General features: G+C 38.2%; 8 protein-coding genes across 17 annotated transcripts; 4 read left to right on the forward strand and 4 right to left on the reverse strand.

Annotated features, from left to right (window-relative positions):
• Nucleotides 1–919: 919 nt before the first annotated feature.
• On the forward strand, nucleotides 920–21,281 carry LOC113493073 (protein abrupt-like). 8 transcript variants are annotated; one of them, XM_026870880.1, is made up of 14 exons: nucleotides 920–4,743; nucleotides 5,646–5,932; nucleotides 9,971–10,149; nucleotides 10,617–10,732; nucleotides 10,840–10,981; nucleotides 11,092–11,258; nucleotides 11,429–11,561; nucleotides 11,676–11,835; nucleotides 11,949–11,993; nucleotides 15,866–16,007; nucleotides 16,321–16,458; nucleotides 16,545–16,741; nucleotides 16,854–17,039; nucleotides 17,125–21,281. In XM_026870880.1, exons 2-14 carry the CDS (start codon nucleotides 5,917–5,919, stop codon nucleotides 17,526–17,528), a joined length of 2,025 nt encoding a protein of 674 aa, XP_026726681.1. In that variant the 5' UTR covers nucleotides 920–4,743; nucleotides 5,646–5,916; the 3' UTR covers nucleotides 17,529–21,281. The 8 variants fall into 8 exon arrangements, with proteins under 8 accessions (XP_026726681.1, XP_026726682.1, XP_026726680.1 ...); XM_026870881.1 differs by lacking the exon at nucleotides 920–4,743 and adding an exon at nucleotides 4,750–5,157; XM_026870879.1 differs by lacking the exon at nucleotides 920–4,743 and having other exon boundaries at nucleotides 4,750–5,932.
• Nucleotides 21,282–21,507: 226 nt separating this feature from the next.
• On the reverse strand, nucleotides 21,508–26,038 carry LOC113493080 (mitochondrial fission 1 protein). Its single transcript, XM_026870894.1, has 5 exons — nucleotides 25,848–26,038; nucleotides 25,654–25,767; nucleotides 24,326–24,496; nucleotides 23,752–23,885; nucleotides 21,508–21,906 (listed from the first exon to the last, which is right to left on the reverse strand). Exons 1-4 carry the CDS (start codon nucleotides 25,890–25,892, stop codon nucleotides 23,766–23,768), a joined length of 450 nt encoding a protein of 149 aa, XP_026726695.1. The 5' UTR covers nucleotides 25,893–26,038; the 3' UTR covers nucleotides 21,508–21,906; nucleotides 23,752–23,765.
• A 424-nt stretch (nucleotides 26,039–26,462) lies between these two features.
• LOC113493077 (ubiquitin-like-conjugating enzyme ATG3) lies at nucleotides 26,463–32,775 on the forward strand. Its single transcript, XM_026870890.1, has 7 exons — nucleotides 26,463–26,679; nucleotides 27,053–27,241; nucleotides 27,665–27,778; nucleotides 28,146–28,307; nucleotides 29,179–29,340; nucleotides 29,900–30,027; nucleotides 30,392–32,775. The coding sequence occupies exons 1-7, from the start codon at nucleotides 26,608–26,610 to the stop codon at nucleotides 30,543–30,545; spliced, it is 981 nt and encodes a 326-aa protein (XP_026726691.1). The 5' UTR covers nucleotides 26,463–26,607; the 3' UTR covers nucleotides 30,546–32,775.
• A 262-nt stretch (nucleotides 32,776–33,037) lies between these two features.
• LOC113493081 (transmembrane protein KIAA1109 homolog) lies at nucleotides 33,038–69,168 on the reverse strand. Its single transcript, XM_026870895.1, has 55 exons — nucleotides 69,015–69,168; nucleotides 68,666–68,895; nucleotides 67,359–67,502; nucleotides 61,998–67,115; nucleotides 61,771–61,916; nucleotides 61,186–61,694; nucleotides 60,908–61,088; nucleotides 60,297–60,458; nucleotides 59,876–60,001; nucleotides 59,658–59,757; nucleotides 58,431–58,487; nucleotides 56,538–56,630; nucleotides 56,102–56,250; nucleotides 55,666–55,846; nucleotides 55,229–55,408; nucleotides 54,698–54,903; nucleotides 54,226–54,355; nucleotides 53,870–54,100; nucleotides 53,384–53,627; nucleotides 52,981–53,118; nucleotides 52,598–52,765; nucleotides 52,249–52,426; nucleotides 51,728–51,931; nucleotides 51,435–51,581; nucleotides 50,412–50,630; nucleotides 49,960–50,082; nucleotides 49,481–49,624; nucleotides 49,247–49,346; nucleotides 48,201–48,418; nucleotides 48,010–48,114; nucleotides 47,456–47,759; nucleotides 47,149–47,265; nucleotides 46,978–47,057; nucleotides 46,428–46,651; nucleotides 45,524–45,658; nucleotides 45,170–45,312; nucleotides 44,666–44,828; nucleotides 44,143–44,304; nucleotides 43,740–43,914; nucleotides 43,123–43,357; nucleotides 42,606–42,813; nucleotides 41,978–42,234; nucleotides 41,655–41,802; nucleotides 41,357–41,436; nucleotides 41,033–41,150; nucleotides 40,769–40,926; nucleotides 39,979–40,174; nucleotides 39,514–39,710; nucleotides 39,019–39,156; nucleotides 38,474–38,632; nucleotides 37,778–37,972; nucleotides 37,137–37,355; nucleotides 36,635–36,765; nucleotides 36,207–36,364; nucleotides 33,038–35,993 (listed from the first exon to the last, which is right to left on the reverse strand). Coding segments are annotated over exons 1-55 (14,217 nt in total). The 5' UTR covers nucleotides 69,017–69,168; the 3' UTR covers nucleotides 33,038–35,809.
• A 291-nt stretch (nucleotides 69,169–69,459) lies between these two features.
• LOC113493072 (cilia- and flagella-associated protein 43) lies at nucleotides 69,460–81,506 on the forward strand. Its single transcript, XM_026870878.1, has 31 exons — nucleotides 69,460–69,595; nucleotides 70,813–70,976; nucleotides 71,123–71,221; nucleotides 71,489–71,651; nucleotides 71,798–72,008; nucleotides 72,132–72,263; nucleotides 72,345–72,532; nucleotides 72,663–72,765; nucleotides 72,850–73,104; nucleotides 73,363–73,498; nucleotides 73,733–73,896; nucleotides 74,097–74,250; nucleotides 74,375–74,593; nucleotides 74,670–74,881; nucleotides 75,024–75,170; nucleotides 76,293–76,444; nucleotides 76,664–76,865; nucleotides 76,950–77,070; nucleotides 77,161–77,279; nucleotides 77,434–77,601; nucleotides 77,830–78,003; nucleotides 78,286–78,413; nucleotides 78,564–78,758; nucleotides 78,963–79,088; nucleotides 79,193–79,298; nucleotides 79,524–79,682; nucleotides 79,817–79,930; nucleotides 80,044–80,187; nucleotides 80,320–80,472; nucleotides 80,867–81,003; nucleotides 81,349–81,506. The coding sequence occupies exons 1-31, from the start codon at nucleotides 69,525–69,527 to the stop codon at nucleotides 81,485–81,487; spliced, it is 4,755 nt and encodes a 1,584-aa protein (XP_026726679.1). The 5' UTR covers nucleotides 69,460–69,524; the 3' UTR covers nucleotides 81,488–81,506.
• A 588-nt stretch (nucleotides 81,507–82,094) lies between these two features.
• On the reverse strand, nucleotides 82,095–88,614 carry LOC113493078. 3 transcript variants are annotated; one of them, XM_026870893.1, is made up of 6 exons: nucleotides 88,325–88,614; nucleotides 87,893–88,007; nucleotides 87,711–87,805; nucleotides 86,831–86,975; nucleotides 86,401–86,525; nucleotides 82,095–84,519 (listed from the first exon to the last, which is right to left on the reverse strand). In XM_026870893.1, the coding sequence occupies exons 2-6, from the start codon at nucleotides 87,915–87,917 to the stop codon at nucleotides 84,388–84,390; spliced, it is 522 nt and encodes a 173-aa protein (XP_026726694.1). In that variant the 5' UTR covers nucleotides 87,918–88,007; nucleotides 88,325–88,614; the 3' UTR covers nucleotides 82,095–84,387. The 3 variants fall into 3 exon arrangements, with proteins under 3 accessions (XP_026726694.1, XP_026726693.1, XP_026726692.1); XM_026870892.1 differs by having other exon boundaries at nucleotides 88,092–88,614; XM_026870891.1 differs by having other exon boundaries at nucleotides 87,893–88,614.
• Nucleotides 88,615–88,765: 151 nt separating this feature from the next.
• On the forward strand, nucleotides 88,766–98,007 carry LOC113493076 (group XV phospholipase A2-like). The gene is made up of 6 exons (XM_026870889.1): nucleotides 88,766–89,194; nucleotides 89,653–90,027; nucleotides 91,099–91,326; nucleotides 93,792–93,963; nucleotides 94,746–94,868; nucleotides 95,182–98,007. Exons 1-6 carry the CDS (start codon nucleotides 89,107–89,109, stop codon nucleotides 95,408–95,410), a joined length of 1,215 nt encoding a protein of 404 aa, XP_026726690.1. The 5' UTR covers nucleotides 88,766–89,106; the 3' UTR covers nucleotides 95,411–98,007.
• Nucleotides 97,996–109,566, reverse strand: LOC113493075 (TBC1 domain family member 20). Its single transcript, XM_026870888.1, has 9 exons — nucleotides 109,326–109,566; nucleotides 109,027–109,155; nucleotides 108,178–108,284; nucleotides 107,030–107,167; nucleotides 104,562–104,764; nucleotides 103,873–104,089; nucleotides 103,095–103,204; nucleotides 102,383–102,583; nucleotides 97,996–98,087 (listed from the first exon to the last, which is right to left on the reverse strand). The coding sequence occupies exons 1-9, from the start codon at nucleotides 109,474–109,476 to the stop codon at nucleotides 98,060–98,062; spliced, it is 1,284 nt and encodes a 427-aa protein (XP_026726689.1). The 5' UTR covers nucleotides 109,477–109,566; the 3' UTR covers nucleotides 97,996–98,059.
• Between the last annotated feature and the right edge of the window lie 4,327 nt (nucleotides 109,567–113,893).

Consider the following 113,893-nt stretch of genomic DNA (forward strand, 5'->3'; position numbering starts at 1 on the left):
CCCCTAGTCATTGTTTTGAAGGACTTGCAATTTCATAAATAATCGAGGAAATCATGTATTCTTTTTTAGTATAACAGCGTCAAAATGCACAATAAATGCATTACATAAATATTAAATATTATCCGGCCACTACAGTAACCCTACCAAAACCGCGGCGGGTCGCCCAGTCCAGGAGAATCGCGCACCGCTCAGCGCATTTACGATTACACTACAACTATCATTACAAGCGCACTATTGATTCCTAATCCGCACTTCCGGATGTTACGTAACCCCCGCCCGCGGGCCGCGCCCCGGCCCCCGCGACCCGCGCCTGCAAAGATTTACAACCGGCCGGGTAGCGTTTGACGAATGATTGGCCGGCCGTTCGCTTGTTACAGGAAGGCTTTACGGATTGTTTTGTTTTTCGGCCACGGATATGTATAAATATCATGAGGCTGGGGGACCAAGTTCCGTACGTTTGTTGTGGCGACGGTATTGTGAACGCTTTTCGTAAACAAGTTGCGGTTTATTTTGATATTTGCCAACAAATCCGAATGGCTCTTAAGAGGGCTATAATACGCAGCATTACAAAAGGTATGACCCAGTTTGCGTGGATAGCTGCAATTTTAGATTCAGTTCATTTCTTACTTTTTAAAACTGCCCGCAAAAAATTAGCAAAATACTCGTAGTATTTTCAATCAGACGGCAATATAACGATTACAATATTACGACGGAATATATAATGATTGTATAGGCACTAATTTAAACCGTACAAAGCCAATACCGCTGATCAAGTGGGCAACCCATTTCCTAGGTATAGTATACATCATAGTATCGATGGGTCTGCCCTCCCCGCGGCGAGCGGCGAGCGGCCGTGAGGATAAGTCCGCTTATAGCCGGCGTGCGTAGGGTTGACTCCATATCTCATTTAGAATGTATTAACGGATGAACGCGCCGGCTGCTATACATTTATCGCACGATGTAGTTTATCAGGCTAACGGTGTAGACTTATAGGTTTATCTAAAATATCTCATGACTAACAATGTTTTTTGAGCAAGTAGTAGTTTTTTACAAGCTGTACCAGTCGATCATCAGAGCATGTTACACCTCTTTAATAAACTTTAAATAAAACCGATGTTCACGCTACAAGGGTGGATACGTTACGCGTACTTCACAGATCGCAGACAGAATTAAACACTCCTTGATTTACTCAGACCCAGACTAAGCATCTCCGACGCTCCCAGGGGTCTCTTAACAATCGACTAAGTGATTTTAGAGAAACATCCTATTCAAGAAAGTTTGTTTATCCCTCATGTTTTATTACATTTGATTTTTCAGACACTCAAAAAGTTTTCAAAAAATACGTGTCGTGCCATGCACGAAAACACCGTGTAAAAATTGGGTATAGCACCAAAAAAGGAGAAAAAAAGTGTTATTTTTCTCTGATAACTGAAATTATATCTGGCTTCACTTTCTTCAATAATGGTTATATACTGTCCGGTGAAGTAGTGATGACCCATTACCCACTTATAGAAGACACTTAGAAGTACTCCAATCGGTCGTAACTTCTTATCCGGATACCGTATATAGTAAACTGGGCAAAAATTTCAATCTGGAAATTATTCCATTTCATCAAGCTTAGAGGACAAAACAGATACAAATACTGAATCTCCTCTTCATTGCCCTTTTCACAAAACACACTCCACACATTTGTACCTACACAATATTGAAAGTTCCCGTAAAATGTTCTTGTTTCATATCGCTAGTTGCGGGTACCGGGTTATGTTCGGTGACGAGTGAGTGCTGCCGATTGATCAGCTGATGCGTTACCGCTGTGTAATTGATCTATCTCGTGTAAATATTTTCTACACTGTCTGTACTAAGTGTTTTTACTGTGAAATCGATTTGCCATGTGCGAGGGATAAGAATAGCGGTTTGTTGTTTCTGAGGCCTCTGTTTGTAGAGTACGTGTACATTATATAAATTCTTTAATAGCTTTAATTAGATGCTGAATTCGCTAAACCGCAGCGAGCTAGCGTGTTGATGCCATGCTAAAACCTGCCCTATATGACAGAAGGCCTGTGTCCAGTAGGGGGAAGTTGAATCGTAGCTACGTATCTAGTATCTCTTTTCATTTAAAGAATAATTTCAGAAAAATAGACCTGGTCCATGCATGCAGAGGTTTTCTTGCGAACTTTAGTGTTAAATGAGATGGAGCATCTACTAGGGGACATCCAATCCTGTTCTATAGAAGAACAGACGTAGACGTAGAAGGTAGCTACAAAACTAGGAGGAGACACTTGATTTTGGATATTAGTATAATGATGATAATGGAAGCGTTTTCTTAGATTTACAGAGAGGGCACTCATTACACAAGTTTAATATAAACTTGGGTGTCAGTGGTACAAAAAGCTCTTTATGCAATTCAAAAAATCTTGATATCACAAGCTGATTCATATACCTCAAAACGAGTCGATGTGTTGTCAACTTTTTTTTTAAATAACTTTTAAAGGACAATGTGATTTAAGTAGGTTGATATAAAAGTTCACAATTTCAGACAAACACTCACCGGTGTATGATTCAGCCTGCGATGCTACGGCTTCTTAATATCATTTAGTTTTTGAGTTCAGCTAAGCATCAAGGTAAATAGTTTTCTAATAAAATGATTAATATCAATCGTTCCCTATTTCTATAGTCCTCATGGTGGTATGACTACGTAACTATTAATCTTCATATACTCTAAAATTAAGCCCAGACTTCCCAGTATAATGAATAATTTAAAATGAACCGTAATAATGATTCCCACCTCATAAAGACACGAGTAATTCGGCGATACACCGTCTAGCCTGGTCCCCGAGGGGATCGGCAGACGCGTCCGCTGCACCTACCTACTCACTATAGGTACTACATATATGACAGATAGTCAGGGCCCCCGATAGGGGTGAGACCAGCCATATTAATTATTTTCTGGACTCATTTTCGAACGGTATTTGAATGTGTTCTTAACTTTAAACTGTGAAATCAAATGCAAATTATCAGTTTTAAATACTTTTGGTGTAAAAAAGGGGCTTTTATTGAACGTTTTCATTTCTTGGAATAACTCACAGAGAAAAAACAATTAGTTTTCAATCCTCCCATACATAAACAAGTAACTACCGGCTACTTAGAGATCGATTCTTTCGCACACTTGCCAAAATTTTCGCAAGTTTACGTAATATAATATGGTATCAAGAATCTCATTCAGTTTTCTCAAAAGCTAAAATTGCTCAAGAAGAACTAGAAATTCTGGTATTTGAATTCGAGGACTGAATCAAGGAAAGTCTTAGCGCGTAGCACCACAAAATAATGTTGTACCTGCCTTTATCTGCTTTGTATATACCCTCATAGCTTGCCTCATAAACCGAAAATTAACTTCTTAAAATGACATGTAGTTTAAGGAAATATCTTTATGTTCCAATTTCTCTCGTCTACAGCTTGTTTTGCCCCCAACTTGACCGTAAACGATTGTCTAAGAATCATTAACACAATGTCATTATAATAAATAAGGCTAGATCATTTGAATAATACTAATGTATTGATTTGGCGGCATCTATGAAGAAGAAAAAATGCAAACGTAAATTTATTCATTGAAAATTTTCATCAATATTCATTTGGATCCATCTATAGTTTATATCATATCAATTCACAGCTATTGTTAATTGTTAGAGTCGAAGAGGTTATTATAGACCCCAAATCGTAAATCATAATGAGCATTTCTTAATGAAGAGGTGTGGAAATCTATGCTAGTCTCACTTCTATACGTAATTTTTGAGACCTGTAGTGGGACAGATACAGGCCGGTATTTTTGAGAAAAGAAATTGCTTAGTTTTTGGCGATTTCCTCATCTCGCATTTCAGAAATTGTAATAAATTTGTTAAACTAATTCATGTTAAAATCTTACTTGTGCATCTCCAAATAAAGGAGAGATAATGTTTTATTCCATTCAGATTGTCTAGCAAATTCTGTAGTCGCGCCATAAAAAGCTCATAAAAATCGCGTAAAACAGAAATAAAACGAACAGGTCACACCTAAAACACCCCTGTGCACTGCTAGGTGTAAACGAAACAGATGGAAACTATCCGCTACGCCGAGAACGATATCAATATTGTACAGCCACAGAGACAGCACATACAGGAAACGGTCACATTATACCTCGCGTATGCTCTCCTACACAAATTTAGAATAAAACCGGATTCCATTAATACGATTACAGAATGATCACTTGTCGACCAAATTAATTACCAAGATGTTCTCAGTGAATATGAGATTTTATTAAGCCTGCCCAATTTATTCACTAATCTTTTAATGTCATTTATTTTAATACTACTAAAGACATAATAAATGATTGAACTAATTTCCTGTTGAAGACTCAAAACTCGTTCGGGATTTCATAAATTGTGATGAAGGTGCGAAGTTTGCGGTGCAAGCGAAAGTCCTTGCACGAGTCAGTAGCGCAATAAATTGGTGGCTCACGCGTGATTTGGCGTCGAGATGACACGCGTCGCAGTGCGATGACGTCCTGAAACGTCCATGTTAGATCGGCGGCCGTGTCCGGCGCGGGCCCGCGTCCGGCGCGCGTCCGGCAGCCGTGGGCGGCCGTAGTGGGCGTGCAGGCGCTGCACCGCCCCGCCCCCCGCGCGCCCCACGCTGTTTATTCTCGGCCCGACTGGCGGGGCGCGCGACAGTCGCCCGCGTGACGCGCACCCGAACGCACGCGTGCGTCAGGTATACACCGGACACGGACGGACCGAGCGGTGCATCCAACACCGGACATCACTAAAAAATACAGTTGACAACATTTTCGGATAAATTCGAGTTACTACGGTGGCGGAAACGCGAGAAGGGTGTAGGACGGCAGAGTCGCGGAAAATGCATTTCCCGTGTGCATGGCGCAGGCGGTGCGGGCCGGGGGGTGGGTGCATGCGATGATGGACATCGTATTGATTTCTATCTGCCCGCTCCTCCCTTATTGTGGCGGTGCAGGGCGCGCCATCGATCGTTGCACCGGCCCTTTAAATTAACACCCCGCGATCTCGCCGGACACACGATTTTTGGACTTTATCGTAAAGCGTTGCAGTGTCGTGTGCGTGTCATTTGTGCGAATTGAGTTTTACATTACATTGCGTCACGTGGATGCCTGTACGTGAGTTACTTTCAGACAATTGCAATTAACGATAATTATTATTAAATGAGAATAGATATTAACTGTAGAATATATTAACAGTTCAGTAGAGTTTACGTGTTAGTAGTGCTTTAAAAATTCGGTTTGGACGGTTCGTTTAATTTATTAAGTTGCAATTACGGCTTACGTTTCGTGAATACTTATTTATGTGCGAAATAATTATTTTAAATTACTAAATAACGGTAAAATAAATTACTGACTGAAGTTCTACTTAAACTTAGTTAAATAAATTATATTTAAGCCACACAGCGCACAAACTTCCGCTTGAAGTAAATTATAAATATTTATCAACGCTCTTGCCACCCTTCTCGGCGCATACGACCATAAATTAAACACGAATTTAATTAATTAATAATACGGAGATGTCACCGCTCGATCCTGCCGAAACAACTGTGAAATGTTTCATTATGATTTACAAAAACTAACGTGTGTAAACAATTTTCAGAACAAAAAACATCCAACAATACGCAATACTCAAAACCAATCAAGCTTTAAATAAAACTTCCATTTTTATACTGAGGATAATAGTGTGTGGAGATTAGCGAGGTGTCGTGCAGGGCACGGCAGACGAGCTGGGCTGCAGATAGTTGTGTCGCGAGCTCGCGGAAGGCATTACGGTGGCGGCGGCACTGGGCGCCCGGCTGGAATGCGCCGGATTGGATACGTTTAGCGCGCGCGCACGCCCCGACACGGTGCCGCCTTCCGAGCACCCGGCCATGGCGACCGACACCGGTGAGTACACTATTTACCTATTACACCATACACTATTAAATCTTAGAAAAAAACAGATGTCCCGAATATGCTAAGCAAAATTAGAAAAAAATATAGGTGATATTCGAAATAGTACAATCAAGAAATAAATGGATCAAATTGTTGAATTTTAGCCGTATCTTGAACGGAGTATTTTATTCTCTTAAAAAAGCTATGATTTAAATTACATGAGACGCTGAAAACTTTAGTTAAATTTCAAATGAAGTCAACGACTTAACAGCGGATGTTATTTACATACGATTTAAATTCCAATAATATTTATTTAAAAACAAATTTAAACAATTTCGAATCTGTAAAAAACATTAACTCTAATTTAACAGTAACAGTGTAATGTATGACTATTGACTCTATAGGCTCTAATTTAACAACGTAGTCTTAAATAATAAAAATATTGCAAACATACATCCCTGCTATCTCCATAATCCATACAGTCAAACTCAATCAAAGGCCTTATTCAAATCCAAAAAAACAAAATTTTTAATTAATGAGTTGGCGATATGCAATGAGACGCAATTGTTTACCAACAGAATGTATACTATGGTACGTACGCGTGCCTACGTCACACGTACGTATGAGTTCGTTGATATTCGCCCCCTCGCCCCCCCCCCCTCCTGCCCGTCCTGGCAGGACAACCCCGAAGGATCGGGGGATGGGGCGCCCGTTCTTGTTTAATGACGACGCTTCACTCGAGACCCGAGTTTTCTTTTATTTACGCCAAATGCATTTACAAATAATTGTTTGTGGTAAAATGTTTTCGGTGTTTTCTTTTTATTTTTGATGGTTGTTTTTAAATGGCCTTTTAGGAGACAAATTGGGTACTTGGTATCTATCTTTTTCGTTAGGGCTTATAAAATACACCAAAATACCATTTAAACTCCAACAAGACAGTATCTAATCTAGCTAGAATAACATTCAAATTCAGATCCTATAAGAACATCCATAAGGTCGACTCGCACTGTAATATTATATGTGACTGCGCTTTAGACATTTTCCGTCGCGATTTCCGAACAGTTTATGTAGTCGATATTGCGCTGAGACCAGATATACGCGTCATAAATGCGCTCACTCCGTCGCCTCCGTCTCACCCTCGCGAGGGGGCACGGACAGGGGATCAAAAGCCGTGCATTCACACTCAAAATGTATCATGACCTTTTTGATGTGAACCTTTTATTAGCCACTGAATAGGTATTTAGGGACTTTGGACAAGTGTATCGATTATTTCACGGGCTATTAATTGTCTTGTCTCATTCAGGTTAAAAATATTGCGTGTCTATATTAAATTCAACGATTAATCAGAAAACAGTTATTTAAAACAAATAGTTAAAACAGCGAACATACTATTCGTTAATTTGCATAAATGTTAAGAAAACAGCTTTGTTCACAGCAATAAATTTGAGATGAGACTTTTACAATAACTCGAGACATCTTTATCAAAACACAATCGCCTGCAGGCATTCTCAAATTTAACTCATAAATAGCAATTGCAATATGTTGAGCATCATTAAGCAGCGGCGTTTTAAATGCTGTCGTTTTATTTCCGACTATAAATCGCGTACGCCATCTTCGTAATAAATTCAATCCTTCAGTGTGACTCCCGACCGGATATTCCGAGATTAATTAGATCCCTAAATCTTTGTAACACGACCACGACAATCCGAACATCGCTGAATAACAAAGTTCCATTAAAATTGTAAACTTTGAAGATAGAACTTAAGAAATTTATATTAAATTGTTTGATAAAAATTCATAAGATATTTGGGATTCATAGTTGGGAACAAATGGCTGCTAAAGTTAACTGGACACACCGAGTCTAGAAGCTGTTAAAACTCATTGAAAGGGTACTAAAATAAATGTTAGAGAATAAATAAATGAAGAACTATCAGCTAAACAAAACATTTGCAGACCCGAGGCTAGAGCTTTAAATATATTTAAAGTCCTTTTTAAGTGCAAAATAAATAGCATTGATCTAGATCTTGAAAACTACAACAACGGCAAAGAAATTAAACTTGCAAAAGCGATGTTATTGACTCATGCAAAGCATTTACCATTAATAGTAAGATCGATACATTATTTATATCGATCGGGTCCGCCGTGAAATACGCGATTTCAATTTTAAAAATCTCTCCCGTTGTTTCCGAGATGTGATTGCGTTCGACCGTGCGCAAATTTCTAATGTATGAATTACAACTAAAGGGAGTTCGAACATCTGTCTTTCAAATATTTAAGGTGACAGGACTACGAAATGTTTTGTTTAAATTTTGTGAATTTGCTTTGTTTTTTATCAGTTTATGTAATTGTATTAAGCACCTACTTTATAGGGAAGCTAAACGTCTGTTTGATGGGAAATACTCCTGACAAGTAAATTCGCAAATATCTAGATTTTTACAGTAATCAGAAACGATTTTTCGTCGTAAATTTTAGCTGCCATAAACATCATCAACGGCAATTGTTAAATATAATAAATATGAATGGATAAAATAATTACAATTGCAAATACATGTAATTTAAAGAATAATCCTAAAATTGAGGAAAAAAATTGAACACGATCATTTCCTAATTTAACACGTAAGTGCTTAGCGTTAGTCACAACCCGTACTGATCCTTGACATTTCTTGTTATTAACTACCTGCGAGTGCTCATCTATTAGAGATATCATCAAACCTTGTTTTTTAGATACTTCTTTGTTATTAATTTAAGTGGCACTATCGCAATGATTTCATTTATACGAGTCATACTGCGTTTGATTAATATTTTCTTGGTATTTCGAATACTTTAGCTTACAGTTTGAATAGTGTTTGTATTTAATGGGTTTTGAAGACAATTTCACGGATGATACTTTTCGATCTTTCGGATGGCACAATTCTGTATTAGTAAAACGTATAATAATATAACACAAACAGGTTTTTTTCTGCACATACTTTTAGTTTATTTTTACTGCAAACATTTATTTTAATTGATATATCTTGTTTTTTTTTTGCAATATGTTCGTGGTACCAACCATTAAAGATGATAATTTGAAAATTCCTTATTACTCTTTTATTATTCCAAAACTCTGTATGCGGACTCTTTGCTTGCGGTCTTAATAGATAATAACCATTTCAAGCTATCCGCGTTTACGGTGACATTTAAATACAATTTGCACGAGGTCAAAGTGCGTCATAAATTTAATCTTTTAGAAAACAAAACAATAAATTAGAAATACTTATGTAATTATAAAATAGTTTTGGTTACTAAAACATGGATGAGAGATTATAAATTGCTAACTCGTATGGCAGTTTTTATTGCCTTTCGGTATTACACAACCACTTACAAGATATTTATCAAATACATTAAATTAAATCGAGCTTCTTCTACGAATATGATCCGTTGGGAAATGTGTTTTATGGAATTTTGGACAAGACTTAGCGACTTCTCTGTCAAATAAATCAAGATCGTAATGCTGTGTTTAATAAAACATTATGTAACTCTATCTTGAAGCGTTCTCGCGGGGGGTCTGTGCGCAGCAGTAGAACAGGCAGAGTCAGTAGTATTGAGAGGGTAGCCGTAGGAATAGATGTTGACTGATGATAGCTTAATCGGATTTGCATTAACGTAGTAAGCGACTCTGTTTCGAATTTTCGGCTCAAAAGGTACATGACAGTTCTGAAGTTCAGATATATAACATAACCAAATATATTAACTTATAAAGTAGACTTGGTTGCTATAAATATGGAATTTGCGAAAGGATTAATTCACCAGATTAAAAAAAAATGATATTAAAGTAAACTATTACTATTAGCCAAATAACTCGTATTATAAATTCATGAATATTTAAACTTATTACGAATATTTGTAAAATATCTACTCATTGAATTCAGATTGAATTAAAACAGACAATTTTTTTTTTATGGTACTATTTTTCTTTTTACTATCTATAATTGTATGTGCATGCCAAATCGAATCCAATATTACTTAAGGCGCTTCTATACACCTATTATACGACTAAAATAAATTTGTAAGGTACACTGACCGCTCTGTATGGCGCAGGCGGCGCCGCGGCCGGCGGCGAGCAGCAATACTCGCTGCGCTGGAACGACTTCCACTCGTCCATGGTGTCGTCCTTCCGGCGCTTGCGAGACGAGGAGGACTTTGTCGATGTCACGCTCGCATGCGCCGGCGCCACCTTCACCGCACATAAGGTAAGATTTCGCATCATTATTAATGTCAACAACACTACTAATTAATGTCTCTCGACGAACAAAAGTAGGTTGTTTAAAAACGATAAGGTCAATGGATCTTTATGGACCACTTTCATTTTAATCAGATGTTGAAAGCGCTGTATCTACTTAATTGCATACCGTAAAGCAACACAAAATACGCAACGTTCTGGGAAAGTTCAATAAACAATTGTTTTACAACATTGCACTATTTCCAATAAACTATTTGCATATTTAAATCACGGAGGTGAGAGCCAACAAAATCGTTGCCAATACCGTATGAGAATTGGGATCGATACTTTCTTACATTTCTGTGAAATATATCAAGAATGTGCATCACGAACAAGGGCCCCACGATGTTGCCTTGTGGTAACCCGAGTTATTTTGGTCAGCTTTACTTTCACACGTGCATTTTTTGGCATCGACTTACCAGTTTTTTTTATCATCAGGTGGTGTTGTCAGCATGCAGTCCTTACTTCCGGAAGCTATTGAAGGCAAATCCTTGTCAACATCCTATTGTGATACTACGGGACGTCCACGACAAAGATATGGAAAGTCTGCTGAGGTAACAAATGTTCATATATTTGAAATGACTTAAAAGGAAATAGAGTTACATTTGCATTAAGAAAAGAAAATCTCATTAGGTATTACAGTTGAATTAATGTTTCGTAGGTTTATGTACCAAGGAGAGGTACACATCGGGCAGGAGCAGCTGAAAGAGTTCCTGAGAGCAGCTCAACTGCTGCAAGTACGAGGGCTTACAGACGTGCCGGCACCAGCACCGATGACTACTTTAGATCAGAAGGCTTCACCAGTAAGTATTCAAGAAACTCTTCAGACACTACTCGACTCGCTTCTACCAACCCTATTAATGGAAAGAGTAGCGTAATACATAGATGCAATATACTCGTCTTTTTGCTACAGTCAGCATCATCGTGGACTGAGACCGGTAGCGGAGGCTCACGCGAGGGCAGGGAGGGGCAACAGCGTGAAGGCAGGAGGCCCAGGAAGCCGGACGGCGACGCAGCCAACACACCGCCGCCGAAGAGAGCCAGGTCCTCAGACCTGTACCAGGCGCAAATGAAGTCCAGGTATTAAGGAGCATTCCATGATATAGAAACACTACATTTTATTCTGATATAATAGTCTGAATAATGACAAAAAAAAGAAACATTCGTTTTCTTCCAAAATTAACTAACTAGGTATATTCTTTGTTGATTTCCCTGGAGATAATGATATTTATGAGTGGTTCACATTATTGGTGTAGGACGGAGCAGCTACTAGCGCAGGGGGCCAGCCCTGAGAGGCTGGGCACCAACGGACACGAGTTGTTATTTAGCCAGGCCATGGACACATCTCAGAACCCTCATCTATCGGGAGTATCGAATAACTTGGTAAGTTATGGCCACTATTCAAAATTTACATCAAAAACTCATAACTGGCTCTACATTAATCAGAACCAAAAAGTCTGGTGGTTTTAGAGTTTTAAACTGTTCTTTTTTATGCAGTCTGGAGATGGTGAAGAGTCGTCATCAGATGCAGGTGCCAGCGACACGGAGGGCGAGACACGAGCCAAGCAGGAGCCCCTGGACTACGACGACCCCGCCACCATGGCTAACACTAACGGAACGCTGCCACACAACTTCCCCGGACTACTCAATCTACCAGGTATTTGAGTACAACCAGGTTTTGGAAACAAGCACAATAATTTAATGTAAATTTAATGTAACTATTACAATTTAGAAGATTTATGAAACTAAATTTATGAATAAACTTTTCAGGCTTCCCCGGACTGCCAGGGCCATCAGGAATCCCTGATAATTACGGTAAGTGCATTCCTAACTTACACTAATACCTAACACTAACGATATATGACTCAATACCACATCACAATCATTGTGGAATTGTTCCGAGTAATTAAAATCGCTTAAAATTATTTCCAATCTTCAATATTAATGACGTCTAAAAGAACAAAGGAAACAGATAATATCATTAATTGTACATTATTGAGTCATGTACCTATTGCATGTAATAACACTAACAATCAAATAACGAGAACGACACCAAAGCGCTTAATTACCCATTAAAATCGTTTTGATAAATACGTATTTCGCCCTCTCAATTAAGACGTAAACGCAGTTAGGAAAATTTTGGCAACCGTGGAAGTTACGTAGAAACCGATCGTCATATAACCGTGCCGTCGAAGCACAGACGAGTACCGTGTAGGAGCGCGCACTGACGGAGACCTCGTCTGCCCCAGGAGCGACCTGGCCGGGCGGCGGGGACCGGGCCGCGCCCGACGAGCGGCCCGAGCGGCCCGCCTACCTGCCCAACGGTGAGCCCAGCAGGCCCGCGTGCCCCGAGTGCGGCAAGCTGTACAGCAACAATAGCAACCTCAAGCAGCACATCCTGAACGTGCACGCCGCGCACGAGCTCGCGCACTCGTGCCCCGTCTGCGGCAAGGCGTTCAAGACCCGCCAGTACATGCAGATACACATGAACTCGATACACGGCGTCAAACAGAGGAGGCGCGACCCCGCCCCGTCCGCGGACCGCTGCGACCGATACACTCACCATAGCGCTTAAACGATGTTGTACGGATCTGTGTCTAACCGCCGCCTCTGTGTTACAGGGGCGGCTCTCGCGGGCGGGGCGGCGATGGGCTACCGACCGCAGTGCCCCCTGTGCGGCCGCGTGTACTCCTCCACGTCCAACCTGCGCCAGCATATGCTCAATGTGCACTCGCAGACCGACCGCGACCAGTGGTTCCCTTGCCAGCACTGCGGCAAGAAGTGCAAAACCAAGCACTACCTCATCAACCACCAGCTTCAAGCCCATGGCATCCGCCAGCGTCAGAACTCTTAGAGACGGCGCGAGGCCGAGCGACCCCCGCCCTCCGCACCGCCGCCGCTCGGCTCGCTCGGCTCGTTTGCCGCTTGGTGGTGATCGACCACAACTCGCCCGCAGGCGACCCTACCGCGCGATGCTATACAATAATAGGAATAGATGTGCCAATGGACCCAAGTGAAGCGATATCGAAACGGGACTGTTTATCATATATTGTATTTAAATATGACGTAATATTTTTAGAGAGTTTATTGCGTTCGGAACGTTCGGGGTATCAAGACTAGGGTCGGGTTTGCCAACCGCTTTGCCCGTAGATAGTTGTGAGTAACATGGTGCTGTCGGCATTGCAGATGCCGCGGCGCGGGGCGCGTTGGCAAACCCGGCAGTAAGCGATACCGGTCCGCGTGAGGGGGAGGAGCGAGGGAACGAGTTGCTAAGGTACCTAGAGGAGAGCGAGTACGTGAAGAAGGCGGTGTTCCGCGGCGAGCGGCTGCAGTGCCCGCTGTGCCTGGCGGGGCTGGCGTCGCTGGCGCAGGCGCGGCGCCACCTGGAGGCGCACTACCCGCGCGACAGCCCCGTGTGCCCGGTGGCCAGCTGCGCGCGCTACTTCGCGCACCCCAACTCCGTGCGCAACCACATGCGCATCAAGCACCGCCGCCAGTGGGAGAAAATGAAAACCCTCAAGTGGAGTTGCGGCTGGGCCAACTGAAGCCGAGGCGACCGATACTGGAAGCGACTCGTTCGATATTCGGCTATATAAAGATAAAATTTCAACGGCTGTGAAAAGGAACTAAGTCGAGTGGGGCTCGTAATTAAAACCAGAGAATAATTATAATGATCTCCTGGATGCATTTTTCATATAATACAACGCTATCATGTTCATAAAACATTGTATAAAGCAGTAGGTATAAATCGACTGAAAATTATTTTTGTAGTAGAATAGACTGATATTGTTTAAGTAAGGTTTATATTATAAGCGCATTATGACATGTGATGATTGGTGCCATTGATAGAATACGAAGTGCAACTAATGAATGTCGATCCTTCTGATGACTTCCTTACTGTCTGTAACTTCCATCGTTGCTTCTACTGTTAGCCGCTCTATTACAAGCGTTGTCTCGCGTTCGCACACTATCTATATTGTTAGCTTTACTTTAAGTGCCTACAGAGGCTTTACTAGCCAATAATACAAACCTTGTACGAAATCTGAACGTTTTGGACTTTGTATGTGTATCAATCTAGTCAAAAGTATGGAACATACGCTTTACAAAACGCTAGTGTACATGTCCACGTGACTTGTCCAGGTCACGTTACGTAACATAATAAACTCCGAACTCACTAGTGCCATTATTAGCTTGTGCCGGCGACGCTTGTAACCGAATGGCGTTACTCTTCGATTAGCTGTTTGTCTTAGGCTCTGGTGTCCTGGTGGTTAAGTGTAGCGTTAGTAGGTTCGAGTCACGGTGAGTACACGTGGCTCGTGTAGACGGGACATCATTCTGCCGAACTACTTTTTTCCTAAATCGTGACTGGTACAATAGCGTATTTTAGAAGTTTTATTTTTTAGGCTAGTTGTAACACATATATTTTTTATTTATTTTTATTAAACATTTTTACTTTTAAAGTAATGTACACAAACGAATAAGTAGCTATTTAGGTGTGAAAAGACTTGTATACAAGATATCCATTAATATTTTTAAGTCAAACTATTGTACCAGTTTGTACTACTCCTTACATGAATACTTTTGACCATAGATAAGACAATACGAAATAGGTTTAAACGAGAATGAATCTAATGCCTTTGAATCGCAATAGTTAAGAATAAGTTCACTTCCAAATCATAGAGAATTTATTTTCTAAAAGATGTTTGTTCGTGATGCTCGGTACGTAAGTGCACAATCTAAAACATATCTAGTCAATGTAGACAACAGGAGGGATTTAATAGTAATGTGTACATACAAATAGTCGATTCCATTCGCATATATTTTTGTAATGAAAATAGGAAATACACCAAAAATAAAACTTATTCTGTTAATAAATGTTGTTGAAATATTTTATAGCGCATTATTAGCGCACAGCCGATGAACGAAACATAAAATGCCTTTGTTCTAATGTTAGTGACACTGCCTACTGCGTGACAGACGCTACTGCCTGCCAAAGACAGACGGGTCCCGGCCCGGGACGTTAGCCTTAAGAAAGCAATAATACAATGATACTCCGACTAGTGACTTATGCCTACAGATAGACTTGCACACTTTATACTTTACCCATGTGAACATACGTTGCCTTAGCATTAAACTATTAAGTACTTAGGAGAGTCCATTTAGTAAGCTCGTGTAAATATGACGATGATGCCTTCAAAATATATGCGATGGAAACGGATACAATACATAGATCTCCAGAACGAAAAAAATATTGGTTAAATTAGCGAGTAGATGAAATTGTTCCTGACGCCTGAGAGGCAATGTCGTATATCTTAATATTGATAAAAAATAAAAATAATAAAAAAACATATTTTTAAGCGTAATATTAGTCAACTCAATAACCAAATGTTCAATGTGAGTAAACGATTCTAGTTGCGAATGTATTAGTGATACGATATATACGTAATAACTTAATTTTTACCAGAAGAAAGTGTCTGCTTATATAAATACATAAACAATAAAACTACCAAGTAGAATGGGCTCTTTTATTTGAATTAACCTTTGTACAACACTTGGTCTGCACATAGATAGATATTGCTAATTTCTACTAACAAACTACTACTAAAAAGATAAAAGGTAAGATTAATGAACAAGACACGACTTTGAACCTTAATGCCATAAACTGAAATGTTATATTTGTTCTGCAGGAGGCTGTCGACGGACCCAAGACTTGCTGCGTGTGAGAGCTACTGACCCGCGGCCGTGTCCCAAGTGCGGCAAGATCTACCGGTCTGCGCACACGCTGAGGACGCATCTCGAGGACAAGCACACCGTCTGTCCTGGCTACCGGTAAGGAACTTTGTTCAAGGAAATAGAGATAAAGCAATATCTCTACGTACATAACATATAGATGACAGACTAATTTTATTCTAGAAAAAAGAAGTAATGTGGAATAAACGATAAAAACAACTTTTAAAACTAATTATCTTTTTGATACTGCGAACAATTTAATTTTATTAAAAATTTATAATACACTCGCAAAATTTCACGCGGACGAAGTCAGGTACAGCTAGCCATTACAAAAACTGAACGACGAACGGCATCACCATTCCTCCTTTTACAACATAAAGCATAACTAACAGTTCCATTACTTCCGCTACAGTTGCGTGCTCTGCGGCACGGTGGCCAAGTCGCGCAACTCTCTACACTCGCACATGTCGCGACAACACCGCGGCATCTCGACCAAGGACCTGCCCGTTCTTCAGATGCCCACCAAATTCGACCCCGAGCTCGCCAGCCAGTAAGCACATAACCTATTTATCGAGTCACAATCAAATTGCAAACTTCCTTAAGCGGAAACTTAACTTTAAGTATTGCACTTTTCAGTTTACTCGCCAAGGCAGGTGTGAAGGTGTCTCCGGAACAGCTGCGAGCGCGCGCTTCCCCCACGGGTCCGCGTCGCTCTGACATCAAGCTGGACGCCAAGTCTGCCGCCTCGGAGAGCAGCTCCATCTGCGGGGACAACGATAACGACGACCTCAGCCAGTCCAGATACCAAGACAGCTTACCTGTTTCTCCACCACGTAAGTTCTTCCCAAACGTAATAATACGTATCTGTTCCCGAATATTCTCCAAAACATGTCAAGAAGATTGATAGAAAATATAGTACCTATATAATTTTATTTTATTCTCCAGACATAAACAACTTGGCTAACACGACGATCACGAAAGTGCCTGCAGTGCGAGCCGTGACTGCTAAGACTATGGAGAACCTGCCGCATGGACTCAGCGCCGGATTGAAACACGATGACTACCCGCCTGGATACGGAGGCTCAGCCTTGCTGGACACCTACCTGCAATACATTGGAGAAAACATGTTTGGTACGTAAACAATACCTCGATATTAGAGGGATGAATAAACATTTGCTCTATTGAATTTTTGTAACGTGAATTTCAACTTCTTCAGGTATGAACGCAAAACTGGCACAAATGAACGCACTTCACATTGACAGAAAAGCTTATGAGGAACCTTCTCCACAAATGGGATCGCTCCCACCGCCACCGACAAACCTTGCGCACCAGCGGACCTTTCTCAAACAAATGCAGCGGCAGTACACTGAGAACATGAGCAAACCTGACATCATGCGCGACTCCGATGAGCCTCTGGATCTCGGCAAAGAGAGACAAAGAAATGACAGCATCAGCGAGATGGACACCGACAAGCACGAGAGCACAGACAAGGACAACGGAAAAGATTACTACAAAGATTATAACGACGACGACAGGAGAGTGACCTCCGAGCAGGACGCGGACAACAACGGGCAGGAGGACGGCGACTACTCGGAGGACGAACACAACAAGAACTCATGAAATGAAGGCGTGTTACTGATAAGTGTGTTGAATTAGTCACGTAGACTACGTGCAACACGGATAGGACAATGTTTTGTTGAAATTATCAAAAGGTGCTTGAGTGTTATGTTTTGTGGTCATTAGCTTGATTCGTTTTTGTAATAACGGTTTTAATTGTTGACCCGTGGAATGTCTTTGGTGCCATTTCCGATATTAATGTAAATTTAAAGTTTTAGGGTTAAATCGGTTGCAGCTAGGTTGAGTCTGGTTATTTTGCTGAGATAGAACAAGTCTGGGTCGCTGGTATCCTGTAATGCGCGGATACGTGGTACGATAGTCATAGCATGAGTCCCCCCAGCATGGCGTGCATGAGCGTGTAGCTGTGCGGGTGAATGAGACCTGTTCGTGAGACATTATTTTTATACCTGATGTGATAACACAGCCATATTTCACTGTAGCATTTACCTGACACATTAGTTCAGATCGTCGACTCGCCACAAGTTTGTGAGATTGTTTTAGTAGATAATAAAACTAGCGAGTAGTGTTTTTTGTATTGTGTATGTAAAGGTCCCGGTCACGTAGTAGGACCTCTTACATAGTAATTCCATCCATCTACCTCAGCATTTGGGCCAATAAGGCAAACGTTATAAAGTAAAATATCCACACAAATTGTGAAATTCCATCCATCTACCTCACTTCAATAGATTTTATTTAATATTTTATACAATTTATAGATATAAATGACTGTTGTTTTATGCATTTTGCAGATTGCATTTATATATATACTATATAGAGTATATCGTAGGTAAATATATGCAAGTCATTAGGTCATTGTTAGTGCTGCCCGTAGATACTCGTACGTATACCGTTATTTTATAGAATATGCACTCACTAGAGGAACATTAGACTGTGTCACGATCGTAGCGAGTAATGAACATATACCTCTGATATCAAGGAGCACACTAACTTTATACGATCAAAATACTAAATACTGTATACGAACAAATACAACAGAGCTTAAAATCATACTATTTTAAAGTAAATATACACTTACGTGCGTATACTGAATTGCGAACGGCGAGATTATAACGCGATAATGACAATGTATAACGATTTAAACATTTAAGGGTGAATATGATGTCGACAAACGTTTGTATTGCAAGTCGAAGGCTCGGGTTCTGAAGTGTTGTGTTGCTCGCGAGTTCCGCCCCCACGATACCTTGCATCTTATGATCATCATCCTCCTTGAGACTGACTATCATCCAAGGGATGAACGGTTATCGCGTTATCATAACTGCGTGCGATTCGTCAAAAGTTCAAATTTGACATTTAACAATATATTATATTAAGAGGATATTATGCATGTATATAAATTGAGGTGATATGTAAAGTACATTAATAAATAAATAGAAACAAAAAGCAATAATAAAGTATACCTTAACGTTGCCTTCGAATTTGTGTAAATACGTGGGTAGTGAACGGTTTGCGTTGGTATTGTGAACAAATATGAACCTTATAGTGTACAAGTGAAGGTTTATTTTGTAGTAATGATGTGGGCTCGTTACTTAAATAACAATTACTGTGATTACAATCTCATGTTAGCCTTCAATACTTATACATATTTTTTAGAGTACAATGTTATAGTTATTTAGTATATTGTAAGAGTATTCGTAAGCGAGTCACAAAATTATATTTACTTCCCGCCCCTGACGATAGGATTCACGTTATTTAAGAGTTAGAGCAATAGGTGAAAGCATTTAACCTTTTTTATGAGAGATATAAACATTTGTGAATTTATTGAGATATCTCACTTTGCCACCGGGGCTTGTAAAGCTGTCATTTTGACACTTGCGAAAGTGCGGACATCGCAAACAAATTCATAAGTTATTACTAGGATTAAGTTCTACGGGTTGATTGAAAATATTTTGTTTAGTGTGTTAGTGAGAATTGATGATTTAAGTCAGTTTGGTTTGCGCAAATATAACCTTGTTGACATTTAACAGTGTTGCCATAGTGAGTAATAATTTTCGACTGTATATAAAATAAGTTTTGTTTGTTTAGGAAAATGAGTGCTTAATAATTAATTGATTATTATGGTATAGATACAAGTATCTTTTATTTAGATTACTCTGATTACATTCTACTCATTATAGTTCTTTTAGATAAATAGAGTTGATGCACGCTGTATTTAACATTATACAATAGTCAGTTACCAGATTGTGATTAAGGAAAGTATATATATTTTTTCAACACAAGCCACTTAAAATACAGATAATAAATATTAAGGGGGATTTACATCGTCATATCTGGAGGTCTCTACACGCTCTGAGGCTGGCCCAAACGCTGACCCGCATTGCTTCGCACAAACGCCTCCGGTGGCGTGTAGAGAACTTGAGAAGACTCGGCAAGTCCGCTAATAGTGTGCGATGTAGGTCCCCCGCCGCACTGTACAGTTGTTGATTATGCAGATTATATACCAGTGAAGAAATAAGTACTTAGGACTATAAGTCAATGATATGCTCTCGATATAATACTTACGTTTAGTTACCTTGTGAACTGGAAGTTCGACATTAGTTTTTTTCTTTATGTTTGGTTATACTAATATACCTCATTAGCATGACCTATCATGTAAAACATTTTTATTAGTTTAACGCACAGTTTAATGTTGATTTTTATCTGTTCGAGTACTGACGCAATTTACGAAAACCGTAGAAATTATAAGTAAAGCCACGCTACAAAAGTACAAATAAGAATTGATGTAGTACAGAAGTATAATATTCTTGCAAAATGTTGTTTCAATGTTAATAGATGTGTATATTTTCGTGAATTGCCGCGATTTAGTGGTCTCGAACGGATCGTAGCATACGTATATAGAGCACAACACATTCTGGTTGATCACCATGTGACAGTACCAAGTAGTTACGTTCCAAATGTTTACACTCCGGATTTGACAGAGCTATATTTACAGGAGTTTTATATCCACACTTTTGAAAGTTTGTAACTAAATTGGTATGACTTTGCTCATGCATAATTTTTTGTGACAGGTGACATTTTAAAACAGTCAAAATGCTAATGTCTAGTATCACATGACTTGCTAATCTTTGCCAAGTTAAGGCAATATTTTGTATGTGGTCATCGTCTTTGCTCGTTGATGCTTTAAGAGCTGTTGAAAGACTAGCAGAGAAATATTTTGTCTGGTTTAGAATTTCGGTGAAAACGATGAAAGTTGGTCGATGGGAAAGCTACAATTGCTTTGGATATGAAGCATTGTTCGTATTGATTTAGTTATGAACAAACACCTTTACAACTGTTCGGTCCAAATTATTTTTATGATCTCGCAAAGCCCCATATTATTTAACTTTCTGTTTCTGGTGGCGCTACTGTATACGACTGCTGACAAAAGCGTTGCCACCATTCCTTCAAGTTAATTTCATCTCTATCTCTGTACTAATTAGGTGTATATTTCAAAATCATTGGACTTACGTAAATGAATAAGTATTTATGCAATAATTAATTAAGGTATGTTTGGAATGACGAGTACAAGCCGCCATATTGTATGATGACGTCACTCTTGTGTAAACGCGATGTGTATTGGACATTTCAGTATTGTTATGATTTTGATAGAACGATATACCTAATTATGACAGATTGAAGTATTTTATGTGTATTTTAATATGGAACAACCACACCTGAGCCATTGTACGTTAGAGTACTAGTTGTACGCTGCTTCATTACATTACTATATACAAGAATAATAAAAATAATTGTTTTGAATTTGTCGTTTTATTAAACTATTAAATATATTACTTTAGTAGATATCAAAGTTTATTACTCCACATAGAACATTGTTTGGAAAACGAATGTGAAATCTTAAGGTAACATCCAATTCTTTGTCTTAAAAAGTCTAGAAATCGAGAGAGCTAAACATCTAAAACCCAAACATCTCCATATACTAAATATACATACACAAATATTCGGAAGGGTTTTACAACAAGAATAGTTAACCAAAACAAAAGTGTTTATTTAATGGAATCACAATAACAAACATTAACTCTTCTCAATATTCATTTCTTACATACACAATAATTCCTAAATCTAAATAAATAAATAAAGTACATATTTGTTGTATCATTACATTACACTAACTACTTGCTAGTATTACACTTAAAAAACTCTAAGCTACTTATTCAAAAACCACACAATGTTTTAAAATCTAGAAGCGTATTCAAACATATTTGTTTTTAATTTGGAACCATGTATCAAAGAATTTGTACATACATAAATAAATATATGTAAGCTGTGTGAGTTGTTTTAGGTATCGTTTAGTTTCGCCTGCTAATCCTCTTTAATCTGCTTCTTCTTTGTAAAGAGGTAATGAACGCCCAACAAAGCGTTCATTCTGGAACAATAATATTATCTCCATCAATGACTTATGACAAACATGCTATTGTTTTTTGTAGTTCACAACTATTTCTATGGGTTTTAACGTATTTCTTCTGTCATATTTCCCTTAAAGCAGTTGTAGCTGGGTTTATTCCGAAACTTAAGCCCATCTCTAACTAATGTATATAATATGTAACATTATATTTTACATAATTATAGACGAGACATCGGAAGCAATTTTATTACAATTCTAAAATCATAAGAAGTAATAGTCTTAATGGTCGTTAACTGATAACTCGACGACAGACAGAAAATACCGATATAAGCTTACTAAAAGATACGAATTAATACTATTATAAATTGATAATTCGGACTTAATGACAAAGTGTTATCGTTAAACTATCGCTACCCATGTCGAGACTATAACGGCTTCCCTAATTATAATTTTTTTAGCGTCTTGCGCTTGTGTCGCGAGAGATTACTTAAGTCATCGTGGATCACACAAATGCTTGCACGGGGGTTCGAACCCGCGAGACGTCGCGTACTTTGGTGGCGTAGTGACCTCTACCACTCGGCTCTACGATTGACTGACCGTTATTCAGGGCGCTCTGTGGAAGTACTAGAGGACGTTACATGTCATGTAAGAGTGCTATCAAGCTTACGCGTCTGTCATAATATTGCACAACCACAATAATATTGCTACAAGTTCACAGTAAATCTAGCAGAAGTTTATTAAAATATCGTTGGCCTTGGTAACACTTAGAGCCACGTAGACCCTTACCATAAATATAAAACTATTTTCACTGTAAAGCCACCGCACCGGTGCGTGCAGTATGATCGCGTGTAACAACTATGGCGGTTAATAGTCAAAACAAGAAAGAGCGTTTCACTATTAAAAAGAAAACGGTTTATGTACAAAGAGTTTATTATTTAGCAGTTTTCACTTTGATGAATATCGTTTCTTTAGTCATATTAAATGAATATGAGTAACTACTTTTTACTAACGAAAAATACTATTTTCTGCAGATTCATTACGATTTTTTAATACAAGTCCTCAGTAAGTATAATTAACTTAAAACATATAAATTTCTAGACAGAAATTAAATGCGTAACGCAACTTTGCCCTTTAAATAGGTTTAATAATAATAAATAAATGCGCACAACATCACATACATTTTTCTGAACCCAAAGTAAATTGCTAAAGGACTTGTGTTATGGAATTCAGATACAACGAAGGTACCACAAACACCCAGACCCGAGACAATGTAGAAATGTGAATTTTTACATTGACCCGACCGGGGATCGAACCCGGGACCTCAGAGCGCTCATTAGCGACACCTTGAAACCGGTGCGTACGCCACTCGACCACTGAGGTCGTCAAATATGAAGGTCGTCCGAAACTACCAGAGGGACTCGTTATGACAAAGATGGTCACCCATCTGCGGACCTACCGCGTCAAGCATAGCTTAGCCTGTGATCGATTCACTTATGCGGTTATAGCTTAGCCACGAGATCCTTTTATTTAGCACCCTCAAACTTCATAAACTACTTTTGTCAGGAAATCGCATCTGTCGGAACAATCGCGTGCCGGCCCGACGGGTCGCTGTACCAAGAATGAATTTCAAGTACTCTCAACAAAGTCAAGTACTTTTCAGTTTAATTGAAGCATACTCGAACCTTAAGAAGTTGTATTAAAACCGATTGAAAATATTTAAAAATTAAAGAGAAAGTATTTCCGTGATACTACGACACTGATACTCAATCGGGAAAAAAAATGTTTTAAATGGATATGTTAAACTCAGCTTTTTTCGGCAGTGCATATGTGGGTCATAGGGTATAATATCCTATGTGTGGTACTCACAGCAAGGCCAAATGCTATTTCCTGTTGGCGAGCGCGAGCCCGAGCCCCACGATGCCGCCGATGGCCAGCACGGCGCCGCTCGCCACCGCGATGCCGATCAGGCCCTCCTTCTCCATGCGCTTGTTTATTTGACGCTGGAAAAATTTAACAACTTTAGATAAAAACAATTATTATTAACAATGGCTTTGAATGAGATTGCTGAAAGAGGCCACCCTTTGCTCTTTTGTTTGAATTTCAATTGTTTTTTCAGTTACAAGAATAAATGCCACAAATTTATAAAAACCTAGCTTGAACATCATAAATGAAGAACAGAGATAACATTTAAAAGTACTTCATACAATAATGGTCAGTGTTCAACTGTTTCATATGGGTTTTGTTACACAAAGTGGACTTCAATAGGCTGAATTGATATAATAATAAACTAAATAAGTAAAAGTAATCCACCAAGCTGTTTTAAAAAACATGGCAAGAGACACAATGGTCATTACTTCTTTTATAGTTAAAGTAATTAAGAGACAGTACATTGTTCAATTCAGCTTTGTAGTAATTAACCTGCTGATACATGATATCATACCTCTAAGGCCAAAACTTGTTGGTTGGCCGGTTCTATTTCTAGGAAGGACTTGACATAGTGGAGGGCCTTGTTGTACTCCTTGATTCTGGCATTGCCTATAGCAAGGTAGAACAGGTAGTCTCTTTTGCCGTCGGGATGAGAGTTAAACAACTCTTTTAAAAGGAGAATACCCTGAAATATTAAAATTATACCCTATTATTTGCAGAAAGATTTGGAGAGTTTATTATTACGCAGTTATGATTACAAAAATATGTTTTTGGGTTACTTTGCTTATTTTAAATTTATAAACTGTGTTTTTCATTAAGCAGCCTAAAAAAACAAAACTATTCACCACTGTAATAACAAAAACCTTTTTCATAGTTAAAACATTTTACATCAGAAAAAGTGGTACAGTAACAGTGTATTTAAGAATCAATAATTTAAATCTTTTTTTAAGCAAAGGTAACATGCATTCATCCGTCATAAATGCTCAATTCAACAACACCAGTGGTTATTTAACCTGCTTGGTACATTTTATTGAATCTATTAGCTACCCAAACTGTGATAAGATAAGCCTCCATGTTTAATGATTGATTACAGCATTTATTGCTTGCCCAGTTCATTTGTAACTAGTACTTGCGGCAATATATGCCTACATATTAATGACAGATAAAGTACAAGGGTCAATAGTTATTGGATAGTTTTTTTTCTTTAACAACAATGATTCAGAAATGTGAATGGCACCTCTTTGGAATGGTGCAAGTAATATTTTGTTTAATTAATTGTAAAAACATACAATAGTTGATTTGGTTAAATATACACAAAGCATTATGTCAGGGTTGATCATTATTTCATAATTGTTATTTTAGCAATTTTTTATATAAATGTTTGAAAAGTGTAATTTTGCTATTGCTGTGATGAAGCATAAAAGCAACACCGATTTAAAAATATATTTTTTTGAAATAAAGAAAATGTACCTAACAATACTGATATAATCAATTTCATACAAATTTATGAAATCATGCATTATTGATTTACACTGGCAGAGTACTTGGTTAAATTTTATATTTAGGCATTTTTGTTGATCAGTTTTACTCATGATCATTGAGATATTTCTGGATATAAGGAAGATGTTTCTGGAAAGTCCTAAAAGACCTTGCCTGAATGAAACAACCACATTTAAACATTGAATGACATTCATTACTGATAAACATGAAAGCTATTAAAATAACTGGCTCAGAAGAGTCAGCAGTCTTATGCAAAGAAAGTGATGAATAAAATCGACAAATCACAAAAATGACGTCAAGATCCTCACGACCGGATAATAATGCGACGTTAATAAACATTACCTTTCGTATGTCTGTAGGGTATTTGCTTCGCACCAAACACCATGCGTACTCAAACTGCGCCTTGTGCGTCACGTTGCCTTGATGAAGCTGCTCGTGGAAAACTTTCTCGAACTTCTAAACAATGAAATATTGAAACAAATCAGTATAACATGTAATGACTCACAAATAAAGCGTTGCACAAGTTTTTGCATTACTTGCAAGTCTTCCGATGATACTATTTCATCCAGAACATCCTCCATGGTGATTTGAGAATATAATGCTTTTTAAAAAACGACCGTATTACAAATTAGAATGCGAAAAGGAAAATTTCATTATTTCGCGTTATCAATGAAAATTGAAAAATCAAAGTTTTGATTTTGACTGACTGCTCGTTGTCATTCGCTTCGTTGACACTATTGATTGAGACGTGACGTTTAATTAGTCTGATCAAATCGAATTGTTAATGGTAGTCGATTCCCACTTACCTCTTTTAATACGATTAAATAATATTATGTTTTGCTATTTCCTACACCTCTTGAAGTATTTTTTGAGTACATAAATATGCACAATTTATGATTTACTCCATAATTTCATTCTCAAAATCTTTTAGGTGCTTATAATACTGAAGTCTAGTATAGTTCAATAATCTCTGCTTCTATTTCCTTGTTTCCTTTTTGTCTATCATTCTCAAGATTTAAAAAAGAAGTTATGAAGATGACTAATCAACTCATAACTCCTTTGTTACATGCCCTTTACGGGTTATAGTAACTAAAACGTAGTGCTTATATTATGCTCTCTGATAGTAACGAAACGCAATTTCTAATCTGTCAATGTCATTGTGTCAAATTAATATTCAAGATCGCGATTCTTGTCGCGTTGTTGTGGTGCAGTGAAAATCGTATAATTTTAAATAGGCTATTGTAGTTTTGTGCTGCAGCCCTTTGTTCGAAGCCTGCTCTTACCAACCACCTAAAGATGCAGAGTATGATCAACACTGTGAAGGGGACAGCGCTGGGTGTCGCCGGGTATTTGACGCCGGTTTTGAAGGTAACATTATCTTTGTTACTGGTTCTACCAGTTATCACTGTTTACTGTTTATGTTAATGTCGAATGATATTTGAAATTGTTGATACGCAATAATCATTACACGTATGGGTACTTCTTATGAACGTAATATGTTCGCTTTTATCATATGTTTAAGGCATGTACATTACGAGTACTTTTACGTGTATATAGGAATAAATCCGAGTATAAATGTTATAATAATAGATGCATCTTTTCTTATCTGAATCATAAACTAACAATTTATCACTGTCAGGTGATTTAACTTCATGGGCTTTATAATGCATATATCATCAGCCACACTTTGTCCTTACAAATTGTGATGCTTTTCACTACTTAAATATTTTATTTTTATTAGGAATCGAAGTTCCAAGAGACAGGAGTACTAACTCCTGAAGAGTTTGTGGCTGCGGGAGACCACCTTGTCCATCACTGTCCCACATGGCAGTGGGCCAAAGGAGAGGAGGCCAAGATAAGGCCATACCTGCCAGCTGACAGGCAGTTCCTAATCACTAGAAATGTACCTTGTTACAGGAGGTGCAAACAGGTAGATAATGAATGGTCTTTACTTCATTTCGGAAGATGTTGACACTTGTATTAATTTGTACTTAAGTGTGATTCATATTGTGCATATATGAATATTTGAAATGATATCTGGTATCTCTTTCAGTTGTTCTGAAAGTATAGGATCACAATTTTTAATTATTTATTGATTTAATAGTATTTACATACAATAGTAAAAAAAATAAAAGATATAGGTACAATAGCCATTTTAATATATGTGTTATTTCATAACAGAATTTTAAGTGCTGCTACATATGCAACCAAATATTAATGAATGGCACACTGAATGATATTATTTCTATTTTATCAATAACCTCAACTCATTACCATGACTGTCAAAATATTACTAATCAACTCATAAGTGATGAAATAGTATAAAACAAATTAACATCGCATTGTATTTCAGATAGAGTACTGTGAGGACAAAGAGAAAGTGATAGAGGATGAGCATGACGAAGACGGTGGCTGGGTTGACACACACCACTATGATAATGCAGGATCACCTACTGTGGAAGATAAGGTACCATTTATATTACAACAAAATGGCTAGTTAGAATTTTAGGATAAGAATCTTGTTAGAAAAATATACAGTTAAATATAACAATGGAATGTAAAGTGTAAAGTCCGTGTTAAAGATGGCATCTTTACTTAATCTAACATAGACTTTTTGTTTGTGCCTAAAAATACATCCTAGAAAGCAGACTCAAACTAATTGATACCTTAAAGTGTATTGATTTACCCCACACCCAGTTCTCGAGAATTTTGTATGGGGTTAAATAAATCAGTGTATTAAACATTGATTTGAAAAAAGGTCATTGTTGTTGCTGTTACAGCTATTGTTGTATATGTCTTTATTATCAGCAATAAAGAAAATCAAATGCCACCAGGTTTGTGAAATGACGCTGGAGGCAGCTGACACTGGGGACAGTGACGGTGAAGGCGCGGCTGGCGACCACGACGACGATGATGATGATGATGAGGATGAAGACGGCGAGGCCGAGGACATGGAGCAGTTCCAGGAGTCCGGCTTGCTGGATGAGGTGGATCCGGTAAGATTGAACTGTTTATTCTTAACTTGATTCTTAAATTCTTAATGGATGTGTGAGTCTATTCTCATTTTGTCAAATGTTCTAGTCTCATGGTAGTAAATCAAAATGTGCTTTCTTAAGGCAGATTAGTCATTCTTTATTGCTCTTGGTTTACTTATTTATTGCCTACTGTATTTCTTACGATTGGCTGACTAGTGTCGTACTAAAGAGGTGTCCAAATTTATACAGTCACAGTGGTTTTGTCTTACTGTTAAATAATTTAAATTATGCAATATTGTATCAAAAGTCTGTAAAAAACCACCTTGTAGGAAACATAATTTCAAATTAATCTTCTCTGCATCCATATTAAGCAAATGACGTCATCCATGAAATACACTTAAAACAGATAGTCATTTGCATAAATTATAGTTCAGGTGGTGGTATGTAAACACTTTGAATATAGAAAAATATTGTCTGGTGTCACTCAGAGGTGTCGCTAGCTTGATACCAATGCTATCTATCTATTAATTGCTCTGTCAATATTGTATTACAAAGTAACATCACTTAAATTTTTATATTTATAGCTTATCAGACATTTAGAATGTACACAAATGTGTCTATAAACAAACGGTTTAATAAATAACTAATAGTAGAAGAATTTACATCCAGTATCAATATATTTTAAAACAGTTTTCCAAATTTGAAAATCGTAGTGATAAAAATTATGATTACCATTTCTCAGTATTTTGAAAGTCATGACCTTGAATATTAGAAATCTGTCCCTGTAATTCAATTTAATATAGCAAAGACATATCACACTCCACGGTTTGATAGTGTTCAGTGTTTCTTTGCGAAGTTATACCGTCAATAACTTTTGCACTATGTTGTCCAGTCAACAGACCTAGCGCAACGCAAGGAGCCGAAGCCAGCCAAAGAGAAGAAGTCGAAGTCTTCGGAGGGTGACGAGATCATCCGCACGCGCACCTACGACCTGCACATCACATACGACAAGTACTACCAGACGCCGCGACTCTGGCTCATCGGATACGATGAGGTTAGCATATATACTACTTTAAAGGATTTTCTGAGAAGAGTCTGTAAATGTATGGATAACGAAAAAGAAAACAAAAGCAAAATCCTCCAATCATTTTAATTTATGTATAAAATATGATAAGATTCTCAATTCTTTATTGCATACCATAATGTGATGTATAAATATAATTTAACCACCTATGTCAGCAATAGAAATTAATCAATTATAACAACTAGGTAACTACCTGCACTTTTTCCAAAATTCAGGGTGATATTTGGTGTCAGCACTGCTAAAGAAATATCGTTTGATGCTGTGTAAAGACCTTGATTATTTTTACGATGTTTCTAGCACATCTGGCAAGTCACTTGTTTCCATCATGGATCGGACAAGTTTTTTCATACATGCTGTATAGTTCTTCAACACTATGTAAGGAGTCCCAATGTGTACATCGTAATCTAATATTGATATCACTTCTGAATTTATAAGTAATACTTTTTTTGCATAACTTCTGCACTTAATTCTATTTACATTAGACAGACTTCCTTCCATTCGTGTACTACATAATGTAATGTCCCCGCAGGATCGAACACTGCTGAGCGTGGAGCAGATGTATGAGGACGTGTCGCAGGACCACGCCAAGAAGACCGTCACCATGGAGTCGCACCCGCACCTGTCCGGGCCCAGCATGGCCTCCGTGCATCCCTGCAGGTTAGCACCCTCACACTCACTTGGACTGGACTTGGGAACATTTTGAACGTTTCCATGAAGAATTTTCACTTTAACAGAACATACCAAATCCACATACGACGATGTATTTGTGGCATCTGTGACTTAAGTAAAAATGTCCGAAAATATAAGGCATTGTTACAAAAGTTCGTGAATATTATTCTAAAACTTTTCCTTAAGTGGATCCATTATTATTTCATCACGGTTTACTCATAGGTGTACCTACAAAGGTTAGACCTCAAAATAGTATCTACTAGTTATCTCGTTAAACCGTTTTTAAAGACTATTTAGAACTCGGCATGTCTTTGTTTAGATTTTTTGTCTAGTCCTGTCTCTATCCTTTCAGACACGCGGAAGTAATGAAAAAGATAATAGAGACAGTGACAGAGAGCGGCGGCGAGATGGGCGTGCACTCGTACCTCATCGTGTTCCTGAAGTTCGTGCAGACCGTCATACCCACCATCGAGTACGACTTCACGCAGAACTTCGCCATGAACTAAACAAGCTTCTATATCTGTAGTATATATAATTCTGTCTTTCTATTAAATCGAAATGAGGATATGGAAACGGAGAAATATTTACCAAAAGGTTGCATTAATTTAGAAAAGCCGGATTCTTACTAGAACGCGACAAGAGTATGGTATTGCTTTATACAATCCTATTGGTCAATATTCCTTAGTCTTTCTCGCTCTGCAATCTTGTTCCGCTTCAATATGAAGACAGCATAAACATAGCTTTTTATAAGGCAACGCGGGGGGCATAACATGGAGACTGGATTTTAAATAAAGGGTTCAAAAATGATTTGAATGATTGAAACAATACAGTTCCTTATTATCTGTGGATGCTTCTTACGTATTTAATGGCAACTTAACCCTATAGATTTTGTAGGACATCTGAAGTGTTTGAAGGAACATTAAGCGACACTGATAAGAGTGTCGATCAATATGATACTGGATTCCATTTTGGATCATATATTTGTAAGTTCTGTTGTAATTTGATTCCCCGCCGCGTCTATTTATTATATTGTATATTATCGTAGTATAGGCCAGTCAATGTTTATTCGATGTTTTGCGATTTAGATAATTATATAAAATTTATAAATAAAACGTTTTAAATAAAATTAATTATAAATACATGAAAATCTGAGCCAGTGCAATATCAATAGATATTTTATCGATAGCTTTAACTCAGCATTTCTTTAACGATTATTTTAAGTTAATTTTGTTTATAATATACATTTTGCCATGAGTCTAACAATCAAACATGTAGATTTATTCGAGTAAATTTTAATTAGTTAAAACAAATTGTTCTGAAAGATTTTAATAAAAATATTGCCATATAAACTGCAGCAATCTATGTCCAGGTCTCCAAGTATTTTAAGTTAGTACTACTAACTGTGTTAAGTACTAAATACTAGTACACTTTACACACAGTTAAGTTGAATAGCTTTATGAGCCGCATGATGCAGTTGATATTCTTATTACAATAGTATCTAAGAATTAGAGTTGTCTACAATTTCAATAACTTTAATACCGTTAACAATAAATAATTTTATTTAATAAATGGGAAGCTTTTTAACTGTTTGGGATAATGGAGTGACTTTATAAAATAATAATTTTATAGTTCCTTTTGTTTACATAACTGGCACAAATTAAACAGTTAGTACAAACACCCAATACAATGACTTGTGTTGGGAACATTCCTATTATGCCATGTTTATGTAACGATATTTAATATGGAGTTTTATTTGTTTTGCCAACCACACTCATTTGTTAATATTCATTTCGTGATTCATCTTGCCGTATCTTTACAGTCGGGTACAAATGGGTACGCCAAGGACGTAAAATTAACGCCCGTTAAAGATTTCCTGAGTTTTTACTTGTTTTAAAACTTTTATAAAACCTCATTTTATTTAGTCTTTTATTTGGGGAGCGCTAGTATCATTAACAAAAGATTTACTTCGGTATTATCAGAAATCAATGAAATAACTCAATACATAACAATTATTACAAATCATCTAGGCATATTCTTTTGTAACCGACTGCAACTATAGTTAATAATTTTCCACCGCAAAGGCTTAACACTAATTACGAAGGTACGGTTGTCTCGCCAATATTGCCCCAATGTAGGTATAGAAAGAGAACAGTTAAAACACGCGCGTGTTAGCATAGTGAGCAATGTACACTCTGTCGCCATCGCACTCGGCTGAATGGAATCATACTGTCCTTTTCTACCAGTTTTAAAAAGGTTGAGAATTGTTCATTAGTGAATTCGTTAATAAACTTGTTGTTTTGTGGCTGACAGTTAAAGTTTAGGTGAAATTTGTTAACATGACATAATTATAGAATTTATCTTGATTTAAATAAAATAATAAGTTAAGTTTATTAAATAAAAAACAGTTTTTTCTTACCTGATTTGTCAAGGAGCGGTATGCTACATTTCTTGTGGCTAAGATATATATTAATACGGTAAAATCATTTGTTCAATCACTTAAAGAAGTCCTGAATAATGATAGGATACCGTTTTTTGTCAAATTATTACATCTTAACAACGATTTTACAAAATAAATGAAGCCACATAACTTACGACAAACTTTGTTCAATATAATCAAGTTAACTAAGACTTATATAATTGGTGTTGTTTGTGTACTGATAGTGTTGAATACTCTTATGTTATACATCTATGTGCACAGTTTGGTTTATTTTTAATATAAATGTTATTTTGCATACACATTTTGTTTTATTCCATTATTGATTTCTGTGGCAGTCCAACGGTAGTGACTAAGGTTAATATTAAATTGGACTCACGACGCCGTCGCCCGTCTACCCGTGATTAGGATCTCCGTTTGAGTCCGAAACTAATACTCGTGAGGAAACCGTTTGTATAATTTACGTGAGGTCAATATTCTGGAAATTATAGTAGGAATGGAAACTGATACCGACTGATGACTTAGGAATAGGTAAAGCATGAGAATAAATGAACACCTCAAGAATAAATTCTATTAATAATTTATTGATATCTATAACATACATTATGTACAAATCACCATGCTTTAATAAAATATAATCAGTACTATGCGACGAAGCCCTTTACAAACCTAACCACCTACCTCTATTATACAAAATAATACAACTTTATCCGCAAATAAACGATACTCCGTGTTGCGTTCCTATAACCCAAATAATTGTAATAATAACATTGTTCTTAATTGCACCACCAATAATTATTATAGAACTTCATTTTCGTTACATATTGAGGAGAATGAACAATTCTATCATTTTATTCCATTATATACTTATATTTCTTAACAGAACACAATAACTGAAAGGCTTGTTTATGTAAGCTCTGTCCTAAAGTAAAAAGTTGGCCAAAATACTATCAACCAATCACAGCATTTGACATAAGATTCCACAGATTAACTAAGTATAGGTAATTTGTCGTATTTTTTATATTTAATGGGAAATAGGTAACTTATATTTACGGTGTGACATCGATAGATACACTTCATGACTGGATCAACTGTGTTATTACTTAATCACTAGGTTTTATTTGTAGTGACTTAATTCAAACTTAAAGCTGATATAAAAATATCTTTACCTGGACAAATAGTGACATTACTTAAGTAACGAATCAGATTTAATGGTATCCTAGAGTCCTATTTCATGTAGTAATACTTACCAAGACTAAATAAATGGTTCTTTATATTTCTTCGTTAATACTTACAATGATTTCAATGATCTTTGGACTGTCGACGTCTAAAAGAGCTTGTATTGATCTGTACAGCATATATGTATGTAGTTATATACAGTATGGTTAACGTCACTATTCATGAAATAGGCTCCAGGTATGCAAATGATTGTAAACCTTAAAATAACGTAACATAAAGACAATAATATAATAAATCAACCACGCAACTTAACACCTAACTGCATTCACAATGATCACAGAATAATCCCACCTTAAATAACAAATTAACTAAGTATGTGATGGAACATGGATTTGGTCGCAAATTAAAATTAATTAAAGGTACATTGGAGGGACAGTTTCCACAGATTTTTCCTGTTTCCATCGGTTACGAAATCCTCATCTATATAAAAGATTAATGTGTCAAGTTCACAACGTCAGTTATGACGATTTGTTTAAATAATTACTGGTATAATCTTAGCACTTTTTATAGGAGTCATAACAAGTCTTGTGTCAGTGGAAAGTGTCCCTTAGTACTACTTACCTGCAGCTAACTCGCCAACGCGACCATAACAATATATTTTTTATTAAAATGACAGTAGTGTTTTCTCATCACATATAACAGATTTTGATTCGGTTATTTTGTAAAAAGTGATCTATATTTTGGTTTGCTATAGGTATTTAATATCTAATCTACTATAGACTATGGTCGTGTTGGCCCACCTTTCAAAACTAATCTGCCTGATATAATTCTAAATTTCATCGAAATAAAATCTCCCATCCAGGAAAGTTAAATAGTTAAAAAGAATGGTATAAACCTACTACAGTGATAAAACACTTCCTTGACAAATACTGGCGAAAACCAAAAAAGAAACGGATCGCCCCCAGCATTCATTTCAGATTGAAATAATGATTTGTATTTACATTTTAATGAACCAATCGTCACGAACGTCATAGGTTAATATTCTCCACATATAATTGTACTTTTACTAAAAAAACTGGATTATATTTTAGTTTGTATAACACCAACGTGATTAGATAAGGGAATGCTAACGAGTTACTAATCTGATTAATATCATATTTTGTATAAATTCATGAAATTTAATTTCCTAGCTAATGTAAAGTGTTGGTCTAAGCGATGTAGGATTAACTAGGCAGCAAGGAAATATTCAAATACAATAATATCATTTGCATTTCATATTTAAATAACATCTAACTTCTAGTGATGCGCACACGCATCCTCAAGTACTAAAAATAATCTCGTTATCATTTTCGAGTTTTTAAACTCTACATAAATATTTACTATACAATATTGAAGAATAATATATTCTTTGATTCAATTTGGACTAATTTTACATTTTATATGTATACATTTAGTAAAAACGGTAATTTTCTACATAATATTACTACAAACACACCAAAGGCCATCTTCGTTTTATCAATATCTTCTATCCTCTTCACTTTAAATTTCTCCCGCATCAATTTGATACTAATTTCGACTTTAACGTGTTGTTATATAGTTGAATATAAGTTTGGTACAGGAATGTTCAAAGTCGAATTATAAAAATGTATTTATAGGATTAAACTATAGTCTAAACACTCTAAACATTTATAAATGTCGGTTAATTCGTGTGCGATAGTTCAAAATCGCGTTACAATCGTTCGATATGTCGATCGCTAGTTTTTACTTAAAAGCCACTGGCTTTATAATTATTTACTCCAGTAATAGAATAAAACAGTCATAAACTCTGTTGTAAGACTAGCAAGTTATTTTAAACTTAACGAAAGATGTCATAAAGGTGTTTATCACTTGTGCCGCACAATGGTGTCGGATCTCGACAGCTTACGTAGTACTTGGCAATTAAATTTCAGTTTAATTCTCGTGTAAATAAGTTTGGTTATCACTCGCAACATTACGATGAGTTCGTTCCACTTACATTGTACAATTAAATTTAGTCTTAATTCGTGTGAAAATAAGGTTGGCTATCACTCGTGCGGCACGATGGTAACAAGTTTGGGTAGCTTACCTTGTATAATACAAGGGAATGTCGTTTTTATTGTGTGTTGCTAAGGTAGTGTATCACTTGTGCGGCACGATGGCGACCAGACGCAGCAGCACGAGCGACAGCAGCTTGTCGAGCGGGTCCAGGGTCCCGCGCTGCAGCCACTTGGGGATGGTGGTCCGCGCGTGGCTGAAGCCCAGCTTCTGCAGGATGTAGTCCACGCCGTAGGGCTCGATCGACTTGCCGGCCCACGATAGTAATCTGTTAGTGAAGTTTTTATTAGTTGTTATCATAGCCCAAATATAAATCTCGATGGCGTGAAATTCGGGACACCTATGTCCAGAAGTGAACGAGTAAGGGCTGATGATGATGGTAAGCCCAAATACCAAGCACTTGAAGTTTCGCCCGCCTAGGATAGCACCGGGCCTGGCGAGACCGCATGTATAGTATGTGTGTGGCACAAGGCTAGTGTACCTGACGGTGGGCTCGAGATGCCAGGTGACACAGCGGTAGTCCCGGTAGTCGCTGGCGGCGGCGCGCGGGGCCCCGGCCGCGCCGCTGGGACCGGGCCCCGCGGGGCCCGCGCCCGCAGGGCCCGATTCACCCCACGCCGTGCGACCCGCGCCTGTCATCTGGGGGACACGTAGGAAGGACATGTCAAAACAAACTTGATGCAATTATCTTATCCTTATGTCATCAACGGAAACATGACCATTAAGTATTTTTCTAATATTCAGTTATTTTTTTTTGTGTATCCGTTCCCTTTTTTATTTTTGTTGTTGTTATTAGTACGGCAAAAATCACTTGTACTTATAAAAAACATACAAATAAACTACATAGTAAAAACATATAAGACGTCATTCAATCAATATTTTGCTAAATATCTCATCTAGTTTGTTTACCACTCTATCCTTTTCTTTGATGTACGAAGAGATGAGGTCATGAAGGAACAGGAACGCTTCCGCGTCCACCGACACGAATATGTGGTCCTCGAATTCCGTGATGAAACTGCACTCCACTACTGGCTTCTCATCTGTTGAGTTAATTAATTGAATTTAATAAAAATGTAGAAACAGAGTAAGCAATCGATGAATTGTAGTACCTAAGTAGTAAAATTGCGAATGTTATGGTTATTTGTTTAGTTTAGCGTGTCAATTAGATATAAATGTATTACACATACACAACACAAGCGTGAAGCTTCTAATGTGTTGTATAATGTACATGTTGCTGTTCATTTAGTGGTCAGGATTTCCGCTGAGACGAGTTGTGTTCGTCCCAGTACAATATAAGCTAACATAACTACTTCTGTATTTTTCTTGTCAATCATTTCGTATCTTGTCTCTCTTAGCAGCAGGTACTGTTTCCGTGTAGTATGTGTGCAGTAGTGAGGTCCCTGTTGCGTACCGTTCTCGGTGGGCGGCGCGTGTCCCTGCAGATGGTGCGTGCGCACGTGCAGCTGCAGCGAGGGCAGCGCGAAGATGACCTCGCGCACGTGCTTGTCGGCCGCGCCCTTGCCGCGCTCCGCCGCGCGCTCGCGCTCCCCGCCCGCGCCCGCGCCCCCCGCGCCCCCCGCCGCGCCCGGCCCGCCCGCCTCGCGCTCCAGCGACGGGAACAACTCGATCGCTGATAGTTTAAAAGGATACATATTATGCTAACTGACCCAGAAAATTTTGCTAGGTCGTCATATGAAAGTATAAAAGTTTTCGTCCGATTCACAGACCTACCCAATATGTTTCGGAGTTTCGGAGTGTTCAATTGCATACACTGACACGAGAATTTTACAGACTAGATTAATTTACTCTTGTTCATACTATTAATTTTGAATATTCCTGCATTCACTGATCAATCTTTGTGATATTTATATCGCATGCACAAAGACTCCTAAATTTGTAACAAGCACTTTGATACACAACGTGGAATAAACTTGCGATAAGTATTTGCCGTCAATGGTGTTCTCTAAAAAACACAACATAATTTTGAGTAAAACTTACTATTTTCTATATGATTTTACTTTGTGTAAGGGTTGTGACTATCAATCAACCTACCGTCAATCTCGCTGTTGGCAAATGCATAATGGAACCATTCCTTAAGCGTCTTGAACTGCGGCGGGAAGAGCAGCGCGCGCGTCATGCGGCACACCGTGGCCATGGACTGGTGCGCGCGAGTGGTACCCGCGCCCGCCGTGGCGCTGCCGCCCAGGCTGGCCGTCAGGCTCTGGACCACGTGCACTTCCAGCGCTCCTGGAGGCAACGGGCAGGGATAACGAACGGCGTATGTACGGTATACAGTTCACATGGCTAAATAATGTTACCAATAACATGACAGAAGGTTTCAAAGATCAGTCGTATTGCACTCTACGTACAACTTACATGGGTCATACGTAAACGATGCTCCGCCATGCGTTAAGGTACTCTGAGTTTCATAGTATAAATGTGCAATATATATGTAAATGAAATAAAAAAAGAATGCTAAAACTAAATTCATTTCTAACTATCCTTTCGTTGTAATTTTGAGGATCACACATATTTTAATTAAGAGTGGCAACACTCATAACATTTCCATTGGACTTTTCCATAATACTCTTTTTTTAAATGACTCCCGCGCTAACGAATTTAGTCCTTGTACCGCAAGAGTTTTTCACAACCATTTCAGTCACGTACACAAGACCCCTATACTCATAAAATAATTCGTAGATTACACAATTTATTGTCCTACACTACTTGTATGTTCTTAGTTCTTACCGTCATCATTAGCCACTTGCTGTGCTTCCGTGGCGAAGCTGATGCAGGGGTCCTTGAGGCTGAAGAGCGCCCAGGATTTGGACTTGAAACTGTTGCCATGGAAACAGGCTAGCGATATGTTTGTGCCGTGCAGTTCCATCGTACCGCCGAGGACTGTGCCTGAGGGAATAACATAGAGGTTATATAAAGGCTTTTTATAACTGAAAATGTAGATATATATCATTATTTGCGTTGTAATGTGATAAAGTCGCACAGTCAAAATTGAATCAGCAGGATTTGCAGTTTATGATACAACAACGCAATCTAGTCTGATCTCTACAACTGATAGATATACTTAAATATTCTAAATACATACGTATTATAGATACATTACACCCAGACACAGAACAAACTCATCACAAAAATATTCGTCCTGGGTCGTGATGGTGGGTCCTGACCCACCCACGACCTCCGGTATATCATTCAGTGCTACTGACCACTAGACCAACAGGCCAGTCGATTTACACACATTAAAGTGTATAACTTCATATGAGTGAGTAGGTTACCGTTGGCGGGCAGCGGCGTGGGCAGCGTGGACAGCTGCATGCCGGACACGAGCTGCAGCACCTTCTGCCAGTGGCGGTGGTGGCGCAGCTCCTGCTGCTGCGGCGGGGCAGCCTCCGCCGCCGCCGCGGGGGGCGCCGCTATGGCACGGAAACAGTTAGTTATATCACGTCATGCCTTCGATACATGTTGAGGTGGTTTGGAATGCGATCTTTGTACCCGGTTCATGAGGTTACAAGGGGAGGGAGAAGCAATCGGGTAGTTTAAGTCAGTAAAAGCCCGGTTACTAAACACTTCTCCGGTTTCCTCAGAGAAGAGAACGTTCGGATCTTCGATAACGCTACAAATTCACATTCCGCAAGAATATGAGTCCCTCCCATAATGCTGAGTGACAGACAGCGGCACTATGTAATTTTAATTAATTATTGAACACACGTTTTTTTTCTCGAACAAATAAATTTTACCTAATGAATTAAGAGAAAATTTAAATAACATACGTTCACGTCGATCCCTCCTGGCTGTGGAGTAGTTAGGTCTGAGCGAGCTGAACACGCGCTTGCTGGACTTGAACTGCTGCGTGAAGAACTCTTCAAGCTTCAGCTGCATCTTCAGCAGGTCGGGCGTCGTGCTGCGCGACATCAGGATCTGCAGCTGGTGCCAGCTCAGCGTGCCATGCGTCAAGATTATTGCCGGCCTGTTGAATGAAAGTTTGATTTAAATTGAACATAATATGAATTTCGTCTGCGTAGTTCTGGTATACTTATTTGGATTGTTGAGAAGACGGATAAAATAACTGATGAGTGCCAAAGGGGCAACCAAACACGGATAGTTCCGATCTCTGACGTTACCGCTACGCCATGAACAGCATGGCACTAAGGTAGAAGCACCAAGTGGCCCTAGGTGTTGCGGCCCATGTTTGGCGGCCAGGCGGGACACGCGGCCAGCCCCTGTCCCCTGAGTACCTGGAGGTGGGGGTGTGCGGGTGGTGCGGCGGGCGGCGCGCGCGGGCCAGCCACTCGTCCCGCAGCGCGGCGGCCAGGCGGGACACGCGGGCCAGCAGGACGGGAGTCCCCATGTACTCTAGCCGCAGCTCAAGCGCCGCCAGCCTGACTCCACACACGTGTCCAGGGTTGCAGCCCGCTTCCTCCTCAATGTGTACTGGAGAAAACAGATCATTCAATAACGAATATTTGCATGCTAAACGGCATCCACTTTTGTGGAATATGTGACATAAGAGTCTCAAGTGTGGCAAGTGGCAGCCGCGTGTCATGAGAGTATCATGTGTAACATGCGTGAGAAGTAGGTGCTGTATGGCAGGCGGGTGAGGCAGCGAAAAGCGCGACTTGCCACCCTAACCAGGGTCAGGGCGATAGGCTTGGGGGTGCACATCGCCCGCTCAACAGACGTAAGACGGCGGGTCAAACTTTGGTTGTGACGGTTGTGACCCTAGTGTGAGGCGAGGAGGCCGACGCTTTTTACACGTCGGCCTCAACGCATAAACGCGAAAGCGATACCCGCGGGCGGCAGGTGTAGCAATGCTAAGAGTTACCCCTTGTCGGGAACAAAACGCGGCTGTCGTCACCCAGCGGTTTAGTCAGAGTCTGACGCTACCCTTTCCCTCCCTCTAGGGGGCGGGTGTCCGCGAAGATTTCACCGCCGAACAAACAAACAAAGGTATTTTGTAGCATGTCTACGTCGTGTTTAACATGTTCCTCCTTCTGTTGAATGACAACATACGTCTATAATACTCACCGTAAGTATCTATAGATGACAGTGATATAGCTCCTCCGACGATGCCCCCTCTTGCGTCGAGTTCGGACCCAGCTAGAGCCACGCCCACTAACATGTTGCGATGTCCCGTGCTGCCGATACTAAGCCGGCCCGTGCAGTTGAAATCACGGCTCTGCCAGCTACGGTTACAAAAGAAATGGTACATAGTGTAAATCATGATCAAAGCTACGTTTTCTGGTTCTAGTCTAAGCTCAAAATATTTATATAATGGCAACTGATTTATACCTGACATTGCCCATAACGTTGCCCATGTTCATGTGCACGTTGAGCTTGGTGAAGTTGACGGCGAATAGCACAAGCGTCTCCCACGCTGCGCCTATCGACGGAGCAGGGGTTTTAGTATCTGTAAAGCGATAAATTTATCAAAACCGAGCGAAAAGAAATATACATATTTTCTCCAAAATTCTTTATACGCGTTAATTTTAGCATCCCCAAAATGCTGAAGAAACATAAATTGCAAAAGCCAAAAGATTATCATAAAAGGGAAATATGGGTATTTTTTTACGTGTAAACTGATGTTGTAGTATAGTTCAACGTTTTATATCTTACCTTTGGGTTTTTGAGGATCAACAGTCTTAATTTTCTCTCTCTGAGGCAGTACGGGTGATACAGGTGCGTTGCAAGGAACACTGGTCAGACAAAAAGCAAATTGAAATTTGGACACGATGTTACATACTCTTAAAATCAACAAAAACACTTCGCCTAGATATTGTAGTTATAAAAACACATTCATTATTGAATCATTAAAAAAAACATACATTCCAAGCCTAAATGGATAAGGCCTAAACTGGCAAACAATATTTAATTTTTTGTTGTAAAAGCATCTGATCTAGTATCCTCGTCTTACCCATGGTCCCTGGTGTCATGCAGACTCAGATCCCCGAGGAACATGCGCCGCACGATGGTGCGTCTGTACCAGGCCTTGGGGAACGCCAGGATCTCACCCAGGCGGCGCATGTCGTACTTGAACCATGCTGAACCCACATCCACAATCGCTGTTCAACGAAAAATGGACATTAAAATAGGAATCTTTAATAGGAAAGAACGATTAGTGGTAAAAATATACATTATGACGGTTATCATTTTCTCTCCAAAATATTTCTTGTGAAGTTATTTTGCCAGTCGAAAACTTAATGAGATCTTCATAAAGTCAGACGTAACATAACTTACTTGAAAACCTTACAGTAGCTTTCGATTGATCCTGATCAGTCTGGAAGTCCAACTTCCTAGATCTGGACAGATGGAACTTGACGAATTCCACGTTGATACTGAGCGAGTCTTTCCGCTCCGTGTCCGAGAGGGGGGACCACTGTGCCTCCTTGAGACTGGACTTCTTGCCTCCGTACGGGTGGAACATGTTGACGGAGAAGTCGGCGAGGCAGCCCGTCACGCTCAGCCCGCCCATCGCTACTGCTGGCTCCATTTCCCTATACAAATTATTGAAGTGTTGTAGTCGTTAATTTTTCGTTCCAAATTGGATCAGACAATTTTTAACGTCATGGTCATATTGAAGATGCTGCTTCTACGTTTGGAAATAAATAACTGTCTGGGAGGAATAATATACATATTACGAAAAATTTATGTCACGGCCTCCCATGCAAATTTTTATTGGATTACAGTTTTGTCTTGTAAATGTATGCGAAAATCTTTTTTCCAAAAAAAAGGTATTTTTACTCTTTATCGAGGCTTTTAGCTAACAGCCTTTCTTTTCTTTAGTACAACCTGGTGTCAGATTTTAAACCACTCGTGAGCCTCAGACGTGGCTTGATTAAATTTTATGTAATAGAGAGTAACTAACTCGTCGCTGGCCCGCTTGGAGCTGAAGACTATCTGCAGGCTGGGCAGCTGCAGCAGGCACTCGACGCGCGAGGCGGGCAGGCAGCTGAAGCGGAACGTGCTGGGCTGCATGTGGAAGTGCACGATCACGTCCACCGGGAACGACGCGTACACGTACTGCCCGTACGACGCGCCCTCGGCTGAGCGCGAGCGGGAACCACTCTCCGCTTCTGTACATACCGTGCATACTCGAAATGTGTGACTTTAAACACCGGATAAACATATACATTGACAAGGATGGTTTAGGTCTAACACTGACATGAACACATAAGCGGTCAATTATTTGTTGCGGAATACAAATTTAAATCGCGAAGTATGAAGGCAGAGTTAAGTAAATCTTGTCGGTTTTTAATTAAAAGAACGTAACAAGAGTTTTTTTTTATTAACTAGCCTGCATTTTATAATGTGAAAACAACAATTGATTAAACAGAATAACTAAAACATACAAATTCAAATTACTACAATATATTCAAACTTACCGGGTGTCGGCGTAGAGAACGAAGCTTTCGTTGGAATTGGTTCTAAAGTCTGTTCTAAGAACTCGAGTATATGTGGGCTGATGATGGTTTCTTCCGGAATGCTCTGAAGCGTGATCCAGGCGAACAGCGCCGCCTTCTTGGTGCCCACTTTCCTCGCGCCCACGTTTAGAGGCAGCGGCGGTACCGTCTGAGGGGAGACCGCCTCTTCCGGCAGAGTCTTGGATTCGTAGTGTACCTGTTGTATAGGTTTTGGTTTAAGCAATCATAAGCATCGTCAATAGAAGAATTAAAAAAGGTGTTCTTTTACAGTTTATTGGGAACCGTTTTTAATTAGGGAAGATTTTTAAACTTTAAGTACGAAAGCTTATAGTGCGGTTTCAAGCCTTATGAATTTTGGAACAGGATTGGGTTTTATAGCGTTTTTTGTTGTATAAAGGTACTACGACTTAGTTAAGATTTAATTAGATAGGCTAGTTGGGTTAGGTCCCTACTATAGCGGAAGAAGAAGTATTTTCCTAAGCCGGACTCTTATAGAAATACTTGTTCTTTGTCCTTCCCCAGACTGAGAGCAGTCCACAGTGATTACAACCGAACAGCTAAAGGTAAGTGTGGCTCACCTTGAGGTCGAGCCCGGGCACGCGGAACACGGTGAGGTCGAGCACGGGCTGGTGGCGCGCGTGCGGGGCCTTGCGCCGGGCCGCGGTGGGCGACGCGCCGCCCGCCCCGCTCGCGCTCGCGCCCGCCTCGCCCAGCCCGCCCGACGCGGAGCGGCCCACGCGCATGCGGCTGCCACTGTACAACACAACAACTCAATAATTCTGTACCCGTAGTACTAGCTACGATAATTAGTCATTTTAAACTTACTATTTTACCATTAGAGAATAACTCTATAACAATAATAAAATTTCGTAAGCATAGACTAAAATACCTAAAATATTTTTTCTATATTCTTGAAATAAAGATGCTAAAAGCAAAATGTTATGTAATAAAATAAGAAATCTCAAATATTTTATCACTCACATTTTAAGTTCATCTTCCTTGCTGGGCTCTTTAGTATGTAACACGCACTTCCCACTGTTGATGTAAACCTTCACGTCCAACTCAAAATCGATGTTGGGCTCGGCTGTCTTGGACTTGCTAGTTTTGTTCTCAGCGCTCGGCATTTCCGATTGCGGTAAACTGCTATTGGAAACACAAAGACATCGTTCAATATACCATTTTAATGATAAAAGGTGTTTTTGGAGTGAAGAAATGACCAAATTATTCAATTTTTTAAATAGATTAATCGATTACGCCGTCGTCTGCATTCTTTCAATAAACTATTGCAAATAAGAACGGTTTTTTTTTTCCTGTTATATTTGGCATTGGGTTTGACAGCATGGATTCGTTTTTTACTACATTGGAACTCATCTCTTACTACGGCTATCACAAGGGTAGAGGCAGCCAAAGGCTCCCTACAAAAAACAAGAGAATAAAATAATAGCGTTATAGCAATGCCGTGCCACAGTTCTTCCGTTTCTCTTGAACGTTTTGATTGCAATACCTGTGGTCATGTTTCCTCCTGAGCTCGACAGCGTCCAGGTCGTCGGGCCAGTGGTCCGGGTGCGCGGGCAGCGAGCTCTGCCGCTGCACGGCGGGCGTCTGCGGCGGCCGCGCGCCGCCCGCGCCCGCCCGCGGCCCGCGCAGCGACGCCGAGCGGGACGGGCCTGGGGGCATGGGGAAGCGGGGTTATAAACGAGGGAGGAAATTATTAAAGTCGATGTAGTAGCGAAATGATTTGGGTCAAATTTTGGTTCACATTTATCGCGATTTATAGAATTATATGGAACAAAAACCGATTCTATATTCAAAGTCACGCTTTTTATATCCCTTTACATTGTCACATTTGAGAACCAGTGGGGCTGGCCTGGTCGCCATAGGTGTACTGAAGCCTCCAATATGACATAAAAAGTATCATAAAAGAACAATTTCAAGAACACTTTCAACAGCATCTACGTTAAAAATCTTTGTGATTCCTATTGTATTAGTCACTTTCCACTATACTGACCAGTAAGAGGCTCACTCTCCATGGAGCTCCAGCTGCCTCCCTCGATGATGTCGGCCAGTCTGTTGTCTTCATCACCGAGCAGTAAGGTCTCTCCCGAGTCACCCACTGTGCCCGCTGACATCGCCAGGTTTGGTTCAGCCACGCTGATAAACCATTTAAAGGGTAAGTCAAATGCCCTATCATTACTTTGTTGATAATAATAACTTTCCTATATTTGTCTGCAAATTTTAATGTAAATTTGTAAATTAATGCAGCTAAAAAATAGATTCCGAGGTTTGAAACAATCGTTTTTGATGGTTCGAAGACATATCTATCATTTTATAACAGTAACATGAAGCTTAAAGCAATACTTACCCTTCGAAGTCTTTCCTCTCTTGCGGCGGGGTGGGCACGACGAAGGACTTGCTCCTGTTGGAGCCGAGCCCCAGCTTGCCCTTCGTTATAGAGCTGGCGCGTACGCTCTGACGACGTAGCTTCTGGATCATGTCCCTAGAACACAATGAAGGTTAATAGGGTGCCAAAGATTCAACAAGAAGAATAAGAATTAATAACATAATATATTGTGAGAACTGATAAAAGCTTTTCAAAATAGAATTTGAATAGTTCATGAAAATTCTCACAGTCGCCAATCAATATTGTTGCTATTAAAGTTTCGTGATCACTGTATTCTCTTAGGCAAGTCAAGTCAAGTCTTAGGCAAGAGAAAATAATATAAAACGAACTAGTTTTGAGCAATACTGTCTGACATGGAGATTAAGGCTCCTGCTTCTACATTGAACTATCTTCAGAAGCATTTCGCGGTAATCTGCGCAAGCGGTCCTGTTTGGCCTTTAGCCGGTAATAAGCCGGCACACCCCATCGCCTCTCTCAGGGTCGATTTTCACCGGGTCACAACAAAGGTCCTACTATAGCGAGTTCCATATACATTGAACAATTTACCAGGCGATATCAGAGAAGAAAAAGATAAAAATAAGTTCAGTAAAAAATTAAAAAAATATTTAACTAACACATTACCTTAATATTATATACTATACTTAATTTACATACCTAGATATCTATGTATAAGAAATGTTTAACGAGATCCAACAGACAAACTATGTCGATAGTTTTGTTGGACATTGCATCAGATTTAATGTTTTTTATCATGTACCTGTTTAATAAATAAATAAAAATAAAAAATAAATGTGTACTCAGTATGGGCAGAGCTTTATAGCCATGATTGGAATAGCCACAAACTTTTACAATATACACCACGTACCTTCTAAAGTCCTTAAACACAAGAGCTTCCAGATCATGCAGGCGCTTCATCTCGTACTCAATGGTCGTGTGACTGGCGCCCAGAGTGCGGAGGTCGTTGATGATCTTGGCTTGTTCGTTCATCTCCTTTTCTATCAGCTTGGACCTCTTCTTAGCGTCGATGCTGGTGTCGAACACGAAGGCCGGCAGGTGGTCCGTGTATTTGCGACGGAGGATTATGCTCTCCTGGTACAAAATATGGAGGGATTTGTAGAGTGATTATACAGTTATTATGTTTAGCAGTGGATGAATATAATTTTATGCTGCTTAAAGGTACAGCGATGGATAATAAATACAAAATGATATAAGTAGTTTGGGAGATAATTATTATGCATTTATTAATATGGAAGATTTTTGTTTATAGTTTTTGATCGCTCGTTCTTGTCAAGATATTGGACATATCAATTTGAAATATCAATTTGCTAAGAATATATTTCGCACTGTTTAGGAAATGCTCATAGAAATACTCAGTAGGAAGTAAATATGATGACATTTGATAAGATTAAGAGTACCTGAGAATCTTTGCTGTTATCAGCCTCATCATCTATATCGCTCTCATAGTCCATCTTGAGCGGGTCTTCTTCTTCATACCCTGATGAAATAATAATAAAACGAATTAACAATGCATGTTTAATATTAAACGCTTTACATCTTATATAGTGTTGTTTATCTTTTCCTCTTACCTGTTAGCATAGTGAGAGTGTGTCCTAGCGCGGAGAGTTGTTTGCCCACATTCACATCTAAGTGGATATCCACACCTTCCATCTGCCATGACACGTTCAGGAACCATTTGGCGTTTTCTAAAATATAATTAAAAAGTTAATTTTACAATTGATTAGTAAGAGTAAATGCAATTGCTAATTCGATATTTAACAAAAAACAATTAAGCAATTTACATTAATTCAAGCCTTTGAACAAACCAGGTGACTTGTGTAGTCGGTTTCAATGATACTTCATATAGATTCGTAAAGTATGAAGATCATTCCTCACCGTTGTGCTTGGCAGCCGTAGTCCTGGAGCAGACCTCGTACGTGCCCTCGGACACGCAGCAGACGTTGAGGCTGGGCTCGTCGGCGCGCGGCTTCCAGTCGTCCAGCGAGGCCTCGAAGTCGTCGGCGAAGCGCAGACAGAGCCCCACGAAGCGGCCCTTGGACACCAGCGCGCCCGACGAGCAGGCGCCGATGCTGGTGCTGTCCAGCGTCACCACCACGGCGCCGCGCGCCTCGCCCTCGCCGCCCCACGCGCCCCACGCGCCCCACGCGCCCCACGCGCCGCGCCCCAGCCCCCAGCGGGCCTGCATAATACAACAATACTACTGTATCTAGCCACGACGATGAATCGTAAAAATAATTAAGTGCTAGAAGTCTAATTAGGCTCGAGACGTAACCACCACATTTTCAACGGCTAGCACGCTGACTGCTGCAGATTTGATTTGCAGTTCTATTGCAGTCTTGTCAACTGCATTCAAACTACACTTGAACTACAATTTGTGGTTGGATTGCAGTTGAAATGCGATCACTTTAGTCTAATCTGTTATCACTTACCATAGGAGGAGGACTGAGCGGCAAGCAAATACCAATATCGTCGACATTCAGTTGCAGGAATAAAGTGCTGAGGTGTGGCGTCGTTATCTGTGACGTCAATTGTACCTGAAGAACAAGATAAAATCATGGTTAATAGCAAGTACTAAAAATAAACCTCACAAAAGTCGAGACCATCCAATCGATCCACTTACCTTCTCAAACACCTGTTGCGTGGCAGTCAGCACCTCGGTATTGAGGTTAAGCCTCTTCTCGTTCCAGTACTCGTAGGCGTTCTTATAGTTGAGCCACACGAGTATGGCCTTGTCCACTGCGACCGGCTGGATGTATATGAGAGGTCGCTTCAGTGTGATCAGAACGACTTCCTTATCATCACCGCATACCATCTCGTCTTGGAAGGCGTTGCGCATTGCTGGGGATAAGAGTTATTGTTAAGATACTTTTTTTAAAAATAAATATGTCGGAGATGAGCATGAGAATAAATAACTAAATCATAATTAAAACCTCATTGGTGAAAAATAGTTCGCAACCTCATTCATAAAACCTATATAGTTACTGTTCGCGCCAATACTGGCTGGTTGTAAAATAGAAGCGCGGGTATATTTGAATTTAGAATAGTGGATTATAAGTTTTGAAAATGGTCGTGTTACTAAGTGATTATTGCGTAATATTAAAGTTAGTAATTGTTGAGGCGTAATTGATGATTGTGTTGTTAATATTGTGAATATAGATTGTGTAAAGTAACTAAATAATGTGTAATGATTGGACAGCGCAAGGCTGGGGAGTTTGTTGCGCCGTTTGTTCTCTCTAGCGCGCTTAGCAAGCGGTGACGGGCGGGCGTTGTTGGGAATATGTCCAGATAGGGTTAGGATTAAACGATAATGAGATAATGAGGCGTGAATGTGTGTTTTATTGAATACCCTATCCCGATGTCGGCTATCCTGACACCCAAAAGAGAGCTACGCCGACAAATATTTCTTAACACAATTTGGATGTTGTCTGTAATAAGTGTTTTTGAGGTTTTTATTTACAAGAAAAGGATATAGTAGAGCGTTCAAAATAATGCAGCATGGTAACTCCATCGGTTACAGTTGGTTTTTTTCAATTACAGAGAAATAAATTCAATGAGATAATAATTTACACATTTATATAGATAGCTATTTCATTTTTTCCAGTTATAAAGTAAGCAAGTATCAATAATTCTACTAAAAAATCGCTTAAATGTTATATGAATACTTACATATCCTTGTATTAAAGAATGCATACTGCTGGAACTCCGGTTCGGCTTCCTCAAACATCGCATTTCTGATCAACTGACCGAGACTCAAGTTGACATCGACCTAGAATCACCAAAAAGGTTATCTAAATTAGTGAATTCATGATTGCACATCTGCATTTTATGAGGCAATACTAAAATTTATTCTGGTAATACCACCCATACTATAATTAGAATAGGATTTTCTTAGCTACGTACCTGTGCTCTCGCAAATAATCTAACTTCATGTGGTTCGGTGGGTTGTTGTACGTTCTGAACGCGGTTCGATATCTCGAACTCGACCGCACCTGTCTCCAGGCGCACTGCGGAGTTGCTTGGAGTCGTTGCTGTCAGTTGGATACGCTGGTGAACGACAAATATTAGGTTATATGAGGCTAAAATAAGGTCGCTGCTTTAAGTAAGTGTAAAGAATAGAGGAAGGGGAAGGAACTGTAGAGGTTTCTGGTAAGATTTATGCAATTAATGAAATCTAAATCCTCTTTAAATCCACTCTGCAAGACTACGATTGGTTGACAAGTATCCATTTTACTTAAAGCAATAATTAGTTTTTGTTACTCAAAGTTCGCAAAAGTCAGGGCTAGTAGAACTAAGCAGGTTTATTGATTTCTCGTATCAACTTTTCTACTCCGCTTTACTTAAGCGATAAGAAATTGACTATGCATACCAATAATACATACCTTGATTCGAATAGTGAGTGAAAACAATATCCTGCTGAGTGCTGACGTGGAGGCTTCTTCTTCATTCCACAGAGGCACAGGCTTTTCACCGCCGTATACCTTCTGTACCACTTCATTAACTTCCTAAAATGACAGAAAAAGTTTTAATGTAGGTATTTTTAGATAAATATAGAAAATATAGCTACACACTTATGGATGAAGTTTATGTTACGCAACGTGCAATTTAATTTATCTTTATAAGCAAGTTTAGACTCTAGACAGACTGTTAACTGCGATCCAACTGCAAATTGCAGTTCTCGTGCAGTTTATAAGACTGCAGTGGAACTGCACTTGAATTGTAATTTTCGATTGGATTACAGTTTATATGCGGTCCGTTTGTCTAAAGCCTAAGACTTCAGATAGAATTTGAAAGCAAGCGATCCTAAAATAATGTCCCGACTTACATAAATTACCTTCATAAAAACCTTCTGCACGAAGACGAGGTGGTTGAGCAGGTCGGTGGAGAGCGTGTGCTCGAACAGGCCGATGTCGGCGGCGGCGGCCACGTAGCGGCCCGCGCGCAGCAGCGCGCCGTCGCGCCGCGCCGCCGCGCGCTGCTCCAGCACGCGCCCCGCCACGTGCACGCCGGGCAGCCACACCGCCGCCTCCGCCGGGATGTTGGCCTCCGACACCTGCGCACACGCCTGTAGTTACCGACACGGGCCTTCAGCACGACGCGGAGGAGTGGGGATCACTTTGCGCATCATAAAATAAAACGCCAATCAATTGTGCGTACTCCTCTTCTTGAGGTGCATGCAACTGCACCAAAAACGAATTTCAACCAATCACTCATGCCGGCTATGACGCGATGCGCTGCGAGCCAATCACTACACTTTAGTCCGCCCCGCACTGACTCCATACCGCAAGAGGGACCCAAAAATCACTTCTGCGCAGGTGAAGGTCTACGCTCAAGATCCGTGCTAGTAACTATACAATGCGCTACACTAAACCGACCTCCCGTCGCCATCCAATACATGCACTTCTAGTAGATACCCGTCTGAGCTAACTTTACAATTTTGTTTGTTTTTTTTTCTCTAGCCCACTGTGTCCCTACTACTGGGCAAAAACCTGCCCCAAATCCTTCCACGAATCTCTATTTTGGGCCACATGGAACCAGTGGACGCAGTAAGCGTTAAGGTCGTCTCGCCAAGACACCGTCCATCAACTGGCTTCCATTTATTTCAATAATTAGTAGAAAAACATAGGGAGATTCTAGGTTGCTTATATAAATGTGAAATTCTGCGGCTATACTTTAAAGCTACAAATTTACTGTCGATTTTAAAATATTGTAGTAATTTAATAAAATTTTAGTGACTTCTAGAAAACACTAAAATATATAAAACAACTAAAAAATGTTTGTTCTAAAATATGAACACCATAATATGAGAAACTTCAAAAATAATATTAAAGTTCAAATAAACTTTAATATATCTTACTTGTAGCTTAGTGACGAAGCTGAGTGAGTGCTGCTGTAGGTCCACAGTGAACTGCGCCTTGTTGCCGGTCACGCCCGAGCTCTGAACCTGCTCCATCTTGTACTGCGCTTGTAGGGACGGCAGTAACGCCGCCGTTATACTTAGACTCTGTAATATAATTACTTGTTACTACTGTTAGGTGTGTCGGTTTTTTCATATACAAATTGATGTTCAGTAATTTTTGCGCTAGTTAATCAGACCAAAATTATGTTTTTTTTTTGTATATTTGGAAACAAAAGACGAAAATTGCAAACCTGAAGTACAACGGAGAAGTGTAAATGCAGTGGGTTAAGTAGCGGGTGTGGAGCGGGCGGGCGCGGGGGGCGCGGGGGGCGCGGCGCGGGCGCGGGGGAGCCCTCGGACGAGGAGCCCGAGCCCGGGGCCGCGGGGCCCGCGGGGCCCGCCGCGCCCGGGCCCGCGCGGGACAGCCGGGACGACGTGCGGGTCACGCCCAGTTCCTGCACATAGGTTTACGTCTAGTAAGTCTGAACACGAATCTTGAATGAGTCTGATTAGAAATTTAATCTGTGTGTCGCATTAACATCACCGATGTTCAGATAACATATTCGAGAACACACAGAATGAACAGATATTTCTAAATCACACACGTTGACACTGTATGAACATCACACCGAAAACACGTCGTACACAACTATCATTAGCTAGGTGAAAAAAATAACTCGACTGACTCATATACATTGTAGTCAAGATGTTTAAACCAAATTGTCTCTCATACTTTAATCTCGTATAGCATCGGAATCTATGTTAGCGTTACCTGCAGCGTGGAGGACAGCTGCCTGCTGGAGCGCGTCATGACCCCGTGCAGGGCCACGGGATGCTGCGGCAGGTCCACGCGCACGCCGCCCACGTTGAGCAGGGCGGTGGCGCCCTGCCGCCCCGCCTCCCACCCGTACAGGGCTTGCGACTTGCCCACGCTCACGCGGACCACGGTCCTGCCACATAACACATCATTGTAGCAGATTCATGGCAGCAGTTAAGTGGAAATGTTTTTTTTATGCAACATCTTTAAAAATCATACATACAAATAATTGTAAGTAAGGTACGCTATTCTATGCGAACAAGTAACAAGTAATTCTGTGAAAAATATTTATCCTTATACTTACTGCTGGTTAGGCGCTGCACCTTCTAGCAGTACTATCATAGTCCTCCCGAGGTTACCGGTGAGGGACCACTGGCGTGACCTTGACGCTGACAGAGACGCCTGGAGGGACGTGATTTCTGCCTCCAGTTTCAGTCCTGACAGGGAAGCCAGCAGGCGGGTGCGGTGGATCCTAGAATAAAAATATGCTGTCTAATCTTAAAAATATAAAAGGATTATTAAGTTTGGGGATGATATTTCGATAAAAAAATTAATGCTAATTGATAAACAAAATATCGTTTATTTCTTTGTAGCCGTTTGCATCATAAACATAATTAGTATTGTACAATTTTGGAAATTGCAAGAAAACTTCACCAACTTTGCAAAAGATCTGTTTGCATTTTTTACCTGGCAACACCAACAACGACCATGCCCATGTTGGCAGCACTGGAGGAGGAGTTGCTGGTGTTCTGCTCGCGTGAGCTCGGCCGCTGGGCGGTGCGGCTGTGGCGGTAGTGTTCCGGGATGTCCGTCGTCACTGAGAATCTGAGAATCAAAGTTTATGGGGATTAGCTTATAGTCCCTGACTAGGTAATTAGTTTTAATGGGAAGCTACAATAGCAAGTAACTTCAAATGAATAAAGAGTTTGTGAACGAAAAGTTTTCAAAACAAGTTTTCGACTACATAAATATTACTTGTTCTAGGTCATAGGGTTGAATTTAACCAAAACTGAGAAAAACAACCTTTTCTTTCAAAATAGAACTTTTATAAAAGAATTAAACTCAAGATGTTCCACTGTTATATTCTCACCGGTGCGTGATGGTCTCCGCATCGGGCATATTCGCGTACAGGTCTAGCAGTAGATACACAGTCCTCCAGCAGCGCGGCGCCAGCTTCCCATCAGCGGCGTCAGCGGAGGCCGAGCGCGGGGACACGCCGCCTGCCGCCAGCGGGCTGGCCGGGCCTGTCACTGTGGGCCCGTCTGTACCAGCCGCCCCGCTCGACCCGCCCACGTACATAGGCGTGTGGGCGCCCTCGTTGAGGGAGCTGTAGCCTGGATAAATAAGCAAGTATTTTAAAGACCCATTGTTGGTTCTATTACTGAAATTATTATGAGGATGGTGTGAAGACCTAGAGTACACAATGGTTTGGCCAACACAGAGTGGGTAAAGAGTACTGGTTTCACAAAAAAGGAATCAAACAACAGTCGCAAATCGCATCTATGTGTGTGTATGCTCTTACTCTTTGCTGAAAGCAAAACTGAACTTTAAATTTTGAAATATTTTGTTCACTTACCAAGTTTTCCCTTCACGCTCTTCCCAGTAGACCGTAACTTCTGCGCAAAGGATTGTGGCCTAGGTCTGGTGGGCTGACTCAACTTCTGCTGGCTTAGCGACTGAGGCACCACTGCGGCCAGCTCGGGGTTCAGGGCAGGAGCAATCAGGTCCCATTTAGGTTCAAGTGTAGCGTACTGTACCTCTTTCTCCAGAGATGTAACACTTACTAAGTTTTCTCTGAAGTCTGAGACTAAAAAGAAATAAAACATTAGCAAGAAGTTCTTAAATTAAAAATATCCGTTCATTATCACTTTGGAAAATAACCCAGTCGTGGACGAAAATAATTTTAATTTGATGTAGTTCGTTTTTTCATACCTGATGACGAAGTATGTTTATTCTGGCGATGCGATATCTTGGTCTGACTCCGCAGTTCAATCTGAGTGTCTTTCACGTTCTGGTACATGTTGCTGATCTGGTGCAGAAGCCGCAGTAGAGGCATGTTCACCTATAAAGCATTGAAATAAATAAATGACAATATTATATCCATTGCTAGGAAATCTAATGAATGTATTTTGAACTCTTAAAATCAAGAACTATTGCGTCTCGCTGCCACTATAACACCGATTAAGTACCAAGTAAGTGTGCATTTCGTTTTCAATGCACGAATAACCGAGTGGTTAAAGATCAGTTGTCTGTTCGATCCCCTTAGTAAAAGCAGTTCTGTGATTAACGAATGCCTGTTCTAATTCTGGGTGTCTTTGTGCAAGTGACTTAAATGTTTGTAAAAACCCCACGACATAAAGATTAAATTAGAGTAGGTTTTTTTTAGATTTTTTTTTTCACTCACTTGTTGCGAGATAAACCGTATGCTGATATTAAAGTTGAGCATAGTACTGATGTGCTTCTTCAACTGCCCCCTAGATATATAGAGGACGTTCTGTCTTTGTATGAGGTCGTCCACAGCCATGTCCGCGACTTTCTTCAGGTCTACGTCGATTGAGACCTTCTCGCAGAGGAAGGCGGGAGTTTCTGATTGGATGGTGTGCGTTTGGGCTGTTGAAGAGCATTTTTAAATTAACGATGATTTTATCTTTTAATACCTCTTAAATGTAAGTTCACTGTAATAATATCCTACTAATATTATGAAAGCGAAAGTTTGTAAGTGTGAATATTTGTTACTCTTTCTCAAAAAAAATACAAACGGATTTAGACGAAACTTTGTGCATGGATAGTTTATAATTGGAATTAATTGATTTTTCCGGGCCCGCGGATAACAGCTAGTGTTGGATAAGATGAAAAATGTTTTTAGCTTAGCCTTCAGATTATTGAAAAGTCTGAATTCAAGGTAAAAAATAATCGACAAGTGAGTTCCACTCACCCTTCCCTTTACCAGTATGTCGGCGGTCCCTGGCGGCGAGGTCGCTGACGACGATGTCGATGCGGAACATGTCCATCCACGCGATCAGCGACAGCTTGGAGCCGAGTGAGTCTAACGCTGGAGGGCCACCGCTGCCGCTGTTCACACCGTCACCGGAACCGCTCTTGTTTTTGGATTCGCCTGTAGAAGGTGAAAAGTTTATTAATACAATGTAGAGTCTTCAAAAGCAATTCAAGTATATTAGTATCCAACTGCTTGGTACAAATCACTTCCCATAAAGAGAACGATTGAGTGTTTTCGGTTCATCAATTCAAAATTCTTATTTTTTAAACTGTTACTTTTTAATGGCCCGAAGTTATTGACATTATAGAACGAAAGTATTAAATAAATCTATAAACATGAAGAGGTTAAGAATAATGTTCCCACCAACAACTTACCCTGTGTAACCTGATGCGGTGAGACTCCCAAGGCCGCCAGGAAGGGCTGGAACACCAGGTGCGCGTCCAGCAGCATGAGCGAGCCCTGCAGGGGGTAGAGGCTGCAGGCCGGCATCGCGGCCGCCACCGCGCGGGGGTTCATCTTCGAAGGAGGGATTATTGGCTTCTTGTTCTTTGACTCCTGGGTTAGTAGAATTACGCGACGTGTGATTTACACATTACTTGTACAGAGTGAATGATTGATTATATGAGTTCGGTTAGTGTTAAAACCAGTTGACGTTAATTACAGTTGCGTGCTTTGGGGTGGTTTCATGCTGTGGTTGATACATTCACATGGAAAGCTCTTTTACCTTCTTAACTTTTATCTAAGGAATGACATGCACAATTTGTTCTTTTTTTTAAACATATATATTGTTTCAAACACATGCGTGCTTACCACTTTGATAGGTTCCTGTTTGGCCATCCATTGGTAGAGGTCTTCCCTGGCTCGATCGTTCTTAATGTTCTCATCGCTGCCGTGAGGTGAGTATAACGAAGGGTTGGACCCAACCGTGGGCAGGTCCTCCTTCAGGGTACCGTAGTCTACTAATACAGATGAAAACAGCAATTTAACTTAAGAATTTGATGATATGCATTTTTGTAAAAACTTTATTTTTTCTGTGAGATTTAGAAAAGTGTGATTATAGTTTAAATTTTTACGGAACTTCCATTATTTCATCGATAAATGATTAAGTCTTACCAGAAGTTATCTATTACAAAAGAATGTATAGACTAGCGATAATATAGAATACATTGATTTACCTTTCCATTGCTGGCTTAACCTGACACATTCACAGACATCAACGAACAAAACTAGCAATGTAACTACTCACTAGCGATGGCGTCGTCATTGAAGGCTGGTTTCCTCGTCGAGAATGGCAGTGAGGGGAACACGAGGCTCGCGCGGCTGCTGTGCGCGCCCCGCACTGCACACCGAGGGGGATTAGCACACGACTCATGGAGGACGGAACGATACTAAGAGCTATGTGAAGTGACGTCACACTATGGACTGACAGTGATACACACGTATGTGGTACTAGGCATAGAACAGTCTGCTGAGATAAGGACCCATCAGTCAGGTGCTCAGAACCAGGTGACTTTTATGTGTTAGCTAACAGATGGAAAGTGGCTCCATATGAAAGGTAGTGCTGCTTGTAAATGATATTTGAGACTTTGCTTATTGCGATTTCATGATTTTTAGTAACACGTAAAATACTCTAAATTTTGTCGCTTTCTAAGGGTAAATTGTATTTTATGTACTCTTATTACACTTTCGTTTGAATGTAAAAGTAAATAATGCAACCTGAAGATAGATTTATGATTTGTCTTGTATGTTTTGCGTGCCTCTGTGGTAATGTGTACGTAGTTCGCACATTTTTAAATCATCATTTAATATTCTATTAACAAAAAGATTAGTTTTATATCAGAATTTTATTTATATGGTAGGTTATAGCCACCATCGTTTTTAATACAATTTTTAAAAAATATATTAATAAGAATAAAGTAAGCGAAAGTAGGCGAGTGTGAGTGGTTTTCGCAATAAAAACAAATAGAGATATAGACAGATAATTAAAAAAGATAGCTATACACTTTTCAGCTTAAGCAAATACATATCTGAAATACCGAAAGTTAAGCCCTTCTAGCCAAAGGACATGACATTTGACTTCGACCTTTTTATCTCCATACATTCGAGTATTTTCTATTTACGTTCAAAAATTCAGGAATATGACTTGGCAAGGGGGCTGGCCTTTTAGAATTTCAGCCTGGAAACATAATTTAATCTTGAATAAAAATATAGATTAAATTTTAGAAGAATAAAGAAGATTATTTAGTATCAAGCATTGTTTTGGCTGTAGATTCGTCGTAAGGAAATCTCCATGTTATATACAACAAAGCTTATCCGCTGGTTGATTCATGAGATTACTCATTAGAACCAAAATAATAGCAAAGCGACATCAAATATATTACACATTTTGCACATGTCAGTAATGTAATAACATATGATAAACATAGTGACACATGCAAATGCATGATAAGCCGACAGGTATTAATGAAGCGAGTCATATGAGTGACTGGAAACGACAGTTTGTTGTATTTGTCACCTATGATTAAGGACTGAGATCTGTGAAATATTTGGCATGTAATGAAGATTAGAGGAGTATAGACATATGAAATGAAAGGAGATGGAAACACCATGCTGTCAGAAAACAACAGACAAGACAAACAACAACAACGCAAGACACACGTCCTGAAGTCGTTTGAAAGGAAGTTTTGAGGTAACTTATTGAAATAGCTGCATACGAATACTCGTGTCAACTTGCTCGTCGAAAATAAACTCAATAAGTCGACTTATAAAGTTCAATTTATATAGAATACACGATAATGTATTTATGCATACCGAAATACATGGAAGGTCAGAAGAGTATAAAATACAAAGATCAAACGACTTCAAACTTTGAATTGGGATTTATGAACCCTCTCCAAACACATGTTTTTGGACCTCAGCTAGACTAAAACAAATTAAGTACATGATAACATGCCAATATTGTCATAGTCAACTCAAAACATTTGGGTAAATTTCGACTCTCAAAGAATATAAGTAAAATAGCACCGGTAAATCAGACATAACCGAACTAATTGTTCAATCAAATTTGGACTTAATAGCGTAAGCATTAAAGTTCACAAATCCCAATGTGTAGACAACACAAAGTGTTTGGTGTACGAACCAGAGGGCGGCGTGGATGGGAACGAGTGCGGACGCGGACTAGCCGCCACGCCGGACGCTTCACCCACAAATGACAACGGGTTAATATTGGATTATATTCAATATATCGTACTTTTAAATACTGTTATACCAAATCTTGACGCTTTTTGCAACATATCTATGTATTATGCCTAAGACTATGATTGTTTCACCTTAAATCTAAAGGCTTTTTATCATCTATTATTGACCCCCGTTCTCGGATAGGAAATAATCAAATGACTCCTTCTGCTTTGGATTGAAAGGAAAGAAGTGTCAGACTACTTCTCTCTTTCTACTGACTAAATCCCACGCATGATCCTTCCTTTCGTGTACCAGGGCCACGGTAACCCTTTTCGACAATCTCGCTGCCCCGGTAGGCGTAATGGGGTTGACAGATCTATTATTGACAGTGCTGTGGATATATGAACTAAATTATATATCTGCTTCTGCTGCTTGCACAGTGGAAAAGCGTCGAAATTTTGTATGACAGCGATATGTTTTTCTTTTGTATATATTTAAATGAATGTACCTTTAGGAATTGAATTTGTGAATAAAAAATAATAGTTTTACATTGATTTAAAGGTAGTAGAGTTGAATTTAATAACTTTCGAAAGACGCTTTTCTCGCAAGATAAGGGGCATAGTCCAACTACTACGGCGGCGCAATAGCGAGTTGAAATATGGGATAACCCGATAAATACGCGTGGTTAAAGCGTGGTTAAATACATATGAAATCCATTGTTCGAATGAAAAAAAAACTCTGCACTCCTTTAATCATTTAGACACCCTTAAAAAGTACATTCATTAATATTTATAATGCTAATCACTGGTCTATGAACACAGCGTTTTTAATGCCTTAGCAATATAAAACGCTTCGATAATACTATGCTAAAGTAATAATAAAATACTTAGAATTAATTAAGAAGCCAACTGTGAGATACTGTGGCCGAAATACTTGAATCTATTGTGGGAAAAAAATGTGATTTAATAATTATAATAAATTACATAAAGCATTTCCGCTAGAAGATAATAGAATACTATTCGGTTATTGCAGTATTAGCAATAATATGAAGCAGTAAACTATTCTAAATTTTAGTACTTTGTTTAACTTTTTTCGTACGCATTTAATGTCCCTATCCCTCTTTTACCAAGACACTCATGAGTCTATAGAATTCTAAATATTTCTCATACAATAAATTTAGTAAACCTACCAGGTAAGTTGACTTTATCGACGTCCATGTTCAGCAGTAAACAGTTTTCATCCAATGCTTCAGTTTCCAGTGGATACTCTTGCCACCCTTCCACTGAATCCTAAAAAGCAGTAAAGAAACGTATTCTGATTCAATATAAATTTTCATACTAATATGGCTAGGGGTGCGCTGGAAGATGTACCTCATAAAAGGTTAAAAGTAGCTGTACATCGACATACCTCAAGTAAATCGGGCAAAGCAAAGGTAACGTTGAGTGGCTTCATGACTTTGCTCTTGTAGTTGTGTTCTAACAGCAGCGGCGTATACAGGATGTTCTTCCACTGACGGCTGAGAACTATAACCCCCTGAAACGAAAAAGAAATAGTTTTGACGGAATTGAAAGTAGCTATTTTTTCTGCAGCCTATTTAATATCCCACGTCTGGGCTAAAGCCTAGCCTAGCTATACTAGCAAAGTATAGTAATGAATAATTAAGCTAAAATCTCTTCAAAGAATTTTAGTTGACCACCACATCTATTTCTAAACATTTAATTCAATTACATTTGGTCCAAACTCCTAAAAAAGTTGTAACCGAAGTAATTAATATCTCAATATATTTCTATATACATTAAAATTGTTGTTTAGAGTAAACTTCTCTTACCTGTCTCAAAGTAGACAAAGACGGCAGATGTCTCTCAGCGAGGTCGGCCTGGACGGCCGCGGCGTCGGCCTGCAGAGCGTACCGCAGTAGCACCGCGCACAGCTGGAGCGAGGGCTCCTCGCGTAACTGCTTAGCCATGGGCGTGTGTCGGCCATAACGACTCTGTGTAATGATGATAATAACGTTTATTACGAAAACATAAACTATCTGTGCACTAAGTTTCGTCTAAATCCGTTCAGTGGTTTTTGAGTGAAAAAGAGGAACAAGCATTCAAACATACAAACTTTTGCTTTAAAATGTTATTAGGAAAGCAGGAATAATGGATGTAAAAACAAGTTATATTTGGCATTATAGGCAATATAGGCATTATATTAGTATATAAAGTATTTATTTGTGCATAAGTGTAGATTTTTGGAGTTTTTGGATCTTTCTGGAGTTTCACTCGTATTTATAATAATCATTCAGACATTACATGTGCGAAAAATATTTTTTCAATATTTTTTAAAAGCGTAGTTTACATTACAGAATTATGAACGTTTAAGAGTAGATCATCAACATCAGAATGATGCCATCCTTTTCTGATACAAATTATTAAGAAAGAAATTCCTAACCTTTGGCAATGTATGATGTGGTGCTAGATCAAGAGCAGCTGCCATAAGGCTGGCCGCGGTGGCCGTCAGTCTCCTGGCGTACGCGCGGTACAACGCCACTACTCGAATACCGAGACGGTTGCACGGGTTCATCCACGCGTTAATAGCAGGGGACGCTGTACTTAGCAGGTTCCAATCAAGTCTAAAACAAGAACATTATATTAAGAACATGTGGCAATTCTTCATACTATTTTTGACAAACGTAATAAATTATTTCTATGATTTTGTTCCATACGCACCTGGTGTAATCAATCTTCTTCGTGATGGGTGTACGGGGAGGCGCGGCAAAGTTAAACCACACAACTTTCAAGTCGATGGCGCATGATGACGTATTCCCATTATCCTTGAGCGGCACGACGGTGGCAGTACTGTCGTTATTCGAGGGCTCATCAGGACCTGGTGTGGATGGCTCAGGAGGAGGGGGTACCGGAGGAGGCTGGGCAGTCCCTAAGTTCGGAGTGCTCGGCTTCGAGCTGGAATCCCTCTTCCTGAACAAATCTTCGATACCAGAAGTCCTGCTCTTAGTACTCCTTTCTTTTTCTGGTTTAGTTTCTTCAGCTGATTTCACGGACTCCCGACAGCTCTCGTTATCAGCTCTCACAGGTTTCTTGTCGTCATTCTGCGACGGCTTGTGTGATTGTGAGTGTTTGGATACTTTGATAGAAATGCTTTCGAGACCACATTCGAACATGATGTAGCCGATGGGACAGTCTTTTTGGGCTTCAGCTGGTGCTCCACTTTGACAGCACTATAAAAAGACAACAAATTAATATATTTCCAATCATATTCTAAAGGGGCAGTGATATGTTTCAAGTGTTTCTTACCATAGACTCGCATCCTTTAGCGCAGCTATCAACACGAATAAACTTGAATGCAACTTTGGAGTGTTGGCTTGGTATCCCTGTTATCGTCACGTCTTTTAACTGACACGACTCGTTGCGAATGCGACGCAATTGACCATGAACTTTGCCTAAAACACAGAGGAAGTTTAAGAACAAAAAAACATGAATCGTGTAGAAAGTAATATTTCGTTCTCAGTTTTAATACTCACCGACATTCAGTGTAATCGTCGTATCCTCACACTGTTGCTGTGAAGCTTCTATATAAACCGGTTCTCCCCTCTCTGGCCCTCGTCTTTTGCCAGACGACTGTGCTGATATTAAAGCTCGGGGACCTTTCATTATCCCGAAGGACTTTTTGCTTCCCAACGCCCGCAGCGTAGGTCGGTAGTACAACTGTACCGATTCTAGATTCTTTTTCGCACTCACGTATTTCGCTATTATATTTTCGACTGATACTCCAAACAAGGATACACAAGTCAAATCCTGAATATTGTCCAGAGCTGAGAATGATATCATGTCCTCAACCACAGACGACTGGATGAAGATCATGTTGACTTTGGGAATGGTCACAGTAGCTTGTAGTTGCTCACAAATACTTTCCTCATATACATTAGAATGAGGAATAGTTGCAAGTTTACACTTGTCATCTTTATCCGTAACTAAATTGGACTGGCTGCGGTCCTGCATCTGTGGCAGCCAGTTTTGTACGTACTGCTTTTGTTTCAGAACATTAGCACTCGACACGGATGAAATACAAAGCAGACGCAAGTGGTTTATCACAGTAATTGGGTGTATGTTCGCTAAAACGGGAGTTAGTGACTCGACGAATTTCTGTGTACTTTCCAAAACAAGGGGAGTCAACATTATGTCGATTTCACCTCGCAGTTTGACGAATAATCCACTTTTAGAATCACTTGTTGTCGTAACAGTGGATGTGGTACTTTTTTCTGTAGCATTTTCTTGGCTGTCTTGTACGGTTTGCTGCACATCCCACCAACCTTGTGGGTAAGGATGAGCTTTAACTTGAGAGTTGAAATGTGGAGGTAAATTTGAGTATGGTCCATGCTGATTCTGATTATTAGCATCTTTCTTTGATATCAATCTGAGTATATTCACTTTGCCGAGGGGCTCAAAACTTGGTAAATACTTTTGTCCAACATAAACTAAAGTTCCATCATCAGCCCTTTTGAAGAGTGGTACAGTAAATGCGTCACTGCCACTTGGCAAAGAACACGTCGACCAGTTTGCGCATTTGTATTGAGGCAAGTTGTGCATGTAGCTAGCCATAAGAAGAGGAGAGTCTACTATCGGTTTATTGGTTTGCATATGCAAATTGACAAGCGTCATATCTTCCTGTGAAGATATCGCTGAAATAAAAGACGTAGATGACACGGACCCAGTTTCCGAGTCCGGTTGAACCCCTGTGCTCAAGTTGCTTATAGTATCTGGTAGGTCTACTGCTTCTGATTTTGATATAGGACTAGTCCATTTTTCATTGGTAATATCGTTTATGCCGAAGGAACTCTTATCTCTGGGATTGCTATGGCGACTGCCAAAGGAATGTTTCAGGCTTGAGGATCGGCTCGGGAACATGTCTTCGTCGGCCGAAAAGAAAGCTTCTGAATGGTTTTCGCTTGTTATAGACATTGTTCTCTGCACTTCTTGTGGTAAAGTATCTTCTGGTGGGACTTGAGAGTTCAAAGAATAGTGCGACTCTGATATAGCTACACTTCTCGCTGGCACTTTTGGTACCACAAAAGTTTCTGCTTCAGAAGGAACAGGCTTTTTTCCGGTGACACTGGAATTGTCTTTAGCTCCACAGCTTAATGCTAACTTGGAATCAGATACACTGCTTTCCATTTGCGGAACGTTGAGAATACTTTTGTTAAGTTTAGAGTCACTGTCAATTTTTGTGCTACCCAGCGGTATAGACGCATCAACTAACCGGGCATAGGGTACATCGCTTTTTGTACTCGAAACTAATAAGTTATTACTTCCTTTACTCATGCTCGTGTATGAGAATCTTCTAGTGAGGCTGCGACGGTCAGCACTCTGTGGAGACTTGTTCAAGCTTTGAGGCAGTGGAGACGGTATTAGAGTAGCCACATTTGTAGGCTGGAGACAGACGTTCAAACTATTATAAGGCGGCGTGTGGAACACTAACTGCCCAGTGTGTAGCAAACTCTGTCCATATCCATATTCTCCAGGAGCAGTCTCTATTATATTAAACATAGCGATGTTGATTCCTTCATTAAGATCGTTGGGGTTAGGTTTCAAGAAATTAGGTCCGTTTCTATTCGATCCGAAGAAAGCGCAACCACCGGTGCAACCACATTGAGAGCTCTTTCCTTCAACTGGCCATAAGAACCAAAGTCTTTTTGTCTTGTCATCGTGAAGTTTCAAAAACTTCTGTTGGACTAAATGCAAGTTTTTAGGAGTTTGAGGCAGGGAAGACGCCGCTTCGATCAATAGTGGTCCTAAGGCAAGTGACCCAACGCCCACCCAGTTGTCGTTTTCTGGCGGTTTATTATGGCTGTTGTTGCTTCCATTGGAATGATGGTGAGTATTGGTCTGCATGTTAGTTTGTGTGTAGAGAGCTAATTTTATATTTGGTAATAGTCCAGTCACTCCTGTACCAAAGCCAGAACCATGTAAGTTGCAGTAGCTAAGTCTGACTGGTGATATCCAGGATTGTAAGGTTGTGTTTGAGTCAGCAATATAAATATCAATGAGATCGATCGCAACTCGTATCATTTTGTATTTGATTTCGTTGGGTGTTGGACACCGGTACTTTAAAGTTAGGTCGGTTTCTGGACACATCACATTATTCATGCCGTGATGGCATTGTTTCGCAGGGTTTGGCGGCACGAGTTCGTTTTCGCTATCACATATAAGCAGTAGGAACGTTTCCAGTGATGATATAATTTGATATAACTGGGGTAAAGTCAGTCTGCCAGTTAGCTGACCCAACTGTAGCTCCATCATCCAAGCATACTCTACAGTATCTTCTTCAACGGTTCGGTTTGTGTCACTAAAGAAACCATTTCCACGTAATTGAAATGACGAAAGCATCAAATGACCTTGATACAAAGCCCCTGAATTAGTAGGATTGGTTCGCGATAAGTTATTAGCAGATACTAATATTGACGGACTTAATAATAGTTGTAACTTTGTCTCTTTGAAACTTTTGTCCATTTCGAATCCAAATCTTTCAATGAGGACGACTGGACAAGGCGGCTCGTTTTCACTGCAGTTCTTGACTAAATGTGCTTGGATGTCGTGAATTATTATTGATACAGTAACATCTAAGGGTCGATAACGTCGTGGATCAAACGGACCTTTGCTAGAATCCGTCGAGTCATCCATTGATATTTCTGTATGTTGATTAACACTGGTCTTATCATTTACTTTTGCAGTCTCACTAGTCCAGTGAAAAGTTTCCATGTTAGGAGATTTCTGCATGTCAGTAAACGTTTGGTCTTCGCCAAATATATTTTCTAGTAAATTCATAAAGCTTGTTATAATAGTTCCATAGGCCAGTAGGATCGAAGGTCCCACTTCAAGTTCCACACTTACTTTGTCTGGTGGTAGCGTTGTTCTGTCAAATTTGTTTCCATCTAGAGGCCAATTTATTTGGGGCTGTTTTCTCATTCTTGGTATTCTCATTGGTGATAAGAGAATTTCTTCTTTCTCTGGAGTGGTAATGTCGGCTTGGGGTTCTGGCCCTAAGGGAGGGATTGGATGATAGTTGTATCTTACGCTCAAAGCCACTATAGGTACTGACCAACAATCGACCCAACCTTGAGCTTTCACGCATTTTCTCCTCCACTTTGAAGCTTTAAGTCTGCAGGGGACCAACTTCATATTTTTATCAATAGATAGCAAAAGAAGTTTAGAAGTATTTACTTCGGGCATGTATAGACTCATGTCAACAGCTTCGCCTTGAACCCAGATCTTTAGCGGTATAACGTCTGGCAAGAAATCGATAAACGGCAAGTCGAAGGACACGTCTAGTAGGTCACCACAGAATGCGACATGATTGTTCTCTTGGTTAGTAGAACTGCAATCTATCCAGTTGTATTGATTGCTTACTGTTACCACTTCACATTCTTTTAGTAAAAGTGAAATTTTCCATGTGTAAGGTACAAAGTGTAAAATATCCGGCCGAGCCTTTGTTGACCAGTCATTGATTAAATCTTGGAAAAAATCGATATGAGTGTAAACCAGATGTGTAGTCGCTTTACATCCAGTTAAACTTAGCTGCCAACATTGATGGTGGTTCCATACAAGAGGGTAGTGACATTTCACAGTGTACTCGAGTGTTTCACTTTCGGCCAAGCTTCTGTATTGTAAGCTAGTTGTTGCTTCCAAATGTAATAACTGTCCTGTAATTTTTGTTGTATACCCGTCAAGCAACACGATCCATGGGAGCGTTACTTCAAGATACGAACCAGCACCAATATTGATATGAACAGCATTTGTTTCCTTATTCTTAGTAAACAGAATATCTATGGTAGCTTCATTTAAAGTTGAAAGTCTAATATCAAAAGACTGTGTTTGTCGCCTATCGCCAGGCTTTGGTTGTGGCGTTACCTCCAAGTTTTTATAATTTGGTGGGAAGAAAAATTTAAACAGATGATCTCTTTGCCTATCCGCCCAAGGTCCATAACTGAAGTCTGTGCCTTTCCCACATTTAATGTCTACACCCCAAATAGGTGGCGCTGATTCAACAATGTCTCCATTCGCTAACTGTAGCAGGACTGGCTGTTCTGGCACTAAGCCTGGCTCGTCCATGTAGAAGTAGACTTCGATGTAGTTTGAACTCATGACCACGAAGCCCTCACCCATATATCTCGGCGGCTCATCGACCATCGACGTGTAATTCGGACTAGGAGCGAGCATGACCTTACAGTTCTCTGCCTTGGCCTTAACAAAGTGCATGAGGTGATCTAGACTAGAGGCGGGCGGTTTTGTGCTGTAAACTAAATGTGACTCCTCGACGCTTATTGACAACGTTGTTGGGACTAATCTGTTACCAAAAACTACTCGACCGGAACAGATGTCGATTTTTATGACAGGGATGAGGTCTCGCCACGTCCGCGCCATGGCGGCCTCTGACCTGACGGTGTCCTGCGCACGGCGACGCTTCTCGTTGGCGTCGTTCATGGCCTTGTCTCGGTCTGTGCAGTCATCGTCATTCTGCTGTTTAATGACGGGCTCGAGACCAAATATTTTTTCAAGTTCGTTGTATAAGTCGCATCGATTGTAGAAATGCAGTTCGAATCCGTTTAGCATTATAGAGAGGCGAGTGTCCGAGTGTGATAAATCTGCAAAAAACATATATTTGATGTATAATGAGCGGTATTATTTTTCTGTGGAACAAGGATAGGTAATAAAGATAATGACATTGAAATAAATATATGATTCATGTCTTCATTTAAGTATTCTATTTAATCCTATTAGGTCACAATGCCTTTGTACCTGAAACCTTGTAATCTACTTTTAATAATTACTGAAATAAGGTTTTAATTTGAATCATCTTAAGACTTGAAAAAAATGATTATTTTTACCTTCAGAGACATCTTTGGGAACATAAGACCGCCACCACCGAAATATGAGGTAGCCATCTTGTATCCTCAGTGTATAGTCATAGTTGATGTACACTATATCACGGAACATTATCTTACCGGACAGGGCATTAAGAGTAAAAGAACCTGAAAATAATTATATTATGGCTATACAAGATATACCTAAGGAAAACCAGCTGTATAAAGAGACATATATAGTTAAAAGTTGATCATTAGAAATATAAGAAGGAAAAACTATTTACACCCAACATCTCACTTCTCTATTTTTAAATAAAACAATATACTACCATAATATTATTGCGCACAGTCTTATGCTTCAGTTATTACAGCACAATACAATAATCACTGTTTTACCAACAATCTGTATTCTTCATGGTCTCTAGAAATACCTAATGATATAATCCCACATTATTGATGACTATCTTAGCCCTGCAGTTTCACTCGCATTTATTTTTCTATAATGTAATTTCATCTGACCCTTCTTTTATTAGTTTTTTGAGCAAAACTATAAATATTTTTGACTACTGTAAATAAACTCAATATGACAATATTAACATATTGTCATATTGAGTTTGTCAAATTTTTATTATGTTATAGCAATAAGTATACAGATGGAAATACAGTATGATAAATAACTGGTTATTAGGCCGTCTTGTGATGCAAGTACTCGGACGATTAAACATTTTGGCAATCACGTTTCATACTTCATTCATAATATTACCAGCCGGTAACAACTATTTAAAAAAAAAACAAGATTTAAAAGCAAATAAAATGAAAATTAATACTTTTACTTTACATGAAATATAATTATTGCAAGCACATTTTATGTGCTTACCAACTTAAAGGACTGCTTACTACTATTACACACTGTATCACATAAAAAATAAACAAGTGACAAGAAATCAGTATCTCATTGTTCATGATAAATTTTTGGTGACTCTACATGTGTTATCTGTGTGATAATCTCTTAGCAGATTACCTAAGTTTCTGTAAAATCATCATCATCAACTACCTACTCTAATACTTTGCAACTTATAGTGGAAATCATAACACTGAACATGAATTTCAAACACTAGTTAATGTGGCTACAAACATGAACATACAATTTTCTAGCTATATTTAAAAGTAAATTGATAACCTTTGAATAAATAACAGGTAAATGTTTGACACAATAACAAATTCTTGTAACAGATTCATACATAATTTGAAGGACGACTGACCTAGAAATGAAACAGTTTGTTCATGATCATGAACTATCAAATATAAATATAAATAAATGGGTCACTCACCTATTTTGAAATTGTCATCTTGAAAGTAGAACTTGTTTATCAGCCTAGTTAGGATGTAGCCTAGTACTCGGCTGTTGTAGTAGTTTATATACACGATCCATAATATCGCCGATATGAGGGACACAAGCAGGAGGGCAAAGGTTCGGTCCATTGTTATTTCCGCGAAGTCTATCGACGATGAGTTCCATCCTTGCGCCACCGGATCGTCCAGGGACCCGGTGAAGTTATCCCTGTACACCATCATAACATAGTATAACACTCAAACAACAAGGAAACCTTCATTATGATCCACTACATACGAAAATAAACATCACTTAATTACAACGATACGCAAATCACTAAAACTTACATGATTATGATTTAATTATTTCTCTGACACTTTTTACATTTTATACAATTACTCTGCCCTAAAAAATCACACACTAAACACATTTCTAACACTATTTTCTGTCTTTCTCAAGTATATCATAAAAATCACCGAGTGCCCATCCGAGGTTCAGAGTTTTGACGGATCCGATTACGTTCCGTTTCGCGACTACACTTTAACTTGTCATACATACATTAATGATAAAAAAATATTTGTTATAATTATTGTTTCAAGGAAAACAAATCCAGAAATCATTTAGAACAACAATTTGATCGACAAGTTTAGATAATTTCGATAAATTTGTGTTCGTTTAATTTTGGAAGGACGGTATTGTATTGTTTTCCTCCACCGGGGGTTTTCTAAGATTAAAAAGCACAGTTGCTAGGCAACAAAATAACGTTTTTTTATGTCTATTGAGCTATACGCTTTGGACATAAAATTTTATTAATTGAATATCGTATTAGCAATTAACCATAACTTTAAAAATAAACAATGGCTGACCCGAACAAAGACGCCAATGATGAATCTGAAGAAACAGAAGACCCATATGATCCCACAGTCAGGTATTTAAATGGAACAACATTGTTTAAAATAGTTTAACGTATTATAGTAAATTCATTTCGTGCTCTGGATTCTCATCGACACTGGTACATAAAATCTACAACAATTTCAAAAATAAAAACCAAAATCACATCACAATCTTTCTTCCTTTCTATTCAACATTCCAACAACGGAGTTCGTTACCTCACAAGCCTGTTGATATTCAAATTCAAGTAGATTTCCTCTCTTACCACAATAAAGTAAAAAAATAAGTAAGGCTTTAATAAACCACCAATTAAATAATATTATTTTATTGTTGAGGAGATGACCATTACCCGCCTATTGAACAAATAAGAATTGGATATTTAATTGTAATTTAAAAATATAAACAAATACGGTAAATTCCTATTCTGAATTGGTATACAGAACTTCAATGAAAGATTGTTGTCCAGCTAATCTTAGTAGGCAACAATATCAAAAATCGGTTTAAAAAGTTAAAAAGCGTCCATTGCCCAACTTTCTTTGGAATCTTGAACAAAGCGGAAGAAATGGAACGTCATAATTTAAAATGACTAAGTCCCGAATGAGTCATGTTTAGGGAGGAATAGGGCAAAATTGACTAATTATAACTGCTACACCGACTGTCTCATTTAAGGCACGGTCTTGTACGTAAACAATTATAATGAGAGCTGCAGTTTGCGTATACAGACACAATTACCTACACTTATAGTTTTGGAAACATCTTATTGGAAAAGAACGTTTGACTATCATGAAATTAAATAATTTGTCGATTGAATCATTATTAACTTTTTGAGTCATTAATAAATAACATACATTACTTATTGTCATTAAATTGCCTAGTAAGTGCATGGATAAGATGGATCCGTACACCTAGCCACAATTTTCGCTGAACTGCTTTAGTTTTATCTGTCAACTAGCTGTTGCCCGCGACTTCGTCCCCGTGGGTAGAAGATATAAGTTATGATTTATACCTGCCCTATTTTTTTCACATTTTCCATTGCATCTTCGCACCTATTAGTCGCAGGGTGATGGTTTATAGCCTAAAGCCTTCCTCGATGAATGGTCTATTCAACACAAAAAGATTTTTTCACTTTGGACCAGTAGTTCCTGAGATTAGCGCGTTCAAACAAACAAACAAACTCTTCAGCTTTATATATTAGTATGAAGTATAGATAACTCGATAGAAAGCGTTTAATAATAAGACTTCTTGTACTTACAGGTGGGCCAACCCCCACTGCTTGGATCTAATGACCTTTGTCGGTAGAGATACCTTTGCAGTGGCTGAAGACATCTACATTATATTCTTCAACCTTAAAACCAACACTGAAATTGTTTATGTGGCCAACAATTCTACGATGGGTGACGGAGTCGATGCTTTAGCAGGTTAAGTAACTCGCTCGTTGAGAAGATTATTTTTGTTTTGAGCTAACGACTGAAGGTTCTGTACAAATAGAATAAACGTACGAAGGGTTTCGTACGTTTCGTAAATACCCTATAAATAAATAATTACCTGGTATTTTATTTTGCAGGGCATAGATCTTCTTTGTTCGCTTTCTCCGAAAAGACGAAGAATGGTAGAATATTCATTGCAACTTATCCAAAGTTTGTTAAATTGGCGGAGCTCAAAGGTGAGTTTACCTGTTTCCATGTTGTTTCTACACCGGAACACCACGCCAAACCCACCGTGCACGACGTGTTGCGGGTTCGATCCCCGCATGGGACAAGCGTGTCTGTGATCCACGAATGGTAGCGACACAAGGATTTAATTCCTTAAAGCTGAAATTCGCGGATTTATTTCTTAGAAGTTTAGGGTGTAAGAAAAACAAAATAAAGTTATAATATTGAAGACAGTCGGACTAACCCGTCACCTAATCATAACATAACCTACCTTTTAGATGTTACCGTGAACCGCTACAAGGCCTTGTGTATGATGGAGAGCGACCTGATCGCCGGCTTCACTGGTTTCCCAAACTACTGTGTGAATGTCTGGTGTTGGCGCACCAACCAGCGACTTATCAGCATTGAGACTAACATCAATAAACGCAAACAAATTTACATGTAAGTATTGATTGTTCACTATCGAAAAGTTAGGTCAGGTTATTTTATTAATTTTCACAGTTCAAAAAACTCCTGTTAAATAGTAAATAGGTAGAAGATGTTACCAACTTTTTTCTAAATTACACATTATGCATTTTATACTTTAGGGCAAGTCGAACGCATATGTTGTTATGCGAGTGTTGGGGGACTGGCCTTATAGTCTGGGAGGTAGCGCGCTGTTACAAGAAGTGCTTCCTGTTGCGGAGGGCAAAAGAGGAGGTGGTCCAATGGGAGGTGACGGAACCCCCTCTAGTCGGTGTCTGCTGGAACTACGAAGGGCAGCTGTTCGCTATCGATCCTAAAGCTAACTTATACAGTGTGAGTATTTAATCTAACTTAAAAATTAGTGAGTCCTTTCTCTTTTAAAATAAATTTTATCCTCTTCTAGATTGTACACAGCTCTGAATTATCCCGATCTCATTTCGATTGTAACTTTTGCAGGTAACTTCGGACGGTATCGCCATGGTTACCCAATTGGAATGGTCAGAAAATAATATATCGGGAAACAATTATACCTACATATGTTCTTTTCTAACTGGTATATTAATCTATGGTCCCGATGAGTACATTAGAGTAAGTGGCAATTTTCTAAACATGTATAATAAAAAAAAACTACTGTATATTTTTACTGTAGTACACATGTAATGCTTTCAGTTTTTGAAAAAAGACGAGAAAACTTGGACAGCTGTCTGGAGCTACGTTCCCCATGACCCCGTGGTTCGTCTGATCAGTAATTCGTTCTGTGACGTTGCCACAATGTGGACGAACCATGGCTTTGTTTACAAGATCACGGCTGATGCGGAAGAGAAAATTGAAGTTAATCTCTTTACCTTCAAACAAAGGTAAGATAATGCATAACAATTAGTAGTTGTTGATACTTGCTGTAGTGATGAAAATATATTTAAACATGTATTTAATACTAGAATCACATTTTAGTCTATGAATATACTACCTAATGTAGTTTGTTTGTAGGAATGTAAAAAAGATTCAACTGATTGCTCCTGACTATGAGTGTGTTGCGACGATGAACGACACTGGAATTTTAGCCATTTACGAGGCAGCTACGGCAAAACTTGTAAGTATAACACTTACAACTAATACTGAGACCAAAAAAGGTCCCCTCAAATACAAAAATATAGCAGGAACATTTATTTTAAAGGTCATGGCGAAATACGTAAAAGGCTTTGAAATTTCGTTCCAAGCCAGTCCAGTCGATCCCCTACTGGCGGTTTTCGGAGAAGAACGTGGAAATTACGGCATTGCTTTAAAGTCGTTCAATTATCAAGAAAAGAAAACCAAGAGTGAAGCCAGTATGTGCCTGACACACCAGATCGTGTCGTTGGTCGCTTTCTCACCGACTGGCAGGCACTTAGTTGCTGCAGCAATGGCTGCTGGCCATATTTTTATTTTTAAGGTTTGTTTTTCTAAAACATACTGTTTACACAGATGGTTAATGATAAAGCCTTCTTTTTTAAGTTATTACTTACCAGTCGCTGTTTTCTGTTGATCTGCTACTGGAGCTGGAAGGTGGCCACATTAACTTCGCAACAAAACGAAATAACCTCATGCCGTTTAGGCTTGTTTGATTTCTCTTTGTTTACAAAGAAAGAAAGCGAGCAGTGATTTAGTGGTTGGCAAAATATGTATTGCAGTTTGAATTGTGTGTGTCTAGATCACCGAAGACTATAAGCTAAACCTGATGCGGTACACGGAGCTGGGACGAGGTCTCGCAGACTGTTTCCTCATGAAGGCTGGCCAAGACATGCGATGCTTTAGTCTCGTCATCTTCTCTGAGAAGTATAGCATAGGTATACCTTTAAAATAATAATTTTACATCTGTTTTTTTTTTGCTTTTCGTTGACGGATTGACGTTAGTACTTTCTTATAAAAAAATAGGAATAATTGAATTGCTGTTTTCTGCATTTGTATAATATCTTCCCACATAAGATTTCGGATGAAACTATAATTATATCTTTTCAATAACGATTTATCTAATGTTGGTTTTCCTCATTCAGATTTGAGCGTTTTCATCTCATTTACAGGAGAGCGTATAATTTGTGTAAACGCCGACACAGGCAAGGACAACAAGTTCGCCGGCAAGATGCAGGGACCATACGCGAGACTACTGCCTCTCAGCACCAAAGATACCATGTTTGCCATACCGCATCTGAGCAGACAGTTCCATATCTTAAAGCTTTGTGGAGATGTAAGGAGCTTTACGTAGAATTTACAAAATTATGAGAAAGGAATAAATTAACAAAAAATATTCTATCATCAATTCATCAAAGTATTAATTTAATATAATTCTTCTATGTCAACATATCAGTCGACCTTGCAGTAATCAGCCAACCTGTTACTACATCAACTCGAAATATATTTTTTTAAACTTAACTCTCTTTCGTTTAGAAAGGTATGACAGTATCCGTGAAGATGGGTCCCATCATAGAATCAGGACACGAGATAAAGCTATTTGACGGGTTCAGAAATATGCAAGCCCTTCTTACATTTGCGTTTGACGGCACTGTTATACTGAGACCACCGGATGCGCCTGAGGAATACGGTGAGACTCTTGAGAATGATTATAGTACCAGTTATAGTTTAACAAGCTTATATAATTAAATGGGTAGGGCGAGCCATTTTCTAGTTAGCATTTGGGAAGACCTGCACAATGCGTTTTATTTCAGATTTAAAGCTGATACTTACGCATCGCTACGAAGATGGTATCAAGAGTGCAGTTATTGATGACAAAAATAGGTATATTCTGGCACTTAGCGCAAGCGGTACGGTGTCATGCACTTACTTGCGTAAAAACCTAATGCAGGAACTGGTACATGAGGCCCCAGAAATGGAGAAGTACAGTGCAGACGAAGGCGCCCAATTTATCATTATACACGGAAGTGAGAGTGAGTTCAGTCACAACTGTTACTTACCTACAGAACGGCGATTACTATAAAAAATATGCTTTTTAAATGTTTGCAGAGAATTACCTGGACGTACAAGAAGACAAGAAAGTTCGTGAAGAATCATTAGACTACAAACGTCAACGCGACGAAGTTGTCAAAACATTTGAGTCAGTTCAGGCGAAGCTGGTAGATTTGTTAGAGGAAAACTTAGCGGAGCGTCCGCTTCATCAACTATCGCTATCCGAATTTAATTTGCATCATGAAGCCAAGAAGGAACGACTGAAAATGGTAAGACATGACAACTATTCGAGCTGATGTCAGATGACATCATGGGCCTCCATGGCCGTATAGTTCATTATATTGTTGAATTTTGTTTATTATTTTTTCCAATCACTCAACTCGGTTTACCTAATACAACTTTTAATTGAAGGCAGAGAAAGAGCGCGAGGAAATCCGCCTGCTGACAGAAGCTCGCATCCGCGCCCAGGACAAGGTGACGGCGTGGATCAAGCAGACGTGCTGGGACACTGTAGTATCGCAGAGAGTCAAACTCTTCGCGATACACAGCCACTATCACGTAATACTTGATATACTAATTTATTGTCGTTACATGATACGACGGATTACTGACTTATCTGTCGGGATCGCCTGAATGTTTCGGGCCCAACTAGAGATTAGACGCTATTGGTAAACCGTTGTAATATAAGTATAAATTCGGTTCATGTAAAATAACTATTAAAATCATCATTGGCCTAGCCTTTTCCCAACTATTATGGGGTCGGCTACCAGTCCAACCGGTTTCAGCTAAGTACCAGTGTTTTACAAGGAGCGACTGCCTATCTGACCTCTTCAACCCAGTTACCTGGGCAACACGATACCCCTTGGTTAGACTAGCTGTCAGACTTTTTCAAGCTTCTGACTACCTGTAACGACTGTCAAAGATGTAGGAATAACAGCCGGGACCCACAATTTAACGTGACTTCCGAAACACGGAGGAACTCGTTATGACAAAGATGGTCACCCATCTATGGACCAACCGCGTCAAGCATAGCTTAACCTGTGATCGAATCACTTACGCGGTTATAGCTTAGCCACGAGCTCCTCTACCTCTTACCTCTAACTATTAAAATATAGTAAATTATTCATTGACTTGAATGAGTTTGAGTTCAAACAATTTGGAAATAGCTTAAATTGAATGCAGTTAGAAAAATGCAAAACTAGTGCCATTCTAATATACTTAAATACAACCTTGTCCCTGTTTTCTTCATTATGCATTATTGGCCGCCCTCCACTCTTTCCATTTATCCTGGTCTTCCTCTAAGAGTGGCCTCTAAGAGTTTTTGGCGAGCTGATCCCGCCATCTCCTTCTGGGCATGTCATGGTTTTTTATTTATCGACCACCGAATGCGTGTTGGTCTTAGCCCAGATATATCATTCAGTATCCGGCAAATGTAACCAGCTCAATTTCTTTACACTGCCCTATTTCCAGGATGAAACAAAGATACATACGACTTCACCGACTAAAGACACTCCGGGCCCCTTCTACTTAAGATAGAGGGATATCGCTCGCAAATACTCTATATCTATATATTTTATTTATTAAGTGACTGTTAAAGTAAACGAGGAAAACAAAATCTAAAAAAAACCCTCAGAATTTACGTCAACTTCTGAAAAAATCTATAGCTTTGCTCTAATTTAGGTAGAAAACTTTGCAATTCTACCATCACAACGTGAAAAATGGCCAGAGCTTGAGCAGATTGAAGCACTACGCACCATTGAGATGGAAAACAACGATGATCTGTTCCAACCTTGGGTAGAACCAGAACTCGAATTGAAGGTCCACCCCTCCAAGTAAGTAGTCATCTATTAAGATCCTCATAAAGTGCACTGTGATACGTAGGTACTTAAGACATCTCAGCCAAAACAAAATCGGTTCATCCAGTCTATAGTTCTACGGTATGCCGGCGAAATGGAAACCTTCAACTTTTTTTTTAAGTCGATTAAAAACAATTTATTACACTTTGCAATGAAATCAGCGACATTCGGTAGCCGGTAATGTTGATGTTTTAGGGGGGGCGGGTCAGCGCAGTCATGCCGCTCGCCGCGGCGCAGCGTGGACAGCGGCGCCGACGTGGCCGTGGACGTGGTGGTGGAGCCCTACGTCCTGTCTGGTACGAATGCGCACAAGTATGTGTCCATCCCCCCCTTCATGATCCCGCAGATGCTTGCCTTCAGTTTTCTGCAAATGAACTGGCTTTATCACCTCGTTCGGGTAAGATTTACATTTGATTACCTTTTGTCAGCTATGCTTCTGGAGTAATGTTCAAGTATGTACTTTATTTGTCTAATATTACAGCTTAACACCCAAAATATACGATTGTGGTTCAATAAACAATTTGATGAGCTGGTTGTACTGAAGAAGAGAGAAGTGGGCCTTGTAGCCGAAAGAAACAGCAGACTGAGGTTCATAATTGAAGGTTAGAATTTAGAATTATAAAGTCTGAGACATGTGATTGTTTTTGTCTGATGCATTAGTAATGAAAACTTCTGTTATATTCCGTTCACAGAGTTGAACAAATTATCTGATTTACGAGGCAGTTTTCACCACCTTAAAATAGTAATCAAGGACCCGGAATGGTTTCAGGAAGAACAACCTCATAAACTAATCAAAGTTGAACCGGAAGAGGTATGAAAATGAAATGAATTAATCGTTAATTGAAAAAGATATTATATATTAGAAAGGAAGCTTAGAAGTTTCGCTATTAAGTACCTGCAGACTTTATTCGCAAGCTTTGACATGGCTAGAACCCTTCCCTATAATGCCTTAATTTATTTTGCAGTGTTCGATCGAGCCGTACATCAGTCCGAGCCAGATCGTGCTAGTGCCGCCGGACCCGGGCCCCAAGGATGACTTCCGTGAGCGCGCGCTCATGGAAATGATGGACGGCGTGCTGGAGAAGCTGTGGCACGAGGAGATCAAGAAGCCCATACCAATGCCGCAGTGCATGGTCAGTTTCTACATACCCCCTGATATAAACTACTCATTAAGAATATTTTGATTCCTGTTTGCCAAATCACAAAGTTGACTAAATTTGTCAAAGTTTAAATAAAAAGTGAAACTTTGTATAGAGACAGTATTTTGAAAAATGGTTTCTATAATAATGTCATATCAGACTTGTCAAATAGTTCTATGATATCAATACCCGAACCATTACTCGAGCTTTTAAACATTACAGCTGGACAAAGACCCAGAGCACTTCAACGAAGAAGATCTCCGGCAAGTGTTTGACTACGAGGCGAAGGTCGCCTTCCGCAACGAGGAGCGAGACAAGTACCGCAAGATGCTGCACGTCGAGTATGGCAAGCTGTCGCAAGTGCTTAATGAGGGCATCGTCAAGTTTAACCAGAAGGTAGTCAACGCTCTACCTAATTTATTTTCATAAATTGGGTAGAGCTGTATGTGTACGCTGTATCAAAATGGTGGAAACGGATCCTTGTTATTTATTAAAGCTGCTAAATCTGCCCGTTTGTCCTTCAGTCAGCACCATAAGGAACAACAGCAAGGCCAAAATCTAGTTTTGTTTGAATTTAAATGCATAAATATTAATCTACCTAAGAGACATAGCCACATAGGCAACAAGGTGAATTCAGTTTATTTTAATTAGTGCAATCATACATAAATCAATTTATAGGTTCGAGAAACCTGGTTACTAAAAATAAGAATGGACTCAATTATTGGACAAGAGCATCTTAATTTGATGCGGCTTCGAAGAACAAACCTGGACCGAATAGAAATGGCCGAGAAACTGGAAAAGATGAGGTAACAATTTTAATAAAAAAAAAAATGTGTAGCCACTTAATTCCTAAAACTAAACTTTTTGAAATACTTAAGAATTAATTTTAAACTTTCGTATTATGATTCACGCTTTATAATAAAAAAATAATATTTCAAGTTCTTGTATCATGTTAGGGACGAGATTGCCCTTTACGAGAGAGAAGTGGAAGAGCTGACTGCCGAGTTGCAAGAGATACAGGAGCAGAGCACCGAGTGCCAGGCCGCGTACGAAGCTCTGATCGCCAAGGACAGGAGCATGGACAGAACATTCAAAAACCACTTCCTTGATCTCTCTCCAATTATCGTCGAACAAGCCTATAAATTCTTCAAGTAAGTCCTGATACATGCAGCTGTTTTTTTTTAATTGAAATGATGAGTACAACAAATTCAGTTAAGTATGCACATAATAATAATATACTCAAAAATATCCTTGTTTTCAATAATTTCTTCCTTCTGTCCAAGAAATAATTACTTTTCTATTTACAGATACAAATGTTCATCAATAATCTACTGATTTAAGTATTCTTTTCGCAGGAGGCGTCCGAAGTGGCACCAGAGAGCGACGTTCATCCCTGTAGTGCTGTACGACCTGGCGCTCGCCGTCTCCACCGGCGTCCGACCACCACTCCTGCACTTTGATTGTGTTGACTACTACAAGTAGTAAGTCCAATTCAGTCTAGAGTTCAGTCAGTCTACCAAGTCCAAACACTTTCCCCACTATGATGACAAACGCAAACTTAGAAACTTATATATTTTGTGTACAGCATGGATCAACTGGACCAGATCAGTAATATGCCGACAGTAATGGACGAAAATATGTGGACTACGATGTGCAAGCTGAGGAGAGCCAAAACTGAGAATGAGATAAGAGTAAGTAAGCATTAAATGTAGTAGTAGTTATTTTTAAAAGTGACCATTGTAGCGGAACTGCAGAATAGAGTAACGGAGAAAATATTTGCCAAGGGGCTTGCACGACTAAAGAGGAGCGAAGGTTTTCAGCAATCCTATTTGTTAATATTTCTCGGTTGTTATTATCAGAACGCAGCCATGCTGCTCCTCAACGAACAAACAGCCTAATAGTTATTTATTTTATAGATGAGAGCTCTAGTGCAAGAGTTGGCTTACGTCGACAACGCTTTGAACGTGTGGACCAAAGCTATTCAAGCGCGGCGCACGCACCTGCAGGTCTGTCAAGCCAAGATAGTGGAGCATCGGGAGATAGTGGAGCAAACTGCCCGGAACAAGACCATACAGGTATTCTGCTTGCAAGGTTCTGTATTCTCCTTTTTCTCTTAATCACCGTGATACCTATATCCTCACGGTACTTTCAATAAGACTTACTTACTTAAATTGAAAAGAATTATATTATGTTTTTCCCTTTTGCTTAGTTGGTGTTGCCTGCTGGCCAGGTGGAAATTACAACTACTGGGCATATGTCTGACTTTGACGATGCTGCGCTCATCCCTCGAGAAGATATTGAAAAGATTAATAACCTCATTCTGGTGACTATATTTCATGACACCTACTTTATTAAGACGGTTTTCAATAGTGTCATACTTTTTTATCTTCATTATTTATTTTAGCTTTGCTTAGATGTTTATAAATTGCTTTGCAGAAAGTGGGTGCTATGAAACTACGCATGATGCGCAAACAGATGGCTTTCCGAAAGGTCATCCTGGCTAAAGAGTGGGAGCATGCGCAGATGAAGATGAAACTCCGGCACATGAAGCAAGAACTCTATTCATACCAGAGACTCAGGGTAATATAGATTAAAGACGAAAAATATAACCCAAAAGCTGCTTAAGCGCTGATGCATTTTATGTAATTTATTAAGTTTAATATAACAACAGTGAATAGACTTCCTTCAAGGAGGCTTAATTTCTGTTACCAGATCCCGAAAGAGCTCCAGTTGTACTTGAAGAACAAGGAATTAGGTTACACGGATGAGCAGGACTACCTGCGAATGGAAAAGGAAATGGAAGCCTCTAAAGTGGCAGTCAATAAGATACTCACTGAACAGATGCATCGGTGCACGGAGCTTGAGGTACACAGCACGCTTGAAACTGTAGGCCTTTAAAAATAGAGATTTTATACGGAATGTAATTTTACGAGACACCGGTTCTATAAAATAGGTTTTCGTTTAAATATAATTAACGCATTTTAATATTACATTTTATAGTTTTGAATATAGGTACTACTTGTAATCTAACACATGGAATTCTCGTGTCGCCATGTTTAACTCTTCCGAAACAGCTTGACCGATTCTCAGGAAATGTTGTGCTCTATAAATACTAAAGGTATACTATAGAAGTGTTAATCAGACATCTGTTTTTCCTTAAACCATTTTTCTACGCCTGAATTTTCCAAGATCTCATTTATATGGCAAGACAATACCTGGTCAGCTCTAATGATTATACTAACTTTATTGTGATTCTCAGTTGAAACTAGCATCGATAGAGGTGCAACAAAGCAAAATAGAGAAGTTAATTGTTAAGCTCAACGTGGAAGTGTCCGAAAAAAGGCTGAATGAGGATGCACTCGAACCGATCAGGATCCGGCGTATCTTCAAGAAGAGGTAAACTGTCTGAACTTTACGTGTGTTCTAAACTTTAAGGCTCCTTAACTGAAGGGTAAAACGGAGCCTTACTCCTGCGGCTACTCTGTCTGTCCATCCATCATTATCTCATGACCAGCGTTAGCTAGGTGATTTCTGTTGGGTGGCAAATGAATTTGAGGGCGCCCTACAAAATTTATAGTCAAGTTTGATTCGCAATTGGCCAGTTTTATTGTTAATATAGCTTTGATAAAAACCTGTTAAAAATACGAATATTTTGCCTTTAGCTAATTAAGCTTCAAAGCTAATTAAGCGAACAATAATCCACTGTTTGTTAGTCTTAATCTCGCACTACGACCTGTCCAGGATGGAGACACTAGTGATGCGCAGCAGGTTGATCCGCGACGTGCAGGCGAACCACTCCACCATAGTGCTGCTGCAGACCGAGCTCGAGCTGCTGCGACTGAAGACCTACCCCACGCTCGCCAGCTTCCGCACTTATTAACTGCACTAGTTTTTTTTTTCATTCCTAGATACTTGCACAAAGTTTTTTCTTCGCGGCTATCCATTTGTTATAGGGATGATGACTACTAATGACTTGGTATGAACGTAGAACTCTTTTTGATCCTCCATCGTAGATCATTCATAATGACAATTGACAAAGATGGGTTTAAAAAAATTAGGACTTGTGACGTAACTGTGCAGTCGCAAAAAATTTACATATCCGTTGCGTCACCGTTAGTTCCGTTGACTGTTATTTGATCTATTTATGATTGTGGGATGAATGAAACACGGATAGATATAAAATTCATCATTCATCATTCTTATAATATCCGTGAATTGTGTGATGAATATCTTCCTTATTTATTCCTTTATTTATTGATTTACGACTGTCATTAGATTATGTGTTCTTTATTTAATAAATAGATTACAAAACAAAGCTTATATTATTTATTTATCTCTTTTTGCTCTTCACGTCTATCCTCTTCCTGCTACCTTTTTTTATATCGTTCCTCGGTCTACTGGAATTTCGCTGTCCAAGTCTTGGCCACCGTTCAATAATAAAATCATTAAGAGAATTGATAGGTGCATCAAAAATAAAAATTCAAAAGTAAACGCTGATTACAAAACTTTATTTTCCATAAACAAATCTACAATTGCTAATAAAATACATTCAATTAATATAATATTGTTCATAACGCATGGTTATAAAATATAGCCTTATTGTTATTTGGTATAAATTGCTATTACTCTGAAATTTCGATGACATAATTATGTGAAATAGGCTGGCTACATTTTACATTCATGCGTAAAAATATACAGCTCAACATTTTATACTATAAACGTAAGAAATTTGCCTAGTTGTTGTGATTTGATCCGTTTTATCCATTCCAAAGCTCCAACGCATTTGAAGAATCAGTACTGTACCATGAAAATTTGATAAACTGGTTATGTTGTTGGGTAAGCGAGCGTCGTACTACACAGTATTTTATCAAGCATCTCGCTTACGTGACGGATTAAGTTCTCAAAGTACACTGAATTCCGAAACGTTCACTAGAATCAAATCACAGTCGTCAGCCGGGAAGCCCGGCTTACAAGCCCCGCACGCGTGTCTAGCACACAAAGAAATAGGTACAGTCGTGAACAAACGTGCATTAACGGAGCCACATTCATCATCTGTGTCGTACAGTAAAAATCTACAGGATGCAAAAGCTATGTTACCACTATTTTACAGAATTGGAATTCATTTTATTCTAAGCGTTTGTAAACAACTGTACTTTATGAAGTTATAAAAAGTTAGGCCACAATTTCGTTAAAAAATTATCACACGACTAACCATCACAATTTCGCCAATATTCCAAAATAAAAAATATATTTTTAATCTTTTTTTGATTTGAGTATCGAATTACTTATATGTGAATGGTTTCGATGTTGATAAAGTTACCAGGAAAGTCATGCATCTTTGTTGCATGGTCATGCTGCGTATCCGTTTAGATTTTGTGCGTGAAAATAAACAGATTGAAAAATTTTCGCGATTGGAATACTTTACTTTCTTTGTAACGTTTCCAGCAGTAACTTTAACATCTTACGTGCGTCTGGACTAAGTAAACATGGAGTTCGAAGAAGAGCTATAAGAACCTTTATTAATAATATATCTGGATCCAGTATTTTCTCTACATTAAACGCATTGTGGTAGATACCATCCTACAAAAAGCTTTTTCGCCCTCCATTTACTTAGTCCATACGCTTGTGCGCGTTATCTATGAAATACATCTATCAAATGGTTACAAAACTGCTATTATTACGAAGATATGTATGTAATTATGGGGACCGGGAGTTTATTTATAAGTGGGATACTTTTACACTAGATTGTCTGTCACTATTTTATTTTAAAAGCTCTTTGCTTCAAAATACACCCTGGCTAACTCGAGGGTAACTGTAGCCCACGAAACAGCGGCTTCTAAAATAAAATAATACCAAGGATATGTCTGATCCGGTATTATTATTATGTCACATTTGATTTGGCTTTATTTTGTGCCTGAAACTAAAATTATTGGCACTGAGTCATGACAAGCCATTTGCAAGATTAGTTGTGACTGTCCAAGTCGAAAACAGAGCAAAGACTTTCGTTCATCACATTCTAGAAGAAATTCAGCCTAAATATTAACTGAAAACTTCAATTCGTGCCTATACCCTTGAAGCGAACCATTTCGCTTTTCCTATTCAGCCGAGTAAAATAAATTTGAGCAAGGTCATCCTTTCTAAAGCTCATGTACTACAAAGGTAAGTTCAGTCGTCTACTCAGCTCAGCTCAGCTCCTTCTTTTGGCGACTTTACATGAGACAGGCGTGAGTCAATTTGGGCAAATGTTACCAAAAAGCCTTGCGAGAAACGACGATCTGGTATGAGCATAGTCTTAATGGTTATTTCATGTTTTCAATTAATTTACAGAATAATATTCCCATTTACCTGTATACCCTACACGTAAGTTTCATTCATTATTGTACAAATTATTTCAAGTCTTTTAATTTGATGGCGTAACTGGCTAAAGAAGGCCACCAAAAAAAACATAAAATACCTATGTCCTAAACATAAAGAAGTCTTTGTTATTATATTTTTCAGTTTAGAAGTATAAAACTTAACTTTTGGTTGTAAATATAATTGTTCTAATCGTGTTGTTGAGTTAAATAACAATTTTCGACACAATTTTGAGCAAAAGTTGAATTAGCCTGGATTTTTGTTCATTGGAACTTTTTTAAGGAATTCAATTTTCACATCTACCCTCCTTTTCATTATCCTATTTTGAAGTTTCGTATTATCAGTTTGCCTTTTTTATGAGGTCCATTAAGTTTTTTTTTGCGTTGTAGCCTAGTGTTAGTTTGTGTATATCTGGTTATACCTGAGCTAAAGCGCTGTTCTCTGGTCGTACACTATAACGGCGTCTGCATCGAAGAACTGGCTGTGAGACTTGCTGAGCGCGATGATGGCTGCGTGTTCGCTGCGCATGCGGTTCTTGTATTTCTTGCTTAGATTCACCTGGAATAAAAGCATATTATAGGTACTAGTGGTACTGTGCCTACTGACAAGGAGAAAAAAAATCATGTCTTCCGTTATGTAATATGTAAAGTCCAAAAATTATACTTCCAAGAATTTTTATTAGTGCCTCTTATGTTTTTGTTTTTCGGGGCAAAACAGGCTTCGAAGACTTCAACCTATGTCGAAGACAGGGCGTGCGGATATGTCGGACGTTCACTAACGGCCGCTTTCTATATTCGATCTCAATCCCTAATTTACAGATCGAGATTGACATTTGTATCCATTTCCAACTTTTAGTGTTTCTATAACCGATCCATGGATCGTTTTCTCGATCTTTTTCTTTAACCTATCTTTGGGAGGGCGGATCGAGATTTTAGATTGGTATTTGTATGAAAGTGGCAGTTATGCGTTTTCTATAACCGATCTCTGGTTTTGACAAATCGATTTTTGACGTTTTTGATCTATAATTGCGATCCCCAATTTTTTACGGATTGTACTGAGAAATCTGTGAAAATGGAAATATTTTCAAGTGATAGTGATAGCGATCTTGAAGTATTAGCTCAGCTAGCGGACTGGGATAGTAGTGACAGCGAAGACGAACAAACTCTGTCTTCAAAATTTGTAATTGGGATTGTGATGTATTGCGTGGTTGTTTTTTTTTTCTGTACTTTACTTGTAAACGGGGGTCAAGGATTTAAGCTGAAGACCAGCACTCAGTAATTATTTTGGATTGCTAAGCATAAGCTGACGCTTAAACTTTTTTGCTTTCGGTATTATAAGTAGTTTTTGTGTACTAAGTACACTTTTACCAATATCTGTAATACTGGAATCAATAGATAACGATTATAATATTCTCGTTTTGATTTATTTATTTAAAACCGTGAAGTATCATTACAGGGTTTACCCTAATGCGACAGCTAAGAACTTAAACTAAACAAAATTTGCAACACATTACGTTATTAAAAATACATAAACACGTCAGTCTGATTTTGAAGAAGTTGTGGTGTGGAGAGCTCTTGTAAGAGGTGCTTTGGCGAGAAAATATATTCTCGCTGTAGGAACTATCAGTAGGTGCGGGTTTCGCAGCCGCCACACGTAGCGGTCCGGTAGACACACCCAAGCGCTGCAATACTTCTGGGTGATTCTCCACTCCACGAAGCACCTTCACCAAGTAGACGACCAGTGCTAACTTCCGTCTCATATACAGTTGATTATTGCCAACCATGCCCAGAACAAACAGAGAGGGATCCATGAGTAGGTAGAACGGATACACCCCATACAGTTTCTTGTACAGATGGCGCGTGAAATTATTCAGAACGCGCTCGAATATTACCGCTGTATTCTATTCTATAACTGAGACATCGGAAAAACAAACAACAAATAAACTTGCGATTTTAAAATATATTATGTTACTGTCAAACTGACTGACAACTTTTCGATTGACTGACGTTCCGTTGCTCATTAATAAACGTTTATTGTCGTTTATGCTTTTTCTAATCTTGAGGTAGAATTATAGTATTTTACCGCTACGACTTCCCAATCTTTTATTTTTGTATTTTGTGCAATTTCTAGTGATTATACATAAAATAGATAAGCTTTAAGAAAAAAGCCACCATTTTACTCATTAATAATCGCTGAAGTACTTTTTCTGCTCATGCGTAAAACAAAACGTTTAGCAGGGCGATCTATCCGTTTTTTTTCGATGGATTTCGAGACGAGATCGATTAATGAAATGCAGATTCAAGCTCAATCGAGGGATTGAGTAAAATCTGGATTGATCGGAATCTTAGATTCGGGATCGAATATAGAAAGCGGCCGTTAGTCAAAAGTCATGAGATAGCTTCTAAAATTCTATTAACTAGATTAATCATCGTTACTCACCTTGGCATACAGTTGTTGTAAGTCTCCCTCGGTGGAGAGAGGTCGTGGTTTGGGTCGGAGGAATGCTGGCAGCGACCTCGTCTTCAGCGCGTCGATGTTTGCTGCACTGTCTATTTCATCCAACACTGGAAGAAAGTTATGGTTAATTTTATTATTAGATATTATGACTATTGGGTCCTAAATTGCGAAACCTAATTTTTTGGAAAAGTAGGCGTAGCTCGTTTATATAATTTAATTAAGGGAACTTAGTTTCAATATTGATAGCTTTACATGTAGGCTAGAACTTACAAGTGCCTAAACCCGTTATCATGAATGGAATACACTCGTCAAAGTTACGTGACTAATCTACAAGTCACTTCAATAATTTAAGCTCGACGTTAACGATTATAACAATGTAAATAGTGTGTGCGTGCTGGTGTTGTGTACTGACTGCTGCTGGAGGCGTACTGCAGCGCGTGGTCGCGGGCGTCGTGCGCGGCGGCGGGCGGCGCGCGCGCCTGCTCCCGCGCCCGCGCCGCGCGCCACTCCGCGTCGCCCGCGTAGCTGGCCGGCCGCGCGTGGCGCTGCACCTGCACCTGCAGCAACACTCAACCTTACCTACTGCTGGCTATTATTACCATCCCATAACAAGCTGTACAACCTATATAAGCATCCCTAAAATACAACAGGGTAATTAAAAATTGGCAAAATGCCATCTACGGTCGAGGAGAACCCACCGACAATCCACCCCCGGGACTCCTCAACCCTAGATCTTATATCTCTGTGGAAAACACTCTTCGAATAAACGTCTTACTCTCGTAACGTTTAATCAAAAGGTGAGTCTCTGATGACCTGTAACACAGGATTCTATTTGTGACCTAAATCATGCACCAGTCACTCACATAGGTACTTAACTTAGATGACTTCCATTAGTAAAAAAATACTTGTTGTAGAATAGAAAAAACATATGCAACTTTGCGTTCTTTAGTTTTGAGGGCCGAGTAGGCTGCAGGTACGTACATACATCCAAAAAGTTTACTGGATTTAATTAATGTCGCTTCTCATGTTGAAAATGTCACTTGCACTAATGATGATGCCAATGGGCAATGAATAATCAGAAAGGAAAGTGCAGTAAGTGCAATACCCAGACTGGGTTACACACGAAGGGTAACTTCGTGCCAAGAGGTCATTGAACTGCTAGACTAACAAGAAAATCGTTTAGTTAAATACGACAAAGAAAATAATTTATGTAGTAATATTATAAGGAAAAGACTCAACATGTTAAAAAACGTATTACCTAGATTCTATAAGAAATGAACTGAATTACATACCTCCCTGACCTCAGCATGTTTCATTCTATAATTTTCCTGACTAGAATACGCATGATTCTCCTTGATGGCATAGTTTTCTTTTAGATATTGTTCATCTGAAAAATAAGAAAAACTTGTCTTTATCTGATCTTTATACATATATATTTTAATAATGTCTTAAAAACAAATAAAAACATTCTTACCAAACGATTTCTGATGGCGCGGCATTAGGCGGCAGTAACAAATTATAACTAACAAAATAACAACTCCGCAAATACCTCCTACAAGCCAAGATAACCAAACAATTATAACGCGACCCTGTAAATAAACATTTTGCTTTAACCCCATAGTCATTTCATAAATACTGTTATTGATTTTAATGGTAAGGGTCATTCCTCTTACCTGCAGAAACATTTCAGTTATTAACACGAAAGCGATATACGCTTGTTTTTGTTCCCCTACTATAACGTTTTCGTAACATTTTTAAATACTTAACTAATAAAATCCCTACTTAAATCTAATAAAACTATCATTAAATACTATGATAAAATACTAAGTGCGAATGTCCATTTTTGAATAGCTCGCGCCTGCGCGGTATGTCTTAGCTACTTTCGTTCAAAAACTTATATGATTACCTTTTGTTTTATTTATTCTCAACTACAACCAGTCATCTTATCTTAATTAAGCCTAGCCTAGCCTAGTCGTTTCAAATAGGTATTGTTTAGTCTACCCTACTTTTTTATTTATTATAATTGTGTTGTTCTAATGTTAAAAAGGTAAATACCAAACATCGTATACCAGTAAAGTAACGTCAATTTTGATGTTTACGTTTCGTTCGTCCAAAGCTAGGCTGAAATCAAGAAAAGCTATTTAAATTGTAATCTAAATTATCAATACTAATGTTTATTATTCATACAGAGCATTAAATAGCCGACACAATTCTGTCAACGTAAGATCCATAAAGAGGAACTTATGTAATTAAAAAGCAAGTTTTTATTTTAAAGTGTCAAATTACACTGTGTAACTAGTAACGGAATGTTATGTGCATGCAAGGCCTGCCGGAATATTGTGAATTTGTGAGGTCGTTCTGTATTTGCGGCCGTGTTTTGATTTCGAAACAAAGATCAAAACAATGTTGTTGACACAAGCGGCCACCAGCTGACTGTTTACGCGGCTTTAAACTCGCGTTATCAGTTGTGCGGTTACCCCCGCCAATTTCAAGTTATCATCGTGTGATCCGCTGCGATCGTGCGATCCCGCTACGTCACTGCACACCTCTTGAACTCCACTGCGGCAATCTTCGGCCAATAGTTATAAACATCGGCCGCGGTCAGACGTATCGTTAATTGCGTAAAGGCATTCATAAAAGTGTTGTTTACGCTACGCAATTATTGTTATAGTTTCCGTTTTTAAGGAAATGACGAGTATTAAAATAAGTTTTCTTGTATTATTTATTTACGGTCTACTTGCGCAGAATTCGCTGGGTCTATCGCCTGTAATCCTCAGTAAGTATTGTTGTTTATTTGATTGCTATTTTCTAGAAATTTCACTCTGTAATAACTTTATAATAGATAGATTTATATAAATCTTTGCAGTAAACAAACATTTTGATGGCTCCCTTAATCCAGATAGTGTTGTTAACAACCTTCATAACTTGACTAGATTTCTGAAACCATATAACAAAAATATTATAAAACATATTAAAAATGATCTTGTTTTATCATTCAATGTAAACATCACTATTATACTTATTACAGGTGTTATGTTTTGTTATGGAACTAGCTTTACTCTAATGACTGTATAATTTCTTAGGATTGAAATGACTTGCATGATTTCCAACTGTAAACATCTGTAATTGAAGATATAATATGGAAATGAAGTTAGTACTTTCAATAAATTGAAACACATCTTGAATTTAAACACCTTTTTATGTAGTATTAAAATTATTTTTGTTCTCTCACAGTCCCAGGAGATGGAGGAAGTCAACTCGAGGCGAGACTAAACAAGACCAGTGTTGTGCACTACATCTGTGCGAAAACATCTCCGGACTACTTCAACATATGGCTGAACCTTGAGTTGTTAGTGCCCTTTGTCATTGACTGTTGGGTGGACAACCTCAAGTTAGAATATGACAATGTCACAAGAACAACTAAAAACCCCGCTGGAGTGGACCTCAGGGTCCCGGGGTGGGGGAACCCAGAGCCTGTGGAGTGGCTGGACCCCTCGCACCAGAGCAGCGGAGCATACTTCAACAGTATAGCTGACTCTCTTGTGAAGATTGGCTATCAGAGAAATGTGTCAATAATCGGTGCTCCATATGACTTTAGAAAAGCTCCAAGTAAGAAACAATGTTTTTTACATTAACAATATTATTGTTACTAAATGATAAGATTATGTGTTTCAATTTTAGTGATTGTTATTTGAATAATAAGGAAAATTTACGTATTTACAAAGCTACATAGTTAAGTGATTTTGGTTTTTAGTGTTTTAATTGGCTACCTAATTGGCATATTTGTGCCCCACTTCTTAGATCAAGATACTTACCAGCTACCAATTTCTTTTCATAGAAAGTATTACATAACAATCTCTATTACTTTGATCAGATCATTAATTCTTAGCTATTAAGTTATGAATAATATAATGAACAAATAAGATAAAGAGTGGTAATCAAACTATGTTAACTTGAGAAAATGTATAAATTCTGTTGTGATACATTGTACACATATAAATAGATACATGTTTTGTTTTCAAACAGTTTATTAATACAATACTTCAACAGTGTATGAGTAATGATCATTAGCACTGGAATTAATAACAATTTTAAACAGGAGCTTCTCAAATGATCGAAAGATTTATTTTATCATAATTATTTGTTATAATTGTTCATCATCATCATCGGCCTAGCCTTTTCCGAACTATGTTGGTACCACTGTTTTACAAGGAGCGACTGCCTATCTGACCTCCTAGTCAACTCAGGTACCTGGGCAACACGATACCCCTTGGTTAGACTGTTTGGCAGACTTTCAAGCTTCTGACTACCTGTACGGACTGTCAAAGATGTATGAATAACAGCCGGGACCCACAATTTAATGTGCCTTCCGAAACACGGGGGAACTCGTTATGACAAAGATGGTCACCCATTTACGGACCTACCGCGTAAAGCGTAGCTGAACCTGTGAGCGATTCACTTATCCAGTTATAGCTTAGAAACCAGCACCTACTGTCTTGCTATTATGGTTCATTCTCGCGAAGTTGTTCATATGGCTCGACTGGTTTTGGATCTAACTGGACTCCTAAATATGGGGCTAATGCTGGATCGGATCCGGAATTGACATTTTCATCTTATGATATGTATGTCCAAAAAAATATAATCATTTTGTCATCATATTAACCTCCAACAAATTTCCAGATGAGAATGCAAATTTCTTCACGGATATGAAGACGTTAGTCGAGGATACCTACAACAAGAACAACAAGACGTCGGTGACGCTGCTGGTGCACAGCATGGGCGGGCTCATGGCCATGCACTTCCTGCGGCTGCAGCCACAGAAGTGGAAGGACCAGTACATCCGCAGGCTCATCTCGCTATCCACACCCTGGGGGGGTTCCATGAAGGCTGTCAAAGTGTTTGCTATTGGTGAGTAAACTATTAGGTATATTAAATCAAAAATAATTATACCAGCAAGTAAAAGGTCCATGTATTAAAATCTAAAGTCGATGTCTGAGAGTGTATTGTTCTTTGCCACTTCATACTAGATTATAATTTACAACCTGTTGTTCGCTGCTTAATAGCTAAGTTTTGATGGTATTTGTATTTTAATTCATTGACATAATTAAAGTGCATACCGAAACCAAAAAGACTAATTTGACCATTCGTCACATTTCGTATTGTGTTTGAACGGTATGCTAGAAATACCTGTATATTTTGAATATTTTTGAACTCCGGGTTTTAGCTTAGGAAAGTATCTTGGTGTATAAGTATAAAGAAGTATAGGTAACGTAAGAGTCAAATTGACATATGTACCTTATGCTATAACAAATAAGCATAATTAAATAACATATACGTCTGGTAACTTGAGGTATTTAACACGTTCCTACGAGACGTTCAAAAGACTTTGTTTTTATATAAGTTTCGTGACTTTGAGGGATTCATAAATATTCATAAAGTTAATCTTTTTATTTACAAAATTTCTTACAGATTTAAACTGTATTAGAATTGCAAATGATTCACAACATACATGAGTTGATTTCGCACTTTTACTTCGTTTATTTTTGGTATCGTCTGTACTAAAATAAAAATAAACCGATAACAGTCGGAAGTATCTTTAATATGATTATAATAAGAACATAAAAACACAGATAAACACGCGCTGACCTACTTGTGTGACGTCACAAATCGCTATACACCACTACATGCGGAAATGTTCTTGAAGTTGTATTATATCAATAGGATTCTTCAAGGAGGCTTGCGCCGAGATAGTTTAATAAACTTGTATTAGCCTAACCTAGTTCTGTTCTTATACGTAAGTTGTGTATAAAGGCAGAGTTCTGTATAATCCAATTGCCATTAATTCATCGGCCATTGTAAAATAGCAGAATCGGGCGGCGGGGCCCTGTACCTACTGTTGTCATGGTTACTATTGAGTCAGACAGCGTATTAAACTACTCGTAGCTATATCCCTCTCCCACAACAGCACCTATCCTAATTAAAGAGTTACTAGTATACATAATTCCTCGTCAACGAGATAAAAAAATCCGCCAAGTGGAATATCTTTCACCTCCCACAACTTTTAAATGAATCGACCGATTTTTTTCAGTTTCAAACATGCCTGCATAATTCATCTCTAATACTTAATTGAAATCGCTCAATTTGGCAGCTACTATGCCACACATAGACAGGCTATCAGACAGGCACTCCAAACTTTAACACCCCTCTTTTTGAGTCGAAGGTTAACAAAATAAACATATTCGCCCACATTTGACTTTCCTACTACCTCCCGTAGTAAACAGTGTCCATAAACGATCCTAAACAATGTTGTTTCCAAAACAGTATGTATCACTCTGTGACGCATGATGTAACGGAAGACGCAGTCTGCTACATCGCCGTTGTCAGACACTTTCCTGCTGTTCGCGCATTTTATTTACGACGATCACGACCCCACACTATGAATCATTGATCATGAATGTATTATTTGATATTTGATGAGGTTGTTATATTGAGTGATTTTGTTGACATAAACGGACAAACCAATGAAATAATTAATCAAATGTTATTCTTTAACCGTCGTTTCGTGTCCTTGTTATTGAAACTATATATATCACGTTTCCGCAATTAAAATTAATTCGACATAATCATATTATGATGATTAATCTATTTAAGTGTAAAAAGCCATGACCGTACAACAATAGAATGTCCAGTTTGATTAGGCTCCCATTGTAAAGACGTTAAATTTACTATGTAATGGAATTTGCAAACAATTTCCCTTGATTGAAGGCTGACATTCTATTGACTTTACGGTATTGATTCTAATAATTATGTAAGTTGATATAAAGTCTACAAGTAAACAGAATAATTAACTCACATCTTTGCATATCAATCCTAATGATAATCTACCTTCATATCTGCTGTATGTATCCCTAATCATAGATACTCCTCTATTAGCTATAAATTTTGACACGAAAGTTACGTTGTTATATGTATTTACAATTAATACAACTACAACTCACTTTCCTATAGTGACTCAACATTACCAACAAGACTCTAGGTATTACCAACAATTTACTGTGACTAGATTCATCGAAGCATTAGCTGGGCAAACGATATACTTAAGACAAGGAAAATTATAACCATTAATTTAGTAACTCATCGTATTTAATTTACGGCCAGTTTGAAATAGTAGACGTCAGCGAGACATGACTACAAGCCTTAAAACAGCGTTTATTTAGTAACTAGCCATGAAAAGCATCAATATGAAAACAAGAAAAATATCGACTTTGTAGAAGTGTGGGTAGGCAGCTGATTTTTTGCACCTAAACCCTACCGCGTAAATTTATTATCTACGATACTACCTAAACCTACTACTACCACTTGTATGTTTCCAGGTGACGACCTGGGCAGCCTGATGCTCCGCGAGAGCATCATGCGCACGCAGCAGATCACGTGCCCGTCGCTGGCGTGGCTGCTGCCCTCGCCGCTGTTCTGGAAGCCCGCCGAGGTGCTCGTGCAGACCGACAAGTACAACTACACCGTCAACGACTTCCAGAAACTGTTTACGTGAGTACTATACAGCAATTAATTATATAAGAACGTCAACATCTAATGGAAAACTACCTATAAGTACTGGATCGCTCTTCCGTGCAGCGGGGATCAGATTGTGAATAGTCCAAATGATTGCCAACCTTAAGAAATCCGGAACCGGAAGAATATTATTATTGGCATGGTATTAGCCCATGTCTATAGAGTCCAAAATAACATAGGCGTCCTGTAGGAATTTCCTACAGCAGTTTTCCTGAACCATAAATCTTCCTTGCGCCTTTTCAGCACCTTTGATCACAAAGCTTCACCCAATTCAAGGACTAAGCTTATAGAAAATGGCAGTAGTAAACACTAAAAATGATCTCCGTAAGCAACATATTATGTCTCAATAGTTGCCGAGTTAAATTACTGATAAAACATCATAAAGAACAAGTAAGATACTTACCGCGCAGGTCAGCGACCCGGACGGGGCGCGGTGGGCAACAGACCACGCGCATGATAATATTTAGGTGTGAAGTCATTAAACATAATGACTGAATTATTATTATGTATGAGTATAAGAAAAAGACACCTTATTTAACATATCTTGAACTTCAATTCGCAGTCAAAATATTGAAATGAGAATTCTTAGCGTATCGGGAGTTTCAAAATATTCACATCACTCGTACAAAGTCCAATCCGGTAGATATAAGTTTTTTGAGAATCACAGCTCAGCTCATCTTGTAAGATGATCATTGGCGAGGTGGTAACATTATGAATGTTCGCACTTTGCAGTAACAGTAAGTGTAATATTGTTCCAGGGACATGGAGCTGCCGGACGCGTGGGAGATGCGCAAGGACACGGAGAAGTACACGAAGGACTTCAGCGCGCCCGGCGTCGAGCTGCACTGCATCTACGGATATAATATCTCTACTGTTGAAAGGTATAGTGCTCATACTTAGCTGTCGTTAGACTAACGAGGTAGATAATAAAAAAATGTTTAAGCGAACTGCCACTCATTTAATATTGTAAAATATTGTGATATGATATTATATTGTATTATGAATGAAATAATATTGAGAAATTGTACAAGAGGGTGTAAAGCCTCTGGCCAGGGGCTTGCCGTAATTAAAATATTTATAATAATTATGTATAGCTACTAGAGACTAGACTACTTTAAAAAAGTTATTTTTTGGTATTGGTAATGATGATCATTTAGCTTAATATTCTATCAATTTTTTTAATGTTTTTTATAGATTGGTATACAAGCCAGGCACGTGGCTGGACGGCTACCCGACGCTGGCGACGGGCGACGGCGACGGGACAGTGAACCTGCGCTCTCTGAACGCGTGCGAGCACTGGCGCAAGCGCAGCCTCCGCAACGGGAACCCCGTCAAGTCCCTGCCGCTGCCCAACGCTGAGCATCTCAAGATACTACACGACCAACGGGTCATCGACTATATACAGCTCGTCATGAAGAACTGAAGAGCATGCAGGTTGATGAACTGGTAACCAAATTCTGTTACTTAGAGTTAAAAGTAAAGCATATTGGTTGACTATCTTGACTACCACTGCGAAAATCAGAGTATGAAGCTCGAAACGGCAGAATTTCTAACTTCTATTTCATGATCACTCTCGGTTACTGTAAGGATGTCTGAATTTGGAAATTGATTAATGTAATCTTCTGATATCAGATGGTTTCATACTTATTTTGTGATGTAATGTCTCGTAAACCGGGGGTTGCTCTTTAAACCTACATTTTAATAAAGTTACATCGAACTCTTTCATTACATATACAAACCTACAAAAGGTTTGTACGATTGTACCATTAGTCATTGAAATCTCTTGCTCAAAATTACTCATTGAAAAGAATTTATGTATGAAGTTACATAAACATTTGACCTTCATTGAAAAAATCTAATATGCTTTGTTCTGGGTACCGTAAGTTTAATTAGTTATTAAGGATAAAAAAGGGAAAAGTATCTTTGAAATAACGCTTATCTCTCTAAATAATGAAACATTTTATTTCATTTAAAGATATTCTAGAGAAATGTAAGACTTTTATTTGGGAATAGTGAATGTTTTCTCTGTATAAGAATAAAAATATCGTAGGAATACATCTTCAGCTCAGATAATAAATAAAACCATTATCTTACTTGCCAGTTACCTTAGATGCTTTAACACAAGTTTAGTCGTATTTTCTACAATACACTGTTTACAAAGTCAATCTGCGTATTTAGCTACTTAACCTAATTAGTAAATTTACATCGCTCTTTCTGCAGATAGTCGACGCAAAACAGCTCTGCTAAAAATATATAAAAGTTAAAGTTAGTATTTCAATAGAAAATTGAACCTTAGTAGTAAGTGATAAGGTTTAAAGTATATTTACAATGCTCCTGTAACTTCCTCAGCGTCCTCATATGTTTAAGTGACAAAGCCAAGCTTTAACGGCTGTGATATACTTTACTTAACATATTTATTTTCATACACACACCATGACAATTTACACGCAATTGCATTTGTTTATGTCTACATCTAACTAAGGTTTCTTGTCAGAAGTATTTTAAATATTTGAACATATTTTTTTAGCAACAGCTAAATGCAGGTTCTAACCATAAAACCCGTAAAAAAATACTGAAAACAGTATTTTTATAGAAACTATCGTAAGAATTATTCATTATTAAAAGATGCATCGGTTCGGCAATCCCGATAAATACAAGTAAGGAACCGTTGCGTCATTTAATAAATAATTAAGTATGGCTATTTTTTCTTCGCGCAATACTATACTTTTCTCAATATTGTTGTTATATGGTCACTTTGCCAGCAACAACTTAGTGTGTTTTAAAATAAATAAAAAACAATCTATATGCATGTGTTCAGTTAAATTACATTTTGAAGTATATATTTATTGGTCATTAATTGGGCTTCCGTAGACGACTTACCAAGTCTGTGTCACTGCTTCCTTTCACGACGTGTTAATTTGGAAACTATTAATACGTAACACATTTATTTATGCATTTACTGAATTGTGTAAAAATCTAACATAACGTGTTGTAAAATATTTTAACAAATTCTGTTAATCTCACGTTTTTTATTCATGAGCTACGCACCAAATGCGAATGTGGATTGTTTATTGAAATAATGCTCTCTTCATCCTAGCCAAAATAATTTATTTTGTTACCAAAAAAACCTGTTTCTGTGTCATTTTGCGGTAATTGGACACAGTTTACGTGTAAGCAGGGAGTGGATGATTTCATATTATTTGATTATAAAAAATCTAAATCTAATATTCATTGCTAAGTTGTACCTGACACGAGATGCAAACGTGTCAAGTGCTTTGCGCCCTGCCAAAGTGTTGAATCCTCACGAAAATATATATGAACTCATAATTGTTATTGTTGAAATACTACAGATAAGGCAAACAGTCGTCTAGACTACCTTTATTCAATTTAAGCTTATTGTTTTATAAATATATGTTTATTTATTATGATGTAATATTTTTATATTGGTGTATGGATTTCTTTACGTCAAACTAACCTGGCGAAAAGATATGTTGATTAATTTCATAATAAATTTCTGTATTTCTTTTTGGTGTCTAATAGACTTGTCAAAACTATGATAATAATATTATTATTTTTTACTTTTAAGTTAACTACATGACTGTGTGGAAATAGTGTGCATGCGCAAAAAGGTGTCTAGTTAGATATAAGTAGAATTATATTTTTATGTACTATACTAGGTACTACTAAACTATTTCTGTAGTCAGCCAGTCACGATCTAATTCAAATCGCCCGAAACTTCTAGGTTTTGTGTCATTTTTTAAAGTTCCATATAGAAAATATATAACAGAAGTTTATTTTATATAAAACAAGTATTTTAATACCCGAATTGTATCATAATTGATATTGTATCACTTCATAAGAAACTACAACAATTGAAAATTTCTTGAACCATGACACAATTCCTGAATTTATCATCAAACATTATATTTATTTGCTCCAAAATAGAAATATAGTAGGTTGTCATAAACTATAGATGAATGCGTAAGTGAGAGTTGAATGAAATAAAAATTACCCAAGAAATATTATTTATTTTATTTGCACCTAATTCCCTTCTCACACTAATTGTGAATATCTATAGTTCCAGTGCATTTTCTCGCCTTCTGAAATATTGAAAATAAGTTTTTATAAGCCACTTTAGAATAAACATTTTATTTTCCAGTTTTAAATATTAAGATATCATAATATTAGCCATCTCTTAAGTTGAGATAAATGAGGTATACCTTCACCTGTACTGGATCCACCACACCATAGAATGTTTGTATGGGCTCATGAAAAAGCATACAACTCTTATGCCTTCCCTAATTCGTTGATAGAATATCCAATAAAAAAAATTAACAAGCTCACATTATTCAGCTCTAAAAAAAGGAAGTGTTAGTAAAAGCAGGTTTTCAACACGTATCTGTGTGCAAAATAGCTATGCGTATACTGCTAAAATTAGCATCATATCACAATTTTCCAAAATTCTTCTCAGTTGCTCAAACTCTAAAGATGTATCGTACACAATTCAATAGATAAATCGCACTGATCAGACGTCGACGCCAGAATAGATGGGTAGTAGAAATGTCAATTTTTTTTCTTTATGTAAGTTTTTTCAAATTTCGATTTCGAAGATTTATATGATCAATTCGGTTGATCTCGAAGTATCTGTTTGAAAGTAGTTTTATTTCTAGTATTGATCAAATTCCAAAATAAAACTTTATGAAGCACGGGTATTATTATCTAGTCTACGAATAAAACACAGTATTCAGTAATAAAATGTATTTAACTTTGCATTCCATTATCAGCCGTATGGCCTACCGGGGTATTATTCGTTCGCCTATCCTACAGCGGAACAGTCGTCGACCAAAACATGTATACACACAGAAAATTGTACGAACAAATTTCAGATATTTAAATTTCTAAAGAAAACTGAAAATTCGAAATCACTGAAAAACAGATGAAAACGATTTTATTTCTGGGTATATAAATGTTTTCTCGCAAACATAATCTTACGAAATAAATACACTTTACATAGCCCCTAATAAAGCTTAATACATAATACTATTATAGAGCGGCTGATTTTATACAAATTTAGTTTACGTTCTACCAACATTCTTGTTTTTCTTCACAGAAATACATATATAAGTGACTAATTTATTAAGGGTTAGTGATTCCAAATAATCTGTATTTTAGAGCCATATTAATGACTAAAGTAATTTTTAGATACATAATTTTTACAAAAATAGGGCATAAAAATTCAATAGATAGATTTCAATTTAAAATAGGGGAACAAATCAGCCGCCATTTTAGGAAAAAACTTTTGGTTACTTTTCACCCAGTAACTTATTATTAACAATTTTGACTTTTCATGAGAGTAGCCTACACCTTAACCAGATTCACACGATCACATATTCTTCATATTATTACGAACAAAACATCAACGAACACTGCAAACAATATAAATAACGAAATCACATATATTAGGATGTTATATACATACAATATTTACACGCGGAGACGTTTAGGTTATATCTTTTAGCGTATGTACTAAGAGCGAGTGATCAAAACTGACTACAAGTAGCATAACACGACCCTAAAAGATTTAACCGAAAAAATAAAAAAGAATCTTTATAGTACAGTTTGCCACGAAATATTAATCACATTGTCAAATTATTTAACCATGAATGAACAACGTAATTAACATTACATTCAACGTGATAACGATTAGAGTATTAGGGGTAATCTTTTTTTTTTATTTTTAACGTTTATATTTACCATTCCTATTTAAATAACCTTAACAAACATTAGTTTTTCAGTTCTAGAGTGCATACAATAACAGTAAATAATAAATGCTTATATTCCTCTCAAGGTCACGACGTCGTGAGGATATACCAACTAGCGAGGAATGAACAATATTAACCTAATATTAAAAAAAAAAGGAAATATCACATTTTTTCAACCAAAATCCAAGTTCCACGCAAAATTATTTTTTATCATTCATTTTCAATCCGATGAACTAATTTAATTTGGGTTTCATTCATAAATGCCTCAGCCAAAACAATGCAACAAAAATATACAATTCATTATAGATTCAATAACCGCGATATATACAAATATACATTCATGAATCCTGAATAAACATTAATTTGAATGGACACAGATCTTCAAATTATGTAGCGTTAATTAGCAGACATGTGGAGAGGCATTTACAACTCCCATACTTATCAAAAACTCATAATAAATAACATATTTCGAATCATACATTCACATCTACACTCTATATCTTTATTAGTAACATGTTATATTGTATTTGTTCTCTTCCTACTATTTAACATTTCATACAAATTCCATGCAGATTGTGTACAGAGAGACTCCATTGGAAACACTCATTAACAGTGCACTTTCCTAACTACTTGAATTTTTAAAGCGCTTAATTTTTTAGTAGCGTCTTTTTATTGGTCATACAAAATGTATGTATGAAAAGCTTCTAGTTAAAACTTCATAAAAACCTTATCTTTATTATTTCGATTATAAACAAAACTCATTTTTGAGACGAAAACAGTTCTTGATCCATTATTCAGTTGTTTTGTGTGATGGTTCCAAATAATTAACATATTTTTTCTGTAATTTTCATTACCTTTTTAATTCAACTGCAATATTATTAAAAGTTAGTGTATAACAATTCGACAGTTGGTTACATAGTACACTTACATATGTAAGGCATCGTTAAGTCTTATTCTAGCCTACCATCGTAGATTAACATGTTTGACTAACGCGTAAATCATGTTTTTTGGCAAAAACACAAAAAACATCGAAATAAATAAAATGATCTGTCATTGAAGAGTGAATTTGGTTTACAACAACTGCATCAGGCGGTAATTCATAACACGATGCGAGTGTAATCTTCTAGCAATTTTGCACACATTTACGAACACTTAGCCAAACAGGCTAATCTTATTTATTGATATAAAATGTTTAGGAACGAAGGCGAACCATGAGCTGTACATACAAGTTGCTTTTAGTTTAAACTAAAGTAATATAAAAAATGTTCTTAACAAAAGTACCATTAAATTAACATTTACATAATTATTTTTACAAAAAACTAATGTTCATGAAACAATAGAGAAACACTGACAAACACAAATAGTCTTTGTTCCAAAACACTCCATACCACAACGCACAATAAACATTAGCAAGCCGCGTCCCAACGGTTACCCGAATACATCCCTTATGCCTAACGCGTTAGAGCCTACATCGGCCTAACATCAGTTTGTCCGCCGTCCAAGCAAAGCGATGACTCCCACACTGCAAGCCAGTCTCATAAAGCTACAACTAACGTCACTCATGCCAGCTCTTTGTGAAATGTTCGAATAGGTCCCAAATATAAGCGGGCGTGTTTGTTCTGCAGTAGAGAAAATAAGAATTTAGGCATGTTTGTGTATTTTGTTGTTTATGATACAAATATTCAACACTCTAGCTATTTTGATAGCAGGCAATAGTGAGTGATTTCATTTAATTTTAAAAAAGCTATGTATGTTTATTGATGGGCGGTGATGATAAGCAAATTATGATAGAAGTCATCACAACAAACATTTATAGAGGGCGCCATTAGTGGCGGTGAAGTTGAACTTAAAATCATTCACTTCATGACTTCAACGTTTAACTAAAAGAGAACAAATTATACAACACATTTTTTAACTAACTCTACAAAATTCATACATTTATGATTTTGAGACACACAATAATTACTGACTCATTTTAACACAAAAATGACTGCAGTCAATACGCGAGGACGTATCCCTCAGTAATAAAGAACAATTAATTATTAATTATAATCTTAAAATTGACTTCATTTCATTTTGTATGTGACGTTATTGTAGTTAGTACTGTTGCTGCATGATTGTTTTAAATGTGATCTATATGATGCAGTGTATAGGTACATAAAACAAAGCAGGTTAGTTAGTTAGTCGCCACATGGCACTGGACAGTGTGAGATGCCAGCTAACAGGCCGCTAGGGGAAATTGTCGATATTTCGTGAATTATATAAAAAGAAGAAATAAACGAGGAAATTATTGAGTGGTTTAAGATTTTTTTTATCTGAATTTGTACTATAAGTGTCAAAGCAGGTTTGTTGTCATCGTGAAAGTGAAATGCGTGAATTTTATAGCATGTAGTAGCATCTCATTCAGACAAGCAAAGCCCTGCTTTAAAACTTATAGTATGCGTGTTGTATACCGAATATCGAAAATAGGCAACACTATTTACTTCTTGATGATTAATAAAGTAATAATAGTTAAGTTTTAATTCACAAAAAGAACTTATGTGATAAGATGATGCGTGTCCACGTATATACCGACAGTTCCCGTTGGCGCCGCCTAGAGCCGGAAGAAGACAAACTGATAAGCGTGGCGCTACCTGTTGTAGAGCAGGTCGGGGCGGTAGTACACGAACACCGCCAGCAGCACCGTGGCGGCCGCCAGCGCGCCGCGCCGCGACACCAGGCGCCCGGCCGCGGGCAGCGCGCGGCGCAGGCGGGCCGGGAGCGACGTGTGGCGGCTGCGGGCCGCCGCCTGGCGCCGCTTCATGCGCTCCTCGTCCAGGCGCCGCTGCTCCTCTCTGGGGACAGATATACATCGTTAACAGACATTCCGAATATTTGAAAACAATTTTTGGAGTTCGGTGTCCACAGATTAATATTTGTACAACAGTTTTTAGTAGTCGATGTCCACAGACTTATAATGAACTCCAGTACTAAAGCTCGAAGCATGAACTGTGATAGTTAGACAGAAGATTTTTTTTCGAACTATGTGCTTCTGTTCTGTTACAGCTATAGCAAGAAATAATAATAATGAACATTGAAGTTAAACTACCGATAATACAGTCACCAACTGAATGAATAAACCTTTCCAGAGAATTGTTATTTTTTTGAACTTGATCAATTTTCAAATTTAATTAGAAATCGAACCTAATAGGAATAAATCAATTTATCAATAATGTCTAAAACCACACAAACTTCACATTATAAATTCATTATCACCTAATCACGTGCGAAATGTTTCAGCAAAGAATTTTAAATATGATTTTACACAAATAAACGAAAAAAAGAATACAAATAAAGTTAACTCACTCTCTCCTCTCCAGCGCAGCCACTTCCGGCTCGAGGTCAGTTGGATCGTTATTCTCGTACAGCGTCTTCGCGGTCACCAATATGTCTTCGAAAGGTAAGTCGTCTGGTAACTGGAATTAATATAACATTATATTAAACTAGCTGTTGCCTGCGACTTCGTCCCCGTGGGTAGAAGATATAAGTTATGATTTAGGTATACCTGCCCGGTTTTTTTTTCACATTTTCCATTGTATCTTAGCTCCTATTAGTCACAGCGTGATGGTTTATAGCCTAAAGCCTTCATTGATTAAGGCTCTATTCAACTCAAAAAGAATTTTTCAATTTGGACCAATAGTTCCTGAGATTAGCGCGTTCAAACAAACAAACTCTTCAGCTTTATATACTAGTATAGAAGTATAGATATAGACAAGCAATTATTTTTGACACCGTTCGGACGGCGAAATTATTACTGTTTCATAGCAGTAAAGTATTTTATTTTAGACAAAACCTTTTTCGTCTCAAAAGATACCAGTACGTTTAATTGAATCTTAAAGTCTACTACGATCCTACTAATATTGTAAATGTCAAAGCATCTCTGTCTGTCTGCCGGGGGGTAATGCTTTTTTTAAGGACTACGGGTATATTTCGATTAAATATTGTTTATTGGAAATAATGTTATATGTGTACAGAAGTTTTTGAGTATTTTGAGAGAGGGTAATGGGGCGAGGCGTCAAGTGAAGGCGCACTGTAAACTACTTCTAGTATTATAACACCGACAACGAAATACAATGCAACTTACCCTGGACAACAAACAATGCAGCATCGCCATATCACATTCACACGTGTAGACCTCATCAGCCCTGTAGAGCACGATGGCGGCCGTCACGTAGACGGGGAACAGCGGCGGGGCGCACAGGAAGTAGTCGTACAGCCGGACCACGTCCGTGTACTTGTTGAGGCTGTGCCCGAACCAGGTCAGGTACCAGGGCAGGGCGAACATCGTGCCCACTTGTGCTCTGGAACAATACACATGTTTAATAGTTAGATGTGTACTAAAGTGCTCCACGGGTAGAACAGTCGGTAGACATTTTTGGAAGAATATAAAACTGATTTGGTCTTACTTCGGTCTAAATAAAATCAGAATAAAGTGTCAGCTATATTAAATTATCGACCGGTAAAATAGCGTGTAGCATGCTAGAGATTAAGGCTAATTTTAAGATCTGAGAATGGTCAATTAAAAGAATTAAAAAGACGATTTCATGTATTTGATCTGGAAGGTTTGTTTAAGCGTGCTATGGTGTGGAATTGAGACGTTTCTTCTACACAGTTAGACCACTTAGGAAGCGATCATGCCCTCAGTATTGGAAGTCCGACTCATACTTTTTTTCTCTAGCCCACTGTGTCACACTGCTGGGCAAAGGCCTCCCCCAAATTCTTCCACTCATACTAACAAGTTTATAAAAACAATACTGATTCTTATAAACATACTTGTCTAAGCACTCGGCGAGCTTCCTGTCGGCCCTGCTGACGACGGGCAGCATGTAGTTGAGCAGGTGTTGCGTGGGCTGCATGGTGGTCTGCATGAAGGGGGCGAGCGGCGCGCCCGGCCCGTACGACAGCCGGCACAGCAGCGGGAACGACGCGCGGTCGCCGCACACCAGCAGCAGCGTGATGGCCACGTCGTGGTAACCCTGGAGGCATATATGAAGTATTGCAGCTGATAGCAAAGACTTTTCCACCTAGCTACGAATTAAAAAAAAAACAAATCCACTGAACCCCTAGTGTGGGAGTCGATTTTAAAAGAGCCCATAAGATTTCTATTAGAACGCAAATTTAAAAATTAATGAAAAATATGACTTTTATGAAAAACCCCAACGAATCATTTCGATACTCAATAACATAGGTAATAAATATTACCCGGGCATTGTTTGCCACCATTCCGAGCCTACCGCCAGGAAACTGACTTCCCGAACATTTAGAGTTGGGCAGGTCGATTTAGAATTAGTTTCCTAAACCATTATACCTTAGTACCATTCAAGTTGCGTGCGGGTCATTGACCGAGAAAACTATAAAAGCATGACACCTATACTTACTATTCTACTATTACGATTATAAATGTGTGTGAATTTCCTCATCTATTATAAGAATATAACAACAACTGCCCTTTGATATTTCCATTTCTTCGCCTTTTTCAGAATAAACAATGGCTTTATTATATGCAAATATAAAATCTGCATATCTTAGTCCAGTAAATTAGAATCTCTATAATAGAAAACATCACGAGAGTATCGGTCGACGAGGATTGACATACATAGTACAATCGGTAACAAAACTCAATTAATTAATTATATCTTCTACGTCAGTATCAGTATTTTTAACTGCTATGCAGGAGTGTTTAGTGCGTTTAAATAATATTTTCGTTTTTTTTTTTAAATTTAGGCTTACAAGCAATTTTACAAAGTCAAAATACAATGGATCTAAGAACAACCTAAGAATGAACTTCAATGAACCATAATGATCTTGCTGCGAAACAAAAAATCGGAACAAGCTTGTTGATGGTGCAGTTAAAGATGTTGTTGATGAAGTTGATAATATTAAAAGACTTTTGTCGCTGACCGTACAAGTAGTCTATACCCTTGTGTAGGTAACTGATAACGTTAGAAGTTCAGTACAAGGTCAGTGTTATGTCATCGCTTTCCTTCTTTGTTTGTTTAATGGCGTTAACTATGACTAACTTAGGTTTAGTCGTGTTAGTAAGGCTTTGAATACTGCGCTGTAAATTGTATCCCATTTGACCATAGATTATAAGAGAGGTGATGCACCTACGCATAATTAGCCGGTATGAGTCATACTACTTTGCTTACCCCAAGCAAGAGGGTTGTTAAGACTTCCTGGTTCCACGCAACTTCTCCCCGTTTTTGTTACATATTTCAAAATTGCTCTGATCTTATTAATCATACCGTAGTGGCGAACGTATGGTCTAATGGTCTATATTACATGTTAAATAAAATTAACGACAGAACATAATTTAAGTTGTATGAAATACAATTCAATCAACCTAATTGAATTAATACATTCAATATTCAGGTCACGAGGTATAGTTTTACTAATTCGATCGATCCTTTATTTTTATGGGAAGCCCCAAAACAGTTAAGCTATTGTTCAGGTGTGAATAAATAACTACTTTTTGATGTCCTATATTTACTATAACATTCATATTTTAGATAGTGCAATCTAAAATGTTGAAAATTAAACAGACTTGTTATTTGATACGTGCCGTTGTATACGGAGTTTTGAACTGCGGTTTGCGGTTGCTTATTTATCTCCTAGACTACCTAACGTGAAACTACAACAGAAACAGCGTCCTATATAGTATAATAACAAATTGAGCTAAGGAATTTTCAACTATAATACGAATAGAATCATAATAAAGATATAATGTATTACGCATATATTCATAACAATACGTTATTTATAATTATATAAATAGCTACGTAAACTTGACCGAGTGCTTTGGTAATTATTTTCGTTAAAGTTTACGTCAATTATATAAATAACTTCTAATTCGGACTCAATCTGAATCATACGAGACGAGAGTCGATTGCGCCGAAAACGCAAAACCTACTACTTACAAGTTTATATTAATAACTGGTTTTATTGAAAGTTCCTGCGTCCTGTCAATGTTAGAAAAGGCGAATTGTCTGGTCACCAAATTGTACTGCCTGAGTGACACGCATTTCTATTGATCGCAAATGGCTTGTACTTTGCTTATTTTTTAAATATAGTTCATTATTTCCGATCCATTCCGGAATGTGCATGGCCTTCTTTGAGGTGGCCAAGGACTAGTCAATTTACTAAAATTACGTTTATCAAGTCGCAACAGTCATATGTGGGGTTCTTCGCGTCTAACTATAATGCGGGAGTCACACTTTCACTTATTTCTTTTTGGGACTGACCTGATAGTACTTCAAATGTGGATACTTCATGATGACTCGGAGTATAAGCACGGTGAGCTGGTCCTGCAGCGCCACTCTCTGCTCGTACGGGATGCCTGGAGGAAACCGCTTCAACGACCGATTTACATCTAACACCACCTGCCAAAGACGACCTACTATTAGTATTAAAGTAAGGTCTAAGGAATCCCTGTAGCATGGACTTTGTCACATTCAAATAACATGCAAAAAGACAACCTTAGAACTTAGAACAAGGTTTGGTGATCCCAGATACGCTTGTCTCATGCGGGGATCGAACCCGCTTTACGTCGCGTACAGTCGTCATTTGTATGGTATGAACTTTTTTTTATAAAATGTTATCTTTTACTCGTCAAAGGCAATGAAAATTGCTGTATGAAAATTAAACCAAATGTGATTCATAACAAAAATACAGAGACATATTATAGACAAACAGCATGCTTTTTTAAGATTTAAATTAGTTTTGCCTACTGAAAAAAGTTCTATCTGCATGCTACAATCTTATCAAAAACAGTAATAAAATTCTATCTGCAATTCACACGTTTATTATTGGCTGAAAATTAAACTGTTAATATTACATGCATCTAAAACCAGCTTATTATAAAATACAAGGACCATTATAATTCAATATACTGACTATTATTGTTGTTATTACTACAATAGAATATCTCACAATGATAATAAGTGCATTGAATTGTTGTGACTGATAATACAGCAACTTGAATAAATACTACATGTCACTTATAAACATACTCTTTTCTCTTAAACTCTTTAGCTGATGACTCATTTTATTTCTGATATTTTCTTTATGATGTTACTAGTATTTAACAAAGTATATTTACAATGAACATGAGGTAAACATTATACTATTTTATCTATTGTTAACAAAATGTTTTAACTGGACAGAACTGTCCAGTGCAAAGATATGGGGAAGGCATTTGGCCAGCAGTGGGTAAGCATAGACTGATAGAAAATACTATTCCCTTACAACCATAAAACATTTACACTTTTATGCATGATGCACATAGCACAATCTCAAAAGACAGATACTTTATATCTTTAATAAAAAAAAAACACTATTTTCTTTAGAGGTAACTTATAAAGATATGGAAATAAGTATGGTGTGTTCTTACCTGATTGTACTCTATGTGTGTAGACAGTTCATCAAGGGACGGAGGTTCAGTCAGTTCTTCCTGCGTCACTCCAACTAATAATGGCCATATTTTTCTTCTGTAGTCATCTGTATCAAACAAATTGTCATTAAATATTTAATAAATATTTTTTTATGTTGTAAGAAAAAATATTTATAATGGTAAGACATAATAACCTGAACAAAAAACAATGAACCATTGGGATTATCAGTCATTTTATGTAAAAAAGATATTTTTATTCATTAATTCTCATACTATCAAAATTCTCATTTAGGTTTTATAATTTCTGATCACATACTTTAATACAAATACTTTTACCAAAATGTCATATGTTTAGGTATATAAAAATAAAGGTAAACAATCTTGTTGAATATTATTATACAAACACATAAAAATAACAACCACTTTTTATAGGTATAGTGATATAGGTTGTGAGTGTAGGTCAGGTGTTAAAATTGTATTTTCTAAAGTTGAATAGTAACCATATAACAGTTTTAAATTTTGAAAATGCCTATTGCCTAACTACTGAGCTAAGCAAAGATTTCTGGCCATCTTTCAACATGTTTAGTTAAAATATCACATAAATGTATTTTTTTAATAGCAATCAATCCAACCTATTAAGTTCAATCTACAAAGTGACACTGACAGGTCAATGAAAATGGGTAAGTGGGTTTAAAAAAATAATAATACATATCTTATTAATAATTACACGGCATCACAATGTAATGAGATATCAAGAAATGTAATATTATTTATGTATATGTAAACGGAAATACGTGAAAGATGTATTGCTTAGTAAGTTGAGACATAAACAAATTGAACCTAACTCACCACTAATCAATCCCGCTTTGCTTTTTGCAAAATTCTGCCATTGTTCCAAGTTTACGCAGTCCGGGTTCTCTAGGCATTTCTCCAAATCTTTCTTTTTTTCCTTAACATCTGGGTCTTCATAATCAGGTTCTAAAAAGTTTATATGACATCAGAAATATGCAAGTCTGACTTTCACTTACATTTTCAATAATAACGTAATGGAAACGGATACCAAAATGTAACTGATCTCATTGACCAATATATCTAGTTTATAAACAGATAGGAAGTAATCAAATTGTCACATTTTTTGTTTACAATACCTTCATCAAATTTTAACTCGGAAGGCGTAGAGATGTCATCAATATTTTTAGCGTTATTCAAGTCGAAGGATTGTTTGTTCGGTGTCGGTGAACAGTCGCCGTTTAAATTACACTTATCACCAATATCGGCGTCGGTATTATTCGATTCCATATTAGAAAGTTAAAAATTAATCGAGCGAAAACATTACACCATCCTTCCCCATAGGGCGATGTGATGACATTTGAGAAAAATGTCATGTTCACTAACTGACTAACACAGATTAAAAAGACATGGCTAATCTTTAACACGGATTATTATTAAAATCTTGAGTTGATTGTTTTTTTTTTTAGGAAAACAACAAATTTAATTTGGTATTGTGTTTACATACAATAGCAGCAGTTTAAAAAAAGGGAATTATTAATAAGAACCCATATAATAATATAATGCACAGGTTTTCGGAACGCATCAGATGCGACAGATTCTGTCAGCCAACGTTACGTTCCGATTTACAATTGATACTGTAGACACTTCAACGGTATTTCTGTATGTAATGATGAAAGTATCGTTTATTGAAGAGGTACTTTAATAGTCGTAGTGATACCTAGATCTGTACATAATGTTGACTCATTCCAGTAACATGAATGGTTTTTAGTCCTTGCTTTATGTTTGACTAAAGCGTTTCACGGACTTGCAATTTCAACGAGAACTTTATTCTATTGCATGTATGTTTTATTTTTAAAAGTCAAAAATTAATAAGTTACTGTCATAGTAAACCATCCTGATTGGATCAATAACATTGTTAAAAATTTGTAAAATAATAAATGGCCAAAAATATTTTTTTATAATGGATCTCAACGTTCATTCTCCCAATGAAAGTATTAGAAAAATTGAGGATATCATAGATATACAAAAAGCAAACGGAAATTTTAACGTCCGGCAAGTGGCTTTCAATCTTCCATCAGAATCAGAAAGCACAGTTTCAGCAAATTTAGCAAAAAGCTTGGAATCTGGTTTGTTTAAGAATAAGTCTGACGTTGACAATAAGAAAAAGATAAAAAAATTGCGTTCCAAACGGCAGAAGAGCCCTTTACCAGATGTTATATCATGGCCAAGCGACTCCGATATCACAGTGCTTAGAATGAAACTATGCCTGACCAGCAGTGATTTGAAAGAGAAGGTAGGAAATCTCATACCCGGGGATGGACTCCACCAGCCGGACAGTTCCTCTATGGTAAATTTAGCGACATTGATTCGTCAATCCCAACCTCCCTCTAAACATAGTTTCAATATAGAAGAATATCTCCTACCACTGACGTCTTGGGAGCGGGAGCAGGACCAGGACCAAGATCAGGACCAGGAACCTGAGAAAGAAGAACCAAAAGTCGAAGAAAAGGAATCTAAAGACTTTCCAGGAAAATTCAAACACGACTTTAACGCTTATGAGGCTATGTGCAGTCAGGAAAATAATGAGAACATAAGTTCGAAAGACAGCCAATCAGTGTACTCAAAAATAACGAAAAAGTCTAAACTAGCCAGGTTCCTGCGCCTGTATTTCTGCCCCTGCTGTACCTGCCTTTATAGGCTAGAAAAAATGCGGGACGACCCTTCAGTGTACTTTACAAAACGCAAAGACCCGTGAATGAAAGCGTTTTAAACATTTGTTTTATTAGTTTTGCATGGCATAAATATGTTTTGGCAACGTGTATCTGTGTCTAATTTACAGCAACTTAGATAAGGAAAATAATGCAAAAAAGCGCGATTGTTGATTGCTAATATAAATCATGCAGGAGCAGCGTTACAGTTCGTTCCACGATTGTGATCCTTGACAAACTCGATTAAATATAAATAGAGAAACTTATTTTGTTTAGTCGATTAATGACATTAGAAAACAGACCATTACCAATTACATAAACGGTATTTATTAACAAAATCAAGCACTATTCGATCACGTAAATTCATTTCATAATATTTGCGGCGTTTCTTTCAAAATCAACACATAGTTTAAGTGCTGTAATACAGCAGCTATTAGCGCCCATTTGAGATTACAATCTATTGCTATGAGCCTTACATAAGTGGTGAACTTACAACAAATCGTCACCTACTTAGTAACTTGAAGTAATTATTTAGTGACAAAAATCGTGGTCGGTTGTTGACGTGGGATTCTGTGCAATTCTCACTTTGCAAAAGGTTTGGCGAGCCAGTTGTACTTTTGTCCTGTTTATTTTATTAGTTTCTCATTATTTGTGTGGTACTTTACGAACGGAGAAAATATCAAATAAACAATTTTGGAAGATGATGACCCAGGAATCGCCGGCGCCAGACATTCCTGCCTGAGGTTCAAAATTGTACCTACCATTATTTGTATTTATAGACGAAATTCAGATCCCCCTGGACCGGTTTTCGCTAATAAAAACCAATAATATTATTAAAATTCTTAATAGACTTTTCATATTTTTTTATTCTTAACTTTTGATCAGCACACGCCCCTCAATTGTTGTGGAATGTTAACGGATAATTGGTTAAGTAACCGCGCAAAATTTTATTAATCGCGATTAATATTAAGATCGTGTGTTAACTCACGGAAAATACATCGCGTGCGGCTGACTAAGTGTTGTTAACTATTTATGTAAAAAAAACTATTTGTTCATTTATTTATTTAACTTCCTGAACATGAAACCATATATTGCCATTGCGATTTTTTCTTGTTTAATATTTACTGCTTTTATTTTTGTCCTGAGCTCTGGTGTTTATTCAGCCTTAGGTTTTGACCTATTATTTTTTGTTTAAAGAAAACTGCTAGATCCGCCTTGACCTTATTTCCATCGATGTTGAAATCGAAACATATTAGAACCATAGCTAGTAGGTACCATATTGTATGACCAGCCGACGCGACGCTCAAATGCCTTCAATTTATCTTACCATAGAAATCTGGACACGAGGACATTATAAAGGTCAGGGTCGAGGTACCACGAATTCATCTTCAAACAAGCCAAAAACAAAGCTCTCATTATCATATTAGTATTGAATGCTGAATAAATATAATTAATGATAGTCTACGTAATTTAAGCATGACCGCAACTTGTTTTGGGCCATCCCACGCTAACTAGAACAATGAGAATACTTTTAATTATGTAATCTACCTACCTATTATTCTGGGCAAGGTCCTATTGCATTGGCTGTGTCATTAGCACTCTCCAAATAAGCTTGCGGTTAGAGATTTGGGTTTCTTTCTCCAGGTCTTACGGCCTCTGTTTAATGTTGATTAGGTTGACTTACGAGTTACGAATCAGATCTTAGAATTTTGGAGCGTAGGTTTTTAGATAGGTAGTCATTTCTCGGTGTAAAATAATTGTGATATTATATCTAAGTCTCTTGGAAAGTTTGATACTATTATTTTGATAATATCAGATACAAGAGATACATATAATATGCAACGGTTTGCTCGAGCGTAGTTATCGCGATTTCCCGACTAGTTTCGGACCCAACCGGAGTCCTTAATAATGAGCTGTCGCAACCCTGCCGCAGGGTCACGAGTCGAAATCGAGCAATATTGATCCTACAATTTTACTGCCTTTTTTCTATAAGGTAGGCAATATTTAAGAACTTAATCTACAATAGTCAAGTTATGCGAAAATACAATAAATAAAAGCATGACGCAAGGGAGGGTGTGGGCTTTGTTAGCGCAACACTACGAAGGAACTCATTTATCTCAAGGTAAAAATAGAAATCTAGACTAAGAACTGCTTCACCTCTTTATTGTGATGAGCGTGAAATTCAGTACCTATGTACTTGAATAAAGATATATTTGTCTGCGAAATTTTTAATCTATAACCTTTAAATATGTGGATCATTGCCGCAGGATATTTAATTATCCGTTTGGCGTTTTAGCCAACGGCGCGGCCGTTCATTTTTGTAAGTACATGATTATACGGTAAATTTCCTTAGGTACTGACTAAAATTGACAGACAGACTGACCTAAAATGGAATTAGACCGGGTGAAGTATGTTATTCCACAAGGGAACATCAAGTTTATAATAGTTCCTAATGGTCTCCAATTTTTAATTGAATATGGCTAGTGGCTACTACATATAGAATTATCATAACTACCTCGTTTACAATTAATATTTCACAATCTATATCTACAACCCAAATCCATCGACAGAATATTAAAGACGTGAAGGTAATTTACAAAAGCATCTACATTCTTCAATACCAGTCCCTTGACAGCTGTTGACAGTCTCTTTCCGTCTCTAGATGAGGTCATTGGTCAGGTTTGGTCTAGTATGAAGTAATAACTAGTTATTATAATGTCGATAACTCTTAGCAGACTCGTCATGGCAAAATCAAGCGTGCACAAATCAATAAAGACATTAAAATGTTGTAATAGTAACAGTTTATGCAAACTTAATTCTAGATCAACATTGCATTCACGTGCAAACGCCCAAAATTTATAGCCAATAATTGAGTGTTGTATGTTCTTTGACGCTTATTTAGAAATCTTTCTTTAAGTACTTCTAAGTGAGCCTCTTTCGGTTGCTCTATGCATTCACAGTCTTCAAACGGGAGGACATTAGTTTGATGTAGGAAT

The sequence above is a fragment of the Trichoplusia ni genome, chromosome 4, assembly GCF_003590095.1.
Source record: "Trichoplusia ni isolate ovarian cell line Hi5 chromosome 4, tn1, whole genome shotgun sequence".
Classification (NCBI taxonomy): Eukaryota; Metazoa; Arthropoda; class Insecta; order Lepidoptera; family Noctuidae; genus Trichoplusia; species Trichoplusia ni.

Excerpts from the sequence above, each read along its gene's own strand:
- LOC113493073 (XM_026870880.1), top strand. Across the intron at positions 16,008-16,320 it reads ACCGTCTGTCCTGGCTACCG|TTGCGTGCTCTGCGGCACGG; the intron begins GTAAGGAACTTT and ends CTTCCGCTACAG. Across the intron at positions 17,040-17,124 it reads CATTGGAGAAAACATGTTTG|GTATGAACGCAAAACTGGCA; the intron begins GTACGTAAACAA and ends CAACTTCTTCAG.
- LOC113493080 (XM_026870894.1), bottom strand. The coding sequence starts at position 25,892 with ATGGAGGATGTTCTGGATGAAATAGTATCATCGGAAGACTTGCAA. Across the intron at positions 25,768-25,847 it reads TATCATCGGAAGACTTGCAA|AAGTTCGAGAAAGTTTTCCA; the intron begins GTAATGCAAAAA and ends TTCATTGTTTAG. Across the intron at positions 24,497-25,653 it reads ACCCTACAGACATACGAAAG|GGTATTCTCCTTTTAAAAGA; the intron begins GTAATGTTTATT and ends TTAATATTTCAG.
- LOC113493077 (XM_026870890.1), top strand. The coding sequence starts at position 26,608 with ATGCAGAGTATGATCAACACTGTGAAGGGGACAGCGCTGGGTGTCGCC. Across the intron at positions 27,242-27,664 it reads GTTACAGGAGGTGCAAACAG|ATAGAGTACTGTGAGGACAA; the intron begins GTAGATAATGAA and ends ATTGTATTTCAG. Across the intron at positions 28,308-29,178 it reads TGCTGGATGAGGTGGATCCG|TCAACAGACCTAGCGCAACG; the intron begins GTAAGATTGAAC and ends TATGTTGTCCAG.
- LOC113493081 (XM_026870895.1), bottom strand. Across the intron at positions 56,251-56,537 it reads CAATGACGACGCCATCGCTA|TAGACTACGGTACCCTGAAG; the intron begins GTGAGTAGTTAC and ends CATCTGTATTAG. Across the intron at positions 46,652-46,977 it reads ATAACAGCAAAGATTCTCAG|GAGAGCATAATCCTCCGTCG; the intron begins GTACTCTTAATC and ends ATTTTGTACCAG.
- LOC113493072 (XM_026870878.1), top strand. The coding sequence starts at position 69,525 with ATGGCTGACCCGAACAAAGACGCCAATGATGAATCTGAAGAAACAGAA. Across the intron at positions 71,222-71,488 it reads TAAATTGGCGGAGCTCAAAG|ATGTTACCGTGAACCGCTAC; the intron begins GTGAGTTTACCT and ends CCTACCTTTTAG. Across the intron at positions 75,171-76,292 it reads CGATACACAGCCACTATCAC|GTAGAAAACTTTGCAATTCT; the intron begins GTAATACTTGAT and ends GCTCTAATTTAG.
- LOC113493078 (XM_026870891.1), bottom strand. The coding sequence starts at position 88,103 with ATGTTTCTGCAGGTAAGAGGAATGACCCTTACCATTAAAATCAATAAC. Across the intron at positions 87,806-87,892 it reads GCGCCATCAGAAATCGTTTG|ATGAACAATATCTAAAAGAA; the intron begins GTAAGAATGTTT and ends CTTATTTTTCAG. Across the intron at positions 84,520-86,400 it reads TACAACAACTGTATGCCAAG|GTGAATCTAAGCAAGAAATA; the intron begins GTGAGTAACGAT and ends CTTTTATTCCAG.
- LOC113493076 (XM_026870889.1), top strand. The coding sequence starts at position 89,107 with ATGACGAGTATTAAAATAAGTTTTCTTGTATTATTTATTTACGGTCTA. Across the intron at positions 90,028-91,098 it reads TGACTTTAGAAAAGCTCCAA|ATGAGAATGCAAATTTCTTC; the intron begins GTAAGAAACAAT and ends ACAAATTTCCAG. Across the intron at positions 94,869-95,181 it reads AATATCTCTACTGTTGAAAG|ATTGGTATACAAGCCAGGCA; the intron begins GTATAGTGCTCA and ends TGTTTTTTATAG.
- LOC113493075 (XM_026870888.1), bottom strand. The coding sequence starts at position 109,476 with ATGGAATCGAATAATACCGACGCCGATATTGGTGATAAGTGTAATTTA. Across the intron at positions 104,090-104,561 it reads CTCGCCGAGTGCTTAGACAA|AGCACAAGTGGGCACGATGT; the intron begins GTATGTTTATAA and ends GTATTGTTCCAG. Across the intron at positions 98,088-102,382 it reads CCCGACCTGCTCTACAACAG|AAGGCGAGAAAATGCACTGG; the intron begins GTAGCGCCACGC and ends TCAATATTTCAG.